Raw genomic sequence first — 123,082 nt, 5'->3', positions numbered from 1 at the left:
GTTATTTTAATGGACAAAAAAATGTGCTATTCTTTTAAAAACAAGGTCATTTCTAAGTGACCCCAAACTTTTGAACGGTATGGAACAAAAGAGCAAAGCCTAGGTCAAATCTTAGATTGTTCCTATGCTTCAAATTAGTAAATTGGCCCAAGATGACTGGAAGCCGTCTCCTAAATTGACTGTATTGTAGTGTGCTAGTAGCTCTGTAAAGGTAGAATGGAGCAGTTCCTTATTGTCCACTGTATGTGTGTGTGTGTGTGTGTGTGCACTAAGAGCGCCTGTGAGTTATGTAGCTGTTGTGGGCTAAACCAATGTCACAGTTTACTCCCTCCATCTGCAAAGGCAGCAGGGATATGTGGGATTGTGTGTGAGGAACCCTGTATAGATGTAAGTTAAAGAATAAGAACAGACAAAAAAAAAACTATTTTAAAACTATTTTGTGAAAGTGCATGTGTAACATAATTCTATAGTTTAGTTGGGTGAGAGTTCAGGCTAGTTTGCCAAATGTGCACTTTTTCATTATGAGATCCATCTCATAAACCTCACCTCATAATGCGTGGAACTGAAAATCAAGCAGTATGTTTAATTAAGCAGTAAAAACAATGACTTGTAGCTGAAATGTAGGTTTAACAGGCTGTTTTAGAGTATTGCTTATCAGTTTGATATCTGTCAAGTACTTAAGCCTACAACAGATCATATCTATGCTAAATGCCAAGCTTTTTTTTTTTTTACAGTCATCAATGGTGCCATGGTGTTCACTGACCCTAAAGCTATTGAGAATGTATGGATTTGTCACCTACCCAGAACAGACATCTGACTGGCTATTGGTCTGACTATGTCACCACTGCTGCTAAGGGTGATGTCAGCTTTGGGCTACTTACTTCTCAATATTAATTTTGTTTTTGCTACAATGCATGTAACTCAAGTATAAGTGTATAAAAATACTGCAAAGTGCTAACCAAACTACGTGAATATCTGTTGGTATACATCAAAAACGTTTGTTTTTTTATGAGGTTATGTTCACACTGTTCTTCCAAATTATTTATTTAATATTTGTGTTGTACTGAATATATTTACAGACGTTATGCCATGGATTTTACATACCAGTTTCTGCATCATCATGAACATTGATTTGTACCATTATATAATTTGTAATAAACTGATTTCAGTCATAAATGCTTTATTTTATTCTAGATGTTATATTTAACAACAAAAAAGGATGACCTACAGAACAATTGTACACTACTGCGGCATCATGGTGTTAGTCTCTAGACAGCTGGGCTGCCTCCCACAATGTACCAAATACTGTTCGAGCTTATAGTGCTGAAACAGTGCTGTTGCTGCCCTAGGTCTGGGATTTCCGAGACTGTCACGTTGTGGGTAGGCCTACACTTTGTTGCTGCCCTAGGTCTGGGATTTCCGAGACTGTCACGTCGTGGGTAGGCCTACACTTTGTTGCTGCACTAGGTCTGGGATTTCCGAGACTCACGTTGTGGGTAGGCCTACACTTTGTTGCTACCCTAGGTCTGGGATTTCCGAGACTCACGTTGTGGGTAGGCCTACACTTTGTTGCTGCCCTAGGTCTGGGATTTCCGAGACTGTCACGTTGTGGGTAGGCCTACACTTTGTTGCTGCCCTAGGTCTGGGATTTCCGAGACTGTCACGTTGTGGGTAGGCCTACACTTTGTTGCTGCACTAGGTCTGGGATTTCCGAGACTCACGTTGTGGGTAGGCCTACACTTTGTTGCTGCCCTAGGTCTGGGATTTCCCGAGACTGTCACTTTGTGGGTAGGCCTACACTTTGTTGCTGCCCTAGGTCTGGGATTTCCAGACTGTCACGTTGTGTCCTACACTTTGTTGCTGCACTAGGTCTGGGATTTCCGAGACTCACGTTGTGGGTAGGCCTACACTTTGTTGCTGCCCTAGGTCTGGGATTTCCCGAGACTGTCACTTTGTGGGTAAGCCTACACTTTGGGAAGGAGTGAAGAGTTTGGAAGAAAAGAGCAAAGCCTAGGTCAAATCTTAGATTGTTCCTATTCTTATCACTGTGGCTTGTTGTAAACCAGACCCACACCAAGTCTCTACATTTCTGTTATGTGACAATATTTGAAGATTGCTGTCCAACAATGATCCCCAACCAAACATATTTTGCAATTTTGTCAAGAATGAATAGCCTAATGTTGCCTCTGTTGTACAAAGCATGTACTTCCACAAAATTGCTGGAGAGACACTTTAGTCCAGTAGGTGGCCGTAATGCACCATTAATGTTGGTAGCCAACCACAACAACACCACAGAAGAAAAAGTGTTTCTTCTGGGTTTTCGCAGATTTGTTAGGCGAGCTTTGTAAAAATGGTTACTCCCTTATTTAGACGTGTTCCCGTCATTTTTGATTAAAAGTAACAGGCTTTGGGGGCTTTAATGTCAGGTGCAACTAATTTAAAGACCTTTAGTAAAGCGGGAACCAGCTGGTAAGTGATTTCTGAGAAAATTGCTAGCTAGCCATCCGATTAGCCTAGCTAGTTACCTGATTGGACAGCTGCTTATATTTTGAAGACATTACAACGTTAATCGGCTACCTAGTTATCAGATGTTTACATTTTGACAGCAAAATGGGCCACTAACGTTAGCTAATAAATAGTGTGTCAGCTAACTAGCTTGTTTTTCTTTTTTGTTTTAGCCAACTATGCTAGCTAGCTTTTAAATGTAGGGCAGATCTCCATGGATTGGATTAACACATTGGCAGTGCCTGGGTCGTTTAGCCCAAGCTCTGCATGGAAGTTCATCCAACATTTCGCTGCAGTTAATACTTACCTAAGCAATAGCTAGCTGGCGTTAAGATGGTATGTACACAGATACTACTATTAGATTGATGCCAGGTCTTATACTCGTGCCAGGGGACAGTTTCCCAAACACACACGATTTGGGCTATACACACACAAATTCATATATTCTTCACTGTCTGTACCACACACACTCACACCTCCTTTCTCTCCTTCCCCAGGCACTTTAGCCGGACGATGGACGAGCTGGTCCATGACCTGGTGTCGGCGCTGGAGGAGAGCTCGGAGCAGGCGGCGCGGGGGGGTTTTGGGGATGGGGGGGACCACGCACTGGCTGTGGGCTGCCTGCTGAAGAGACAGGCCCGGAAACGCCGTGGGAGGAAGAGACGCTCTGACAATCCCCACCCGCCCTGGGAGACTGGCCACCTCAGTGAGGGCTCCGAGTCAAGCCTGGACGAACACAAGGTGGGGAGGTGGTCTCGGACGGTCCAGGTCCTCAATGAACCTCGCATATCTTATTGTAATTGTAAAGGAACAGTACCTTGGTAACTGTACAGTAAGAAGATTCCTTAAGAGCACAGATACTGTCCGTTTAACTGTCTAAACATGTGTTGTAACTGTTTGTCTTAATCTATTTCTCTTCCCTCGCTCCCTTCCTGTCAGGACTACCGTGCCACCACAGGCAGCGTTGCCAGCAGTAACAGCCACCCCCGTGACAACAGCGACTCTGACGAGCAGCTAGGGCCAAAGCGCCGTACCCCTCTGAACCCTGACACAGGACGTGGCAAGCGCCCCCTCTGGCAGGAGGACCTTGGAGGAGTGGGGAGCGTGGAGGGGTCCCGCAGTTTGAGACGCCGCCGCAAGGTCAAACGCATGGCCGTCGATCCCCCTCTGGAGGCAGTGACCTCCAATAGCACCACACCCATGCTTGGTCCCCCGCCTGTCCCCAAGCCCCACGGAGGGAGCAGGATCCCTGGGGTGAGTGCAGCTGAGGGCATGGCGGGGATGGAGCTCACTGGTGGCGGAGTTGGAGGGAAGTGCAGGGTGAAGAAGAGGAAACTGGCAGCCCACAGACTCGGGTTGGAGGCGACTGATGAGGGCGTATTGGTGGAGCGTGGGGACGCCATTATGCGGCAGGCGGGGCCCAAGGACAAGATGGAGTTTGAGGAGCAGAAGGGCTCGGACGAGGACATGAGTGACAGGTGGTTAGTGTTTCCCTGCTCCTTTGTGTATGCCTATACGTTCACAGGTATGCTCACCTGGTTGGAAGCAGGGTTTAGAAGGCTTGTTTAAAGTCTCCTACCTCCGAGGTTTCGCTGTGTGATGGACACTGAAAATTGACTTTCCCCTTCTTTTCCCATCTCTCCTTACACTCCCATCTTTTATCCTTTTATTGCTTTCTTTCTATCTCTCTTTTTATTAGTGAGACCAGCAGTGTGAGCAACAGTAGTGAAGGTGGACTGTACACCAATGATGAGGGGAGGCAAGGTAACCATCTATTTGACCAAATCTTGTCATTTACAGGGACTGGTGGAAGAAGGGGTGCGGCTGCACCCACTGGTCTACCACACCTTTCAACTTGAGTTTCATCATTAACTGAAATGTGGACAGTGACTGTAGGCCTATAACCTCTCATATGTAGACTTATGTCAACTGAACTCGTGCAGAATTAAGTATTTCTTTCAGTGCAATGATGCATGTAATGTTAGTTTTGTCTCTGGAACAGAAACTTTGAAATATGACATCTTTCAGCATCTCTTGAGCGAATGCAAGTGGCCTGATACGTTATATGCAATTGACACTTCATAAAAGCAGACCGTATTAAAATCACAACATTATGCATCCAAGACGAGCGGAAATCTAATTTTAAACATGTCCGATCGTTGTACAGCCTTCAGCAAGGGAAGAATCATGACATTGTGTTAGAGCTTTTCTCCCATTCCCTGCATGTCTCATGCTGTGGGAAGCAGTAATGGATCAGACAACTTTACCGACGTCAACTATATTATTGATGCATTCATTCTATCAATTTGTAACATTTATTGTTGTGAGTACTGATTTTTATAGGTCAGCGAGTTATGACCGAAGACCAGATGCATGTATCTAATTATAAACAAGTTGACTAACAAATATCCTTTCAAATATCTGAAATTTATAAGCAGAAACACATTTTATATTAGGCTTTTAAAAAAACATTTCCCGCACCCACTAGGGGAAAGGAAAGGGGGATACCTAGTCAGTTGTGCAACTGAAATGTCTTCCCGCATTTAACCCAACCCCCCTGAATCAGAGGTGTGGGGGGCTGTCTTAATCGACATCCACGTCTTCGGTGCCCGGGGAACATTGGTTTAACTGCCTTGCTCTGGGGCAGAACGGCAGATTTTTACCTTGTCAACTCTGGGATTCGGTTACTGTCCCAACACTCTAACCACTGGGTTAACTTCCACTATGTATGTAATTTATAGCAGTGTTATCAACAAGAATAAAACATGTCTTATAAAAGGTTAGTCCAAAATCTAAATAAGTAAATGTTTTGTATGGAACCTTTTTTCTCAGCCCTGACCTTTAACCTCTGCCCCCTCCCATTCTCCCAGGTGATGATGAGCAGAGTGACTGGTTCTGTGAGGGGGAGCCAGGGGGGGCGTGTGGGGTGGCGGGGTGATTCCCTGGTGGGAGAGGGAGGCAGGGGAGGAACTGGACCTGGCTGACCCTGTCTTCAACAGCATCCTCACCGGATCCTTCCCCATCATGAGCCCCAGGGCACAGAGAGGTCTGGGTCCAGCTACCTCTCTGTTTATATATCTGCCTGTTTGTTTGAATCTCTGGGCCCAGTCCTGCTTCTCTCTCTTTTTCTCTGCATGATTGTAGAATTTGTTTTATACAACGAGTTGTGATCTGTCATATGGCCAGTAGGGGGCATTTCCTGCACAGGGTTTATCATTTAGCTTCTACAGCTGCCATAGTGTTTCTCCTATTCCAGTCTATGATGTGTGCGCTCTGCTGCCTCTCCTGTGTCAGGGTTCCAGGCCAGGCTGAGCCGGCTTCATGGGGGGCCCCAGGGCCAGGCTTCTCAAGGCAGCCCAGGACAAACCTTCAACGAGCGACTAGGACGACACCACCAGGACCCCCACTCACACGAGTCAGTCTCCCTTACCTCCCTCGCAGTCACCCGACTTGTAGAATATCTGTCTATACATTTAATTTTTCCCTCATTCTGTATTTTTCTCTATTTGAATTGACTGTGTGCAAATAAACTTGACAAATCTGTGTCCTCCACAGCCCATGGTTTAGTCCGGGATCTAGAAGAGAACATGGACAGGTAAGACATGTTTATCACTTAGCTGCACTTTCAGAACAGTACTGGGTATTATACATTTGTGGTTGATAATGCCCAGATGCAGTTTACATTTGCTAATGGCTTTTCATTTGTTCTCTCTCTAGATGCACTGGGACTCACGGTCAGACAGAGGCCATCGGAGGAGCTGCTCAGTAAAGACGGCCAGCAGGTACAGGAGGAATGGTCCAATCAGCGAAGGATGTAGCAGACATGTGATACAGTTGTTCCATCCACAACAGCACATTGTTTCTAGAATGTTGCCAACAGATGGATGCTTACTTCCTGGTTGTGGTTCTGCAGGCAGACGAGTGGTCACCTGGGGTCTCTGTGTACGGGGGATGTCAAGAGGAGACGCAAAGCAGCACCCCTTGGCTTACCTCCTCCCACAGGTAAACTCTTTGACACACCACTGTACTGACACACTCCTGACTCACCCATCCATCCCCTGTTAAATCCATCATTGGCTCTCAACCCTCTTCTCTAATCTGGATTGGACAGCAGTCAGTTGGCAGGCTCTGCAGTCACAGAGAGATACCAGATTAACCCTAAGACAATGGCGGCTGTGTATCCCAAACCACACCTGCTCCCCTCCCACCCTTCACCTCTACCTCTTAAGTAGTGTGTTTGATGAGAATGAGGAATTAAAGGGTTAATGGGTCATAAGCAGGTACCCATCTTGGTTCCAGGAAGAGGATATGAAGGTATTTACCAATGGTATTTACTGCCCTCATCTCTCCTTGCTACATAAGAGCAAAGGGAAAGGAAGAGAGCCGTCTATTGTGACCCAGTCATTGTAGAGCAGGCCGGTGCTAAATCATTAGGTTGGAGTGGTAGAGGTCAGGGGTTAAATACTGTAGCTTCGTCGGCCCATTGAGCCAAATCAATAAGCCATCATCAAGATCATCTGCTCGTATCTCTTTCCGTCTCCCCTTCCTTCTCGTGTCTCTTTTTCTCTGTTGTAACTCTGTGTTCCTGTTCTTTTATCTGTCCTTCTCTAGGTTTGGTAGGTGAGAGTGCGGGGCCCATCCCAGAGACCAACATGGGCAACCGGATGCTGCAGAGTATGGGCTGGAGCCCCGGCATGGGCCTGGGTCCGGAGGGCAGGGGCATCACCGAGCCCGTTCGGGCCACACAGAGACCCAAGGGAGCGGGTCTGGGTTTTAAATGAGCCTCAGGCTTTAGGCCCCAACTGAACAGGCCAGTAGGCCTCGATGGAGATGGACCCTGCCGAGAGCAGGGAGGACTGTGGTCAACTCTCTCTGGGAAAGAAACTCTGATGGAGCAGCAGAGCTGGATGAAGGAACGGATGCAAGTCTGCAAGAACAGTTTTAACTAATAGGAAGACCGAAAGGATCATCTGAGGTGGGAACCCCAACGCTCCATGCACTTCCACTCTTAACCAGGGCCGAAACTCATAAGGGAAGTTTTGACCCTGGTTAGGGGAAGTGCATGGAGCGTTTGGGTTCCCACCTCAGATTTGTAGTTGGGATGTCCAATGTTTCTACCAGGGAAAAGGGAAGGAATGGAAAAAAGACCCAGGCGTTGTTGAGTTTGATTGTATGAGACTAGCCAGGTTGTGTAGTTGGACTGTGTGTACTGCACAGCACACTAAATGGCTCAGTTTCACAAGAATAGAATTTCTCTTCAATCAATGGTTGTTCTGATATTGCACAGTATGACAAAAATATATATTTTAGGTGAATATCACTGTACGCATCAAAATAATGTGTGTGGTGGAAGTTTATATTTGATTTTAAATGTTTTGCGACACTACATTGATGTTATTCCAGGGTAATTATAATGGAATATCATTATTCCTGTGGCTTAGTACAAAAATGTGATGGCTGAAGTGTTAGCAAAGTACTGCATTAGGTTAAGGTAATTACAATTATACTACTTGTAGTTTCTCTGGTATAACGCTAATGTAATGTAACTGGCAAATGTTTTTTTAAATTGGTCTATATGGTTCCTTTTGGGATATTGGGCAGTTATATTTGATTGTCGATGACGGTTATTGGTTAAAAAAATTTAAGATGCCAATTTTCTCCTCTGCTCCTGACTGCATGTGCTCCCATAGAAACAGAATGAATCGGACGGGCATTTCCATTCAAGTCAATGGTGGCATAAAGGGTTGACTGGCTAGCATTGCAAGTGTACCCGTAGGAGCAAAGTAGGAAGTGTACCCATCAATTTGTGGTGCGATTTGTTTTGATTCAACTCAACCGATTACAAAGAAATGCATTCCATTAGCCACATCAGTTAACATAAATTCAAGTCAAATTGCCAGGGTTAGAGGTTCCCAAACTCGGCTCTGCCCCCCCAAACCCCCGGGAGCCCATTTAGGTTTTGCCCTAGCACTACACAGCTGTTTCAAACAAACAACTCATCATTATGCTTTTCTTTTACGGTTATGACATTTATTTTGTTTTCATGATGGTGTTCATCCATAACCGGCGGTTATATGGTAATTGTGCCAGCGTAAAGATGGTATTCCTGAGGGAATAATTCAGGAAATGAATCTTGAAATAAAATCATTGTATGTATGGTATTGAAGTAGAATGTTCAACCCTGAACACTCCAGAATAGTGTTTATTTGATTAAAAAGGCAGTGTAGTTAACTTGATTTCCTGTTTTTTTGTTTTATGACATTGAATTAACACTTGGAAATTGTGAAAATGATCATATTGCCCCTTTTTGTGTAAGAGCTGTTTGAAAAATAATTCCAGGAATTTCAGCCTGTTCAAGTGGTGTGGAGTTATTGGACAAGATCACGACTTTACAATCTGATCTGATTATTCTGACCAGTCATCTTTGCGTGCCTATCCTACTTTGAAGGGATTAGCGGGGTCGGCTCTGGCCAAGACGATCCTATCCACCAATCAGGGCTGTTGGGTGATCAGACTGAGCATTTCAATGGCAAAAGGAGGCGTAGTTATTTTGCATTAAATAAATACACTGTTTTATTAGACATACAGTGATAATTTAAACGTAACATTAAAAAGACTGCATGGGGGGCTTTAAAAAGAAGCCAAACAAAATTCTGTTTTCCAATCATGCTGTACTTGCTATGTATGTGTAGCAACCATCTCATGGCAATGTCTTTACAATAATAAAGGTACAGTACAACGTAACATGTTTTATAAAGTGAAAAAATTATATTGGGTACACTTTACAGTCTTCTATTTACCTGGTAAATAACAACTGAAATAGGTTTGTTAAAAAAAGTGATACCGTTGCCAATGTAATGTTCATTAAACTTGAGGGCCTGAGTGAAACAATCCCCCTGGTATGAGCAGATTGTTTGTGGGTTCAGTTTGTCTTACCATGTCTCTCTTTCTTGCTCTCTCAAGCAAAAAGCAACAGAAAAATACTCCCTAAGGAAACGTCAAAATAAAAATATTTTAAAAAAACACGCTTCATAAATAGTACTCAAAGAACTCGATTGACATACACAACATGACCAAAAGTATGTGGACACCTGCTCGTCGAACATCTCATTCCAAAGTCATGGGTATTAATATGGAGTTGGTCCCTCCCTTTGCTGCTATAACAGCGTCCACTCTTCTGGGAAGACTTTCAGCTAGATGTTGGAACATTGCTGCGGGACTTGCTTACATTCAGCCACGAGCATTAGTTCGGTGAAGCACTGATGTTGGGTGATTAGGCCTGGCTTGCAGTCGGCGTTCCAGTTCATCCCAAAGGTGTTCGATGGGGTATGTGCAGGCCAGTCAAGTTCTTCCACACCAATCTCGACAAACCATTTGTGTATGGACCTGGCTTTGTGCACGGGGGCATTGTCATGCTGAAAGGAAAGGGCCTTCCCCAAACTGTTGCCACAAAGTTGGAACCACAGCATTGTCTAGAATGTCATTGTATGCTGTAGGGTTAAGATTTCCCTTCACTGGAAGTAAGGGGCCCCGCACGAACCATGAAAAACAGCCCCAGACCATTCTTCTCCGCCAAAATTTACAGTTGACACTATGCATTTGGGCAGGTAGCATTCTCCTCACATCCACCAAACCCAGATTTGTCCGTTGGACTGCCAGATGGTGAAGCGTGATTCATCACTCCAGAGAACGCGTTTCCACTTCTCCAGAGTCCAATGGCGGGGAGCTTTACGCCACTCCAGCAGATGCTTGGCATTGCGCTTGGTCATCTTAGGCTTGTTCGGCCATAGAAACCCATTTCATGAAGCTCCCGGTGAACAGTTATTGTGCTGACATTGCTTTCAGAGGCAGTTTGGAACTCGGTAGTGAGTGTTGCAAACAAGGACAGACGATTTTCAACACTCGGCGGTCCCGTTCTGTAAGTTTGTGTGGCCTACCAATTCGCGGTTGAGCCGTTGTTGTTCCTAGGCATTTCCACTTCACAATAACAGCACTTACAGTTGACCAGGGCAGCTCTAGTAAGGCAGAAATTTGAGGAACTGATTTGTTGGAAAGGTGGCATCCTATGATGGTGCCACTTTGAAAGTCACTGAGCTCGTCAGTAAGGCCATTCTACTGCCAATGTTTGTCTATGGACATTGCATGGCTGTGTGCTCGATTTTATCCACCTGTCAGCAACTGTGTGGCTGTAATAGCCGAATCCACTCATTTGAAGGGTTGTCCACATACTTTTGTATATGTAGTGCACTTGCATCAAACTCACATGCTGACAGAGAACCTCACTAAAACATGATGCTCTTGCCTCTCTCTTTCCCTTCCTCTCCCTCCCCTTCGCAAGGCTGCTACAGCGATCCCTGTATCTATGGCAAATGCAGAAGAGCTGTGTCCTCTACTTCCTCTCTATCCTCTTCCCCTATCACACACACACACACTCAGGACTGAGTGGGGTACGTGAACTCAGCGCTGGTCCAGAGGAGAGGAGAGAAAAGTCTGTGCTGCTGCATCGCTGAGCCACAGAGAGGAGAGGAAGGAAGAGAGCTGGGTAGAGCTGAAGGCACAGAGAGGAGAGGAAGGAAGAGAGCTGGGTAGAGCTGAAGGCACAGAGAGGAGAGGAAGGAAGAGAGCTGGGTAGAGCTGTAGGCGTTTGTCCTTGAGACTGACTGACTGCAGCTGGTTGCAGGGCTCTGGAGGAAACAGGGAGAGTGAGTACTGAGTCGGACGGGGCAGGGGCTGGATGGGATGTTGAAATATGTTGTTGTGGGGTATTTAGACTGGGGGCATTTAGAGGGTATTTGAAAGTGTGTATCTAGAGTGGGGTATTTTGACCAGGGCAGTTGACTAGAGGGCATTTGGGCTGGGATAGAAATGTTTGTGTGAGTGTGTGTGTGTGTTTCCTTTGTCCAGGTGGGAGAGGTCTGTCCTGTACTCAGGTATACCCACCTAACTTAGGTTTCTATCGGCTTCCTGCTCTCCCAAAACAGTGTGTGCCACTACCCTCAGTTAGTTTTGAGAATAGCTATCTTATTGCATTCCTCAATCTTCCGCCTGCATTCTAAGGTCAAGTTGGTCAGTGATGAGTTGTTCTCTGTCATTTTTCCAATACATGTTCATCCTTCATTCCATTTCGCATGGGTTAAGTAAACATTTCTTTACAGAGCTTTACTCTCCCCATCCCTCCATCCCTCTACTGCCTCCCTTTCTCTAGTGTTGACAGATCGATAGTTATACATCTATAATTGGAAGACATCAGTTATGGCGGTCCTCCAAAGCCAGTCATTATCGTGTGTAATCTTGGAGTGGTGTTCCTGGCGTAGCTGAGACCCACTGGTCTGGCTGATTGGCTGCTGCTCAACCGATCCACCTTTATAGGAGAGAGAGGGAGAGGGAGGGGGTGGGGAGAGGTAGAGGGCATAGAGAGAGGGACAGGTATGTGCAAAGGAGGAGAAGTAGGAGGGACAGGAGAGGGGAGGGAGAGGAATTGGGGGAGAGAAGGAGAGGCAGAGAGAGGACAGGGGATAGACAGAACAAGAATGAGAATGAGGGAGAGAAAATGGAAGAAGGAGAATGGGTATAGGAACTGGAGAGAGTGAGAGAGAGGAAGAACAGAAGATAGGTGGGATGAAGTGGGAGGAAATTTGCACCTAAAAACCCTGTGTATTAAGTCGACTGCCAGACAGAGTAAGATTATACCACCTGTGGAGAGAGAGGTTAACTGTGAGGTGGTAGGCCAGGTAATCCGATCTTTAGAGTGTGTCTGCCTGTTTGTCTGCCTGCGTGCATGTGCGTGTGTGTGTGTGTGTGTGTGTGTGTGTGTGTGTGAGGTTCCTGCTGTCGTCAGCAGGTGTCTGAGTTTGAGACATCATGCTGAGAGGGTCAGGTGCTGACTAACAGTATTCCACCTGTGTAAGCACCACCCTGGTGGCTTCACACCTGAGATGTGCCCCGTGATAGGCCTGGGAAGCAGGTGTGTGTATACAGAAAACACCAGATATAAGGATGACAAAGAATACAACAGAGATAAGGTGTGAAGAGCCGTGGTGACCTTGGTGAATCTTCTCCCTCCCTCTTTTTGTTTTGTTTTCTCCATATCTCTGTTCATCATTTGAGGAGAGAGGTGAGCAGAAAAGAAAGAGAGATACAAAGAAAGAGAGAGGAAAGGAAGAGTATTAAGGATTAGGAAGGACAGGAAGACAGAGACAAAAATATATGTAATTTAGAGAGATATACTACATGACCAAAAGTATGTGGACACCTGGTTGTCAAACATCTCATTCCAAATTCATGGGCATTAATATGGAGTTGGTCCCCCCTTTGCTGCTATAACAGCCTCCACTCTTCTGGATAGGCTTTCCGCTAGATGTTGGAACATTGCTGCAGGGACTTGTTTCCATTCAGCCTCAAGTGCATTAGTTCGGTCGAGCACTGATGTTGGGCGATTAGGCCTGGCTCGCAGTCAGCGTTCCAATTCATCCCACAGGTGTTCGATGGATTTTGAGGTCAGGGCTCTGTGCAGGTCAGTCAAGTTCTTCCACACTGATCTCGACAAACCATTTCTGTATGGACCTCGCTTTGTGCTCGGGGGCATTGACATGCTAAACAGGAAGGGCCTTCCCCAAACTGTTGCCACAAAGTTGGAAGCACAGAATTGTCTAGAATGTCATTGTATGCTGTAGGGTTAAGATTTCCCTTCACTGGAACTAAGGGGCCTATCCCAAACCGTGAAAAACAGCCCCAGACCATTATTCCTCCTCCACCAAACTTCACAGTTGGCACTATGCATTTGGGCAGGTAGCATTCTCCTGGCATCCGCCAAACCCAGATTTGTCCGTAGGACTGCCAGATGGTGAAGCATGATTCATCACTCTGGAGAACGCGTTTCCACTGCACCAGAGTCCAATGGCGACGAGCTTTACACCACTCCAGCCGACACTTGGCATTGCACATGGTGATGTTAGGCTTGTGTGCGGCTGCTCGGCCATGGACACCCATTTCACAAAGCTCCCAACTAACAGATCTTGTGCTGACGTTGCTTCCAGAGGCAGTTCGGAACTCGGTAGTGAGTGTTGCAACGGAGGACAAACTATTTTTATGTGCGATGCATTTCAGCACTCGGCGGTCCTGTTCTGTGAGTTTGTGTGGTCTCACTTAGCAGCTGAGCTATTGTTGCTCATAGACGTTTCCACTTCCCAATAACAGCACTTACAGTTGACCGGGGCAGCTCTAGCAGGGCAGAAATTTAACAAACGTACTTGTTGGAAAGGTGTCGTCCTATGACGGTGCCACGTTGAAAGTCACTGAGCTGTTCGTTAAGGCCATTCTACTGCCAGTGTTTGTCTATGGAGATTGCATGGCTTTATGCTCGATTTTATACACCTGTCAGCAGCGGGTGTGGCTGAAATATTAGAATCCACTCATTTGAAGGGGTGTCCACATACTTTTGTATATATAGTGTGTCTGTACATAGGGATATAGATAAAGGGAAGTGAACTTGTTAATCCTGTGCTCCTTGCTGAGAGGACATCCCATCTGTAATCCTCCAGTGGTTAAAAAAGTTCTGCTTACATGACCAGCTGAAAATACAGGTTGGTGGGTTATCTGCTAAACACAATGACAGAGGGAAAGAGAGAGAAAGAAGGTGGGGGGTAGAAGTAGAGGGAGGGAGGGAGAGAGAGAGGTTATACCTGTCATAGGTGAAAGCAAGTGTTCTACTTTATAGTTTCAGATCAGTGATTACTCCAATCAAGGAGGGAAAAAGTATGTTGGCTTTCTTTATAGGACTCCACTAGAGGGCAATCCAGACCAAAGTGTTTAGGGACAGCTGCAATAGGCTGGCTATGGTCCCGCAGTCACCCAACAGTGTTTTTCCCTTCCCTCTGTATTCCAAACGGGACCATACAGGGAGGGTCGTGTGAGCAGTGCAAACCATTTAAAACCATTGATTAGTTGGTTGTCACCATAGACTAAGTAACAGTTTTATGGTCAGTGGCATGATCAGGTGGTCCCAGAGGTTCTACTGCAGTTTCCCACACCGGGAGGGAACAGCCACTGGTGGCAAGGCTCTGATAGTGAATACATCCTGTTTCCTGATCAATATTTAATGTGTGAGTGACTTATCAATATTTTGACCAATCTGCTCATCCTGGCACTAAACTATCAATCTCTCAGTCTATCTATCCAAATACCCATCCATATAGTCTCTCCCTCCCTCCCTCTCTCTTCTCCTACTCCTTACTCCTTCCTCCAGTAATCCTCCCTCTATCTCTCTCTCTGTCTGTCTATCTCTCTGTCCCTAGCATGTACTATATCTGTGCAGTGAGACGATAGTGTTTGCCTACAACCTGTCCAAATAATTGATGGATTGCACTGAGTTGGACGATAGCTAAACTCATTATTCTCAGTGCGTCTCGCAGTGATGATGTCAGAAGTACCAGAGGAAGAATGATGAGGTGAGACAGTAGGGGGTTGGGGACACCAGAGAGAGACGCTCTTGGTTTAGAACTCAATCTGACAGCTGTCCCTATAGAGAGGGTGCTGGGATTGGGAAGGGAGTACAGTAAATCAAGGTGAGTTGAAATCACTGAGTAAAAACAAATAGAGTTAAATTGACCCCACTGGAGTTAGTGTTGATAACTGGAGTTGAATTGGATGGAGTACTTTTAACTCCATTAAGAGTAACCAGAGACAGGGAGTTAAAACTATGGAGTGTCCACATATGTGCGAGGGACTTCATTGTCATATTTCCCAGCATGCTCTGTTTCAGGTAGATTTTTAAAAAATGGTTTATTTCAATATCTGTGTTTTCACATGTACATTGATTGTTTTTGAGCTTATGCTACACAATGATATGTAACATACATTTTCTTAACTAAACTAAGCTTAATAAGTGGTTGGATTTATTGGAATCTTTACTGAAAAGGTGGTTCCAGTTTACATGATGTACTGGGTTGTCTGTAACATCTGTTCTCTCATATCTCCTCTGACATGCATTCTGACTGAAAGTCCTGGGTGATTGCTGGATAGCCTCCCTCTGAAATAGATACAACTAGTGACTGGATGTCATATTGTAAACCACCATAATATGACACAGAAATATGTAAATGAGACTTTACACCTCAAATGGGACTGTATAAATCCCAAAAATAGTGTTGAGTTTGTCTCAATAGGAATTTAAATAACTATTGTGATTATATTGTGAGAGTAAATGTTACCCTAAATAATTAACTCTAGAATACTGACCAACACTGCAGAGAGTTAAACAAGTCACAGGGTTATTTTCCATTAATACCGTACAGAGTGAAACCCAATGACACAGAGTTAAATATCAACACTAAATATGAGCAGATACAACTCTAAAAAAATAACTCTGTTGCCAGAGTATGTTTTACTATTTTTAGACGGGGACCAAATGTTAACTGGAGCAGAGTTAAATCTTCTTCAATTAAAGTCAAATTTACTCTGCCATTTTTTATTGTGTGAGGTTTGAGGGTTGCTTCCCCCACTCTCTCAGATTGAGAAAAACGGAAGTAATCCATACTATGGTCAATGCTGACTGCTTAGTTTTGTGTTACAGGTCTCTCCTTTTCAGAGCTTTGAGAAGGTAGGCTACATAGCATCGGCCTCTGGGTAGAAAGCTTATCGAACATGAGAAAGTGGGACCTTTATTTTAATAGATTCCCCAAAAGTCTTGTCAATCTTCCTTGAAAAAGCCAATCTATTTAATATGCTGGACATACATTTTCATCAGGCTCAGAAAAAAAAGACATTAAGCTTAAGGCACCAAATGCAAAACAGTACCCCGGGTTTGTTTCATATGGTTTTTTTCTTTCAGAAATGCATTAAAATACATGAGTGTCTTGAAATCACAAAGTGAATAGGAACGGTCTGGTAAGGTGATGCAGGTATTGTCATTAGAGCGAACAAACTCATTTCCTGTGATATTAACCTCAAGTGGCTAACAAGAGGCCACTGTGGCCCTGCTCTTGTGTGTCTCACTGTTATGGTATTCCATCCCAGCATGACTGCTTTGTGTCATAGAAAATGTCAATCTTGCTCAAACAACGACTTAATTGATCAAATAAGTCATATTTGCTCTCCTCTCCTTATTAAATTTGTTTATGGCTTTGTACCTGAATTAGCCAAAGTGTACGACCGAACGAATAAGGCTATAAAGAATATATTGGTAGTAACAGCTACTAAAAGCTATTAGGGGAACTTCTCATACATAAACCGTATTCTTCCTAAATGGTTTATTGAAGAGCATTTCCCTGTGTTACATTTAGGTTGGGGATTAGGTTGAGATTTGGTGATTGTATATGATAGCAGCACTGAACACAGACACAGATATTTTGACACTATGGTCATATGACACGAAAATAGAGGTCTTTGGCCACATCAGCAGTGGGTTTGGCATTTCGAAAGGACAATGCATTGTGTTACGGCCCTGAATTTTTCTGAACCGTCTCAGTGCTTCTCCTTCCAATAGGGCGCTTCCCCTTCAATGCCCAATTAAATAGTGCTTCTGCTTCCAATAGGGCGCGTTCCCTTTAATTCCCAATTAAATAGTGCTTCTGCTTCCAATAGGGCCAGTTCCCTTTAATTCCCAATTAAATAGCCAGCATCAGCTGCGCAAAAGTGGGGTTGTGATGGAGACGTGAATGAGGATGTGTTCAACACTCAGTGCCAAAGCGTCTCTATTCCGTTTGTTTTGTAGCTAATATAGTTTACCCAGGATCGGATCCATTCTTTGCGTCCGTGGACTACACCTCTCCGTTCTTCGTGGCCTTTCTCCGCTGGATATCTGTTAACGGATTAGATTGTCTGACTGACTGACTGACTACAACCTTTTTGTATACGGTATTTCATTTGGTTTGATGTGATGTATACTGTGATGATTTATGTAGTTGAGGACTTAGTAAGAGTTGATACTCTTTAAAGTCGTGTGGTAAAATCATTGTTATTGAGTTGTATGATTAATAATGGGTTTACGCTACACTTGAATGAACGGACAAACATTGCGTGACAAAGGTCACTTGAGTTCCCTGAACTCCTTTACCCGGGCAGGACTTTTTTAATTTTTTATTATTATTTTTTTTTTAGGCCCGAGGTACAGGACATTTCTGGAGGAATCAGAACTCATTGTGTTATTATTATATGTGTGTACTAATTTGTTGGTAATGTTTTTGAAGTTCTTTCCAATGTTTTAAGGGTTTATAAAAAAGTTTATTTCCATCCTGACTTTTACATAAGTCCTTTGTACCAAGTGTAGACTTGACAGACCAGATTGGACTCATTCCCTCCCAAACCAAAAGGAGAAACCAATGTTTCCTCTGGTAGGCACAACCTACCTGGCACCCCTATAAATAATAACCTCATGTCAAAACTGTTACAATATGTAGAAAATACATAATCCCTACTGTAAAATTTGGTGTTGGATATTTGATGTTATGAGGCTATTTTGCTTCCACTGGTCCTGGGAACTTTGTTAAGATCAGTTGCATAACCATGAACTTTACCAAGGACCAGGACATTTCAGCCAAAACCTGGTTGTCTCTGCCAGGAGGCTGAAACTTGGCCGCAAATAGATCTTCCAGCAGGACAATAACCCCAAGCACACATCAAAATCCATAAAGAAATTATTAATTGACCAAAAAAATTAACATTTTGCAATGGCCATCTTGGTCTCCGGACTTGAAAACCTGTGGTTTGAATTGAGAGGGCAGTCCATAAGTGCAGACGAAGGATCGATCCTTGAGGATCTGGAAAGATTCTGTATGGAGGAATGGTCTAAGATCCAGCCAAATGAGTCCAATATCATAAAATACAGGTATTTTAGGAAAAGGCTCAGTGTTGTTATCCTCACAAGGGGAGGGGGCTGGAGAATTGAAAACAGGGGATCCAATATTTTTTTTGTATTACTTGCTAAACAAAATCTTTCTCTAAGAAATTGTATAAGTATAAAAATATGTATTTTTAAAATGTTTTGAGCATACAATACAGCTCATTATTTGTGTTATTTATTTTACAGGTCTTCTTTTGCTCATCTTTATCAAGGGGCGCAATAATTCCGAATCCCACTGTACATTGTGTGCGTATATATGTGCAGGTTTGTGTGTGTTTTGTGAGGTGTTTTATGCGTCATGTGTAAGTGAGGTGTTTAATGTGGAGCTCATTAGCTGTGTGATAAGAACCACTCCATGGAGTCTGGTGGTTGGGGATTAGCAAAAAGCAGATAAGCAAAGCGATTTCTCCTTGCTTATGTTTGTTTTTCCAGGGGTCGCTTCAGAACATGATATTGTGTGTTGTACAGCATGTGCGTATGAAAGAGAGAGGGGGTGGGGGCGAGGTTCACTTCAGAACACGGTAAACTACTCAGACTAACTAGATTTGAATCTGAAGTGTCCGTTTCCAACGATTTGATATCAAGACCACAGAAACCCATACTGTATGCACACTTACTGTTCACCCCTGCATCACCTTCCTTTGTGTTAGATGACCAGCTAATGAAATTAGAAAACACAATTGGAAACAGTCATTGTAATCTGGACATGCGCTCCACCTCTTCCTCTCAATTTCTCCATCAGTCTTTCTCTTTTTACCCCTTTCTTTCTCTTACCTTCTCTCCCTTTCTGTGGTTTTGTGTGTGTGTGTGTGTTTTGTGTGTGTGTTTTTTGTATTCCTCTCTCTATATTCTTTCCTCTAAGCCTTTCTGATACAGTAATCCATCTGAGAGGCTTTGTGGGGTGATTTGGCCGCTGGCTGATCGCAGGCAATCTCTCTGTTAAGTGATTCACCATCCAATGATCAGAGATTTCCCAAGACTCAGCTGGGACATGCTGAGGACTAAAGAGGGTCCTGAGTTCTTTAGTAAAGGAAAGAAAATGAAAATATGTACCTTGTAGAGAAGACATGAGTGGAGTGTCTTCAAAGTGTGCTGTAAGCATGCAGGCATAGTAATGTGTTGATGGTCTTATTTTTCACATCAAGTCAGTGTGCTCCAGTGGGAATTCTCACACCGCTTTTCACCCCTTGAACATTGTTGCTCCTCTTTGATACCTGCTCGTGTGCCAGAGGTGGCAAGTTGCCCAGAGTCACACTCCAGCGTGTGTGTGCGTGCGTGTGCATATATGTGTTTGGTTGGAGGGAGTGCTGTGGCACCTGTTGTTCCTTAGGACATGGACACAACCTAGATAGATGTATGTATAGAATGTCCTTAAGGATCAGGTATCATCACAGTAGGACAAAAGCTTTCAGAACTCACTGGCCTCACTACAAACAGGCAGGGATGAGTAGGTTACTTTCTAAATGTAATCTGATACAGTTACTGGGCACAGACGTCAATTCAACGTCTATTCCAAGTTGGTTCAATGTAATTTAATTGCAATGACGTTGAAACAATGTTGAATCAACCAGTGCCAAGTGGGTAGTTGCCTGTCCAAAATTGTAGACAGTAATGTAACTTTTGGATTACCCAAACTCAGTAACGTAATCTGATTACTTTTACTTTCCCATAAAGAAGCATTAGAAGACAAAAAGGACCCATCAAATGCATTTGGTTTGTCATCAAAGTGGTCTCTGACTTGTGGTCAGACTCATTCATGTGGAAGAAACTTAAACTTGTGCCTTTTTTCAATGCTGAATTCAATGTCATTGAGAAAACAAAGGTTAAAAAAATTGCAAGTATGCTTTCTCAATTTAAAAATAATCCAAGATATAATAATCACATTTTTCAAAAGTATCTGTAAACTGATTACAATATTTATGCTGGTAATGTAACTGATTACATTTTCTTTTAAATCAGATTATATGTAACTGATTACATGTAATCGGTTACCCCCCCAACCCTGCAAATACGCACGAACACACACACACACACATCACAACTGCAACTCTATTCAAATGCAACAATTAATTTAAATGGCTAGCCTCCCAGGCTGTAATGTACTAATGGAAAATGTTTTTATTAGGACAAAGAGAGAGATCCTTAACAGAAATTCTGATTTAGAGTCTGGCCTGCTCTCATTGGAGTAGACGGTGGCCAATCAAATGCCGACATTGTGGTACAGGGGGAGGGGCATGCAAAATAGTTCCTGGATATTCATGAGGGCCAGCCCTAGCTTAGAGTGCTCTGTCATAGAGCGAGCCACAACAGTTAAGACCTCACTGGCTGGAGTGTCAACACTGCTGCTCGAGGGAAGTCAGTGAGCGCATGAGAAATAGAGACCGAGACACACAGAAACAGAGAGGGAGCGAGAGAGAGAGAGACTGTTGCTCCAGTGAAAGTGTGTGTATAAGAGAGAAACAGAGATTGGTAGAGACACAGAGAAAGAGAGTTATAGGGAGACACAGACCAACTAAAGAAAGAAAGAGGAAGCTGACAGGGATCGTTGCTCCTCAGAGTATGGTGTCAAAGAGCACATGGATTTAGTAGAGCTGTACCTCCCTGAGTGTTTCACCTATCACCCTGACACTGAGTAAGTACATGGACTCTTCTGATCCATATTCTGTATGTATAGAAACTGTCGGTGGAGTGTAAAGTTAGCACAGTGATGTTATTTAGGTAATGGTAAGCATTGAACAGTGTGCATGTGCACTATGACTTGCTGTCTCGTTCTCAAATGAAGACCTTACTTTGGGTGTTTTTATTTGCTATTTGGTGTGGTGGCGTCTTCTATGTGTGGAACAAACAAAGGTAGTGCGCTGTCATATGTAGTTATTTAGGGAACAAGTGTACCTCTTGTTACTGAAAAAGAGAGTGTCTGAATGAGAGGATAACTTTGACGGATGAAACCCACATACCTGAGCTGAGGGACTCGGTCTGAGAGGGAAATAGAAGGTGGAGGGAGGGAGAGGAGCAACAGGGTGTGAAGAGGGAGAGTTGGAAGTGGCCGAGAAAGGAAGTAGAGCGAGATGAGGTGAGGAAAGCAGTGCAATGTGTGGTATCTTACCCCCTGCAGAGCAGTGAGGATCAGTAAGGGTCCATAAACTGCTGCAGACGCTAGTCTACAGTCGTTCCACTAGTATGCTGGTGCACTGAAGAATTGTACTTACAGTTGTGATGGCTTTTGCCACCATTTTTTTTTGTTATACTACTGTGTACTCTTGAACTTGTTTTTATCACTGAATATTCCAACATTGTACAAGTGGAAATAAACACAACTGTCCAAATTGAATATTTTTCTTACTCCCTGTAACAGGTTACTTAATTGATCATTCATAATTGTTAAATGAATTACCATTTATCATTTTGTTTACATGTTTGTTATCAATCTGTGTTGTGTGAAGCATTAACACTGCAGAGAGGGGTATGCTTCTGTAGGTTGGTGTTATTAGCTATTTGTTGCAACACTGAAAAGCAAATCCTGTTAACCCTGTGATAATACAGAACTAGACAACAGCTCAGATAAGACCCTAACCGGATGATAACAGGATATTAGACAGTGAGGAAGAGTGACTGACCGAGGGAGATGGAGGAGGGGTGAGAGGGGTGAGGAGAGGATGCAGAAACAGAGCAGGCTTTTATGTTTTGTGTAACTATGTGTTGTTGATAGTGTAATTACAGTGAAAATATGTGGTCCTCTGTAGCTCAGTTAAAGCTGCAATATATATCTTCTTGGGTGACCCGACCAAATTCACATTGACAGATATATAACACACATTTCTTTCTCATTGAAAGCAAGTTTAAGAAGAAGTAGATCTGTTCTATGTGCACTGTTTCTGTGCTCCCGTTCTTAAGTTACGTTTTAGCGTCTTTTACTTTCGGTTTTGTACACCAGATTCAAACGGCTGAAAATACAATATTTTTGGTTATATAATATATATTTCACAACAGTTTAGATGGTATAATGATTCTCTACACTAGACTTGCTTGTATTGTCACATAAACTGAAATTCAGTGAACTATTCAGATTTTTTGCAACCAGGAAATGGAGCGATTTCTGCATGGTGCATCTTTAATAGAACATGGCGCTTGCAACGTCAGGAAAGTGTGTTCGATTCCCGGGACCACCCATACATAAACTGTTTGCACGCGTGATTGTAAGTCACTTTGGATAAAAGTGTCTGCTAAATGGCATATATAATATACAGGTATAGGAGAAGTGTTACCATGTTTATCCCCTTCCCCAGTCTGTCGAGACATAGGCTGTCATTGTAAATAAGAATTTTTGACCCAACAGGTCCAGCCCTTAACTGGTTTAACCAAACATCTCCAGCACCAACTGATTTGACCCAAGCCCTTTACACACTTAAACTAAGAGTCATCAGTGATGCTAGTGTTTCAGCTCCGGCCTGATACCTCATCTCCTATTGGCCCATTAGGAATCACCATGCACAAGAGTCCTTTGACCCAAATCACTGATAAGGGGGTTAGAGGCTAAATGAGCAAGTTCAGGAGGATGCATAGCTAGAGTAACCTAAATCCACATCTACCAATACTTGACATCTTTGATAATCTTTTAGGTATGTGTTATATATATTTTTCAAAACGGGCTACTAAACGAATGGGCACAAAAACAAAATATACCCAAATAATCATTTAAATGAGACTTGAATGTATGGTTTTTCTACCTGCCTTTTAGTCCTGCAAACAATTTGACACATTCCCTCACTCAACCTCTTTTTCCTTCCCTGTGTGTGTGTCTGTATGTGTCCCCGGCTCTCTTGTCCTTTTGGTCATCGTCTGTATTGTGACTGCTCATTTGAGAGTGAGTGTTGCCTCCTCTCGTTGCGTTTTCATTTCTTTCTACACACCCCGGGTTAATGGCCCAGCGATTGAGCCCTTTCTTTCTCTCCCTTTCTGTTTTTCACTTTCTCTCTATCTGTCTGCTCCCATCTTTCTGTCTGACCGTCAGTCGTTTCACGCTGCATTTTGCTCTTTGTTTCCAAGGTGCAATTAGTTGTTTTGGATACGAACACACTCACACTCACACACAGCCTGTTGCTTTATAATGTTCCTCCGAGTCTGTGATTTACACCCAGAGTCTATGGGAACTGTGCTAACAGGGCTTTGATTAGCCGTTTTGAAGAGCTATAGATTATATATCTGTCAGGTTTAGATACCACACCATGTTTTACCATTCCACTGTAATGCTAATGCATTATGGAGAAATTCCGACCCGAGTTAATTGCGAGTAAATGGAACGTAATTCCCTTTTTTATGCACTTTTCTCTCTGTGCATACTTAAGCATGAGAATAGCATATTCACCCGCTATTAATTTGCGGTGGAGATCACAGATATGGAGGTGTGGCTGAGGTGTGTCGACAGATAAAGCCGTATTCTGACCTTGATTTAATTCCATAATTATTCCACCACCTTTTAAGCGCGAGGAAACCATGAATAAGGTCGAGCGAACCTGCCGGTTCCCATGTGGAAAAAGCATCTCCTTTTTCCGATAGAAATAATACCATTCTCCTTGCACTGTAATGTATGCATTGATAAACGCTATTGACAAGAGCTGGGAAAATGAGTAATCCGTTTGGAGCAGGGGAATGTAAATTCACATAGCAATTGTTTTAGATTATTTTTCTTCACGATCCCTGGAGACGAATGTGAAACCAGTCATATTGAAGCAAACCAGGGGTGAAAGTAAAACATAAAACACAATGATTAAAACAAAATGTCAAGAAAACTGTTAGTTATTATACTATAATTTATCATTACCGCATGTCAGAGGCATGAAAAATATGTGAATGGACTTGAAAACGGGGGTATCGCCTACGCACCAAAATGCGATGTGGTTAGACAAGAACACTGACATTTTGCCAAGGCAGAGATGGGTGGCCGATACGAAGACGCACGAAAAACAGTGGACGCATAAATTATAGCCTAATAACAATTGCCAAATGTCATTAGGACTACACGTTTTGTGTAAATTATGTCTCTTTCCATTCACCACTGTTTGGAGGCTGGAAATATGCTGTTAGTGGACGAACATGCATTGGTACCCTAGTAAAGGAGCCCTTTGAAGTTATATTTATATATTTTGTAAAACTAAAATTAGAGGGTAGATCAGCTTTAAAATATTGCAGATTGTAGCTTCCATCAATGTAATTGTCTGCATCATTTCCAATCCCCAATATATATTTTTGTAAATATATATCTCACACATACAGTTGAAGTCGGAAGTTTACACACACCTGAGCCAAATACATTTCAACTCAGTTTTTCACAATTCCTGACTTTTAGCAAGTGGATGTCCTAACTGACCTGCCAAAACTATAGTTTGTTAAAAATAAATTTGTGGAGTGGTTGAAAAACAAGTTTAATGACTCCAACCTAAGTGTATGTAAACTTCCAACTTCAACTGTGTGTGTGTGTGTGTGTAATATATATATATATATATTAGTACCAGTCAAACGTTTGGACACCTACTCATTCAATGGTTTTTCTTTATTTTTACTATTTTCTACATTGTAGAATAAGAGTGAAGACATCAAAACTATGAAATAACATAGATGAAACGGCTGATTCTTTTATAGAATATCTACATAGGCCAATAGAGGCCCATTATCAGCAATCATAACTCCTGTCTTCCAATGGCACATTGTGTTAGCTAAACCAAGTTTATCATTTAAAAAAGGCTAATCTGGCCTTCTTTAGACTAGTTGAGTATCTGGAGCATCAGCATTTGTGGGTTCGATTACAGGCTGAAAATGGCAAGAAACAAAGACCTTTCTTCTGAAACTCGTGAGTCTATTCTTGTTCTGAGAAATTAAGGCTATTCCATGTGAGAAATTGCCAAGAATTCAAGATCTCGCACAACGCTATGTACTACTCCCCTTCACAGAACAGTGCAAACTGTCTCTTACCAGAATAGAAAGAGGAGTGGGAGGCCCCGGTGCACAACTGCGCAAGAGGACAAGTACATTAGAGTGTCTAGTTTGAGAAACAGACGCCTCACAAGTCCTCAACTGGCAGCTTCATAAAATAGTACACGCAAAACACCAGTCTCAACATCAACAGTGAAGAGGCAACTCCGCGATGCTGGCCTTCTAGGCAGAGTTGCAAAGAAAAAGCCACATTCCAGATTGGCCAATACAAATAAAAGATTCATGTGGGCAAAAGAACACAGACAGTGGATAGAGGAAGATTGGAAAAACGTGTTGTGGACAGACGAATCTGAAGTATTCGTATCACAAAGAAGAACTTTCGTGAGACGCAAAAAAAAAGATTCTGGAGGAGTGCTTGACGTCATCTGTCAAGCATGGTGGAGGCAATGTGACAGTCTGGGGGTGCTTTGGTGGGGGCAAAGTGGGAGATTTGTACAGGGCAAAAGGGATCTTGTCACAAGAATTATGTTCTCAATGTTCATAACCAAATCAATTATACGACTCAGTCTGCAACCCATAATTTGTAGGATACTGGTTGAATGTAACAGACAGAGGCTGAGCTAAAATAGTCAAAATGTTTATTCACGGGCGCGCAAGTTCATTGTACAAAAAAATAATTTTATACTAGCTCCTTACGCACATACATTTGCGCACAAACAGAATTCATATGCACATACATTTGCACACAAACAGTAGGTATCCTACGCACATACTGTATCAATACCCAGCCGACAAAGATTAGGGACCGTGAGAAGCACTCACTGCCCTTTCCAAATCTCTCAGTGGCCTGCACCAAATCTTGCTCAGACAGTCTGTGTTTAAGATACTATAGAGACATATTGTACAGATACACTAATTCTGGCTAAAACTACACACAATTTATTATAATTTTACTGACAGACTACACACATCAATAATAAGTGGATGATTCTAATGTATTTCATTGATTCTAATCAATTACATACAATTATATAGTTTCAGGGTGGAACATTCTGTTCATTAATTTAAACGTATAAATTCCACCAACAATCCACCCTTAACTAAATAATACACCCTGATACATCAATTGTATACAAGGATAATCCAAACCAATACTTGTATGTGCATTCGATATTCATCAATGACTGTTATAGGCCTATATCCGTTAAACGAAACGGCGCCATCTCCTAGGCCTGGAGGCCTGTATTCGTCATCCCACTGATGCTCGGAATCGGTCCTTACCTCACCATCTGTTGCGTCATTGACCTCTCCAGAGTCCTGGTGATCAAACCTCTCATACACGGAATCAAATAACATCCACACAGAACCAAAACACTCATACAGGTGAAAGTTGCCCACAACACAGTGATTATGACATTTTTCCATTTCTCAAACACACTGTCAAAACAATTTGTTAGTCTTATCCACCCCAGAGTTCTCTGCTAATTCGTGAGCTGATGTGGTTAACTTGTTATGGCTGCAATCCCACTACCGGGATCAATATGACAACTACCAGTGAAAATAGAGGGCACCAAATTCAAACCACAGAAATCTCATAATTACAATTCCTAAAACATACATGTGTCTTATATCATTTTAAAGGTAATCTTGTTGTTAATCCCACCAATGTGTCCGATTTCAAATAGGCTTTTCAGCGAAAGCACTACAAACAATTATGTTAGGTCTCCACAAACTACAATAAGCACAGCCATTTTCCAGCTAAATATAGCAGTCACAAAAAGCAGAAATAGAGAATTCAAGGTTAGTGATTAATTTTATCTTCATCAGATGACATTCATAGGACTTCATGTTACACAATACATGCATATTTTGTTTGATAAAGTTCATATTTATATAAAAAAATCTGAGTTTACATTGGCGCATTACATTCTCTAGTTCCAAAAACATCAAGTGATTTTGCATAGCCACATCGTTTCAACAGAAATACTCATCATAAATTTAAATGATAATACAAGTTATACACATGGAATTATAGATATACCTCTCCTTAATGCAACCGCAGTGTCAGATTGTTTTTTAAACATTACGGAAAAAGCAACCCATGCAATAATCTAAGACGGAGCTCAGAACAATAGCCAAATTAGCTGGCATGTTGGCATCAACAGAAACCAGAAAATACATGATAAATGTTTCCTTACCTTTGATGAACTTCATCAGAATGCAGTCCTAGGAATCCCAGGTCCACAATAAATGCTTGATTTTTTTTGAAAATGTCTGTTATTTATGTCCAAATAGCTACTTTGTTTAGCGTGTTTGGTAAACAATTTCAGTCACAAAGCGCGTCCACTATAACGTGACAATGTCCAAAAGTTCTGTAACAGTCAGTAGAAACATGTCAAACGATGTACTGAATCAATCTTTAGAATGTTTACATACATCTTGAATAACGTTCCAATCGGAGAATTAGAATGACTTCAGACGAGCGGTGGAACGCAGGTCTTTCCCATGTGAACGCGCATGGTGAAAGCATGATCAACTCGTTGCAGTGGTGACTATTTCCTGTCTCATTCGACCCCCCCCCTTCACATTAGTCATCAGACAAAGTTCTATTGACTGTTGACATCTAGTGGAAGGCGTAGGAAGTGAAAACTCATCCATATCTTGCTGTAATTTCAATGAGAGCTTGGTTGAAAATCTGCCACCCCAGAAAAAATCTAAACAGGAAGAGGAATTCTTCAGGTTTAGCCTGCAATATGAGTGATGTTATACTCACAGATATAATTCAAACAGTGTTAGAAACTTCAGAGTGTTTTCTATCCAGTACTAATAATAATATGCAAATATTAGCAACTATGACTGAGGAGCAGGCCGTTTACTATGGGCACCTCTCATCCAAGCTACTCAATACTGCAGCCATAAGAAGTTAAACCAGCCAGGGCCTTGGTCACTGATCCGTCTGGAGCTGTGTTATCAAAAAATAAACATACAGCAATGAACTCCAATCATTCCACATACCCTGCCCTTTTCTGCCAATTAACATATCGAGAGTCAGTCTATTTTACCAGGTCATGAGGGAGGTGGCGGATAATTGGTCAGAGAACCCCTTTACTGCATCCTCAGTATCATTCACGAATCCCTGTTGATTAGAAAAGATGTCATTAATCCAATCCACATTTTTATTTATTGTCAACCACCAAAATAACGTAGTGGTAAAGTCTTCACCTATTTGATTCATAGCTTTGAAGAAGGAAGGCTGTCACTCTATTTTGCAACGCCATGTCATACCCTGTGGGCGGTGCTTAATTGTAGCCAATTTCCTCCTACAATAGGACAATGACCCAAAGCACAGCTCCAAACTATGCAATAACTATTTAGGGAAGAAGCAGTCAGCTGGTATTATGTCTATAATGGAGTGGCCAGCACAGTCACTATTGAGCTGTTGTGGGAGCAGCTTGACCGTATGGTACTTAAGAAGTGCCCTTCAAGCCAATCCAATGTGTGGGAGGTGCTTCAGGAAGCATGGGGTAAAATCTCTTCAGAATACCTCAACAAATTGACAATTAGAATGCCAAAGGCCTTCAAGGCTGTAATTGCTGCAAATGAATGATTCTTTGACTAAAGCTAAGTTTGAAGGACACAATTATTTCAATTAAAAATCATTTTTTTATAACCTTGTCAACATCTTGACTGTATTTCCTATTAATTTTGCAACTAATTTTATGTATGTTTTCTTGGAAAACTAGGACATTTCTAGGACAAAACTAGGACAATTGACCCCAAACGTTTGAACGGTAGTGTATATGCATAGTGCATTTGGAAAGTATTCAGACCCTTTCCCCTTTTCCATCTTTAAAAAAAATACTTGTTTTAAAATGGATTAAATCAAATGTTTTCCTCATCAATCTCCACACAATACCCCATAATGACAAAGCAAAAACAGGTTTATCAAATGTTTTGCAAATTTGATCAAAAATATACACTGAAATACCTTATTTACATAAGTATTCAGGCCTTATGTTATGAGACTTGAAATTGAGCTCGGGTGCATCCTGTTTCCATTGATCCAGAGCTGTCTGCCCGGCCAAACTGAGAAATCGGGGGAGAAGGGCCTTGGTCAGGGAGGTGACCAAGAACCTAATGGTCACTTTGCCAGAGCTGCATAGTTCCTCTGTGGAGATGGGAGAACCTTTCAGAAGGACAACCATCTCCGCAGCACACCACTAATCAGGTGTTTATGGTAAAGTGGCCAGACGGAAGCCGCTCCTCAGTAAAAGGCTCATGGCAAAAGGCACCTTAAAGACTCTAAAATCATGAGAAACAAGATTCTCTGGTCGGATGAAACCAAGATTGAACTCTATGACCTGAATGCAAAGCGTCACGTCTGGAGGAAACCTGGCACCATCCCTACGGTGAAGCATGGCGGTGGCAGCATCATGCTGTGGGGATGTTTTTCAGTGGCAGGGACTGGGAGACTACTCAAGATTGAGGGAAAGATGAACGGAGAAAAGTACAGAAAGATCCTTAATTAAAACCTGCTCCAAAGCGCACAGGACCTCAGATTGGGGCAAAGGTTGACCTTTCAACAGGACAACGATCCTAAGCAGACAGCCAAGACTACGCAGAAGTGGCTTCAGGACAAGTTTCTGAACGTCCTTGAGTGGCCCGGACATGAACGCAATCGAACATCTCTGGAGAGACCTGAAAATATTTGCGCTTCGACGCTCCCCACCTAACTTGACAGAGCTTGAGAGGATCTGCAGAGAAGAATTGGAGAAACTCTCCAAATACAGATGTGCCAAGCTTGTAGCATCTTACCCAAGAAGACTTGAGGCTGTAATCGCTGCCAAAGGTGCTTCAACAAAGTACTGAGTAAAGGGTCTGAATACCTACCTAAATGTAATATTGCAGCGTTGCGTCCTGCCTAAGAACAGCCATTAGCCGTGGTATATTGGCTATATACCACCCCCCCGTGCCTTATTGCTTAAATAGTTATATTTTGTTTGTTTTTATTCCTATCCTTCTGCTACCCTCAACCTCTCTCATCTATTTCTGAAGACCATCCAGTTTGATTTCTATTTGCCATATATTTTTAACTGTGCTGTTTCACAAAAGTTCTGAAACTATATACATTTTACGGACACAGTATATTTTACATTAGATATCTTGGTGTTATTAGTCCCACGCTTCAGCTCCACTCAATCCTTCACATCTGTCTCTCAACACCATCCATATTGGATTGTTTCACAAAAGTTCTGAACCTTTCTATTCTCATAGTTTCTACAGATGGTAAATTAAAGAAACATTTATGCTAAAAGTGTTATTATATTATTGATCGATTGAAAATTACATTTCAAATCACCCAGTAGTCTATCTGCAGAGTTAGCTCCAGGTAAATGTTGCCATGCCTGGACCTGTGTCCAAAAACAAGCTACACATGGACAGTACCAAAGCAAGTGATCTAATGATTCTGTCTCTTCGCAGAAAAATCTGCGGAGCTGAGATGGTTGTATTCCCCCATATATTTAACGTTCTATTGGCTGAAAGAAAGAATTATTAGTTTTGAATCCGGCGTCGTTTTTTTTCAGTTCATAAATCATGTACCATGGAATTGGTACATCGCAAATCTCTTCCCAACTTTTTTACAATCTATATGGCACAGCGGTCCATTTTGGGTCATTAAATGATTTTTTTTTTTTTACATTTTAGTTATTACAATTTTCATTAACTAATTTGGTATTTTTAATGCAGGGCCAAGAGACAATTTCCTTACTTTCATCCCTTTCCACTTGCCTCTTCCATTTGTGCGGTAATGCCTCAATTTGTTGGTTTTAATTCTGGATTCCAGAGACATGTCCATATAATTTTGTTAGCTGCATGTGTGACATAATTCCACCAGTCCTATTTATGATAGAATTGACAAAGATTATATATTTTTTTAATCAATTAGTTTATTTCAGTTTAACCACAATATGTGTTGTATTATTTGTTTCGTCTTTTCTGGTGGATAAATCTGAAATTGCAACCAACTTTCTATGGCTTGTTTTAAAAATAGCGATAATTTGGAGATTATTTCATTTTCATATAAACGAAAGTGAGAGGTTGTAATCTGAATAAAGGGGAAAAGGCCATTCTTGAACATGTGATGAGACATTCTTACTAATCTACTAGAGTATACATTTTGTATGGCTGACACCTTTCGTGAGAGGTCTAATGCTTTAATATTTAATCATTTCTGCCCTTCAAATTTATATTCATTATATAAATCTTATCTGTTTTTGCTAACTTTCTTATAAACATTTATTGTCATGAGATTTTTTTTATTTCGGAATATGTATACCGAGTATGTCCACATCACCACCAGACAATTTTATTGGTAAACTACACAGTAATGTAAATTGTATTTTTTTGTGATCCAATACGTAATATCACTTATCATAATTTGTTTGTAATCCAGAGAGGTTAGAAAAAGTATCTAGATCCTCTATGAAGCTGTGGAGGGATCCAAATTGTGGATTTAAAATAAAATGTGAATCACCAGCGTACAATGACACCTTTGTTTTTAAGCCCTGCATTTCTAACCCCTTAATATTGTTGTTGGATCTGATTTTAATAGCTAACATTTCAATGGCCATAATAAATATATATGCCGATAGTGGACAACCTTGTTTTACTCCTCTTGACGGTTTAATAGTTTCTGAGAAGTAGACATTATTTACTATTTTACACCTAGGGTTACTATACATAACTTTAACCCATTTTATAAGAGATTCTCCAAAATTGAAAGATTCTAGGCATTTATAAAGAAATTCCATGCATACTTTATCAAAAGCCTTTTCAAAATCAGCTATGAGTACCAGGCCTGGTTTCACAGATTTTTCATAGTGTTCTATTTTTTCCAGAACTTGTCTTATATTATCTCCAATGCATCATCCATGTAAAAAACCTGTCTGATTAGGATTAATAATATCTGACAATACCTTTTTAGTTCTATGCGCTATGCATTTTGCATCACCACACTGAAGTGTAAGAGGCTGACAATTTTTTAAATGGACTGGATCTTTATATTTACCACATGGATCCTCTTTCAGTAATAATCAAATCAGACCTTCTTGTTGAGTATCTGATAATCTACCATTTCTATAAGAGTGGTTAGGAGACCCAAGCTATAGGCTTCTGTAGGGCTGAACACATTCAAATGTTATAATTATATATGCCCTGGCTTTTCTATCATGTTAATATTTGCCACTATCGGGAGCCACCATCAGTAATAGCCACATGCATTTATAAGTGTCCCTTTATTGTTCATTTCCTTCATTTCGTAGCTTACATTTTGCGTTGTTCCATTCCATTTACCTTTCTTACCTATGTCATGTCCGTGCAGTTGTTCCTGGGGGTCGCTAGCATTAGTAGATCATATTAGGCAAAAGTTGTGCAATAATTTGGGACATGTAGACTTTTTTTCACCTTCCAATATTTAATGGATGTAACAATTGAATATGGAAATTTACAGGATGAGTCAAACCACTTTGATTCACCACTATAATTTGTGCGTAAAGGTTCTCCAAACAATTTTTTATTTATTCATAAATACTTTCCTATTTATAAATACTTTCCTTACCCTAAAAAATATACAAGATCTAAGTATTTTTAAATCTACCAATTGGTGCTTAAAAAGGAGATAAATGTGTGTTTTTTTATATGGCTTTCTTTCATTGATTCCTAATATTCTGAACCATTCTCTCCATATATTCTAGTGAGAAAATTCAAAGGTACAACAAATTTAAAGGGATGGCTTTAGATGAAATTGACTAAAACCCTATTGAATGAAAACTAAATGTATTCAGCGCGCGCAAGGGAACCATGCCTGCAAAGCCAGTTAAGCACCTTCATAAGGTAAGTCGGAATTCCAACTACTGAGAAGTGCAATGGAAAGGCATGTGTAGGAAAGGCGTACATTTCTTATTCCGTCTGAATCGGGCCTTTTGAAAGAAAAATCTATGGCCACCAAATAATTTGAGAATGCCTTAATTCAGGTCTATGGGAAGCTGACACAGAAATATCTACCTGTGTGATGATAAGCTGATGAGAGAACAAACTGGTCTCTTCACAGTCCATTGTACTCTGCCAGCTTTGTTGGACCACTTTGGAGGCAACAATATATTAGTTAATCCAATTTAGAGCTGAAGTAGAATAAGGTTAAAGTTTGAATGACAGAGGTCTCTCTCTCTCTCTCTCGTTCTTTCAATATCTCTTTTTCTTTCAATATCACTCTCTCTGTGGATTTCAAGGGGCGATAGAGCGTGGTCATGGTTGATTCTAGTGATGTTTAGGGCAGCCAGATAGTTTGCCTACCAAATGAGTGGTGGTCATTACCGTGTGGATTTACATAGCAGGAACAGAGCTTGGGTTCCACCACACAGACAGGGAGTGTGTGAGTGATTTTAAAGAGCCACTTCCTTTGAAAAGCAACAAATCCCTTTGAAAATGGCCTATGTGACATCGATTTGAGTCAGAAACATTTATTCTAGTGTCAAAAAGGACTACAAAGTATAAATAGGATAATTTTGGTAATGAAGTCTGTCTCATCTAAAACGGAATAAACTAATAAATGAAGGTTGGGTTTTGATTTGACAATGTCCATTGCCCACTAATATGGGGTGAACAGCTGCAGTGATTGCTCACTATCCAGTAGCATAGACAGTGAGGCAGACCTGTCCAGCACCTCTGACTTTGTTTATAGGAGACAACACGTCGCAAATGTCTTTTTTTAAGGAATACTGCACCAAATACCTTAGTTAGATGTAAAATTGCTCACCTAAAACATCCTCGGCAAAAACATCCAAATGTATTACAGAATTCTTGAGTCATCTTAGATTCATATAGTACCACAGTATGAGTCATAAAACCTAGTGGTCAAACAAGGAAATGGTTCCAATCATTTTTCCCAAAGTGGATTTCGGAAAAACTTAAAATAAGGGCTGTGTTTTGTATAGGTTTACCCTGGTGTGACATTTTGATAACTGTCCATCTCTTTCAGACAAGGTGACTTTTATCAATATATTCGCCTGTATCCCCCCCCCACCCCAAATAAAATGCTAATTAGCTCCTAATGTGGCTATCATAAAGAACTACAAATGTCATTATGATCTGAATGAGACTGCCGAATCGAGGCAAAGGTAAGAATCTCTGGATTAACTATCTAATGCCTACTTTGATGCTAATTAGCATTTTAGAATTTGAGAGTAAATAGAGCCAAATATATTGATAAAAGTCACCATGTCACGCCAGGGTAAGCATACACGAAAGAAAGCCCTTATTTTCAGTGTTTAAAAAATTCACAATGTGAAAAAGGAATGGTGGAGAAAAAAATTGACCGCAAGGTTTTATGGGTATTAGGACACCTCCACTGTGGGACATTATTCAGGGAGTGGAATAGGCTTCCCCTGTCTACTCTCATGGGGGGCAAACATCCATAACCAAATGCAGAATCGGTCAGGAAATACACTTCCAAGACTGAAATCTTGTTTTTCTAATGAGCAACAGAAAAACACAATCGCCAATCGGCGTGTTCAGTGGCTCTAAGAGTGGGTATGGCAACACACGATAGTGTGTGTGCTAACCTACGGCCACAGGGGTCAGCACAGCATTTACGTGTGCATGTAAACACCATACATTTTGGAATACTTTCACGTGCACTGTAGGTACCAGTTAGTCTACAATAATTATACGTGTTCCTGAACCACATAACAACATTAGTGTCTATTCTGCTCTTATCTCTCACATGGGCAGGCTCATCTGTGCATTAGCATGCATGAATGTAGGGGGATGAACACAAATCCATACAGTAGAATGTGAAAACACATGGCTTACAGTTTGAACAATGCCATTAACATACAGCACTAGCATAGAAACACATTACATTCCCAAAATGAATACCTCTACAACTCTAAACTTGACAGAGCTGGAATTCTGATAAAAGGACTTGGCTTCTGGTAACTGAACACAATGAGTAATATCTACTACATCATACCTTCACCAAGAGATCTGTGAGAATAAACCTCTGAGCCAGAATCTTTGTTTTGATTTCCATATGTTTGCCTACGCAATCTCCTGTTGTCATAACAAGTTGGTCTAATAGACCTCAGCTTTGCATATGTGGGAAACTGCAAACGGCTGGGTGGGTGAGCGTGGAGATGGATGGATAGATAAGCGGATCAGGAGAGGGGGATAGGGGTAGGAGGCAGAGAGTGACAGAGAATGGAGAAAGGGGAAGATGGTTCCTACCCTTTTTCTTTTTGAAAGGGATAGGGGATAAAGGAGGTTTTGGTGAAACATCGGTGCTGGAAGACGGTTATCAGTGTGTACGTGGTCAGAACAGGTATGAGGTTGTATGGGTATGCATGGGTGGGTGTATTTGTGTAGGTCTGCATAGATGTCAAGTTTTCTAACTGACCGATAGATCTAGACAGAAAGGACATCATACACACATCCAAGCCAGTGTACCACCCGTTATGTTATGTGATGTTACCATAAATTAATCCTATGCACCCCCCCCCTCCTGTCAGTATCCTGGGCAGGATGTCGGTGAGGGGCTTGGACACCTCCCGTCCCCCCATAAAGTGCGAGCCCTCCAGCCCCAGCCCCAGCTTCCAGGGGGACAGCCCATCTCAACCCAGCCCTGAGGGCTCCTCCTCAGACACCAACTCCAGCTTTGGTCTTCTGGGCAAGAGTCACAACCACACCAACGGCTTGGACTCACCAGGGCTCTACGGACACACAGCGGGCATGGGGAACAATGGAACAGCCAACAGGTGCGTGTGTGAAGGGGTTTATGCTTGGGTGAATGTACAATACAGTATGTGTGTCTAACCCCTTTCTCTCTCTCTCTTTCTCTCTTCCGCCAGGCGGTTTGGTGGTGAGGATGGCCAGGTGAAGTGTGAGTTCTTGCTGGATTCTGTGGCTAAGAGGCTGTGTCTGGTGTGTGGAGATGTGGGGTCAGGGTACCACTACGGAGTGGCCTCCTGTGAGGCCTGCAAGGCTTTCTTCAAGAGGACCATCCAGGGTAAGACACACAATAATTCACATAAACAACGGGGTTAAGAGTTCACCTGAAGTGCCCACGTGTGTTACAGTATAGATGGACACTCTAAGGAAGCAAGCTTACAGGTTTCCTTACAGTGTGTGTTTGTATGTGTCTCTCATCCATATGTTTGCAGCATGTTGTGTGGGTGTTTTAACGTGATTGTCTGTGACTGTGCCTGTTCCAGGGTCATGGCCCTCGTTTAGTTTAGGCTCCGTAAGCCTCCCCGCATGCAAATGGACATACCCAGGCTCAAAGTTCATACCTGGATGTCTGTCAGATAACATTTTTTATATTAGATCAGGTGATCAGATGCGTCCTGATTTTAATAGGATGTGGCAGCTCAGAGTGCTGCAGATTAGCTGACTTCCAGGAAATATTCATAGTTTTCCTCATTGGAGTTTCCTGTGTCTTTTCAGCATCTTGTTTTGTTTTGAAGTGGTTTAATGAAAGGTTTAAGAAGTGACAGACAAAATTGTCCCCTTTCTTGACTGGATTTTTTGTCTCGCCATCTCTCCCTCTCTCTTCTCGGTCTTTACTTGTTTTCTCTATATTTCTCTCTATCTATCCCCCTCTCCTTTCTTTCCCACCCACAGGTAACATCGAGTACAGCTGCCCGGCCACCAGTGAGTGTGAGATCACCAAGCGGAGGAGGAAGTCGTGCCAGGCCTGTCGCTTCATGAAGTGTCTCAACGTGGGAATGATGAGAGAAGGTGAGGAAGGAACTTCTCTACGCGTCAAAGCCAAATAAATGTACTCCTCTATGTACCTTTAAAAATAAACTGAGAGTAGAAAACCTTCTTAATTCCACTTCAATTAGGTTAAAGAAAACATGTTAAGCCTTGAGAAAATTGAGACATGGATTGTGTGTGTGTGCCATTCAGAGGGTGAATGGGCAAGACAAAAGACTTAAGTGCCTTTGAACGGGGTATGGGAGTAGGTGCCAGGTGCATCTAGTGTATAAAGAACTGCAACGGTGCTGGGTTTTTCACTCTCAACACTTTCCCGTGTGTGTCAAGAATGTTCCACCACCTAAAGAACATCCAGCCAACTTGACACAACTGTGGGAAGCATTGGAGTCAGCTTGGGCCAGCATCCCTGTGGAATGCTTTTAGCACCTTGTATAGTCCATGCCCTGACAAATTGAGGCTGTTCTGAGGGCAAAGTGGGGGAGGGGGTGAAACTCAATATTAGGAAGGTGTTCCTAATGTTTGATATACTCAGTGTACACAATCCATGTCTCAATTGTCTCAAGACTTGAAAATCCTTCTTTATCCTGTCTCCTCCCTTTCATCCACACTGATTGAAGTGGGTTTTAACAATCAACATAAATAAGGGATCATATTTTTAACCTGGAATCTATGTCATGGGAAGAGAAGGTGTTCATAATGTTTCTGTATCCCAGTGGATCTTTATCGGTTCAGTACTATCACAGTGTTTTAATTCAATGAAGAACTACAAATCCAGATCTAGAATGTCTTTGTGGATCCAGACTCCCTCTACACAAATAGATTTGCCAACATATGGAGACCTGTTGTCTTAACTTCAGAGGGAAATGTAATCCCTTTGCCTGTTTAACAGGTCCAGCCCCTTAGTGCCTGCTAGCATTACTGCTCACTGGTCAGTATTCATGTATGGTGTTAGCAGAACAATGCCCAGTATCTTTATAGGATGCTACTGGCTACGGTACCTCCGAAATAGAAAATGGCTATCTGCCAGAGTATGTGTGTGTGAACATGTCTCTATCCTCTTTCTCTCAGACATACAGTCTCTTTTCCAATGTGTCACACTACTCACACATGCGCAGAATAGAAATAGATGATCTAGAAACAACAGACATATCTTACATTCTACATCTACAGCCCCTAGAGACACTGGAGAGTTTTATAGTGCGTGTCTGGGGCAGCGGTCTCATGGTCTTGTGGTCAGGACTGGAGTGTGTGGCTGCCGGTGACATATTGTTGGCCAAATATAGAAGAGACCCAAAAAGGCAAAGCTTCACTGTATGAACCACTTATTGAAGGCTGTGTGTGAGCAACCGACACCTGTTTATCAAAAGGAGAGAGAGAGAAGAGGGAGAGGGGGAGAGAGAGAAGGAAAGAGTTTACTGCTACCTGCTCCCTCCCCCTTCAGCTCATCAGCTTTGATTTAATCATCCCCTCAACCAGGGTGAGAAGATCAAGCATCTGTCTATAGTCACCCCTTGTGTGTGTGTGTGTGCGTGTGTGTGTGCGGGCGGGCGGGCGTCAGCTCGTGCGTGTATCTCCTTTTTTAATTAGCTTATTTTTAATAGGGGAAGGGCATCTCCAGCACCCAGCTCTGGCTCCTATAGCAATTCACCCCCCCCCCTCGTAAATTCCACCAGATGCCTTGTGGGGTTTCTGGACCTCCATGAAATGTGAACCGCTCCTCGTAACTCCCGTCGTAACCCCCCTGGTAGTGGTTCTCACAACGTGCCTCATCGTGCCTGGTAACACCTCTCTTCCTCTGGGGGGCTGCAGTAAAGGTAGAGACAGGGTGGTGTGACTTTTAACTGAGAGAGAGGTCCATGTCAGCACAACACACAGCTAATGGACAGAGACCCTTGGTCTAGAATAAAATTTGATATGAGCACAGAATGAGTGTTCCGTTTCACAATTCAGTAGGGCTGTGGACTAACAAACATTGTAATTGACCCACTACTTGGAATACTGGTCTTACCTCATGTGGTTGAATCAGAAAAATGGCTTTCTGCATAGTCTCCCCTGAGCAGTGTGCATCTATCAGGTTTTTCCTTGTGTGTCGACGAGGATATGGCAGCTAATCATATCACATAGCACTAATCACATGGAAGACTTAATATACTTTTTGGAACACTGTTGAAATAGAATGAGTAGATTTCTAATTATATCGGTAAGGACTTATTATATACCCCAAAATAGCTCCATTCTTTAGTTTGTTTATCTCTTTAAAGAATAAGAGCTTTTGACATCCTTTCATGAACCAGTGCCTGACTAACGAGCTTGCAGTAGAATAATAAGTAAGGGCATGACATCAGACCATTATCCGAGGCAGCTTAAGATAGTCCCCTGTCAGTGACTTTTCTACTACACATACAGTACATGTAGATGGCTATGTGTCAGGTCTCTCCCAGGGGGAAATTATGTCATGTAGAATGACGATCCGGGTAAGTTTTCTTGTGCTCAGTGGACATCCGTGCTCTTGATCCCGTTGGGTGTGTTTTTGGGAATGTGTAAATCCCCCTTCGAAAGGTGCAGGAGACTTCAAACAGGGGTGAGGGCAGAGGGGGAAGGGGGGGTGACCCAACACCCGCCTCCTTATCGGAACCCTCAGATCTCTCCGACACAGAGAGGTGTGTGTGTGTGTGTGTGTGTGTGTGTGTGTGTGTGTGTGTGTGTGTGTGTGTGTGTGTGTGTGTGTGTGTGTGTGTGTGTGTGTGTGTACTGTTATCCTCCAGGGCTATTCTTGTCCCTTTGGTTGTCAGCACATTCCTCTCGGAAGAGTTACACTTAGCTCAAATGCCTATGAGTAACTCTTTGACCATCCTCACACACACACACACACACACACACACACACACACACACACACACACACACACACACACACACACACACACACACACACAGAACAAACCTTACTGCCTCTAATACACCTATTGCTCCTTTGCTTTCATATAATCCAATGTGTGTCAACACAGTGAAATCCTTCCCTACACACACTAATCACCTGTCACAAACTGTAGCACCTGCCAACCATTAGATTAATCCAGACTGTGTTTCCGACCACAGTGGAAGGACTGACATCACTCAGGTCCAGGGGTCCTAGTTTACCCATCTGTCCAATCCTTAATACCCCTCTCATCTCCCCAGGCCTCCGCGCCCAATCCTTAATACCCTCCCTCACCCCTTAACCCTCGCCCCTCTTATCTTTCTATTGAGGGACTATTGATGTGTTAGGAATCTGAAACCCCTGACCTTAGCCTCAACCCTAACTCTAGCCCTAACTCTAGCCTCAAACCTAACCTCAACCCTAACTCTAGCCCTAACTCTAGCCTCAACTCTAACCTCAACCCTAGCTCTAGCCTCAACCTAGCTCTTGCTTCACGTCCACATCCTGGCTCAAACCAAACTCTAACCTCAACCCTCACCGTAACCCTAACCTCAAACCTAACCCTAGCCTCAACCGTAACCCTAACCCTAACCTCAACTCTAACCCTAACCTCAACTCTAACCCTTACCCCTCATGCTAATAAAAGCTCTCAAGTCAAGATTCTCTTTGGAGGCGTATAGGGTATCACTGGATGGTGGAATGTGAGTATGGTATTGGCACTGACCCTGGAACTGATCCTGTATATAGCTTACTTACTTTCTCGTGTTCTTCTTATTTCTATTTCTCGTGTGTTTTTGTTATACTTTACTTTTGTTTTTATAGTACTACTGCAGTGTTGGGAAAGAGCAAAGCAAGAAAGGAATTTCCCTGTACTAGTGCACATAACATAAAACATTTGAAACGTGAACTATGTGCGTATGTGCGTGTCCGTGTGTGTTGGTGTGTGTATGTAAAGGGACCGCTGTGACCAGCCCACACCATGTTTCCCTTCTTACCCCCTAACCTTGCTGTTAGCTCCTCATCTCCATGGCGATAAGGTTACCGCTGAGCTTGTTAAGATGACCCTGTAACATATTGTGTTACAGGGTTGATGTTGCTATGCCAGCAATGTGACTTCTCTCTTAGGCTCCCTATAATCTTAGAGATGTCACGAGGGAGAAATGTCAATCAAATGAACTTGAATAGTGCATCACTCTCCTGGTTTTGACATTGGGGTAGTCTGCTAAACAGGAGTACTGTGTTTTAGTGTACAGTCGTGGCCACAAGTTTTGAGAATGATACAAATATTAATTTCCACAAAGTTTGCTGCTTCATTGTCTTTAGATACTTTTGTCAGATGTTACTATGGAATACTGAAGTATAATTACAAAGAGTCAATATTTGCAGTGTTGGCACTTCTTTTTCAAGACCTCTGCAATCCGTCCTGGCATGCCGTCAATTAACTTCTGGGCCACATCCTGACTGATGGCAGCCCATTCTTGCATAATCCATGCTTGGAGTTTGTCAGAATTTGTGAGGTTTTGTTTGTCCACTCGCCTCTTAAGGATTGACCACAAGTTCAATGGAATTAAGGTCTGGGGAGTTTCCTGGCCATAGACCCAAAATATTGATGTTTTATTTCCCAATCCACTTAGTTATCTTATGGCCTTATGGCAAGGTGCTCCATCAGGCTGGGAAAAGCATTGTTCGTCACCAAACTGTTCCTGGATGGTTGGGAGAAGTTGCTCTCGGAGGATGTGTTGGTACCATTCTTAATTCATGACTGTGTTCTTAGGAAAAATGGTGAGTGAGCCCACTCCCGTGGCTGAGAAGCAACCACACACATGAATGGTCTCAGGATGCTTTACTGTTGGCATGACTCAGGACTGATGGTAGCGTTCACCTTGTCTTCTCCGGACAAACTTTTTTCCGGATGCCCCAAACAATCGGAAAGGGGATTCATCAGAGAAAATGACTTTACCCCGGTCCTCAGCAGTCCAATCCCTGTACCTTTTGCAGAATATCAGTCTGTCCCTGATGTTTTTCCTGGAGAGAAGTGGCTTCTTTGCTGCCCTTCTTGACACCAGGCCATCCTACAAAAGTCCTCACTGTGCGTGCAAATGCACTCACACCTGCCTGCTGCCATTCCTGAGCAAGCTATGTACTGGTAGTGCCCTGATCCCGCAGCTGAATCAACTTTTTAGGAGACGGTCCTGACGCTTGCTGGAATTTCTTGGGCGCCCTGAAGCCTTCTTCACAACAATTGAATCGCTCTCCTTGAAGTTCTTGATGACCCGGTAAATTGTTGATTTAGGTGCAATCTTACTGGCAGCAGTGTCCTTGCCTGTGAAGCCCTTTTTGTGCAAAGCAATGAAGACGGCACGTGTTTCTTTGCAGGTAACCATGATTGACAGAGGAAGAACAATGATTCCAAGCACCACCCTCCTTTTGAAGCTTCCAGTCTGTTAGTCGAACTCAATCAGCATGACAGCGTGACCTCCAGCCTTGTCCTCGGCAACACTCACACCTGTGTTAACAAGAGAATCACTGACATGATGTCAGCTGGTCCTTTTGTGGCAGGGCTGAAATGCAGTGGAAATGTTTTGGGGGGATTCAGTTAATTTGCATGGCAAAGAGGGACTTTGAAATGAATTGCAATGCATCTGATCAGTCTTCATAACATTCTGGATTATATTCAAATTGCCATCATACAAACTGAGGCAGCAGACTGTGAAAATTAATATTTGTTTCATTCTCAAAACATTTGGCCACGACTTTGTGTGTGTGTGTTAAATTTACCTAAATGTGTGTGTCTGTCTCTCTCTTTTTCTCTCTCTCCTTTACTCTCACCTTTTCTCTCCCAGGTGTGCGTCTGGACCGGGTCCGCGGGGGCAGACAGAAGTACAAGAGAAGGATAGACTCTGAGAACAGCCCCTACCTCAACCCTCAACACGGCCTGGCTCAGAAGAGGACATGTAAGAATCAGCGGTGGAAAAGCACCCTATTGTCATACTTGAGTAAAAGTAAAGATAAGTTAACAGAAAATGACTCAAGTAAAAGTGAATGTCACCCAGTAAAATACTACTTGAGTAAAAGTCTAAAAGTATTTGGTTTGAAATATACTTTGGTATCAACAGTAAATGTAATTGCTAAAATATACTTAAGTATCAAAAGTAAAAGTATGAATAATTTCAAGTTCTATATTTTAAGCAAACCAGACAGCATCATTTTTTTGTTTATTTAAATTGACAGATTGCCAGGAGCACACTCCAACACTCAGACATCACTTTCAAATGAAGTGTGTTAAGTGAGTCTGCCAGATCAGAGGCAGTAGGGAGACCAGGGATGTTTTCTTGATAATTGTGTGAAATTTTTACCATTTTCCGGTCCTGCTAATCATTCAAAATGTAACAAGTACTTTCTGGTGGCAGGGGAAATGTATGGAGTAAAAAGTGTATGTGGAGTAAAAGTACAAGTTGTCAGAAATATAAATAGTAATGTAAAGTACAAAAAACGACTTAAGTAGTACTTTCAAGAAAATAACACTCTCCCCTTTCTTTTTTACTCTCTCGCTTGCTCTCACTGTCTGTCTCTAATGACATTCTCACATTTGTGCATTTTAGATATTAATAAAGTATATTTTAAATCTCTCTGTCTCTCAGTTCCTCTAGGTGGTCTGGTAGAGAATAAGGTGGTCTCTCTCCTGCTGGTTGCTGAACCAGAGAGTATCTTTGCCATGCCGGACCCCACCGTCCCCGACAGTGACATCAAAGCCCTGACCACACTTTGTGACCTTGCCGACCGTGAACTGGTGGTCAACATCGGCTGGGCCAAACACATCCCAGGTAGGAAAACACACATACATGGGTATACACACACACACACACACACACATGGGCATAAACACACATCATATTCAATATAAGACTCTTATCAGCTCAGAGTGGAGATTGTTGTGTCCTGTGTTGGATTAAGACTTTAGTCCAGAAACAGTGTGTCTGTGGTCTGCTAAGCGAAGGTAAGAATGTGGTACTTGAACATGCGCCAGAGTCTAGTGCTACCTGAAAGCATTAGCAGTAGTTTCCTTCAAAACCTTAATGTGGTTGTGTCGCCATCTGTTTGACAAGAATACTCTTAAATACTCTTCGGGCCAGACGTCACTGTGGACAAGGGGCCACAAAACATGCAATGTTGTTATGATTTTCAGTTTGCTTCCATACGACTGGGTTCACATTTGTCTCCAGGGATCATAAGGCAAAATAGGATAAAACAATTGCTATGTGTATTTACAGTCCCTTTCTCCAAACGGATTACTCATTTACCTAGCTCTTATCGATAGCTCTTATCAATGTATAAATTACAGTGCATGGAGATAGTAGATGTTTTTTCCACTTGAAACCGGCAGTTTCGATAGACCTTATTCATGGTTTCCTCACGTGTAAAGGTGGTGGAATTATTAGGGAATTAGGTCAAGGTCAGAACACACCGTATCTGTAGACCTCCGCCAGACCTTCATTTATTAAATCTCCAACCCAAATGAATAGCGGGTGAATAGCATGCTATTTCCATGCTTAAATTCAAGGTCAGAATATGTGGAGAGAGAAAGGTGCATGCAAATGGAATTAAGTACCCTTTACGCCTGCTCAATTTGGGTCTGAATTACCCCCTTAATGTTTCTGCCCTTCGTCCCAAAGGATATTCCTCGCTGCTAAGAGAAGTCTTTAGGGAGAACTTCTAGATTAGGGTTTTCCTGGATGGAAAGCTTTGGAAGCAAGAGCTGTTTAAACCTATTAAGATGAAGTTATGGTTTAGTTGTGTAGTGACAACACATATGGACCATCGGACACACACTGATGGTGGAGATAAAGAGGAAAGAGGCCATCTATCTTCAGCCCCTTTGTTTAGTTTGCATTCCACTCTGATGTGGATACATGGTTGAGCTTGTGACAGCCCCCTGGTTTCTCTCTCTATCTGTCTCGGTCTCTGAATTCAATTCAATTAATTTCAATTCAAAGGACTTTATTGGCATGGGAAACGTGTATTTACATTGTCAAAGCACGTGGAAAAGACAATAAACAAAAAGGGAAATAAACAAGAGAAATAAACACAAGTTTATATTATATTATTATTGGCTATGTACATTGCATTCGGACAGTATTCAGACCTCTTGACTTTTTCCACAATTTGTTACGTTACAGCCTCATTCTAAAATGGATTAAATATCCATTTTTCCTCATCAATCTACACACAATACCCCGTAATGACAAAGAGAAAATAGGTTTTTAGAGATTTTTGCAAATGCATTCAAAATAAACAACTGAAATGCCTTATTTACATACAGTACCAGTCAAACGTTTGGACACCCCGACTCATTTAAGGGTTCTCCTTTATTTTTACTATATTCTACATTGTAGAATTATAGCGAAGACATCAAAACGATCAAATAACACATATGGAATTGTGTAGTAACCAAAAAAGTGTTAAACAAATATAAATATGTTATACAGTTGTTGGAAGTTTACATAAACTTAGGTTGGAGTCATTACCTCGTTTTTCAACCACTCCACAAATTTCTTGTAAACAAAATAGTTTTGGCCTCATTTTGAGTCAATTGGAGGTGTACCTATGGATGTATTTCAAGGCCTACCTTCAAACTCTTGCCTCTTGCTTGACATAATGGGCAAATCAAAAGAAATCAGCCAAGACCTCAGAAAAATATTGTAGACCTCCACAAGTCTGGTTCATCCTTGAGAGCAATTTCCAAACGCCTGAAGGTACCACGCTCATCTGCACAGACAATAGTACGCAAGTATAAACACCATGGGACCAGGCAGCTGTCATACCGCTCAGGAAGGAGACACGTTCTGTCTCCTACAAATCAATCCCAGAACAACAGCAAAGGACCTTGTGAAGATGCTGGAGGAAACGGGTACAAAAGTATCTATTTCCACAGTAAAATGAGTCCTTTATTGACATAACCTGAAAGGCCGCTCAGCAAGGAAGATGCCACTGCTCCAAAACTACCATTAAAAAAGCCAGACTATGGTTTGCAACTGCACATGTGGACAAAGATTGTACTTTTTGGGGACAAAGATCAAACTTTTTGTCCTCTGGTCTGATGAAACAAAAATAGAACTGTTTGGCCATAATGACCATCATGTTTGGAGGAAAAAGGGGGAGGTTTGTAAGCCGAAGAACACCATCCCAACCGTGAAGCACGGGGGTGGTAGCATCATGTTGTGGGGGTGCTTTGCTGCAGGAGGGACTGGTGCACTCACAAAATAGATGACATCATGTGGAAGTAAAATTATGTGGGATATATTGAAGCCACATCTCAAGACATCAGTCAGGAAGTTAAAGCTTGGTCACAAATGGGTCTTCCAAATGGACAATGACCTCAAGCATACTTCCAAAGTTGTAGCAAAATGGCGTAAGGACAACAAAGTCAAGGTATTGGAGTGGCCATCACAAAGCCCTGACCTCAATCCTATAGAAAATTGTGGGCAGAACTGAAAAAGCATGCGTGAGCAAGGAAGCCCACAAACCTGATTTTGTTCTTGCCATAATATGGACTTGGTCTTTTACCAATTAAGGCAATCTTCTGTATACCACCCCTACCTTGTGACAACACAACTGATTGGCTCAAACACATTAAGAAGGAAAGAAAGGCGCACCTGTTAACTGAAATGCCTTCCAGGTGACTACCTTATAAAGCTGGTTGAGAGAATGCCAAGAGTGTGCTATGTTGTCATCAAAGCACACACCTGTCTATATACGGTCCCACAGTTGACAATGCATTTCAGAGCAAAAGTCATGAGGTCAAGGGATTGTCCATTGAGTTCCGAGACAGCATTGTGTCGTGGCACAACTCTGGGGAAGAATACCAAAACATTTATGCAGCATTTAAGGTCCCCAAGAACACATTGGCCTCCATCATTCTTAAATGGAAGACGTTTGGAACCTCCAATACCCTTCTTAGAGCTGGCCGCCCGGACAAACTAAGCAATCGGGGGAGAAGGGCCTTGGTCAGGGATGTGACTCTGACAGAGCTCGAGAGTATCTCTGTGGAGATTGGAGAACCTTCCAGAAGGGCAACCATCTCTGCAGCACTCCACCCCACTTGGAGTTTGCCAAAAGGCACCTAAAGACTCTCAGACCATGAGAAACAAGATTCTCTGTTCTGATGAAACTAAGATTGAAATCTTTGACATAAATGCCAAGCGTCGTATCTCGAGGAAACCCGGCACCATCCCTACGGTGAAGCATGGTGGTGGCAGCATCATGCTGTAGGGATGTTTTTCACCGGCAGGGACTGGCCGACTATTCAGGATTGAGGGAAAGATGAACAGAGCAAAGTACAGAGAGATCCTTGATGAAAACCTGCTCCAGAGTGCTCAGGACCTCAGAGTGGGGCAAAGGTTCACCTTCCAACTAGACAACGATCCTAAGCACACAGCCAAGACACCGCAGGAGTGGCTTCGGGACATGTCTCTGCATGTCCTTGAGTGGTCCAGCCAGAGCCCAGACTTGAACCCAATCTAACATCTCTGGAGAGACCTAAAAATAGCTGTACAGCAATGCTCCCCATCCAACTTGACAGAGCTTGAGGACCTTGACAGAGCTTGAGAAGAATGGGAGAAACTCCCCAGATACAGGTGTGTCAAGCTTGTAGTGTCATACCCAAGAAGACTCAAGGTTGTAATCGCTGCCAAAGGTGCTTCAAACAAAGTACTGAGTAAAGGGTCTGAATACTTATGTAAATGTGATATTTCTGTTTTTTTTATTTTGAATACATTTGCAAAATCTGTTTTTGCTTTGCCATTATGGGCTATTGTGTGTAGATTGATGAGGGGGAAAAAACTATTGAAATATTTTTAGAAATAGGCTGTAACGTAACAAAATGTGGGAAAAGTCAAGGGGTCTGAATACTTCCTGAATGCACTGTACAATGTTGTAACAATGTGCAAATAATTTAATTATGAAAGGGAAAATAAATAAACAGTTAAATATAGGTTGCATTTCTAATGGTGTTTGTGCTCTATCGGCTGCCCTTTTCTTGTGGCAACGGTTCACAAATATTGTTGGAAATCTCTGTCTGTCTCTCTCTCGCTCTCTTTCGCTCTCCCCCTCTGATTTGATGTACAGTATACATGTACATTGTGGATACATGGATGAGCTTGTGACAGACCCCTAGTCTCTCTCTCTGTCACTTTATTTATGTATATTTACATTTGTCTCTCTCTCTCGCTCTCTCTCTGTCTCTCTCTCGGTTTGGTAATTCTTTGTTTTGGAAAGGCCCTTGGGCTTCGGCCAACTGTGTTGATCTGGGCTAACTGGGAAAACTAGCCCCTCCCACAACTACACCCATGGTCAGGCTCAGATAACTATCTAACTGTCCTGCCTCTGTTGGCCAAACAACGTCAGATCCCTTTTAATATACTTTAGGAATATTTAATTTTCCAGTTGAATTTCCTTACATAAGTACTGTTACATAATTTGTCAAGGTACACAAGCACTTAGAAATCGAATGACTTTCCCCAAAAAGATGACAGCCAAGTAGATAGCAGTGGAGGTAGATATGGCCATATGTGGCTCAATTCAGGAAGGTGGACTTACATGTATGTCGAATTTTCAAGATTGCCTTTTTTTGTAACATTTTATAAAAGTACAAACTCCGAGCTTCAAAATGGTATAACATACACTGCAGTTGAGGGGGAAATGTCAATGAGCTAAACTTGTTATCCCACTTTTGAGACAAGTAGGAGACAAAATGCCCTTGAATGATTTTCACGTTTTCTAGAGAGCCCTTCTTTGTTTCCACCCATTCAGGATCATTCATACCCTCTTAAGCCATAGCCCCACCCATCTCTTTAAGATTCCGCATGTAAACACATGAGTGAGCATGGCATTGTCCTCCAGAAAGTAGTCTGTTTAATATCCCCCTCCATTATCTTAGCTAATCATGGATCCTGCCTTTCTCCCGATTTTACTGTAGCTCAGTGCTTTCTCCTTGGCTAAACTAGGCTATTTACTAGGTCTAACTAAGCATTTTGATTCACATTTATGGATCCCACACAAGTTTGTAATTCAGGCATATGAAAGTTCACATTTTCAAGAAAACATTTATGTCAGAAAAAAAAAAAAATATATATATATATATATATATCTCTATCTATAAATATACATATATATATATATATAATCTCTCTCTCTATATATATATATATATATATATATATATATATATATATCTATATATCAGGACCAGTCAAAAGATTGGACACACCTACACATTCAAGTTTTTTTTTTTTTTTTTAAACTAATTTCTACGTTGTAAAATAATAGTGAAAACATCAAAGCTATGAAATAACACATATGGAATCATGTAGTAACCAAAAAAAGGGTTGAACAAATCAAAATATATTTTAGATTTTTCAAAGTAGCTACCTTGTCACAACACAACTGATTGGCTCAAGCGCATTAAGAAGGAAAGAAATTCCACATATGAACTTTTAACAAGGCACACCTGTTAATTGAAATGCATACCAGGTGACTACCTCATGAAGCTGGTTGAGAGAATGTCAAGTGTCATGTGTGCTCCCTCTCCGGCCTCTAGGTCACCAGGCTGCTTGTTATGGCGCACACCTGTCACCATCGTTATGCGAACCTGCGCGTCATCAGACTCACCTGGACTCTGTCACTTCCCCGAATACCTTCCCTACATATGTCAGTCCCTTAGGTTCCGTCCCCAGGCGTCATTGTTTCTGTTCCATTGTCATGTATGTGTGGTGTTTCTTTCTTGTTTGTATTTAGTTGTGTTTATTTATTAAAACACTCACTACTTGAACTTCCTGACTCTCAGCGCACATGTTACACCGAGAGTGTGCAAAGCTGTCATTAAGGCAAAGGGTGGCTACTTTGAAGAATCTCAAATCTCAAATATATTTTGATTTGTTTAACACTTACTACATGATTCCATATGTGTTATTATTCTAAATTGCAGAAAATAGTATAAATTAAGAAAAATGCTGGAATGAGTAGGCGTGTCCAAAGTTTTGTCTAGTACTGTATATATAACTAACATCCCTACTGTGAAGTAGGAAATGGCGTCAAACGTCCCCGATCCTGAATCCGATCACATATATCCAGTATCTCTTCCTTCGCACTCTCTCTTTCCCCAAGCTTTTTTTCTCAGATGAAAGTCTTTTGGCTCTATCAGCAGTTAATGTCCTGTTCACACCCAAAACATCACCAGGGAATCACCTGTGTTTTTGTTAACGCTTGTCCAGTAATGCTTACACAACATGCTGCCTAAGCAGGTGTGTGTGTGTGTGTGTGTCTGTGTCTTTCCTGATCAGCACTTTCTTCGTTCTCAAAGAAAGAATGAAGAGCAACAAAGTGTTCCACTCCTGAATGCCTTGAAACTCTTCTTCTCTGCTTGTCACCAGTGTTTACTGTCAGAGTGGGAGTCTAACCTAGTAAGTCACATGGATGTGTGTATTTGTAGCCCTTTGCCAGTGGAGCGTTTGTCTGTCTGTCTGGAGTGGGGCAGCCATGGGAAACAACCACCGACACAGACACACCAGGGACCCACTTGAGGGGATAATGGAGAGAGAGAAACTGAAAGAGAGAGAGAGAAACTGAGGATGAGAGAGTGGGAGGCCGATAGCGAATGAGCAAGAAGGCAAGAGAGAGAGAGAGTCAGCGAGATGTTGCGAGAGGGGAAGAGAGATACAGTAGATAAGGACAGAGTGATGAGGGACACAGAAAGAGAGAGAAAGTAGTCTCAGCTCTAGACCCCTGGTAGCACCGTAATGGTGGTGTCACATCAGCTCTGTTTGAGTGGCAGGCTACGGCCCATGGCTGGGGGAACCAGTGGTCCTGGCAGAGGGGCCCAGGCTGTCTTTGCTACTGCGCTGGGGGAGGTTAGTCCAGCTCGGCCACTCAGCACCCTGTCCCCCCCGCCCCTTCCCCTGTCTGGTCCTGTCATGGAGACTGACGTTGATTCTTTCTGAGGGCTATGCTGGGAGGAGATGAGCTTGGCTTAAGACCCTCTCTCACACCACACTTTGGCCTTTTTTAGGCTGCTGTAAGCTGGCTGTGAAGTTATTATGTGTGTGTTTCTGTAGGGGCACAGCTGAACCCTTCCAGCCCAGATAACCCTCTCAAATTGAAGCCTGTATGCCTGTATCATTGTTCCAAGCGCTCCTCATACCCTAACCCTTAACTACAGCATTGAGAATGACATCCCATGGACTAACTGCTCTGGGTTAAGTAAGAGAACCTCTTTGTCTCTGCCGGCATTGTCTTGTCTCTGCGGAACAGAGGACGTCTCTGATGCTCCTTTATGTGTCCCCTTGTGTGTGTCCATGTAGAGGTGTCCTCAAAGCCAACGACACACACACAGGCTCACACAATGCTTCTTCTTCTCCTCTGCTGAACGATCGTTCTGTACCGGAATGCTGATCCCTATCAACCAATGAAAGAGTCTGCAGACAGCGTTCCAATCAATCTGGGAGAGATAAGAGAGGAGCGGGAGCCACAGGCGTCCACATGGCAATTGTAAAAGCACCCGACCCTGATAAGAATCACTGATGGTGTAAAAAAAAATAAAAAGCCTTCCCCTCCTACTCCTCTTCCTTTCCCTCCATTCTGTAAAACTAATCTTCTGGTTTTTAATTATTGTGTGTGTGTGTGTGTGTGTGTGTGTGGAGACTACAGATTGAGTGGATATAATCATGCTCACATGGGGGTGTATCTGTTTGTCAAAGGGAGTGTCTTTATTGGATTGACAATTTATGGGCTTTCACTATTCAACTGTTCCACACCGCTGCCTCCGCCCCTCTAGCCTTAACTGACCCCTCATCCAATGACCCTTCGGTTGACCTTGGTCTAATAATTCCAATGTGTCCAGCCATTCTGACCAAAACCATCACAATTCTATTTTCAAATGCCAATGTTTTTATTTTTGGGTTGTATCTTTTCGATTTAAAATTGTCCTTCCCCTCTTTGGCCTCCCTAATTAGACCTAGCTAAAAACTCTCCATCTCTCCTCCATCCCCCTTTCTTCAGGTTTCTCCTTGCTCTCGCTGGCAGACCAGATGAGTCTACTGCAGAGTGGATGGATGGAGATTCTGATCCTGCGCGTGGTGTTTCGCTCGCTGGCCCTGGAGGACAAGCTGGTGTATGCTGAGGACTACATCATGGATGAGGACCAGTCCAAACTGGCAGGTGTACTGGACCTAAACAACACCATACTGCAACTGGTGAAGAAATACAAAGCCATGAGGATTGACAAAGAGGAGTTTGTTGTCCTCAAGGCAATCTCACTGGCTAACTCAGGTATGGAATTTCACTGTGTTGGTGTAATTGAGGTTGAGTTAGGCATGTATTTTCCAATGGCTATTTGTCTTTGCTAGCGTTCAATCTCTGCATATATGCCAACATCATCTCACAATATCATCCTTCCCCTGCCCTATCTATGTTCCTCCCTATCCACCTGCCTTCCCCTGCTCCTCCTCTCCCTCTCTCCACTGCTCCCTCTCTCCCTCTCCTCCTCTCCCCCGCTCCCTCTCTCCACTGCTCCCTCTCTCCCCCTCCTCCTCTCCCCCGCTCCCTCTCTCCACAGACTCCATGCAGATAGAGGATGTGGAGGCAGTCCAGAGTCTCCAGGATGTGCTCCATGGGGCCCTGCAGGACTACGAGAGTGCCCAGCACACGGAGGACCCTCGGCGGGCAGGCAAGCTCATCATGACCCTTCCCCTGCTCCGGCAGACAGCCGCCAGGGCTGTGCAGCACTTCTGCAGCATCAAGCAGGACGGCCGTGTGCCCATGCACAAACTGTTCCTGGAACTGCTGGAGGCCAGGGCCTGACCAGCCACGTGGGACTAGGATCACATAGAGGAAGGATAGGGTAGTGATGTCATAAAGGTCAAGATTAATGCAGGAAGTGGTATTGTGCTGGAAGAACAGAGTGAACAGCAATGAGTGGACCTGAACGGAGACAAAATGGCTCCTCTGTGAAGTTCCAGATGCTCTTCTATTAATAAGTAATTGTTGTCCAATCCTTCTTTATGTCATTCTGGGACTGTTGTGAGTTTGACAAGGCTAACAGCCCTGCTCGCCATTACAAACTCAGGAGGAGAGGAGGAAGGACTGACATCACCTTAGTGACAGGGATAACTGCCTTATGAGGGATTTTAATGGCAGTTCTTAATATAAACCTAAACAGTGCTAGTGAAATGAAGAAAGACACCCAAAACTTGAAGATCCTCTAGGATTATTATTTGTGTGAAACCAGCTCTAAGCCTGTTCATCTTGCATTGTAGTGCTTGAATAACTTTTCTTTTTTTATATCAAATGAACTGTGGACAGGCTTGCCAAAGAACGGTGTGACACACTTAGTCAAAGGATGCAGCAAGCGGTCACAATAACGTATGTAAGGCACTCACCTATAATAAGTTAGGGAACTTGATTTCATTAAGTCACTAATTATTTTTTTGAAACCTTTATTTAACTAGGCAAATCACTTAAGAACAAATTCTTATTTTTGATGACAGCCTAGGAACAGTGGGTTAACTGTCTTGTTCAGGGGGAAGAACTACAGATTTTTATGTTGTCAGCTTGGGGATTTGATCTTGCAACCTTTTGATTACTTGTCCAACACCCTAACCACTAGTCCACCTGCCGCCCCAATGATTATGAAGGTGAGGGGAGATATTGAAAAAAGGCCTATATTCAATCAGCTCGAGTTAACCGCGAAAGCAGACACCCGCATAGCGGATGTTTTGGTGGAGTCGGAGGTGGAACTGTCAGATCGGTGAGCAGCTGCTCTTCCGATCATTGTCACGAAGCCACACCCACTGGCGTTAGAAGTTCAGAAAGACAACGTGTCGAAAGCTATATAGAAATAATGATGCTCGAATGTAAAAATCATTCAACTAAATAACGAGGGTTTCTATCATCCTAATGGAGGTATAGATTACATCTCATATTCCAGTGTTGAACTTGTAAAGAAGGCTGCATGGATTTTCAGATAATGTGACTCGGTGCAGCCAATGGCAGTGTCCGATTTAGGTATAATGCCCGGAGCCACTTGTGGATTTGACAGCTCTTAGCGCAGTTCCATCTCCAACAACATCAAAACAGCCGCTACGCAGATGTCAGCTAAAGCAGATCTGATTGAATAGAGCCTTAAAAATGTATTTATTGTTAGTTTGATTATTTTGTTTTTTCGTTTTTTTTATTTACCAGTGTTGCATTAACAAAGAATATTAAAGGAATAAGATCATTTTCTAAAGATGAAGTCATTTTGTTTTAATAAGTAAATAAAAAGTTTTGTACTAGCTTCACTACTTCACTCATGGCACTGATACCTGTACTATACCATAGCATCTAAGGCGATATAATAACGTGATGTACAGTACTTGATGACATTGAACCAGGCATTGAGTTGTAGATTACACACTGTGCAAAGTACCCTTCTTTCTTATGATGAACATCTGGTGGTGGTATTTCAAACGTGTCTCTGTGTCTCCGTTTCAGAAAGTAGAAATCTTGGAAAATCACAAATGGTCAAATTAATGGAAACTAAATCACTAGGAATGTGAAAACAGCTTTTAAACTCCCCGTACATTACGGACAACTGTATTTTTATTTGCCCTAGCTGTGCGGAATAATCTGTATATTTTTGTGACAAAGTATATCATAAAGTGTGATCCAGCAATACTGTGTGAAGGGGGTGTAAATGTATGTATTCTGTATATAAAGTTCAGCGCCAACTGAGTTGTAACCCATGTTCAGATGAGATGTACACTACTACTACTATTCTCAGGACGATTCTAGGGCAATAAAGATGCTTCCAGTTCCAGAAAGAGTCTTCATCTTTCTATCTGTTATAGGTTTATGACACAATCACATGTCCCAGTCAGACTTTTGGGAAAGAGGGAGGCAGAAGGGGAGACGTCCTCATTGATAAAGAGAGGGGGAATGAAAGGAGGGAAGAGAATGGGGGAATAGTGAAGCAATGGAGAGGGGTAGACGTGAATCAAGAGAAGATCAGTGCGGAGGAGAGGTGGCGTAGGGAAAGATGCAGGCACTCTGTCTGACGTTACAATAAATAATGGACACCCACATGCTACCGCAGTGACTTGTTTCAGGAAACAGACTGCTGTCACTTTGAACGATTGTCTATGACAGGCGCCTCGTTTCTCAAGGTGGCCATAAATGTTGGCATGAGGTGTGTCTATTGGACAGATGAGTAGGAAGTGTCGGGGCTGGTAGGGGGATGGTCCCATATGAGAGGATCCATAATTAACGACATTATTTGAATGAAGTCTAAAAGCGCCGCTGGGAACAGATTGTCAAGGTTGTTGAAATCAAGCACCTGACTTCCTCTCAGTCAAAGGTTGTGATTGCCTGACAGGATTATTGCCTTTATGAGGCAGAGACAATCACAAACTGTGTCTTTCAGCACAAACCTAACAGGGAAAACTAGGCACATATAAAAATAAATTGTCCTTGAAATATCAACCTGATTTCAAATTGCTTCAGTACAAAAACATAAGACGGAATGATTGCCATTAAAGGAAAAATCCACTCAAAAATGACACACATTTTTTTCATTAGTCCACTGTTGCTTCAGTCCCAAAATGTTTAGCATGTCAAGTTTTCAAGAAATTATTCTAAATCAGGTGGATATTTCAAGGATTATGGTCTTATTTGTGCTTGTGCTATAAAATACACAGTCTGTGATAGTCTCTGCCTCATAAAGGCAATAATCCTGTCGTAATCCTGACTTGGGGGGGGGGGGGGGGTATAGCGTCTATATGGTGGAGATTTATTAGATTTTATAATAATGAAAATGTGGCTCTGTTGATAGAGACCTAACTTGCGTCACTACAGACCCTGGTTCGATCCTGGGCTTGGGGAGGGCTTGGCCGGGGTAGGCAGTCATTGTAAAATAAGAATTTCTTCTAACTTAAATAAAAATAAAAATGTGTAATGCTTGTTCTGAGTTGTAAGACCTCTATGACACCATTATTCCATCAAAGGAAAACTAATTGAATTCCTAGTTTTTAATTTATCTGTTATTTTACCAGGTAAGTTGACTGAGAACACATTCTCATTTGCAGCCACGACCTGGGGAAGAGTTACAGGGAGAGGAGGGGGATTAATGAGCCAATTGTAAACTGGAGATTATTAGGTGACCGTGATGGTTTTGAGGACCAGATTGGGAATTTAGCCAGGATACTGGGGTTAACACCCCTACTCTTACGATAAGTGCCATGGGATCTTTTAATGACCTCAGAGAGTCAGGACACCTGTTTAACATCCCATCCAAAAGACGGCACCCTACACAGGGCAGTGTCCCCAATCACTGCCCTGGGATACTTTTTTTTAGACCAGAGGAAAGAGTGCCTCCTACTGGCCCTCCAACACCATCTGGTCTCCCATTCAGGAACTTACCAGGACCAACCCTGCTTAGCTTCAGAAGCAAGCCAGCAGTGGTATGCAGAGTGGTATGCTGCTGGCTAGTAAACACATTCTCAGTATGCTTTAATGCTTTTGATACAGCACAATGTAACTAAATTAATTACAAATCAACACTCAAAAGGATGAGTATAGACGTTTATTACAGAAAAAAAAGAAATTGGAGAATTACAATCATAAATGTTGTTGGTTTTTCAGAGTACAGATGACTGGGGCAAACCTTTCAATTATGGTGTTCAGAGTCAATATGGGAAGCATTTGCTACAGCTGCATGGCTGTCAATATAAATGTATAATTGCTGGTCATTACACAAATACAGTTGGCACTCATTACATCTAGCCAAGCACAGCTTCTAGTGATTGACATCATATCCGTTTTAATTTCAGAGCCTTTAGAGTACCACAGTATGAGTCATAATACCCATATAACCTAGCGGTCAAACAAGGAAATGGTTCCAAACGTTTTTCTACCAGTCATTTTTCCCATAGCGGATTTTTAGAAACGCTTCAAATAAGGGCTGTGTGTTGTGTAGGCTGACCCTGGCGTGAGGTTTTGAGAACCGTGTAAATCTCTCTAGGACAAGGTGATTTTTATAGAAACACAGCCTTGATTTTAAGTGTTTATAAAATCCCCTATGGGAAAAATGAATGGTGGAAAAACGATTGGAACCATTTCCCTGTTTGACCACTTTGCTTTATGGGTATTATGAAATCTTCACTGTGGGGCTCTATACCAACGCAGGAAATAGAAACAATCATGAATTGATAAACCAAATATTGAACAACAATTCACATTTTGTATAGAAGTGGGGACTGTAAGCAGCATTTATTTTTTAAATTGTTCAATAAACAATCTTGCAGAATGCGCATCCAGTGTTTGGCACTCGCTATTGCGGCAAGCATATTTTTGAATTAAAAATCACTGCAAAAGATTAAAACATTCTGCCCATACCTCCACAGAAATGTGATCACATCTTCCAGTGTGCTTTCTTTTAACAACTATCATGGCCCAGTTCCAGCACCTCCAAGTCATACAGCAAATAAGGCGTTGTTCCCATAAATGGTGAATAAAGGATGTTTTCCAGGCGGGGTTGTGGTTCTCCTTCAGGAGCAGATAAATATAGTTTGGGTCTGATTTATCAATGAAAACATGTAGATTGGGGTAAGTTGAGCCAAAGGGGTAGTGTGTTGACCCCCCTTGTTTCTAGGAAACCATAGGCCAACACAAATGTATAATTTGACCAAATATTAAGGAAGAAGTCATTGTTTCATGGAGTCTGTGAAGGAGGAAATCACATGTGTCTTCATATGTCTTATGTCATATGTCTTCTACCCACATATGCAGTCACATGTTTGGGGGCCATAACAGCAAAACATTTTAGTGGATCCACTCTTGACAATGGAGAGACAGTTTTTTTTCGTTAATTTCCTGCAATTCTACACATTTTGTCATGGGGTTTAGAGAAAATATTGCAGTTTTAAAGCACGTTTGCTGCAATTCTTGTCACGCCCTGACCATAGAGAGCCCTCGGGGTTCTCCATGGTGTTTTAGGTCAGGTCGTAACTTGGGGGGTTTCTAGGTATTATATTTCTATGTTGGTGTGTGTGTATGGTTCCCAATTGGAGGAAGCTGATATTCGTTACATCTAATTGAGGATCATACTTAGTGTGTCCTTTTTCCCACCTGCCATGTGGGATATTGTTTTTGTTTGAGTGCTAATGTGCGCTACGTATTTCACGATCGTTATATCTTTGTTGTTTTGGAAGTGTCACTATCATTAAAATGTGGAATTTATATATGTGACCGTATATCCTACCAAGTCAGGACCAAGCAGGGTACCCAGGAGGTGAAGGAGAGTTGGTCATGGGAAGAGATACTAGGTGGATGCGAGACCCTTCCTTGGCGGGAGTCGTCGAGGAGTTAAGGAGGACAGCGACAACACCGGGGTCCGCGGCCACAAACAGCCCAAGGGCAACTCCAAGATTTTTTTTGGGGGGGGGGCAAAAGGGGCGGTCGGCCGAGCCGAGGGGAGAGCCAGAGACCGTCTGGGAGTCGATGGATCAGTTTGAGGAGGGATATCGGAGAGAGATGTTGGCTAGGAGTATGCTGCAGCGCAGGCGTTTTGAGGAACGTGTTATCAGTCCGGTGCAACCTGTGCCGACTCCACGCACCAGGCCTCCAGTGCGTCTTCCCAGTCCGGTGCAACCTGTGCCGACTCCACGCACCAGGCCTCCAGTGCGTCTTCCCAGTCCGGTACGTCCTGTGCCGGCTCCTCGCACTCGCCCTGAAGAGAGTGTCATCAGTCCGGTGAAACCTGTGCCCGGCTCCACACACCGGGCCTCCAGTGACCGGAGACTCCAGCGATGGTCCACGGCCTGGAGCTTCCAGCGACAGTCCACAACACGGAGCAGTTTGAGGAGGGATATCGGAGAGAGCTGTTGGCTAGGAGTATGCTGCAGCGCAGGCGTTTTGAGGAGCGTGTCATCAGTCCGGCGCAACCTGTGCCGGCTCCATGCATCAGGCCTCCAGTGCGCCTTCCCAGTCCGGTACGTCCTGTGCCGGCTCCCCGCACTCGCCCTGAGGAGCATGTCACCAGTCCGGTGAAACCTGTGCCGGCTCCATGCATCAGGCCTCCAGTGCGCCTTCCCAGCACGGTACGTCCTGTGCCGGCTCCCCGCACTCGCCCTGAGGAGAATGTCACCAGTCCGGTGAAACCTGTGCCGGCTCCATGCATCAGGCCTCCAGTGCGCCTTCCCAGCACGGTACGTCCTGTGCCGGCTCCCCGCACTCGCCGTGAGGAGCATATCATCTGTACGGTGCATCCTGTGCCGGCTCCACGCACCAGGCCTCCAGTGCCCGTAGACTCCAGCGACGGTCCACGGCCTGGAGCTTCCAGCGACAGTCCACTGCCCGGAGCTTCCAGCGACAGCCCGGAGACTCCAGCGACGGTCCACGGCCCGGAGACTCCAGCGAAGGTCCACGGCCCGAGGCTTCCAGCGACGATCCACGACCTTGGGGGCTTCCTGCGCCGGTGCCATGGCAGGAGGCTTTTCCCTGCCCCGGTGCCCAGTCCAGGCACGGCGTCCAGTCCCACTCCATGGCCGGAGCCTTCCTCTGCGCCGGTGCCCAGTCCGGGCACAGCGTTCAGCCCGGCTCCGCGATCTGAGAGGGTGCTACGTCCCACACTGGAGCCGCCACCGACGCCAGTTGCCCACCCTAACCCTCCCCATCTAGTTTCAGGTTTTGCGGTCGGAGTCCGCACCTTTTTGGGGGGAGGGGGTACTGTCACGCCCTGACCATAGAGAGCCCTCTGGGTTTTCCATGGTGTTTTAGGTCAGGTCGTGACTAGGGGGGATTCTAGGTATTATTGGAGGCAGCTGATATTCGTTACCTCTACCTCTGTGCGCTGCGTATTTCACGATCGTTATATCTTTGTTGTGTTTTGGAAGATTCACTATCATTAAAATGTGGAACTCTACTCACGCTGCGCCTTGGTCCAATTATTCATACGACGGTCGTGACAATTCTACACATTTTCCCATGGGGCGGAGAGAAATGTTTGCAGTTTTTAATATGATATCGGAGTGAGAGTGACTAACATAATCTGTGGGGGCCCCTGGTTGGTAATTCGAACACGATTACTTCAAGTTTAAGAGAGTTGGCCGCTAGACTAACTTAGCCTACCCCCCCAAAAAATGTTAGCTGACATCGGCTAATTGAGTGACTGTCAGTAGCTAGGTTTCTGTCCAATATGCGAACGAATTACAATATGCGACTGAAAAAATCTGCATATAGAAAATATGTGCATTTTCCTACCAGTGGTGTGTTTCCACCAAACGGACTAGTTGCAGAAAAACATGTGCAACACCATTTCACATATTTGATATAAATCATTAAAATAAGACAACCTGACTTAGCTTTTAAGTATATGCTTACTAAAGTATTTCTAAATAAAACTGATTCAATGGATTTTAACACACTTCTGTGAAACCCTATGCCATAATCATCTACCGCGGTAACTGGGGCTTTACCCCATGTAAACTGTAGGCATTTATTTCCCTTTAGTTTATTCGCCTAAGCATGACCTTCATTCACACATTCATTTTCTTTCCAATTTTCTTTGCTTTTTTGTGTCAGCAATTGTTTGTTCTTAGGGGGGGGCTAGTTACCCCCCAGTACCTTATGCATGGCTGATAACTGAGGCCCCGGGAGAGGATGGTGGCGTCGGGTCAAAGTGTCAGTCGTAAGACTAATTGCACAGAGCATACTCAAGATGGATGGATGAATGAGTGTAGCCGACATCTCCCCAAAAATCATCCATGGGTTTATTTTACCAGTCATTCAAGCTGAAAAGGGGCATGATGGAAGTCGGGCACCCAACACGTTTTGCCACATCGGCTGCCTCTAAGTGAGTTAGTGATGGCGAGTGACGTCCCAATATATCACCTACCCTAAGTGAGTTACCTTGTGAGTGACATCCCTATATGTCACTCTCTCTAAGTGAGTTAGTGTGTGTCTACCATCTCAGTCTCCCAGACACCCTGTGATGGATGGGGTCTGGAGGAGATGGGCTGATTCTGCCACTCTGCAATGAGATCACTTCCACAATAAAAAGACATTGTCCCTAATCATCCCGGCAAGGTATGAATGCTGATTAGAGTATTATAAGGATGAGCGGCGCTCCCTCCCATCTAAATACGAGCTTTGGTTTGATATAAGGGCCTTTTCCCACTATAGTCAGACCACGATCCATCAATAACCAAAGCCACCAGAAGGAAGTCAGTAGAACATAACACCTGCACGGTGATGTCGTCTTTTCAAACAACAAACAATACTTTTCAGGCTTTCATATGCATCTACATAATTCACGGGGTAGCTTTACCTCTTACACTCTCATGTATAGTCTAGTGCGGTACTTTTAGTGGGCTTCTTTTCATTTAGCTAATAAGACAATGTGTTGCACAATGTGTTCCACAATCTTCCACATGACATAATGGAACACAGAATACTACAGGACTCAGAGCAGGTACTGCACAGTAGCAGGCCATAAGGTAGCATTGAGTTGTTACTTAGCACCACCATGTGGCAAAATAATTCAGTGCAGGCATCACTGCAGTAATGTCCCTATGAGTTGGATCTGTTGTGTTACATCTGCCAAGGCCCCATCCATGTAATACTACCACTCATTTAGTTCTCATTTTGGAACACCATCCATACAGATCAGGGTTGACATTTTGAAAGTGACTTTCAAAGTGAAATTGGCCTTCAACAGAACATGCCAACTCCGGTGAATCATAAAGACACTACTACTACTACTACTACAACTGTTTTTCCAGTGAGGTGGAACAAGATCTAGGTAGTTACTGTTAAATGTGTGTGTTAGAGAGGCATGGTACTCTGACTGGCCGTCACCCTGCCTCTCAAGGTAAGCTGATACCTGACACCTGGCTGTTGCCATGACGCTGCTGGGGGGAAGCAGGGGTTGATGGGAGATCTCTGAGGTGAGGAGGACACCTTAACAGCACTCAGAAGTTGCATCTCTCTATTGCCTCTCTTTTTCACTGACCCCATCCTGACCAAACTGCAGGGGAGCAGGGTGGACAAGACAACAGAGTACTTTGATTTTTCAAACCTTCCGAAGACATTTGCACTCATTTGTGGGGTGTTGCAGAGTGTGTATCAGCCAAGGTAAACAGCGGTGTGAAATATTGATGGGGCAACAGGTGTGATCCCTTACCGTCGGTCAGTCCTTGCCCCCCTGATCACATGCACCTCACGGAGAGGGGGTGTCGATGCCCCCGCCACACACCACAACACGGACACCAGCACTGGTGAGGCTCTGGACTGGCCAGTCAACCTGCTCTTATTCTCTTTCCCTGTCTTCATACCTCCCTCTAGTCTCTCTTTTCCTGTCAACTGTCATTGCCTTCATGATGTCTACATTAGTTGTGATCACCTAAACTAACATATATCAGATGAAACGTAGTTTTAAAAAGATGTGGGTTTGATGCTACCAGGAGTTAAGAAAACTCTAGTCATTGTGCATAGAACGTTTGGTGTGTCAAACAAAAATGTTGCACTGTGAATACACCACAAATACTCTGGTTCAGAGAGCTAGCAAACAAAGGACAGAAATATCACAGCAGTGGGTCGGTAAGAAATGATTGGATGAGAGGTTGCTGAAGGAGTACGATCAGAGAGGGATAGAAAATAGGCCACGCCAACAAGTGCATCTCCAGTTACCTGGTTATCTCCTCTCTCTCTCGGTGTGATCACCTTTCGAAGAAAGAGTGTTGACTTGGGCCCATTACCTTGAGCTGTAGCCCCTAGAACTCAGAGTAAGCCTGGGACACAATGGCATTTACTGATAAAGAGACCATTAGTACACAGAAAGAAACAGCTATATAAAGACGACGAGTAGGTTTGTCCCAGACGTGATAGTGGCGGGTGCATGACGTCTTTAGGATTGAAGAATCAGACAGCAAGTTGGATATTATTCCCAATTAAACAGGTTCAACTGCTGTACACTTGTGTTTCCTCCGTTCCTCTTCCTCTTACCTGTCCCTCTCCCCCTCTAGATCAGGTGGAGCCCACTCCTCCCGGTGGGGAGCGGGCGGAGGGGGGTAACGGGGACGGGTCTCTTTTCTACAGGGAGCTGTGGTTCATTGTGCTGATGACAGGGGTAGCCCTGGTGGTTCTAGCTATCGTTCTGGGGATCATCCTGCACAAGGCCCTGAAAAGAACCCCCTTCACTCGAGAGCGCCCCCCTCTGGTGGCCCTGCCCATGCAGAAGAGGAGCCCCATGGCCGTGTATCCCCCCAGCGACTCCTACCTGGTGAGACGGCCCAACTGGGTATGTGGGAACATCCTATGAAAGAGATGGGTCATTCAACTTTAATTCAACTATATGCACTTTCATAGCATACAGAAATTCACTTTATTCAGATGAGTTTGCATACAACATGGTGGAATATTTTATCTCAGATGGGGTATATTCGGACTATCTCAGTGGAAAACATGAGATATGTGTCAAATGTCTCGCTCTGTAACACATTCTCTCTCCTCTCAGTTTGACACGGTGCCCAACACAACAAGCTCCTCCAACAGTGTCACACTCAAAGGGTTCACCATGCACCTGGAGGTTAGAGACCAGGCAGGCACAATCTCAATTGCATACTCCCCGTGTCCTCTCTCCTCCTTCTCAAGGTTACTCCCCTCTGATCTTCTCCTCCAATGGGTTGAGGAGAGGACACTAGGAGTGTGCAATTTAAATTCTCCCACAGACACGTCTATTTTGGACAACAGTAACTTGCTGCCTTGTCTCCTATCTGTGCCCCAAGGGAGTGGAGGACAGTAAGTTTTGGGCAGGTGGCAACACTCTTCCGGAGGGTGAGCTGGGTATCCTTAATGTGTCCAGCCTCCACGTGTCCGCTATCCATGGCTCTGCCCACTCCCAGAATTCTCTGCGGCGCAGCGTGAGCCAGATGATGGACAGGAAGTCGCTGACAGGGGAGGAGGAAGTGTGGGACTCTCACATTCAAGGCCACGACAGCGGGATGGTAAGACACCCCGAAATCTAGGCCCTGCTTAGAGGACGTTTCGTTGTTTGTTTATTAACTCCTCCTTTCTCCCCCCTCCCTCTATCCATCATCCACTAGTTTATGGAGGACGAGGAGTTTGTCGACACTATTAAAGGCTTCAGCACGGTGCGGAAGGAACACACCATGTTTACCGACACTAACCTGTGACCTGCTGTGACCTTTGAACTCCACCGCTCACCTTGTCAGGTCAGACAGGTCGACTGGAGGGGCAGCCCCTCACAAAGGGAGGTCGGATGGGTACACAAAGCAAGCCATAGACATTCCCTAATAACATCCTATTTGACTATGACTGCAACCGACCTACCAAACAGCACTTTTGGGTTAAATAAAACATGGAATACAAAAAATAAAAGTGCAAATATGACTAACTGAAGATAATCCAAGAAAAGGACTTGTCTTGCAAGCCAGGCTATATGATCATAATTCAGGGACAGAAATGTCACCATGAAAGAGAAGACTCCCGATGAGATAGAGGAACTGATAAGAGTGATAGGGAAATGTTCTCAGTGAACCTGTTCGTTTCAATGAGCAGTATCAAGGCATCCATTTATATTGAAATTTGTTTTGGGATTTCTTATAGCTACACTGACCTAAAATACAAAGAGAACAGTGTTTTCATTTTATATAAACATATTTGTATATTGACTTGCTGTTGCTCTGAATGTAAGAATGCCTTTTGATAAGTCGCTGCACAATTTCTGTGTACAGATTGTATCTAATAAAAGTGTGGACCAATTTATTTTTGATAGTAACTTAAGAGTAAAAAGGTGATTTCATACCAATTTTTGATCATGGATGCACCCTACAAACCAATAGCATGATACCAAGTCAACATATCGTAATTTTATTTGAAATGAGCTCCAGATGCAATTCTGTCCCAAAATGTTTGTACCACTAGTCAATAATATGGTTACAAAACAAAAACACTTACCGAATAAATTAATGTACTGTCGTACCACATGACAAGACATGTAAACATAAAAACCCCAAATGGGGGAAGAAGTATAGTGCATTAAAAATAAATGAGTAGATTATATATACAAAATTTCAGGCATTTACAAAGGCAGCCTTTTTTGTTGCTTATGTTTATATAAATATAATTCTCTAGATAAAGTGTGGATATACGCTGATATGTTTGCTAAAATAGAGGGACCAGGCGACGAGACGGGCAGAGCTTCATCTGAGTCAATAACCTTCTCTGATCTCCGTGACAACGCTGTGCCGCTCCAAGACAACCCAAATTATACTACTCAATTTGACTCGTTTCAAAGAGTCCAAACCCCACCCAAGCTAGTATACATTTCAATTCGGCTTAACTTTCTCATTGCAACGTGGTTCAATGCTAAGGATTCCTTTAGTGTGACATTATTGCTTACCATTCATTTGATGTATCTGAAGTAAAAGTGCATGCAGCACATGCTAGGGGTTGTGAATGCTTTTGAAGCTAGCTACAATTGAAAGATAGTTGCATTTGATTCTGTACAGTACCTAGAGGTCTGCTGGCTTCCCTTACTAAAGACATCTACCTTCGGAGACATTCAGCTGAAACCCATTACCTCGTCACACTTTGATCCAGGGAAAAGCTTCCATTAGACACCATGATTCAACTTCTAATAGCGAGGACAGAACTGGCACTACCGTGAACTTCTTACCTGGGATGTCTAGTTGCTGTCTATAGGTGTCAGGCGGCCCCTCAATACTTTGTCCAGCAGTTACTACAACAGTAGTTTTACTATAGAGCTACAAGCTGATGCTACAACAACCACTTGGCTAAGTCTTCAGGTTCGAGCCTATACTTATCTGTAGCCTTATCAATCACTGATGTCATTATACTACTACTCAGGCCTAGGTCTGACAAAACCTACGACATGGCTACTCAAGCTGCAGGATGCTGGGCTTGCTAATGTTAAAACATACCCCCCCAAACATGGAGTAACAACATCGCCACCACTGCTCTTGGTGTAGCGTAGTGATAGACTGGACCCGATCGGTTCGTGTGCGACTGCAATTATTGTGCACTGAGCTTAGTTACATGCTGACGATTTGACAGGTTTGTGGCGTACCAAGCATAGCGTTGCCATGACAGATAGTGCTGGTGAAGGTTGGCGGTTGTGGATGTAGACAAGAGGTTATAGAAATGTTGGTGTTTGAAGGATCTCTCCTGTCTTTGAACAGAAACCTCCGTTACATTGTCTCCATAAGTACATACAACGATTTAGTGTTCTACTACTGTTGCTACATCCACTGGACAAGAACAGATCACCGACTGATTACGTCATCACTTGATCCTCAACACAACATCAAAGAGTTATTGGTTTTAAAAACAACATGGTAGGATCAACTCACAGCAATTACACCATTATTTCAACATCCTAATTTTAGTGTTATATCCACTGAAATACTCAAATAACCCAGAACTGTCAGTACCATACTAAGAGGTGAGGTATGAGGCAGGCAAGTTCACAGGGTCATAATGTAACATGTCACTAGGAGGGGTCAGACGTTGACAGCTATTGTTTAAGTAAGAATGGTGATGTCATAAGTGGCCACACTACTGGCAGCAAAAGTCCCTACTTTCTCTAAAACTACAGAAAAATAAAAAGCTGTACAAGCTTGTTCTTTCAGGTTACCTAACTAACTTCTGTCATTATTTTTTCCCTTTTTCGAGAAGTTATCAATTAAAAATACATGTTCTATTTGTGCAATTTCCCCATTGTGGTATACAAAATAATGATTTATAACATGTCACTAGTGTAGCTCCCTAATCCTATGTACCAGCATGCAAAGACAAACTGACAGGGTTTGTGAAATGTAAAAGAGATGGGGGAAAAAAAACAAGGCTTCTGAATCCCACTAATACCATAGTCTGTCAATCATTAATTACTCTGATCCATAGGATCTCTCTGTTAAAGTGGAGCGCTCCCATTGGACTCCATGACTGATCCCACCCATAGAGGTTCAAGAAGCCTTATTTCCCCATCGCCCCTATATACCCCAGTCAGAGGGCATTGGCCAGTCTAACAGAGGAAAGACGCATTCCAGTGGTCAAGTGACTTCTCCTTGTCTCCTCACCCTATTTCTTACTGATGTGAAAAGACAGGCCGGTGAATGTAGAGACATGAATTAGTTTCCCCTCTCAAGTTCTTTTACATTAGTGCAAACAGAGGATAGAAAATAAGTACAGAAAGTACTTTAGACAATGGAGAGTAATACTGCCAACAGGCTAACAGAGACACTAACATGCAGAGAAGACAAAACAAATGTGAGATTATAGCATTAGAACATTAAAACACACTTAAAAATTACATGTAAAAAGGTAATCAGCATCAGGTATTAAAATGTGAATCTTATAAGTCGAGGGAAAAGATGTGGCGGGGGGGGGGGGACGACGACTCCAACAGGAAAAGTCCACCTTAGAGGGGTGGGGGGCTCTCCTTCCATTGGTATGTTCCAGAAATCTGCAGCTCCTGAGTGTTCCGTCAGAATGTTCTAGAACAGGGGGCTCCTCCACTAGGTCTATGTGGGACACAGTACTGCAGCGACAAGAATACACAGAAAACAGCTGTCAACCAATAAATGATCCACCAAATGAAAATATGTGCGTAAAAAGAGGATTCATCGCACAGGGAGGAGAGCCACTAAAGGGATGAGAGGTTTGTGAAAGAGGAAGAAGAGAGGGACTCACTTAGGTGAACAGGACAGCACTCACGTGTACAGCTCTATAGTGCTAAAAGCTTGGCAGGAAGTGGGAGTGAGCAAGAGTGTGTGTGAGTCTAGGAGGGAGTGCGTGTAAGACAGGGGGTAAGTGAGTGTACACCATAGTCACAAGCACGGCAGAGTATACACTGAAGGGTGTCGTCTGGAAGGAGGTGTGTGAGGGGGCTCTTGACACTTTGCGTGTGTATGTATATATACATGTGTCCATGATTGTGTGAGTCTGTGTGCCTCACAAACCTCCACGTCCAGCCCTCTCATACCAGAGCTAGCGAGAGAGCAGCGCAGCAGAGACGAAAGACAAGGAGGGTAAAGGTCAACATGGAAGGCTCAGAACAACCTTGCAGGCCTAGTATGACACACTTCAGGGAACAAAGAACACACTGGAAGTAGACCCTCCTAACAAAATGTCCTAACCCTTGTGTCCTGCAGTAACTTTCTCAGGCACTAGGTGGTAGTGAGACAGTCAATCTGGACAAAAGCGCTGTTTTGAATGGGAGTAATATTTTCTCAAAGGAATTGAGTACCTTTGAGGATGTACATCGCCGTGTGTGGTCTTTTGAATGGGAGTAATATTTTGTAACTGGTAGAGAATGAGTACCTTTGAGGATGTAGTCTGTTAGGAGGCTGGGTACCTTCTCACTGTCCTCCCTCATGGCATGCAAAACTGCAGGGAAGAGCATAAAAGTGATTTGGGAGTGAATATTATGGTTATAACGCTGCTATTCTGGCATTACAGTTCAACTTTCATGGGGACTTGCTAGTTGACAGGCAAGTGTGGTTTGCGAGCAGTACTCACTCTTGGTGAGGATCTGAAGGTCTTCCACAGAGGGGGAGCCAGCCTTCTTCTCATAGGGGATGACTGTGGTCAGATACTGAGAGAGAGAAAGAAACACGTCACAAACACAGAACGAGAGTGAGGGAGTACAAGACACTGGTTCCAGTACTTCAGAAACGGCCAGCCTCCTGGGCTTTTCACGCACAACAGTTTGTAGGGAGATGCAGAACAGCATCTCGGGACGCACAACTCGCCGATCCTCGTCTTGGATGGTTTATTGCAGCAGACGACCACACCGGGTTCCACTCATATTAGCTAAAAAACAAGAAGAAGCGGCCCGAGTGGGCGCACGATCACAAACATTGGATAATTGAGGAGTGGAAAAACATCACCCAGTCTGACAAATCCTGTTTTTTGTTGCGTCATGCTGATGGAAGAGTCCGGATTTGGTGTAAGCAGCACGAGTCCATGGCCGCATCCTGCCTTGTGTCAACGGTACAGGCTGGTGGTGTTGGTGTAATGGTGTGAGGAATGCTTTCCTGGCACACGTTAGGTCCCTTGATACCAATTTCAGCAACAATTGAATGCCACACCTTGTAGAATCCATGCCCTGAAGAATTTAGGCTGTTCTGGGGGCAAAGGGGGTGGGACCCAGTAATATATGGGTGTACCTAATAAGCTGGCCACTTAATGTATATTTTAGAGGTCGACCGATTAATCGGAATGGCCAATTAATTAGGGCTGATTTCAAGTTTTCATAACAATCGGAAATCTGTATTTTTGGATGATGATTTTGCAGATTCTTTTATTTTTAATTTATTTTTAACACCTTTATTTAACTAGGCAAGTCAGTTAAGAACACATTCTTATTTTCAATGACGGCCTAGGAACGGTGGGTTAACTGCCTTCTTCAGGGGCAGAACGACAGATTTTCACCTTGTCAGCTCTGGGATTCAATCTTGCAACCTTACGGTTAACTAGTCCAACGCTCTAACCACCTGCCTCTCATTGCACTCCACGAGGAACCTGCCTGTTACGCGAATGCAGTAGAAGCCAAGGTAAGTTGCTAGCTAGTATTAAACTTATCTTATAAAAATAAAAATCATAATCACTAGTTAACTACACATGGTTGATGATATTACTAGTTTATCTAGCGTGTCCTGCGTTGCATATAATCAATGCAACGCTGTGGGATGATTTAACAAAAGCGCATTTGCGAAAAAAAGCACAATCGTTGCACGACTGTACCTAACCATAAACACCAATGTCTTTCTTAAAAATCAATTCACAGAAGTATATATTTTTAAACCTGCATACTTAGCTAAAAGAAATCCAGGTTAGCAAGCAATATTAACCAGGTGAAATTGTGTCACTTCTCTGGCGCTCATTGCACGTGGAGTAAGGGTATATGCAACAGTTTGAACCGCCTGGCTCATTGCGAACTCATTTGCCAGAATTTTACATAATTATGACATAACATTGAAGGTTGTACAATGTAACAATTATATTTAGACTTAGGGATGCCACCCGTTAGATAAAATACCAAACGGTTCCGTATTTCACTGAAATAATAAACGTTTTGTTTTCGAAATTATAGCTTCCCGGACTTGACCATATTAATGACCAAAGGCTCATATTGCTGTGTGTTATTATGTTATAATGAAGTCTATGATATATTTGATAGAGCAGTCTGACTGAGCGATGGTTGGCAGCAGCAGGCACGTAAGCATTCATTCAAACAGCACTTTTGTGCGTTTTGCCAGCAGCTCTTCGCAAGCACAGCACTGTTTATGACTTCAAGCCCGACAGCCTAATGGCTGGTGTAACCGATGTGAAATGGCTAGCTAGTTAGCGGGGTGCGCGCTAAAAGTGTTTCAAACATCACATGCTCTGAGACATCACTTGCTCTGAGCAGTTATTCCCCTTGCTCTGCAAGGGCCGCGGCTTTTGTGGAGCGATGGGTAACGCTGCTTCGAGTGTGGCTGTTGTCAAAGTGTTCCTGGTTCGAGCCCAGGTAGGGGCGAGGAGAGGGGCGGAAGCTATACTGTTACACTGGCAATACTAAAGTGCCTATAAGAACATCCAATAGTCAAAGGTTAATGAAATACAAACGGTATAGAGAGAAATAGTCCTATAAATAGTATATTAACTACAACCTAAAACCTCTTACCTTGGAATATTGAAGGAACATTAAAAGGAACCACCAGCTTTCATATGTTCTCATGTTCTGAGCAAGGAACTTAAACGTTTGCTTTCTTACATGGCACATATTGCACTTTTACTTAAATTTGGTTATTTAAACCAAATTGAACCTGTTTCATTATTTATTTGCGGCTAAATTTATTTTATTAATGTATAATACATTAAGTTAAAATAAGTGTTCATTCAGTATTGTTGTAATTGTCATTATTACAAATAAAAAATAAATAAATTAAATTTAAAAAATGTAGAAAGAAATTGGCCGATTAAGCAGTATCTGCTTTTTTTGGGGTCCTCCAATAATCGGTATCGGGGTTGAAAAACCATAATCGGTCGACCTCTAGTATATTTCAACACTACAAACCACTTAAGAACTTGAGTATAAAACCTTACTATCACCATTTGTATTTGCCTGACTACTCAAAATGAATTATTCCACTGCTCTATCGTTCGCTACATACTTCAGTCAGAGACTGCCATCGTTAAAATCGTGTGTGTGGTGACGTCAAAATGAGGGGTGTCGTACAAAACAAAGTCATCAGCGATTGGATCATCTCTAACCAATCAGAGTATCAAAGCCAATGACACATTTTCAAAAACTAGCTTTAACTCGTGTGTTCTGGCTCTTGCCCAACCCATCGGTTTCTGGGACCAATCAGAATGTGTGTTGCGTTCTAGAAATCGTCAGGGAGACACTCAGTTTCTACTGGGCAATGAGTGTGGATCTAACTTCTGTGGGCGTGGTGTATCATTTGGGTAGGAGTTTGGGTAGCCAGGCAATACCTGCATTTGTTCCAAATCAAGAAACAGATTATTTGCGAGAGAGTCATTGGTCGACTGATCGGAAGCTCCTAGTTCCCAGTGGGAAATTTCACTTGAATGACCAGCCAAGTCAGAATTACAAGCGGGAAACTCAGAATATGTTGTTACCTGAGTTGCGACATTTCACCACTGACCTTTCCAACCAAGAGATGTCAACAAATCAGTGACATTTACAACCGTATCAATATGGAGAATGTAGCTAGTTTGACCATATGTCAATGTTACACAAGCTAGCCAACTTAAAAAAAAAAAATTGTTCCGACTTCAAAAAGGCACATGAGCACAATGTCGGACTTACGACTTCCCATTTCCCACGAGCACACCCATAGTAATAAGGGGACGCTTGTTTGCAGGAAATAAAGAGCACACTATTGGATGATTCAGCATCAAGTTCCTGCCAATCTCAAGACAGAACTCTCAGTTCAACAAACAGGACCACCCATACGTAAAAATGTATGCACGCATGACTAAGTTGCTTTGGATAAAACAGTCTGCGAAATGGCATATATTATTATATATTACAGTATATTACAGGAAAATCATAGGAAACAAAAAAGAGACACAAAAAGAGAAGGATATGAACGCAGAGAAGCAGAAATGCTTAATTTGTATTTGATGGACATAGAATGAGCCAGAGGATAAGACAGCAGAGGGCTTAAGAAATAGTTTGATAGAAAAAGTGAAAAAGAAAGATGGTCAAATAAAGAGGACATGGTGAGAACATAGTAGCAGCAAAAGCTGTAGAGAAAACAACTGAAATAAAGAGGATGGGTTGCAAGAGAGAGAGAGGGGCACCTGTTTGTCCCCTCCTGTGCTGCCGAAAGTTTGACGGAGGCCGTTCTGAATGACAGTGGAGAGTCCCTCCATAGTGAAGAGCTAGAAGGAGGAAGCGGAAGGAGGGAGAGAGAGATAAAACTACCAAAGAATGAGAAACCCTCCAAAAAGACATGAGCACTCCAGAGAGCAGGAGAGGGGTATAGAGCTGGATTCAACCCTCTATCGTTTTAGGTTCTGAAAAGGAAAGGTTATCCACACGGAAGTCAACAGTTCAAAATGGACAAAAACAATGGCAGGGTGAAGTCAGACCGCCAGGTTGTTTTATTTGACAGTCCTGTTCTCAGCTGGTATTTACTAAGACATGTCAAAATGTCATCATGTACATAGGAACTAGCTGGAAAATAGCTGACTGTAGAATAAAGCGTAAGGGCAGAGAGACCCAACCGGGTCTGCAGGGTGAGTGTGGCAGGAGTTAGTACAGCACTGCAGGGTGTTTCGTTGCTTTTCCATGCATTTGCAACCCCCCCCCCTTCCAGTGCATGCATCTTCTCTTGTGGTGAGTCTATGAATGAGGGGGTGTCCACAACACACATATCTATACGCGCATGTCTGCATCACAACATGCATTATATGGATTTCAATGTATACAAAACTATGTATGCATCGGTCTCTCTCACCGTCCCAGGAACGTGTGTCCTGTCTGCCCTCAGGGCACTGCCTGTGGGCCTGGTCTTCTTCTTCTGGCGGAGCAGCTCGCGGTGCTCCTTCTGCCGGTTCTGCACTTCGATGAGCAGCGAGATGAAGCTGTTCTTCACCTCCTTCTCAAAGTCCAGCTCGTCCCTCAGAGCCAGGACCTGGATCAACTCCTCACTGTAGCGCCTGATGGCCGTCTCCACCTCCTCCAAGGCCTCGCTCAGCTCTGAGACTGACAAACGATGCAGGCCTGACAGACGACACAGAACATAACAACACACTTAAACAGGGCTTGACAAATCACATTACACATAGAGTGTATCACATACTAACATACACTTACAAGGTCAGTCACAAATGTTTGCATTAAAGTCTTGATTTGATGTGCATTTACAAGTTACATAAAAACATGCAGCAATTGCTGTTCAGTTGTATCTAATGTCTATTACGTAACAATGCTACTGCCTGTGTCTGCTCTCCAGTTGTATACATGTACAGGTTGTGCAATGTAGCTGCAAGGAACTGTTAACACTTTAGTTGTTAGGGATTTAGATGAGAGTTGGGAGTAACTCACGGTCCTCATAGCTGGTGTTGGAGCTGGAGCGTTTGAGATTGCTGAGGTCTTGGGAGAGCATGGACAGGTCTGACTGGGACGGGCTCTCGTCATCCTCTGGGTCTGGAGACTCCTCCATCAGCTCCTCAATCTCCTCGATCACCTGCAACAAACAAACACACACACACAGTGTTACGGGTGTGGCTTTGTAAGTAGGAGTGTGTGTGTGTGTAAGGTGTATTTGAGACGTGAAAGAGAGAGCGAGTGTGTGTGTGTGTGTGTGTGTGTGTACCTGCTCGACGGTGAAGAGTGGCTCGTCGTTGACGCAGGACACGATGATGGAGTGCATGTCCATCTGTTCCCTCAGCTCCTCATCATCATCAGACAGGTCAAGAGGCATGTTGTCCAGCTTCTGTCCATGACAGAGAGAGGGAGAAGAGAAACAGGGAGATGGAGAGAGAGCAAAAAAGGGAGATGCAGTCAGCTTGGTGGGGGAGGTGCTAGGGCGATATATATATATATATATATATCTATACACACACAGTGCCTTGCGAAAGTATTCGGCCCCCTTGAACTTTGCGACCTTTTGCCACATTTCAGGCTTCAAACATAAAGATATAAAACTGTATTTTTTTGTGAAGAATCAACAACAAGTGGGACACAATCATGAAGTGGAACAACATTTATTGGATATTTCAAACTTTGTTAACAAATCAAAAACTGAAAAATTGGGCGTGCAAAATTATTCAGCCCCCTTAAGTTAATACTTTGTAGCGCCACCTTTTGCTGCGATGACAGCTGTAAGTCGCTTGGGGTATGTCTCTATCAGTTTTGCACATTGAGAGACTGAATTTTTTTCCCATTCCTCCTTGCAAAACAGCTCGAGCTAATAATGTCTACACTCTTTACCATGGCACTTTGAGATTTATTTTAAACTGCAAAACCCTTACGCACCACTGCACTTTGTAAACCAGGGTTGGCTGGCCTTCTCTAGTCACTCGTAGGCTCAGTCACTGGTATACTTTTATTTACAAAGCCATTTTGGGTCTACTACCTTTATATTTGTGCATTTTTATTGTTCAGAAATGTGGTGGGTACTCTCTTAGTTCGCTGGACTTTATCCTGCTAACTGTTCCAAATGTCCAAACTGAATTTGGTAAAAGGGCTTTATGTACTCTGCGCCATCGTCTTGGAACACCGTACAAAATACTTTTAAACTGGAAGAACTTGTCCCGATTGGTGTTTTTAAATCACTGATGAAGGATTTTGAGGCTGATTCCCTGACCTGTCAATGTTTTTAATTTGCTGTTTTATACTCTTGTGAATTCAATGGTTTTTACTAGATTACTTGTAGTTTTCCCGTTGTCTGTCTGTACTTTTTTTGTAATAACTTGGTGCTGCCTATCTTGGCCAGGTCGCTCTTGAAAAATAGATTTTAATCTCAATGAGCCCTTCCTGGTTAAATAAAAGGTTAAATTAAATATTGATTTAAAAAAAATCTAGATATGATTTTTAAGCCATATATTTAAGCCCTAGGTGGTGCAGACCGTGTATGTGTGTGTGTCTTACCCCCTGCTCACAGAGATTGAGAGTGGGGAGATGCAGGGAGCGAATGTGAGAGGTCTTCCAGTCCACTGGCATCACATTGCCGTAGTTATCGGTGAGAGCATTCCACACGCTGAGGGAGGGAGAGAGGGAAAGAACAGTGAAAGAGGAATATGGTGAGGGGAATGAAGAGAATGAGAGGGTGACAAGAGAAGAGTAAGTGGGGGAGAATTAATGGAGAACAATGTGAGGTCGAAAGAGGGTGAGAAACGAGGAAGGGAGAAAGAAAGAAGAAGAAACATTTTTCACAGCACCAAAAAAAAAAAAAAAAAAAAAAAAAAAAAAATACTTTCCACACTGACACATCATTAGTTGGCAGTAGTTTGTCATCCTCTTTTCTCACCAGCCACCCACAAACCACTTGTCTCTGATACAGCTCGCATCTCTCTGCTCGCTGCTAACAGCACAGGAATCTAGCATGTCTCAATGCCAAATGTATTGTCCAAGTCTTTTCTTATAAAAAGGGCACTGCTTTACGCTACAGGAAAATACAGAATACATTTTCATGGACCCTTCTTCCATTTTGTACATAGACACCGCTACACAATTGGAGTGAGCATGTGTAAGATACATGCGAGGAAGAGAATGTGTTTTGCGTAAGATACATGCGAGTATGAGTGTGTGTGTGCGCGTCTGTCTGACCCGGACTGCTGTGAGCAATGTGAGGATGGGCATTGTGAACCCACGCGTCAGAAAGGCTTTGCATCAGAGAGATTGCTGCCCACACACTCCAATGAATAGACAGACATGTGTTATTCACATAACACCACTCTCTCCCTCCCGCTTGCTTTCTCACTAACACAGCATTATTACCATTAACAACATACAGTTTTGGGATAGGTTCCCTAAAAATGGGGAAATGCCGGCAGGAACCGCTTTGGCCCCGTGTCGGTGTCACCCTTTGATCGTGGCATTGCCATTCTCAACAATGCACACACCCCGCATAAAACAAAATCAAATGTATTTGGTTAGCAATGTAAATGCGAGTGTAGCGAAATGCTTGTGCTCCTCGTTTCGACAATGCAGTAACAACCAACGAGTAATCTAACCTAACAATTCCAAAACTACTACCTTATACACATACACAAGTGGAAGGGATAAAGAATATGTACATAAAGATATATGAATGAGTTATGGTACAGAATGGCATAGGCAAGATGCAGTAGATGGTATCGAGTACAGTATATACATATGAGATGAGTAATGTAGGGTATGTAAACAAAGTGGCATAGTTTAAAGTGGCTAGTGATACATGTATTACAAAGATGCAGTAGATGATATAGAGTACAGTATATACATATGAGATGAGTAAGGTAGGGTATTATATTAAGTAGCAATGATTAAAGTGGCTAGTGGGTCTATGTAGCTTCATGCGTAGTTCTCCTTCTGTCCTCCTATGCCAAGGGACGTTGATCCTGAAACTTTCCCCAAAAGCACATTAGGGAATATAAAACACACACACTCCATCCAGTCTTCCTGTCATCCTGGCTGTGCGTCTCTGCATGGAGCTAGGCCATTAGCAACTACAGATCTAGTTAGGAGGCAAGGCATGTCCTCCAAATGGGCAGTCACTCATGAAAGGACTCCGCTGCCCTCAGTGCACTGCTCTTTCTGTCCAAACTCCCCCCTCCACTTCCCCCACACTCATCCTCCTCACCCTAGTCCTAATAGTGGCATTGCAAAACTAGGTCTGTGTGTACTGTGTATACATGTTCTCTCTGTGTGTGTGTGTATTTATGCGTGAATTCAATTTGCTCTTTCCCTGGAAATTGATATTATGACCAAAGCGGAGCTGACATAGCCAAGGTTGTATCTGTATTGAATGAGACAGCCCAGGAGACCATTTTAGGGAGATGACACTGGCTGTACTGTAGTCGGAGCATGCTGATGAGTCATACATAGACCAACATCACAGGCTAACAGATCCTCTGCCATCTCCACAAGTCTTTATTATACTGATAGCCAAGCTACCTTTGTTATAGCATGTGTTACTTAAGCAATAAGGCCCGAGGGGGTGTGGTATATGGCCAATATACTATGGCTAAGGGCTGTTCTTACACAACGCATCCCGGAGTGCCTGGATACAGCCCTTTGCTGTGGTATATTGGCTATACCACAAACCTGGAGGTGCCTTATTGCTATTATAAACTGGTTACCAATGTAATTAGAACAGTAAAAACGAATTTGTCATACCCATGGTATATGGTCTGATATACCACGTATTTCAGCCAAATCAGCATTCAGGGCTCGACTCACCTGCTTTATAATATTCTAAAACAGGGATTGTTTAGTTCAGGCCTACATATGGGAGCGCATTTTATTGTAAAAGGGTAGTGTTTCCCTCAAGATTCTTTGGACCTGACTCAAGAGCAACATACAAGGCTGCCAATATCAAAAGACACGATCTCGGTGTGTGCATGACTATGTATAGGCTGTGTGTGCGTGTATAGAGCAAGTTGAGGGGTGAAGAGGAGGGTTGAGCTTAGATGTCCTCTACAGATCATTGGTTTTATAAACGCTGTCAATAACATAATCTGAGCTGAAGTGTGCCCTTTTAATAACCATTAAAAAGATGTACCTCGATGTATGTGTTTTCATGTATTTAAAATGTCACGATGTGGTTCATCAGCAGTGCATCAATAGAGAACAGCCTAGACTCCCGTCTGTCCTGAGTTTGGACAGACTCAGATGACTTGAAAGTCAGTATACTAACTACAGTGCCGGAATGGTGAAAACGAATTGCAGTGCACATCGCTAATGCACGAGACACGCGGTAGTCTAATATTTTGAAGTCACTTATGTGAAAGGAGGGACTGTTTAGGAAATCACTGCATTATCGGAACTAGAAGCACAAGCATTTCGCTACACTCGCATTAACATCTGCTAACCATGTGTATGTGACAAATGCATTTGATTTGCAATGCAAATATCAAGTTGTTTACAAACTAAAGTTGGGTCGCTAGTTTCATTGAAAACACAGGTCGGTTAGTGTTATAGCTAATTGCTAGAAACAATATACAAATGTAACCTCTTGAAGACTGGTTTTGAAGTCCTGATTTTCTTAAGTTACCTTTGTATCACGTGCATTCTGTACAACCGTGGCTATCTAGCGAACAACCCTGTTGGCAGCAGGCTAACCTTAGCAATGGTGGGCTAACTAACTAGTTTAGCAAACAGATTTCAAATGATAGATTAACAATGCTAAAGTAATAAAGTAGCACACAATTCACACTCACTCGTCGTCCTTGAGGAAATTATCTTCTGTGATAGGTTTAATGGGGGCTATGTTTTCAGTTTCAGTGTTGTAATTTCGGAAGCAAACTGTCAGCTTCTCATCGAAGTCGTGGACAAGGTCCTCCATTGATTTGAAGCTACATATCTCCCCCGAGAAGCTGTTGTCGATGTCCGAGAAATCCTCCACCAGGCCCGTGTCAGCCACGTTCGAGGAGTTCAGCTGGTCCAGTCGGTTTGGCGACCCTGAGGCCGCCTTGAATTCGTTGAAATCCTGCCAGTCTTCATCGAAGTGGGCTAACGGCGCCGCCATGACTACCACAGGAACTCGGTTCGGCTGCCCTACCCCTGGATGGTGCTCTATCCTCGGCTATAACGAATGTTCCACTGATGATGAACATGGAGAAGACTGGTGAAGTAGAAGCTAGTCGTCTCTGTTGACGTCACGCGTGGTGGATAATCCCCCCCCTCTTCGATAGAAGATCAAAACAAACATGTTTTTTTTTTTTGGAAGGGGGGGGGGGGGGGGGTATTTTTCAACATTTTATATTGTTAGACTGTTTAAAACTATGCAAATATATTCTTTAATCTTCATGTAAGGGACTGTGGTCAGTAGCTTGCTTTACAGGATTATTAGTTAAAATGCACATTTGGCTTATTTCACCTATTGTTTCAAACTGGAGAAAAAGGTCAAACTAATTAATAATCGTTGAATATTGTCTTGAGTATTAAGGCATTGAACCATAGACTGTTGTATGTAGGCTATGTTTTGTAAATAAAATGCTATGGAAAATGTTATTGCAAGCATATAATTTCCCACCTGGTGGCGGTGGTGCGCTAGTGTAAAGAGGAATGGAGAGAAAGGTCTACAGTTGAGAGATTATGCAATTACTCTATGGCCTGTATAATACATGGAGAAAACGACTTCACAAAAGCACCTCAAATTAGAAATGTATTTCAAACAAGATTGTTAACTTAAAATAGTCACAATTTATTGGTAGCAGTTCTTGTTTATCCCTAAATTTGGCATTTGATCCCCTCTGATGCACACACTACTATGCCTCTTTGCTGCCATGCTGTTTCTCTGAGTTACACCAATGTCATCTCATGTTCAAGGGTGTGAACCAGTCAACAGTACTAACAAAGTTAAACACAGGAAAATGGAGAGCTCCTTTCAGTCTGAGAACTCAAACTTTCCTCTAAAGTCTGCCGAGACATGTTGCCTCTCCACAAACCTAAGGTCAGTTTAGCTCTGTACTCCCTCATGGTTATGGGGAACTGTGGATAGGATTGCATAATGTAAACTGATCCCATATCTGTAATCCAGCCCCTTGATACTTCCATGTTGGACCACAGCTCTTTTTCAAAACCCTGAAAGCTTTATTGAAAATATGCACACAACACTTCTCCTACACAACGATACAAAACAGTACAATCACTTTTGTAAATAAAACAAACGCAAACAGATCCCCGTCCCACAATTACTCTTTTAATCTGCTACCGTAAACCCTTACTCCCCCACCCAGCCCCAACACCTCCAGAGAGAGAAATAAGATAGTTATTAGCATCAAATCATAAACAGTCCTAGAAACTCCAAGACAAAGGAAGAGTAGACACCAAGTTGCATTCAGACATAGCATGTCACCAGCAGGTGAATTATAACTTTGTGAAAGCTTTTGGGTTCTTCACTTTTTATTTGCCTCAACTCCTCAGACATGACATAAGGTGTGGATGGGCAGTTCAAGTCCATTCAGGAGTCCAAGAGATGGAAGGTTCTAGAATGGGAAAAGCACCATTCCAGAATGTGAAACACAGATCATGGAATCACACATACCTACAGAGCCACGATCGAGTCTCAAGTGCTTTGATTTTGGTAGGGGTAGAAACAGCAAACGCAACCAACAGTGGCACAAAAAAAAGCACTTTTTTTTTGTCCTGAACGTATTCTACAGAGACTTGAGTATTGAATCACTGCACAATGTCTCACTTTTAAAAGACGAGGGGTGGACATTTTAAACCTGATTCTTAAGGTAACACGCTCCCAAAACATAAGTCACCCCACTCATATTGGCATGAGTGTTACTGTGCATATTCACTATTAATATGTAAGAAGTAGTGGATAAGTAAAAATGAAACCCGAAAGACAAAACTAATCATAAGATGAATTTAAAAAAATATATAGGACACCAGTTGTCTGGTTATATTTTAATATGATAATACAGGGAGAGAGAATGAAATGATATAATGAGAACAAAAAATGAAAGTAAGAAAATATTTCATAAAAACTGACAGAAAAGCGTTCTTTTTAAACATTTAATATCAGTCCATAGCAAATAGTCATTACATACCCCGAATCGGGAGGAAGAAAGCTCTGTATGGTGCCTTCATCACTGAAAAGGAGGACTTGGCTGGAGAGAAAGGGGTGTTGTGCAGAAATCAGTCTTGCTCAGTAAGGGCTGTAAGCCTATGTAAGATGGAGCAGCTATGCCTGTGTATATGCCGGAGGTTGTGTTTGGTTGTGTATGCTAAACATTAAGAACGCTGTACTACTGTGTACTGTGTAGGGTGCATGGAAGTGTGGCGTGAGCCAGATTCCAATATGATCACTTCCACCCATAAAACCTTGCCTATACCTATCCAGCTCTGTCAAAGGTGTGACTAGGGGTAGACCTCAGCGACGTGTTTTGGGCGTACATGTGGGTGTGTGTCTGGAGGGGACAGGCGGGGGTGTGTGTGCAAAGGGGAAAACTCTGTAAAGCTGTGAATTTTCCACACAAAACTGATCCAACTCCGGTATCTCAGTGCCATTCCAATGGTAGGTGTTGTTAAGGAGAAATATATAAAAAAGCAAAGTCAAATGTAAAAAGAAAAGCCCAAGTTAAAAATAAAAAAAATTAAAAAAGAGTTTCTACAAAATGGCTCTCCGAGTATTCTTTGTTCCACAGATAGAGGTCGCTCTGGGGTTTTGGATTAATTTGAATGGGATTAAAATCCTCTTTATAATTTCACTGGAGGAGGAGGGGAAAGCATGATCTTCTGCTGGTGTGCATGCCCCTGCATTCACTCACCTAAACAAAAACACAGAAGTTCACTCATACACACACACACACACACACACACACACACACACACACACACACACACACACACACACACACACACACACACACACACACACACACACACACACACACACAGAGGAAGGACAGGTACAGTCCTCAGTGTACGGCAAGTTGCATGTACAGACCTCTACATCCAAGAGTATGTCATTCTTAGAGATACTCAACGAGGACTTGTTCACGCTTGGCCCTACAGCGGAGACGCAACCACACTACACCAGCTACCACTGACCTCTCACCTTTGACAGCTGACCTTTACCCCCTCCCAACAGGCAGATCTAGTGGAACTGTGAGCTGTGCGGTTGATAGCTTAAACTCGGAAGCGGGAGATAGGGGGAGTCAGAGGGTGCGACTCGTTGGGACATTGGCGCGAGTGTGTCTGTGTTAGACTTTAAACAAGGGATAAAAATAGCTTTTCCTAATTGAGAGAGTATTCTTCACACGAAAGCACTCCACGGCCACTACTCCTAGTTCACCCCTAGGATTCACCTGTTAAATGATAACAATAAGAATGCTATGACTATCGTAAAAAAAAAATCCAAAGTAAGCATAGCCTTTTGAGTTTTTCTTTGTCGGTTGGTTGGTTTTGTGTTGATTTTTTGCTTTCATCCAACAACTCAAGTGCGAAGAAAGGAGCAAGAGGAGAAAGGAGAACAGAATAAACAGAAGAGTTGCTATAACCCCCTCCACCCCTTTTAACACCCCATCACCCTCCCCATGGACACACATCACCCTCCACATGGACACACAACACCCTCCACATGGACACACAACACCCTCCACATGGACACACAACACCCTCCCCATGGACACACACGGGTAGGTGAGAGAGACAGATGACAGACACGGTCCAATCCGTGTAGATGGTCTGTAATGGCTGTCTGAAGGGGTCAGGGGCGTGATGCTGTGCCTGAGGCCCAGGGAAGAGGTGGGTTTCCAGGGGAATATTCAGGGGAGAGCCCCTGGTGTGGCTGTGGCCTTGCTGGGAAAGGGGGTGGGGTGGAAGAAGAGGGAGCCAGCAGGGAGTACCAATGGATCAGATCGATTTCCCAGGTCACTGGTCTTCCAAGTCACTGGTTCTGGTTTTGGATGAAGACCTAGTTTTGTAAGAGTGTTTTCATCCTCACCTCCATAGTTTTGCCCGGTCATGAGACAATTGATTTACTTTTCTCTGTTTTGTAAGGTTTTGGATTTCGTTCTCGTTTTGATGTTTATTTCTTGTTGGTTGGTTTTATTTCTTGATGTAAAAGAGAATAAGTTTTCCATTCCAACGTCACCATCAACTGTCCATGTTGCTGCAGTTCTCTGGGGAGAGATGAGAGTGACATAATTACCTGTAAAACTTTTGGCCTTTCTACGGCCATTGAACGTATGGCCTTACTACGGCCATTGAACTAACAAAATGCTAGCGGTATTTACCGTTGAGCCCATCGACCACCTGTGTGTCGAGGAAGGGTGCGGGGCCCCAGACACGCACAGTGCCATCGTCCGAGGCGGAGGCCATGAGGCCTGGGATGGCAGGGTTCCAGCTTACGCAGTTGACTGTGCGAGTGTGCCCTGTTAGTTCAGCGATGGGTAGCTCACTGCGTCGGTGCCAGATATAGACCTTATGGTCTTGGGGGGGGGGGAGAGGGGGTACAATGGTATTAATATAGAAAATATCAGCCTTATGTCAAACTTCCTATGATATGCTGAAAAGTTGGCTTATTTGTGTGCTTATGCATGTGAGAGATGGAGACATGGGTTGAGCCCATAACTGGAACACACCCATAGTGAGGGACACAGTGGTGAACACGTTTGTTGTAGGTCTCAACAACTACAACACTAATCCTAAGTTTGAGGAGTAGCTGTGGTCAGTGCCTAAAATGGCTGCTGTTGGGTCTGTGGGTGGTACCTTCGCTGCCGCTGGCAATGAAGTCTTCATTGTGGCCTCCGAAGCAGGAGTGGATGGTGTAGAAGCCCTGGGTCACACCTTGGTACTTCCTCACCAACACTCGGTCCTGCAGGTCCCAAAGATGCACTCCCTGTAGGGGGAGAATGGAGGGAGGAGGGGAGGAAGGAGAGGGAGCAGTTAGACACTAAACACAGCCATTAGCACTGGTACATTCTCCTCCATCTCCCTCACACAAACAGACACTAGTCCACATGAACACACAGAGAGAGACAGACACACAGAATACTGCTGGTACAGTCCTTTCAGTATTCAAGTAAAGCACCCTCTCCCCATTCACCTGAGTTGCTACATTTAACAAAGCTAATCTTCCGTTCTTGGAAACAGTGAAAGACATGATAGGATGGTCCTCCTGAACTCTGTAAAAGAGGAATTCACAACAGAGATCAATCACTGATCTGTGTTCTGTTCAATGATATCTGTATACAGACAACTTCATATGTAAGAGGAGTCATTCTGAAGGTATTACTTGGTCCAGTAAAGCTTCCTTTAGGTCTGTTAATAATCTATTTATAAAACATGAATAAAAAGTAGGAAACAGTTAGTAATTCATGTATAATTTGTTAATGTATTCATTATGCATGTATAAACCATGCATGTATAAACCATTTATTACTAAGACTTCTGAACCATTTTGTTGTTGTTAATCTACTGAATAATAGTCAGGAGGGTGATTGTGATCTGGTACGGGGAGAAACCGCAGCCCTCACATGTTTCTGTCCGTTAGGTCCTCAAAGTTGTAACCCCGGATCCGCTGGTGAGTGTCTGACGCTAGCACAGTCCTGCCGTCCCCCACACACCAGAGGCACTGCACACGCACGCCCTCCCACGAGTCCAACAGGTTACCATCCAGGTCCTGGCAATCATACACACAGGCCAGAAACAGGTAGAAAATCAGACAGACAGATTCAGACACACAAATACACAGTTTGTAATATATACGAGATCCTGACAGTCTCTGTTCTGAAGGTCAGCAGGTTCTTGTCAGCTAATCAATAAGAAGTGAAGGTGCATATCTAAAAGTAGTCTGTCCATTTACTGTATTGTATTAGTCCCTCCCCGCTGCAGTATAATTCATTCCTGCGGTCCTGTATCCTCCCCACTACTCACACACTGGCAGGATAAACTGGAAGAACCAACTGACGCTGGTATATCTGGTGGATAGATCACACACACAGCAAACTGGTAGACCACACTAATACACACATCCTCCTTTTACAATACTTACACACTGGTAGAACTGTCCCCTCTGTCCCCCGGTGACAAAGCGTTTCCCGTCAGGGTTCCAGGCCACACTGGTCAGACTGTCCTCGTGGGACTGGCTCATCTTGGTCCGCAACTCGCCCGTCTACCCACCAGGGCACAAACACCACTCAGTCAGTACACAAACACTGAAGAGTTCCCAGCCTGGATGTCTACTGCACGGCTGTTTTTAACAGGCTGGCTTCCGGGTTAAGTGTGCACTGAATCAAGAAGCAGTGTGGGTTGGCTGGGTCGTGTTATGGAGGACGCATGGCCCTCGACCTTCGACTCTCCTAAGTCCGTACGGGAGTTGCAGCGATGAGACAAGACTCTTAACTACCAATTGGATACCATGAAATTGGGGAGAAAAATGTGTAAAAAAAAAACAGGCCCATCTAAAATCAGGTACTCTAACCAATAAATTACATTAATTGATGTGTTTCTATTTATTTAACTAATTAATTAATTCAATCAACCCTTGTCCTGGACGGCTGCAGTCTATGCCTGTACAGCTTTTTTTACATGCACTAACATACTGTTTTGCCATCCGGGGTATGTGTGTATGTTGCCACACCTGGACGTTCCAGAGCCAGAGTTCAGAGCAGTCATCGGGTCCGCAGGCGATCAGGTAGGCGTCGTCAGGGCTCCAGGCCAGGTAGGACACACCGTAGGCATGGCCCTCTAAGGTCCGCAGCAGCTTCAACTGGTGGCTCTCCTAGACAGCACACACACAGACACCAGGCTCTGGGTTAGAGTAAAGCACTAACGGAAAGACAGTAGATGGTGGCCATCTTTGCCATTAATGCAGCAGATGACTCCTATAAGGCATATAATGGGAATGTACACAGCAGATCGTGTGGGGGATTTGGGCTCAGTGTGGTACTCACAGGGTCCACCTGCCAGATGATGACGGTGGTGTCTTTGGAGCCGGTGGCCAGCTTGGTGCCGTTGTTGGAGAACTTACAAAACCACACCTCGTTACAGTGCTCTGTGAGGATCTGCTGCGTGTAGCACGGGAACTGCTTCCTGTGGACAGTGCCAACCAGGAAAGAGGTCAACCAAGGTCAATCGGTCAAATAAAAGGGAGAGAAAGAAGAAAATGAAGGACAGTGGAGAGGGACAGAGAGAACAAGGTAAAGAATGAAGAAGAGCGGATAGAGAGGCTACTAATGGGAGTTGGTCATTTATTCCTCGTGTCCCTAATAAAAACTTTTTTTATTTTTAAACTAACTCTGCATTGTTGGAAAAGGACTCATAAGTGAGCATTTCACTGTTTTTCTACACCTGTTGTTCACAAAGCATGTGACAAATAAAACGTATGTGGTAAATGATTGAGGGTGATCTTTTATGTTCACTTTACGACTCTTGCAGTGCGCAACATTTCTGAAATCAAAAAACATCGTAGCATTCCAAAAATATTGCAGATCAGTTGCATGTAATGCAGTAGCGATCTGGGCTCTTGAGTTTTTCCAGGTCAGGTCAAGAGGTCAGGAAAGCTCTGTATCACACACAAAGACCCTGTATTTAAACACATGCCTTTCTTTATATCCACATAAATGATTGCCTCCATCTTTACCGATGTCTACAGCAGGCATCGTAAAAAGGAGAGGTTTTCAGGTTTCGTTTTTTGCACATTTCAGCTGTGTTTGGCAGAAAATGTCACCCTGAGTGTGTTGCTGACCGGCTGCAGACGTGGTCCAGGAGCAGGGAGACAGAGTCCAGGCTGCTGTCCAGTTTGGTGTTGTGGTAGAGGCAGCGGTCCCTCTGCAGCTCCACAGCCTGTCTCAGCAGGGTCTGCAGCCTGCGTGGGGGAAGCATCACCGACGGGGGCAGGTACGCTGGAGAGGGAGTGGATTGGAGAGAAGGACAAGAGACAGGAGTCAAACTATAGTCCAGTCTGAAGGGCATCCCTCAACCCCTGTGAAGCCCTGTGTGACTTTGTGTATACGGTGTCATGAGGCTGTATGTGACATAGTGTTTGTATTTTTGTGTTTATATGAAATGTGTGTTTGTGTGTGTGTGTGTGAGTGAGTGGTGGAATGTGGCCAGTGTTCTCACTCTGTAGCTTGTCCAGCAGTCGGCAGCGTGAATTTGCGCCTTTGCCGTCCCACTCTGCCTTGGCGCGCAGGTCCTCTGCATGGCTACACATCAGATACCTACACAAAACAAAAAAACAGTCAGACTACAACATACTCCACTGGGCAAATACTTTGCATGACCTCTAATAACAGTTTAATTAACCTGTATACGCTGGTTATTACTCCAAAGCCACATTGAACTCTCACTCATCTCATATGTATTTACTGTATTCTATACTATTCCACTGTATCTTAGTCCGTGCCGCTCTGACATCGTTAGTCCATATGTATATAGTATTAATTAATTCCTACTTAAATTTGTGTGTATTGGGTATATGTTGTGTAATTTGTTAGATATTACTTGTTAGATATTAGTGCACTGTCGGAGCTAGATGCACAAGCATTTCAATACACCCGCAATAACATCTGCTAATCACATGTATGTGATCAATAAAATTATATTTGACAATGTGACTGATCAACCACTGACGCAAATTTGGTTGTTAGTTTTTCTTGATAAAATGTAGGTTTCCACTGACTGCTTGAGAGACAAAGTGGCATACTTAGTGAGCATGCGGATGCATCTGATATTGACTCATTGATTGATTCTTTTATTTACCCACTGAATATTTGGATCCTGTCCCGAGTTGTACTTGACCGTGTAACAGTTGATGATTGACTTACGTGTTGACTTATGTAAATGGTGCAATTGATAAACAGGCAAACCCTCTGAGGATGCTGTTTGCACAGATTAATCAGACAGCGGATTGATATGATTGGTAGAAACAGTAACGAGATACTGACTGACTGTGTGGAGCACTGATCGATTGAATCATCCGATGATTCAAGTGATCGATAGGTAATGGCGTACCCGCTGAGAACATGGATGCGGTCCGTGTTGTACTTGAGCGGCGTGAGCTCTCCCCTGAGCACCTGCAGAGCCTCGAGAACCTTCCCGTCCTCCAAATACTCCAGATACTTCTGCTGCAGGAGCAGGAACTTCATACGCTACAGAGAAAGAGGGAGGGAGAGGGGTAGATGAAGGAGAAGAGAGAAAGGTGGAGTAAGAGGTGGTGAGAGACAAAGAAATGAGAGAAATTGAGAGGGGCAGGAGGGGGGTGGATAGATTATGTAGACAAAGGATGAGAGAGAAAAGGGGGAAGAAAAAGATGAGTGAAAAGGAGAGAGAGGAGAAACAAATGAAGTAAGCAAGTGGTGACAAAAGGGTTTTATAAAAAGTGTTGGGAGCCCAGAAACCTGACCAACAGATTTTAGATGAATAGTAATTAACTAATTTCAGAACATAACACCTCCAACAACTCTGATCCTGTGCTTCAAAGGGTGCAGGCACTCATACCAGAGAGAAAGAGGCAAAGTGAGAGGCTCGACTCTGCCCCAAGATCTGTCTGAGCGAAAATACAGCGAGAAGCAGAGGAAGTGGGGATTATTGGTATGGAGGTCAATGAGAGAGTTGAATTTGGTCAACATAAAATGTTATTGCTAATTTCCTATGCAAGGCTTATTTGATCGGATAGAATTTCCATATTTAGGTTGTTAGAAATGTATTTATATACGTGGTATTGCAGAAACTTAGAAAAAATGATTTTAATTCAGAGTTGTGCCTGTTGTTTACACAAAGTCTTAACAAAGGGGCCCCTCAGGGGTGTGTCCTCAGTCCTCTGCTGTACTTCCTGTTCACCCACAACTGCGTGGCTTTAAATGACACAAACATCAAGTTTGCTGACCTGATAAACAACAATGACTAGTCAACCTATAAAGAGGTGGTAAGTGAACTGGCATTGTGGTGTCATGACAACAACCTCTCACAAGTTAAGTTCCTCAGCGTTCACTTGTCATGAAATACCACCACTCGTCCAGATGACGCAACAGCACCTCTACTTCCTAAGGCGGCTGAAGAAATCTGGCATGCCGACCCAGGTCCTCTCTAAATACTACAGCTGGACAATCACGGCCTGGTACAGCAATTGCACCATCCACAACCACAAGGCCCTCCAGCAGCTGGTGAAGACAGCCCAGTACATCACTGGGACCGTGCTCCAACCCATTCAGGTAATCTACTCAAAACGGTGCCCGATGGAAGGCACGCAGCATCATCAAGCTGTTCTCTCCCTTAGCATGGGGCAGCCGGTATCGGAGCATGAGGTCTGATTCCAACAGGCTCAGAGACAGTTTCTATCTACAAGCCATCAGACTGCTGAACACTTGAGCTGGACTGACCACCTGCCCTGATTCTCCTCCGCTTAGCACACACACACCAGACTCGTATTATACTGTTCAGTTTATACACTGCCCCCACCATCCATAAAACACATGTAAATATTGGAGTATAAATTGTGCCTCCCTGTATTATCCTTATGCTAAAAATGTTATTATATTCTACTGCCATTTACTTTATTTCTTATCGCATTGTCGATAAGGAACCTGCAAGTAAGCATTTCGTTGGACGATGCATACCATGTGTATCCCGTACATGCGGCTAAAAAAATAAGTGAAACTGGTTGGCTAGAATGTTCTCACCTCCTCCTGCATGCTTTCCGCCTTCGTGGACACTTATGCCCATTATTAGAGCAGTCAGTCCCACATAGTTCATCTTTGCTCATACCGATATAATTTGAGTGACAGGCAGCATTAACATGGTGACAATGAATTGGGGAGGTATTGGTTGGCCTTCGTGTCATGTGGTGGGCGTTGGCTTAACCCCAGAGATCTCACCGTGCCAGCTGTAACTAGCCACTTCCTCGTTAACTTAATACTTGTGACCACAAACAAGAGTGTTAACCAGTCAAAGTATTTTGGTCAGTGCTGACATTTATGGTATTTATTTATTTAACCAGGCAAGTCAGTTAAGAAAAAAATCTTATTTACAATGATGGGCTACTCCAGCCAAACCCGGATGACGCTGGGCCAATTATGCGCCGCCTTATGGGATTTCCAAATCACGGCTGGTGGTGATACAGCCCGGAATCAAACCAGGATCTGTAGTGACGCCTCTAGCAATGAGATGCAGTGCCTTAGACCACTGCGCCACTTGGGAGCCCTATTATTAAAGGAATCCATCTTATCTTGGGCTTGCCACAGCCCAACAGACGAGTTACCGCACCCTAACATAGACAGACGTGTGTCCAAGTGCACAACACACACAACCTGTCAGAAGGACCAACACGGTTTGACCTTTTCAATTATAACCATGACTCTGGCATATAAAATGACCATTGTTAAGTGTCCACCATAATCAGCTTGACATAACTTGCATACCTTCTTGCTATATGGCAGGGCAGAAAACAACTATTCCTTTTTAGACATTCATAAAACAGGATATAGTTTACCTCGAGTTAAAATGAATTGTGCAATAACAAGCCTGTGGTTCACCAGAATAAAACTACACAGGCGCTTGACTAAGCCACAGGAGACCATTTTGAGATCTATCCTTTTCATTCTACTACCACTGACTTTGCTGATAGCTACATTGAAGAAATGTGAATGATGATTGAAATGTGGTTGTCCCAACTAGCCACCTTAAAGTGAATGCACTAACTTAAGTCACTCTGGATAAGAGTGTCTGACTCAAATGTATCCTGTCTCCTAATGAGCTAGCAATGTCTAATCCTCATCATTTAGCCTAGCTGCAGTCCTCCGTGTTCTTTAGATGACATCTGAACGCGCTGTACCCGTGGTAGAGGCGACTCCCCTCATTAACAATCTCAGAAGAACAGCTGAATGACAAATGAGCTCCATCTCAGGGCTCCATCAGAATATGTATGGATATTAGATGATATACAGAAAACAAAATGTACAAGACATACAGTTGACTGAAAATCTACAATGAACCCACTAACCACATTTCCATCTACAGTCTTAATGCAACAAAATTCATACCATATTAAAAAATATCACGACAGCTGTGATGGAAACAGGAAGTTACGTTAAAATTGTATAAATGCCAATATATAATTTGTTTGTTCGATATGGTGGGATCTTTGTCTAAAATTAATTATACAAGAAAATGCAGTGGAAACACCTTTGAGCAAATATTGATATAACCATCATATCGAAGTAAACTGAAGTGTCACGCCATGGTGTCTTCCCACTACGACTAGGGAAAAACATGCAGTTTAAATTAGGCTACAGATGAAAAAAGTTATTAACATCACAGGGTAGTGAAAGTGCATGGTATGAGTTCAATGCTCCTTTCCAATAAAATGTCACAGGTTTATTCTGGTGACATGATGATCAATGCTTGACTGCCAAGTTGACAAATAAAAATATTGTAACTCTTATCCATAATCTCATTATGTAGACCAGGATACCTGCACTGCATCGGCGAGTTGTTGACTACAGTGCACATGCCAAGACCAGAGTAGGCACATTTGCTATCTAACGCAACAGTTTGTGACAAAACGATCGGTAGAGTTGAAAATGTGATGGAAACACATTGAACATTAGATTTTTATTCCGTACATGAAAATTAAGCGAAAAAGTACATTTGTGAGCACTAAGTCATCACGCACTGATTTTTATCTGCAACAAGTCAGTTTGATGGAAACACACCACTAGTGGGGAAATTCACATATTTTCTTTATGCAGATTTTCAAAAATTTTGCATGAAAATCTGTCACCAATTAGATGAAACCTAGCTACTAATAATGCAAAATTCTTTAAACACTAACAATGTGATTATACAACTGTGTTTTTGTTGAATAATAATATTGGTGGAACATTTTACTGATAATCATTCCATACACTTAGCATCTGGCCAGCAAATTATTAAATGCAGGATACTATACCCCCATATATGAGGATATCTGTTGTAAACATTCCATTCAGTCCGTCCGAGGAATTCTGGAACACTTGAAATTCCAGTCAGAATGGATCCGCCTCACAAAGGAGGGACTTTCTAATCTAGAACAGTCAGGTTGGGGACGGAACCGTTCTAGAACCCGTGGTCCCCTTTCACTGCGTTGATGACTGTCATTCAGGTCAGGTTTGGGCTTACCACAATAGCGTTGGGAGAATGCATCAGTGCCCTCAGCTCGTTGAGATCATTCTCAGCCTGGACCAAAACAAAGAGAGAGGGGAGACAAATAGTTGGCTCAGCACTTTCAAGCCACAAAAACAACAAATCAAAACAGTTGACCACTACAATAACCACACTCTTTCTCAGTGGAGGAAGTCTATAAACTGTCATTGTCATGGTGTGTGAAGCCATTTTGTGGCTACAGTTCAGATAATGCTCAGTAATATCTGTACTTTTATGGGATTTAAAAAAATATTATGAACATTTTTTACAAGCCTTATTTGCCCAAGGCTCTTGGAATGGGAGTATTGTGGCAATATAGTAGAGAAAGTAATTACACAAACAACTCTAAGATCCCTAATAGGAACTTAGAAACCTATATTTTCATCAACAAGTTCCAATATTTTATTGATTGGCACAAATGGTTATTAACAGCACTGTTTATGTATTCCATATGTAGCTTAATGTTGGTGTTGTACATGTGATAGATACTTAGTAACATAAACATGTTAAAGGTACTCTTGAAGAAAATGTGTGCAGGCTATGCTAACATTAAAGGTGCAGGTGTAACTATGGTAACGTGGGACCCACCTTTTCCCACTCCCCCTCCATGACGTTGTTGCGGAACTTTGTGGCTGAGGTATGTTCCAGTCTGCAGCCCGACTCCTGCATTAGCAGGTCCACTGTTTGACTGCAGAGAAGAGAGTGGGGAAACATTTTTATTTTTGTTGACCTTTATTTCACTAGGCAAATCAGTTAAGAACAAATTCTTATTTACAATGACAGACTGCACCAGCGAAACCCTAAACAGGACGACACAGGGCCAATTGTGAGCAGCCTTATGGGTCTCCCGATCATGGCCTGTTGTGATACAGCCCGGGATCGTACCAGGGTCTGTAGTGACACATCTTAGACCGCTGCACCACTTAGGAGCCATAAAAACATTACCTCAATGTTTACAGCAAACATTAGCTGACCATTTGAAAGAGACGGGCATTAACGTACAGATGTAAAGGAACTGAAATGTCAGCCCAAAATCAATTGACCACGGAGAGATGAATTAAACATGAATTGCCTAAACATTCATAGCAAACAGCTTAACATTGGCCAACAAGACAGCCAATGAACCTGATATGTTAAAACAGACCGACAGACAGGGAGACTGGCATAACATAATCTAATCCATATCCAGCAATAAGTTATAATTCATTAGTAATAATTATAGACTAGACCTGTCAACTGTGTGTACCTATTCTGTAAATCTCTATAAGTGTGCTGAGAAGGTGTCTGTGATAAAATGGAGTGGGGCTGTACTGACAACATAGCATGATGACATCATCCTCATGTATCAAAGAAGAGAGTGGTGCAGCAGTGTTTACAGCGTCACCCTGCTGAGTTCGGACACCATTCTCACGTTCCATTCCACTTTTGAAATATAGGGGCGTCAGTTCTATAGCAGATAATGCATGTATTTATCCCCCATAAACATACCCAAACAGGCTCTCCTAGCAGCTCCTGTAATGGCAGTTCTACTGGCGAGCAGTAGCAGGCTGGGTCTATCAAACACTGCATTAACAGTCCATTATGGTGACATGGGCCAATTTAGCCATGGAGGGCTCAAAATATTGTGTTCCTCCTATCTATTATTAGAGTCAATCAACGTTTCTAATCTATAACAGCTGAATATATGCGCATTTCACAGCAGCCATGAAATCATACCCCAGTGGGGGAAGTCATTCTGATTACTTCACGGGCCACCATTACCACCAATATGTTTTTCTTCACTACCACCAATAATGATACGAGTTAAACATCGCTCTGACTTTGCACCTGGGGCTATAAATGGTGATTGTGTCCATATTTAGACTGCCATTGTTGACATGGATGACAGACTCATATTTATTTGTCTGCAAATAGCAACGCCAGAATAATCAACGCGGTTAGAAAGATATAACCACTGGTTTAAGAGGCTGTACCATGGTTGTTGTTCAAGACGACTGCCGCTCAAAAGGTTCCAAAAGAAACACTGACCCTGTCTTTTTTTACTTTACAGCAATGTATCAAGCAAACTCCTTTATCGACGTTATCTTTGTAAACACCAAATGTCAATGTCGTGAAAACACGCAAGCCATCGAAAGGGCCAAATATGGGAAACACGGGGGAATGAAAACAAATTGACGCTGTCAAACAGGGTATCGTTATTCTCCCTACGCACTTTTGCACAATCCTCTAAAAACGCAGGCATTTCATTTCTGACACCTATTCTAACGTTGCACGGTGCCAACACAGTATAAAATAGGCGAAATCTATAAGGTCATTTCAAACAGGCTATGGTCATTTACATCCTTAGTAGCCACAAGTCAATATATATTTTGCAGCATATTTAGCTGGATTACAAGGTGATGTAATGCGATTTCCACCCGTGTAACAAAATACACATACAACTCACAAAACGCAGTTCAACTAGCCCTATAAGGTTACTCTGAAAAAAAGTTATTGTGTGGGGTCAAGGTAGCCAACCAAATTATGAACTGTCTTGAGTTTTTATTCTGTATAAAAGGTCAGAATAACAATCGTAACGAAGACTAGTGGTTCTATCGACCTACCACTCCGTATTGTGCAAAATGGACCCCTTCTTCCTCCGACTAACGTTAGCTTGCTAACTACCCCCTCCCCCATGTTTGTCTGTCAAACGCAGAATTCCGTTTATCAACGGCCACCATGCAGTTCGCCATTTGACAAAAACTCACAAATAAATGACATTTCATGAATCATGTGCTTTGACATGTTAGGGGTTTTTCCTTCCAATGACACGTCGTGTAAACTTACTTTAGCCCTAACCCGTGGAGATGTTGTCCTATTAATCGGATGACATCTTCCTCCGACTGCGAAAGGCGTTTCTTCTTTTTCATGGAGCCGACCTCCGAACCAGAGGCTGTGGAAGTCCCTGAGCCCGGTCCGGCTCCGTTATTGGTACCGACACCATTCCCATTGTTTGTGCTGACCAGAAGCCCGTTGAAGTGCGTTCCCCCAGCCGAGGATGACTCCCCGTTTTGCGCGCTGTTCAGGCAGGAAAGCTCTGAATCCTGTCCCTGTCCTGCCCCGTTTGACTGCATGTTATTGCCGCTGAGATTGTTGACAAGGGTCCGGTTAAAGTGAATAGCAGAGGTGGCTTGGTGATGTGGAGAAGTAGTAGCAAGTCCCAAAACAACTCCAGAAAGGCCTGTCGCAACTGTTGAATCCCCGGACTCTCCTGCTCCCTCCGCCGCCGAGGCTCGGTGTTTCTTCCGTGGGGGCGGCGACGCTCCGCCGGTGTCCGAGTCGGAGGAGGAGGAAGCGGAGGCCAGAGTTTCCTCACCGAGAGCGGCCGTGGTTAGAAGCCGGCGAAGCCCCGGGTGGGAAAGGAGGTTTCAGCTCCCAGAATTTAGACTTCGTAACCCGGCTGAGAACGCACTGACTCCGTGATAGTTCCGTCAATCGCTCCGTTTTTGTTGTTGTTTCTCTCAACAGCTGCAACCCCCTAATGGAGTCCAGACACGCTGACGTAACCGGAAATTCCTATACTACCCTGCTTCCGGTAGAATTATATAATGCATGGGTGGCGCATTGGGACCAATTTTGCATATTGATTATGGTTTTATGATAGCTTCAAAGATGGCTTATATTCAAATAAAATAAAATTGTATTTGTCATATGGGCTGAATACAACAGATGCAGACCTTATCATGAAATCCTTACTTAGAAGCCCTTAACTAACAATGCAGTTAAAACATGTGAGTTAAGAAAACATTTACTAAATAAAGTTAAAAAAAATATAAAATCAAAAAGTAACACATGAAAATTACACAACAATAACGGGGCTATGTAGGGGGTACCGGTCCAGAGTCACTGTGAGGTGGTATAGGTTAGTCGAGGTCATTTGTAAAGTCACTATCCATATTCAGAGGAGATGATCACTTGCACTCAGTGGCGGAACTTGAGTTTTATACACCAGAAACCAGACCAGAAATAATACTGCAACTCACAGTCATTTCACTGTGCTGAGGATTGCTGGAAATACTGTTCTGTACAAGGTTCCTAATAAATGGAAATGAAAACATTTTTAGTTAACACATTATACATACATAATATTTCAAGTGGCATTATCTTACAAAACCTGAGCTCAACGGTTTGAAAACAATAATAGAACATAAAGGATAATCATACTCAAGTCCTGTCACACTAGTTTAGTTGGAGTCATAATATGGACTTTGGGTGGAGTGACATATGTTGTTCTATGACGTAGTTGCCTATATCTGAATATACAAACAGTAGCTAACATCCTGTACATGTACCCATCAATGTAAAAAAGGTATGATTTCATCTTTCAGAGAGCAAGCTGTGCTGCTCATTATAAAGGTGTATAAGCTAATAGGCCTACTTTCTCTACTTTTTCACTTGGACTATCAGTTGCCAGAGAATCCAGATGCGGCTATTGGAGTACAAAAGTGAGTGTGTTTTTGTTTTTCTTAATATGTAGAAACGGTACGCTTGCCTATGCTCTAACTGTACGCTTGCCCATGGCATTTAAATGTAAGCCGTTAAAACATGTCTCCAGTGTGTTCATATATATAAGAATGAAGACTCCATGTGCAATCTGTACTATGTCTGTTGTATCAGCAGGTGTGGATCAGGAATGGCCCACTACTTGGTGAGGCAGTGTTGTAGTGGTGGTGGGACCAGTGCTGTTGCTACTTTCATGAAGAAGGTTAGTAGCTCCCCCTTCCCTTTGACAAAGATAGCCCTCTCCGGATGAAGTGGAATCCATACTCCTTCATGATGTTATAGCAGTCCTCCACCACCTAGGGGCAGTACATCATAGGGTAATGACAGATAAAAATGGTCTACAGGTCTATATGAGAAAGTGATGTTTTCAGTAAAAATTCGGAAGCAATCTCTCCCCATTGAAAGCAGTTCAGCCTAAAACTGTTTAGTAAATCCTGAATTCCAGCAATAACAACACACATACAGTTCCAGTCAAAAGTTTGGACACACCTACACATTCAAGGGTTTTTCTTTATTTTTACTGTTTTCTACATTGTAGAAATGCAGAGAGTGTGCAAAGCTGTCATCAAAGCAAAGGGTGGCTACTTTGAAGAATCTCAAATATACAATATATTTTGATTCGTTTAACACTTTTTTGGTTACTACATTATTCCATGTGTGTTATTTCATAGTTGGTACAGGACGGCAGGCAGGAAACAGGAGACAAAGGGCTGTGAGACATAGGTTTAATCCTAGACACATGAAAAGTGGGATTGAATACAGAGGGTGCAAGGCAACAGAAGAAAGCAGAGGGGATAAGGATTTTAGAGATGGGGAAAGGGCCAATGAAACGGGGGGAGATTTTACGCGACTCCACCCGGAGGGGCAGGTCCGGAGTGGAAAGCCATACCCCTCTGCCCGAGCCGATAGCGTGGAGCAGGGGCCCTTTGGCAATCCGCCTGTCGCCGATACCTGGATGTGGTCTCTAGAAGAGCGACCCGGGCTCTCTTCCAGGTACGGCGACAGCGGCAGACGAACATCTGGGCAGAGGGTATCCCAAGGAACACTCGAAGGGCGAGAAACCAGTGGCCAAGCAGGGAAGGGTGTTACTGGCATATACCAACCACACAAGTTGCTGGCTCCAGGTGGTGAGGTTGGCGGAGACGAAGCAACAAAGAGCCGTCTCCAGGTCCTGATTGGCTCACTCCAACTGGCCATTAGATTGGGGGTGATAACTAGAGGATAGGCAGGCCGACGACCCTATGAGGGTGCAGAACGCCTTCCAGAACCGGGAGGAGAACTGAGGACCACGATCGGAGACCATGTCGACCGGAAGTCCATGGATCCGGAAGACCTGCTGCACCATGAGCTGAGGGTAACTTGGGAAGCGGAATAAAATGGGAGGCTTTAGAAAATCAATCCACCACCAAAGTCCAGGGATATATGGGACCAGGGGCGGTGAGGAACAGAGTGGTTGAAGAAGGCCAGCCGGAGTTTGCTGCAGAGTATTATTTTGTGCACACACAGTGCAGGCAGCAACAAACGCGGAGACGTCAGAAACCATGGAACACCACCAAAAGCGTCGTCGGATGAAAGCCAGGGTCCGTCGGGAGCTTGGATGACAGGTCAGTCTCAAGGAATGTGCCCATTCCAGGACCAGGGAATGGGCAGGGTCCGGAACAAACATCCAATTAGTGTCTGGGAACAATGCGCCTTACGGACCAGGCTCTCTATACCTCAGACAAGTGCAGCCGCCAGACAGGAGTTAAGGAGGATGGTCTCTGGGTCAGACAGAGTAGCAGTGAGGCTATACAAACGTGAGAGTGCGTCAGACTTCACATTCTTGGATCCCGGGCGGTTGGAGAGTGTGAATTTGAAACAGGTAAATAACAGGACCCAAAGAGCCTGCCTAAAGTTGAGGCACTAGGCGGTGCGGAGATATTCCATGTTTTTATGGTCAGTCCACACTAAGAATGGGTGTTCCGCCCCCTCCAACCAGTGACCCTACTCCACCAACACCATCTTGATGGCGAGGAGTTCTCGATTATCATAGTTCCTTTCAACAGGGGTAGGACGATGGGAGAGAAAAGCACAGGGGTGCAGCTTTTGGTCCTGGGCAGAATGCTGGGACAGGATAGCCCCCATTACGACATCCAAGGCGTCAACCTCCACCACAAACAGAGGGGACAGGTCCAGATAGATTAAGATGGGGTCTGTAGTGAATCAATGCTTGAGGTCCGAGAACACCTGGTCAGCTGCTGGAGACCACGTGAATGGAACCTTGGGAGAGGTGAGTGCTGAGAGGGGGGAAGCCAGGGTGCTTTAACCCCAGATGAAGTGGCTGTAGAAGTTAGCAAATCCCAGGAAATTTTGCAGCTGCACTATGGATGTGGGTTGAGGCCAATCCACCACCGCTCTCACCTTATCTGTATCCATCTGTATATGTCCTGCAGCGATGACGTATCCTAGGAAGGAGATTGTAGAGCGATGCAATTCACACTTCTCCACTTTAACGAAAAGTTGTTTCTTCAGGAGACACTGAAGGACCTGTCAGACATGGAGGACGTGCTCTTGAGCTGGAGGTACCTCTGTTGAGGTAGACAAACATGAACTGGTTCAGCATGTCCCCAGAGCACATCATTGACAAGGGCCTGGAACACAGCGGGAGCGTTGGTCAGTCCAAATGGCATAACCAAGTACTCATTGTGCTCATTAGCCATGTTTAACGCTGTATTCCACTCATCTCCTTCCGTATCCAAACCAGATTGTAGGCGTTCCGAAGGTCCAACTGTGAGAATAGGGTCGCTCTCTGAAGAGGTTCAAAAGCCTAGGAGATGAGTGGTAGAGGGTAACGTTTTTTAACCGTGATGTCATTAAGGCCCCGTTAGTCGATACACGGGTGTAGGGTTTTGTACTTCTTCTCCACAAAGAAGAACCCTGCATCGGCGGGAGAGGCAGATGGACGAACATTCCCTGCAGCGAGAGAGTCCTCAATGTACTTCTCCATAGCCTTGGTCTCTGGACTCGACATGGAGTAAAGGGACCATGTTGAAGACCTCCCAGAGGTCTATGTACTCCGCGGGAATGGCGGAGATATCCGAGGCTTCTCCCATCCCGGGGCAGGCTGTGCCGACTTAAGGCAATGTGCATTGCAGAACGGGCTCCAACCCACGATAGAACCAGTAGCCCAGTCACTCAGGGGATTGTGCTTCTGGAGCCATGAATACCCCAAAACCATGGGTACATGGGGAAATTCTATAAGCTAATAATACTGCATACACTCGCTGTGATTTCCTGATACTCGTAGGTTGATAGGAAGCGTATTGCAGGTGGCTCTACCAATAGAGCGCCCTTCCAGCGCTCTGATGTCCATGGGAATGGAGAGGGGTTGAATGGAGATGCCCAGCTCCAACACCAAGGTAGCGTTGATAAAGCTCTTGTCGTCATCAGAGTCAATGAGCACCCAAAGATATTTGGCCTGGTCACCCCACAACAGGGTGTCATGGAGAAGGGTACTAGTAAGGGGAGATTGGAATAACTTTGTATGGCTCACCAGAGTACTCGTACCTGCAGATGAGCCTGGTCTTTTTAAATGGACAGGTGGAAATATAATGTCCTGTAGTCCCACAATACAGACAGCTCCTGGTGCTCAATCTAGCCCTCAATCTAGACAATATAGCCCTTCCCAGAAGCTTGGGCTCTGGAGGAGGTGAATCGACTGCCCTCTGTGACTCCAATTGGGCACTCAGGTGACATCGGATTCCCTCTGTAAGGTGGACGTTGGGAACTTCCGGTATTCCTCGTCGGCTAGGTGGGAGCAGTGGGCGAGCGAGTGTGACCGGGAACAGAACTCCTCTCCCTCCTACGTTCCCTTAGCCACCCATTAATCCGTAAGGTCAAGGCGATGAGGGAGTCGAGGTCCATGGGAAGCTCCCGGGCTGCGAGCTCATCTTTAACCTCCTCCGATAATCCGTGAAGGAATGTGTTGAAAAGAGAATCCAGGTTCCAGGCAATCTCAGCGGCCAACGTGCGGAAATCTACTACGTAGTATGCCACACTATGGGAGTTTTGACGCAGTTGGAGTAGCTTCTAAGCAGCCTCTCTCCCAGACAACGGAGAATCGAACACCTTCCTAACAAATTTCCCAGCTAATGAGGAAACAGTCATGATGTTTCATTTCAGATTTAACAAGACAACCGTGGGGCTAATTTGAATGGGCACCAATAGTAGATTTTTGGGGATCTTAATATCCGTACTAGTATGACGTCACAAGGTTTTATAAGGGTTAGAATGAAAAAGAAGGTTGTAGACATGTGAGGAAATGGGACAATGTGCGTTATCTGAATGTTGCCCATCACCCCTGTAGACTCCATTCTGCTGGCTATGTTGACTGTGTTGCCCAAGATGTCATAGTGAGGTTTACGAGCATAGATCGCTACAGCCAACACAGAGCCCTTATTCAGAGCTAAGGGGGAGAGGTATGTTATGGCACACACACACACACACACACACACACACACACACACACACACACACACACACACACACACACACACACACACACACACACACACACACACACACACACACACACACACACACATATATATATAGGGATGCAAAGCATGAAACTGTTGAAGGAATGAGTTGAGTTTGGTGAGAATTATTTACCTTTATTTAACTAGGCAAGTCAGTTAAGAACAAATTCTTATTTTCAATGACGGCAACAAGAACATTTCCCAGGACATAGACATATCTGATATGGGCAGAAAGCTTAAATTCTTGTTAATCTAACTGTACTGTCCAATTTACAGTAGCTATTACAGTAAAATAATACCATGCTATTGTTTGAGGAGAGTGCACAGTTATGAACTTGAAAATGTATCAATAAACCAATTAGGCACATTTGGGCAGACTTGATACAACATTTTGAACAGACTTGATACAACATTTTGAACAGTAATTCAATGGATCATTGTATCAGTCTAAAACTTTACATATACACTGCTGCCATCTAGTGGCCAAAGTCTAAATTGTGCCTAGAGTCCAAAGTCATATGGCCTTTCTCTTCCATTTCAAATAATCTTTTTTTTAAACGCATGCTTTTTTCTTTGTATGATCTTTTACCAGTTTTATTGTATTATATTCCCCTATATTAATTTCACATCTCCACAAAATTCAACGTGATTCCTTTCAAATGGTTTCAAAAATATGCATATCATTGCTTCAGGTCCTGAGTTTCAGGCAGTTAGATTTGGGTATGTCATTTGAGGTGAAAATTGAAAAAAGGGGTCCGATCCTACATTGAGCTTGATGAGACATTCTGTATATTGAGCTCAGTGTTATCAGTTGCTGTAGTTACCGGATCTGTTTGTATTGCTCTAGAGTGTGACTCCATACAAAGAAGAGAGACCCCCCCCCCAACCCGACCCAAAGAAAGCATTCCTCCCACCCCTTCCCATCCCACCCAGCAACCAAGGTTGTTCATCAGTCCCCCTCCCAACCGTCCATCCCCTGAGTCTCCCCTTACAACCCCCCCAATCACCCCCATCATCCCCCACAAAGACCAGAGATCCCAAGTGCCAACCCTTCCTCGTGGGCCTGGATGCAAAGAAAGTAACAAAAGTCTAAATAAATATATATTATTGGTTTGTATGTGTGGGGCTTCAGCAGAGACTGTTCTTTACAGAGTCAAGTATACAGTATTTGTCCAGGCCTCAATTGTTCCTTGACGAGCACCATTCATTCTCGCTGGAGATAATTCTAATGTTATAGCTTGTAATAGTAACTGTATCCACTGATTAAATGGGAGAGAGTGAGGTGATTGCCATCTTAGAGCCAACATTTTTTTTTCTCTCGCAGCAGTACTGCCTGCCAGCAGTAATCTTCTCTGATTAATTGAGAGATTCAAGGGGCTATCATCGTTAAGTAACATAATAGATGCAAAGCATTTCATATTTAAATTCATGCACTTCGAAATTAATTTTGTAACTTTGTCCCAAAAGCATTTAACCGCAGGGCACTCCCACATCATATGAAGGACTGTTCCTACCTGAGTTAGGGGACACAGTGAACAGTTGGGAGTTGGGGCCAATTTCATCGTAAAATGTTTCCTTGTTGTTAATACCGTCTGTGAACAAACATAAAATTTATAAATTATGGTTTGGATTATGGGATGCAAAGGTCATATTTTTCCATATTTTGTTCCAGTTGAAGGGGTTGTTCAGATTCAATTAGATCTGTGGACCATACTTTTTAAAAATATAGATCAGTCCTTTTGTGAACCCAGATCATTTATTTATAAATACCATCATTGAATGGTTTGGTAGTTGGGTTTCGCAAGGGACTCCATAGGCCAGCATAGCTGACCTAAGTTGTAAATATAGACAAAATGTGTTGCCTGGTAATGTGTCTCTTTCAAATCATGGAATGTTCTGCAACCATGACTGTCCATGACATCGTTAAGGGTACCAATTCAACATTTGGACCATTGGGAGGGATGCAAAAGGCCGCCCTCCAGATCGCAAAGCATTATTGTGAAATATTGGAGTATGGCCTTGCCATGTTGATTCTCAGTTTCATTTTTAATTTTGAGCCAAATATAAATCGTGTTAGCATTAATAATAGGACTTAAGCAATATGCAGAAATAGCTCTGCAATTTCCAGGTTGCAAAAATTCGAATAGTTTTGCCTAATTTCTGTTTGCGTGACAAAACAAGCAATGTACAGTGTAGAAAATCATTGTACCATCAAAACCGCTGTGAAAAACATTTTCAATCACCAAAAATATTGTATTTTCAGCTGTTTGAAGCTGGTGTACAAAACCAAAAGTGAAAGACACAAAAACTACACCTAAGGACAAGAAGCATAGAAATAGCGCACATAGAAAAGATGTAAAGCTTCTTAGACTTGCTTTCAATGACAAATCTATAATTCACATTTATATGTGAATTTGGTTGGATCGCCCAAAAAGTTACATATTTCAGCTTTGACCTCTACGGGATCGGTGTCCCTATACCGGGACGGTTGTTGCTAACGTACACCAATGTCACTAGAATGATGTAAGTAACAGCCAACTTTCCAGGACATAGACATGTCTTATATGTGCAGAAAGCTGAAATTCTTGTCAATCTAACTATACTATCCAATTTACAGTAGCTATTACATTGAACAAATACCATGCTTTTGTTTTGAGGAGAGTGCACAACAATAAAAAACTTTTAACACGGCAACTGGTTTGATACATTCACCTCTGCCAGTGTCTCCTGACCCCTCCTGTCTCAGCCTCCAGTATTTATGCTGCAGTAGTTTATGTGTCGGGGGGCTAGGGTCAGTTTGTTATATCTGGAGAACTTGTCCTGTCTTATCCGGTGTCCTGTGTGAATTTAAGTATGCTCGGACAAAACAGAGATGCTTGTTCTAGGTCCCAAGAAACAAAGAGATCTTCTGTTGCATCTGACAATTAATCTTAATGGTTGTACAGTCGTCTCAAAAAAAACTGTGAAGGACCTTGGCGTTACTCTGGACCCTGAAGAACATATCAAGACCATTTCAAGGACAGCTTTTTTCCATCTACGTAACATTGCAAAAATCAGACACTTTCTGTCCAAAAATGATGCAGAAAAATTAATCCATGCTTTTGTCACTTCTAGGTTAGACTACTGCAATGCTCTACTTTCCGGCTACCCGGATAAAGCACTAAATAAACTTCAGTTAGTGCTAAATACGGCTGCCAGAATCCTGACTAGAACCCAAAAATTTTATCATCTTACTCCAGTGCTAGCCTCCCTACACTGGCTTCCTGTCAAAGCAAGGGCTGATTTCAAGGTTTTACTGCTAACCTACAAAGCATTACATGGGCTTGCTCCTACCTATCTCTCTGATTTGGTCCTGCCGTACATACCTACACGTACGCTACGGTCACAAGACGCAGGCTTCCTTATTGTCCCTAGAATTTCTAAGCAAACAGCTGGAGGCAGGGCTTTCTCCTATAGAGCTCCATTTTTATGGAACGGTCTGCCTACCCATGTCAGAGACGCAAACTCGGTCTCAACCTTTAAGTCTTTACTGAAGACTCATCTCTTCAGTGGGTCATATGATTGAGTGTTGTCTGGCCCAGGAGTGGGAAGGTGAACGGAAAGGCTCTGGAGCAACGAACCGCCCTTGCTGTCTCTGCCTGGCCGGTTCCCCTCTTTCCACTGGGATTCTCTGCCTCTAACCCTATTACAGGGGCTGAGTCACTGGCTTACTGGGGCTCTCTCATACCGTCCCTGGAAGGGGTGCGTCACCTGAGTGGGTTGAGTCACTGATGTGGTCGTCCTGTCTGGGTTGGCGCCCCCCACTTGGGTTGTGACGTGGCGGAGATCTTTGTGGGCTATACTCAGCCTTGTCTCAGGATGGTAAGTTGGTGGTTGAAGATATCCCTCTAGTGGTGTGGGGGCTGTGCTTTGGCAAAGTGGATGGGGTTATATCCTTCCTGTTTGGCCCTGTCCGGGGGTGTCCTCGGATGGGGCCACAGTGTCTCCTGACCCCTACTGTCTCAGCCTCCAGTATTTATGCTGCAGTAGTTTGTGTCGGGGGGCTAGGGTCAGTTTGTTATATCTGGAGTACTTCTCCTGTCCTATTCAGTGTCCTGTGTGAATTTAAGTGTGCTATCTCTAATTCTCTCTTTCTCTCTCTCGGAGGACCTGAGCCCTAGGACCATGCCTCAGGACTACCTGACATGACTCCTTGCTGTCCCCAGTCCACCTGGCCGTGCTGCTGCTCCAGTTTCAACTGATTTGCCTTATTATTATTGGACCATGGTGGTCATTTATGAACATTTGAACATCTTGGCCATGTTCTGTTATAATCTCCACCCAGCACAGCCAGAAGAGGACTGGCCACCTCTCATAGCCTGGTTCCTCTCTAGGTTTCTTCCTAGGTTTTGGCCTTTCTAGGGAGTTTTTCCTAGCCACCATGCTTCAACACCTGCATTGCTTGCTGTTTGGGGTTTTAGGCTGGGTTTCTGTACAGCACTTTGAGATATCAGCTGATGTACGAAGGGCTATATAAATGCATTTGATTTGATTTGACTCTCTCTAATTCTTTCTCTCTTTCTTTCTCTCTCTCGGAGGATCTGAGCCCTAGGACAATGCCTCAGGACTACCTGGCATGATGACTCCTTGCTGTCCCCAGTCCACCTGGCCGTGTTGCTGCTCCAGTTTCAACTGTTCTGCCTGCGGCTATGGAATCCTGACCTGTTCACTGGACGTGCTACCTGTACCAGATCTATTATTTGACCATGCTGGTCATTTATGAACATTTGAACATCTTGGCCATGTTCTGTTATAATCGCCACCCGGCACAGCCAGAAGAGGACTGGCCACCTCTCATAGCCTGGTTCCTCTCTAGGTTTCTTCCTAGGTTTTGGCCTTTATAGGGAGTTTTTCCAAGCCAACGTGCTTCAACACCTGCATTGCTTGCTGTTTGGGGTTTTAGGCTGGGTTTCTTAACAGCACTTTGAGATATCAGCTGATGTACGAAGGGCTATATAAATACATTTGATTTGATGGTAAATTCAATTGAAATGTAGGAAATGGGTTCTACGGTTTGAACCCCTGATTTTTCTGGCCCTACACCCACCCTGCTATCTAGATGTATAGGTAAAATAATGTATGACCTTCCTGGGAGTGTGTAAACCTTTATTATCATATAATTTGTGTATGTTCTCTATAGTTATGTACTTGAAAATGTATGAATTGACCATTTTGGCACATTTGGGCAGACTTGAATCAAAATGTTGTGCAGTAATGTAACACCATGCCCAAACCGGACTCGTTGCATGCGCGAGCGTGGCTAAATAAATGTATACATACATGTTATTCAATCATTGCACCCACACTGCTCGCGCGCACCAACTAGCGTCTGTGTTGCCGGGCACTAAAATAGGGGATTCTATTTGTGCTGCAAGTTCTGCCTCTCCATCTGCTCCTTGGTTTTTAGAAGCATGTACCCATGTGGGTGATTGAAAGATGAACTGAGGTCGGTTGTGGCAATGCACCTTATATGAAAGTTAGTTGCCAATTGCCATATAAAGTACAAAGAAGAAAAAGTTTCCTGGAAGAAGGAGAAATGACTGGAAACGATTCGGTTGACCGTTTTATGTTTGGATTATTTGTCAGAGTAGAGGACCTTATGTATTTCAGATAAAATAACAACTCAATATTTATAACCCAGGACAAATTAGCTATCAACAGAAAGCTAGCTAGCTAAATAGGACAAATTAGCTAGAAACTACAATCTAGCGGGCTACATTGCCATAAATGGTTAATGCTTTAATGCTTTTCGACCTGTCCCCAAATTAATTCAATTTGTTCAGAGTTTGTTTTGTTAATTCAACCTACGTGTCGTGGTCGCGTTTGGTGTAGGGGGACAAAATCAATTTGCACACGATGGCGCATGCGCAAGTACGGTTTGGGCATAGTGGAACTGGATCAGTTTAAAACTTTGCACACACACTGCTACCATCTGGTGGCCAAAATCTATATTGTGCCTAAACTCCTATGTGATTTTATGGCCTCTTGCATTTCAAAGATGATGATTTTTTTTTATTGAAAACGCATGTTTTTTGTTTCGGATTATTTTTTACCAGATCTAATGTGTTATATTTTCCTACATTAATTTCAGATTTCTACAAACTTTTTCCAAAGCAGTGGTTCGCGCTTTCAGTTTTGCGCGAATGCTTCCATCAATCCACGGTTTCTGATTGGGGAATGTTTTAATAGACGCTGTGGGTACAACATCACCGATGCACTTGCTAATGAACTCGCTCACCGAATCAGCGTATTCATCAATGATGTTGTTTGACCCTATGTGGAACATATCCCAGTCCACATGATCGAAGCAATCTTGAAGTGTGGAATCCGATTGGTCAGACCAGCGTTGAACAGACCTGAGCACGGGCGTTTCCTGTTTAGTTTCTGTCTATGGGCTGGGAGCAACATAATGGACTCGTGGTCAGCTTTTCCAAAAGGAAGGCGGGGGAGGGCCTTATATGCGTCGCGGAAGTTAGAATAACAATGATCCAGGGTTTTACCAGCCCTGGTAGCACAATCGATATGCTGATATAATTTAGGGAGTCTTGTTTTCAGATTAGCCTTGTTAGAATCCCCAGCTACAATAAATGCAGCCTCAAGATGTGTGGTTTCCAGTTTACATAGAGTCAAATGAAGTTCGTTCAGGGCCGTCGATGTGTCTGCTTGGGGGGGAATATACATGACTGTGATTATGATCGAAGAGAATTCTCTTGGTAGATAATGCGGTCGGCATTTGAATGTGAGGAATTCTAAGTCAGGTGAACAAAAGGACTTGAGTTCCTGTATGTTGTTATGATCACACCACGTCTCGTTAATCATAAGGCATACAATACACCCCCGCCCTTCTTCTTACCAGAGAGATGCTTGTTTCTGTCGGCGCAATGCGTGAAGAAACCAGGTGGCTGTACTGACTCCGATAGCGTGTCTCGAGTGAGCCATGTTTCCGTGAAACAAACAATGTTACAATCTCTGATGTCTCTGGAAGGCAACCCTTGCTTGGATTTCGTCTACCTTGTTGTCAAGAGACTGGACATTGGCGAGTAGTATGCTCGGGAGCGGTGCGCGATGTGCCCGTCTACGGAGCCTGACCAGAAGACCGCTCTGTCTGCCCCTTCTGCAGCGCCAATGTTTTGGGTTGCCGTCTGGGATCCGATCCAAAAGACAATGACCGCCAATACAACAACCAAACTACTTCTGCAAAAGCACTTATGCAACCAATACAACAATAACATCAATGGCTGTACAGAATAATACTACAAACAACAAACAATATGGATAGCAGTATTGGAAACTCATACATAAAAATTAGCAACAGCCATGCAGTAGAACATATGGCTGAAATGTATCAAAGTACCAGTAAGTAATTAGTGGCAATTACCTATTATTAGGGTACTAGGGGGTAACTAGCCCCCCCCCCTAAGAACAGTGTTTAATTGCTGACACAAAAAAAGCAATGTTTGGGAAGAAATGGTATGTGGATGAAGGTCATGCTTAGGTGAATAAACTACAAAGGGAAATAAATGGCTACAGTTTAGGGGACCTTCAATGCTGCAGACGATTTTTTGGTACCCTTCCCCAGATCTGTGCCCTGACAGAATCCTGTCTTGGAGCTCTATGAAGAATTCCTTAGACCTCATGGCTTGGTTTTTGCTCTGACATGCATTGTCAACTGTGTGACATTCCAGAAGGACAGCAACTCCACCAGAAGTAAGCCACTCCTCAACCTGACAGAGCTTGAGAGGATCTGCAGAGAAGAATGGGAGAAACTCCTCAATCAGCTTGTAGCATCATACCCAAGAAGACTCGGGGCAGTAATCACTGCCAAAGGTGCTTCAGCAAAGTACTGAGTATTATTAATATTATTAAAGCGTCTGAATACTTACATAAATGTGATGTGCAAAAATGCATAAAAACCTGTTTTTGCTTTGTCGTTATGAGGGGAAAAAAACTATTTAATCAATTTTAGAATAAGGCTGTAACGTAACATAATGTGGAAAAAGTCAAGGGGTCTTAATACTTTCCGAATGCACTGTAGGTCACAAATAAAGTTATCCCCAGTAAAATTGGAGCCCAACTCATGAGTCCACCTCCTGCACTGCTCATACTTAATCAATTCCCCACCTGTGACTGAAAACAGGGGGAGAGATGCCAATTGAAAAGCTCTCTCTTAAAACGTAGCTAACTATCCAGCAATATGGCATAAAATGCTGTGTAAACAGCTAAAAGACTCTAAATTAACATTAACTGTAAAGCTATCAGTCACTAGTGGAAACATTTACCACTGCAATTAAGTTATGTTGTGTTTTTAATGTATTTTACCTCAGATGATCTGGTAGTAAGGTTGTTAGATAGCACTCCTAGCAGCTTATGCTAACTAGCTAGCTGGCTAGCATTTACTGCTCGTGAAGTTGCTAGCTAGCAAATTAGCATAAACTGGCGCTAACTGGGCGTTAGTGGATTATTTATCTTAAGGCTTTCCTACATGTATATTTAAAAATCAATTATAAATATAACTTCATTGGATTATATCTACAACTAAAAATATTTAAAAATTTGATAATTTACTTCAAAATAGTTTTGTTGAATTATCTCCCAAAGTTGTGATGACACAAAGGAAATCTTTCGTTGAGCAAGAGCAGTGGCAGCCAGGGAAAGTGTTCTGAAAATAATTTGGTGACATATTGTAGTCTTTATGTGAAATACAGGGGGGTTGGTTACCCCAGGGGGTAGTTACCCCCTAGTACCCTACACAGCATGTAAAAATAAATTAAAAACCCTGCAACTTACATTTTATGACATTCAGATATTTGTGTTACTGTTGACAGTAAAAAGTCCTCAGAAACATGCGTCTTCTCCAAATCAAATTTTTTTGGTCACATACACATGGTAAGCAGATGTTATTTATTGCGAGTGTAGCAAAATGCTTGTGCTTCTAGTTCCGACAGTGCAGCAATATCTAACAAGTAATATCTAACAATTCCACAACAAATACCTAACACACACAAATCTAAGTAAGGAATGAAATAAGAATACATAAATGTATTGATGTCAGAGCGGCATAGGCTAAGATGCAATAGATAGTATAGAATACAGTATATACAAGTGAGATGAGTAATGCAAGATATGTAAGAACAGGCAGGGGTCAATAATCCAGTGTGGTGAGGCAAGGTACAGAATGGCAGGCAGGCTCAGGGTCAGGGCAGGCAGAAAGGTCAAAACTGTGAACAACTAGAAAACAGGAACTAGAACAGACAGGAGCAAGGGGTAAAACGCTGGTAGGTTTCACAAAATAAAACAAACTGGCAACAGACAAACAGAGAAAACAGGTATAAATACACTGGGGATAATGGGGAGGATTGGCAACATCTGGAGGGGGGGTTAGAGACAAGCACAAAGACAAGTGAAATGGATCAGGGTGTGACAGTCAACAGAGAATAAATGTATTTTAAAAAACCTGCGTTGGCTGTGTGGACTAATTTGTGTAAGTAAGTCTTCGAGACTGGACAACAATATTATGGAAAACAAATTAATATCTGTGTTTATCAAAGATAGGGGGCAGCAGTGAAAACACAGGGTAACCGCTGACCTTTTTTTTAAATAAAGCTAAATTAGTGTTGTATTCACATATGAACCTTGTGAACAGCTGTATTAATCATTTTGAGCAATAGTGGACCTAATTGATTCCAACATTGTAAATAGACCTTAGGAGGAATAACCGGCCCATCCAGGTGATTTGCCTTTATTCATGCTATCCAATGCCCTTTTGAGTTCATTTAAAGAGATTTGGGCTCCCAGCGAGGTGTCTTCCTCTGTTGAGAGAAGAGGAGTTCTTAATTATTTTAGAAAGGACTTAGTCTGGCTTGGTGTGGATTTAAAATCAGAGGTGTACAGTTCTTTATTGAAGCGAGAGAATCTTTGATTCATTTGGGTTCTGATCGTATTTCCCTATTTCAGATTCAATAGTTGCTATATCAGCTAATTGATCATTACTGCGTACCTTGCTGGCCAGTAAATGACTGGGACGATTACCATGGACGTAATGGTTGAGTCTAACTCGATGGATGGCAAATTCTGCTCTCTGTCTTATCGATAAATTAAGTTCTGTCTTGACTTTGGAAAGAGTAATAGTTACCTGTTCTGAAAACAGTGTTCGTTGTGAACTTAACAAGGACCTTAGAACCTCTTGATGCTATGGGGGAGCTATTTCATTTTTGGATAAAAAGACGTGCCCGTTTTAAGCGCAATAGTTTGTCACAAAAAGATGCTCGACTATGCATATAATTGATAGCTTTGGAAAGACAACACTCTGACGTTTCCAGAACTGCAAAGATATTCTCTGTGGGTGCCCTAGAACGGGAGCTACAGGCAAAACCAAGATGAAACGGCATCCAGGAAACCAGCAGGATTTTTGAGGCTCCGTTTTCCATTGTCTCCTTATATGGCTGTGAATGCGAGAGGAATGAGCCTGCCCTTTCTGTCGTTTCCCCAAGGTGTCTGCAGCATTGTGACGTATTTGTAGGCATATCATTGGAAGATTGACCATAAGAGACTACATTTTCCAGGTGTCCGCCCGGTGTCCGTCGAAATTGGTGCGTCTTTTTCAGCTGCTGGTATTTTTCCATGCGATTCTGAGGGGAAAGCAGGCTTCCACGAACTGCATATCAATGAAGAGATATGTGAAAAAACACCTTGAGGATTGATTCCAAACAACATTTGCCATGTTTCGGTCGATATTATGGAGTTAATTCGGAAAAAGTTTGACGTTTTGGTGACTGAATTTTCGGTTTGTTTCGGTAGCCAAATGTGATGTACAAAACGGAGCGATTTCTCCTACACAAAGATTCTTTCAGGAAAAACTGAACATTTGCTATGTAACTGAGAGTCTCCTCATTGAAAACATCCGAAGCTCTTCAAAGGTAAATGATTTTAGTTATTTGGTTATCTGGTTTTTGTGAAAATGTTGCGTGCTAAATGCTACTCAAAATGCTAAGCTAGCTTAGCATAGTCTTACACAAATTAGTGATTTGCTATGGTTCAAAAGCATATTTTGAAAATCTGAGATGACAGTGTTGTTAAGAAAAGGCTAAGCTTGAGAGCAGGTGCATTATTTTCATTTTATTTGCGATTTTCAGAAATCGTTAACGTTGCGTTATGCTAATGAGCCTGAGGCTTTATTCACGTTCCCGGATCCGGGGTGGGGAGTATCATTAAACAAACATTTACAAATCTGATATCTCCTTTAATTGTGATTTATTCAAGTTTTTTGTTAAATAAAACCTTTGGTGGCATCTCATAGAATCCGAGGGTCATCCACTGAATTTTTATTGATCATTATTAATTAATTTAGTTCAATTTCAAATTGATCACAGAATGTAGGATTTTGTAGTAATGAAATATTGAAATGCCATCTTGTGGCTCTTTCAGGAGATTCTGAAATTTGAAGTTGGCAGTAGTAAGCGTGGTGGTCAGTAAAGCGCATTGGTCGAATTTCTATTTGCTTGATTAAAGACATGTAGATAATAGTATGTAATCGATTTGTGAGATTGATTTATGCCTGTTTGAGTAGAAAGTGTACTGTTTTGCTTTAGAGTTATGAGCTGACCAGGCTTCAATGAGGTTGTAATCAGAGAGTATATGCTAGAGAGCCTTGGTTGCTTGTGGATTATTGTTGTTCTTATTAGATTTGTTTCGCATGTACAAAATGGCATTCATGTCTGTCCCAATAACCAGATGGAATTGCAGATATTTATGAATTTGGAGCGTACACATTAATAAAGGCAATTTTCTTTCCATTATGGATAACTTTAGGGAAAGTGATTCTGCCTTCTTGGTCTTTACCCCATGATGGTGATGTTCTGTTCCTTATATATCATTATGATTACACCTTTAGTTTTGTTTGGGGCTGATGAAAAAGCAGCCAGTTTGTACAAATGGTTCTCTATTCTTTGTGAGTCCTTTTGGAGCAGGTGTGTTTCTTGGAGCAGGTGTGTTTCTTGGAGCAGGTGTGTTTCTTGGAGCATTGCTATATCAACATGTTTTTTTGCTAGAATATCAAGACAGCTGGAACGTTTAATAGGACAGTTTAGGACAGAGAGGACAGAGAGAATAGCTAGCGTTGCCATTGTTAAAACATTTTTTTTAAATGTATTATTAATGATGTAATTGTTATCTTTAGTGTTAATAAGCCCATTGATGTGAAACAAAAAGCATGACCCACAGGGAAACCCACCCATTGGTTATTCCCCACCCAGAACCACCCTGTGAACCATTCCCCCACTTCCTTAAATATTAACTCTCTTAAGCAGCATTGGGGGGGGGGATCTTAAGGTATTGAGAAAGAAAGAAACTAAAACATGAAATAGGTAAACATGTACCCCTTCAGACCTTTAAATGTAAGTTTGCAGACTTGATGAAAAGAAGAAGAGAAAAGAAGTAGGTGAGATATAACAACAGATTTGCAAGGCTAAAGAGTCAAATAGGATGGCTGTAGGAGTAATAGCTTTGATTGATAATTGATCCTTTATCTTCATTATTATAGGACCAATGCGCAGCGTGGTAAGTGTCCATAACGTTTGTTCATATTTATAATGTTTATAAACTGAACACTACGAAACGTAAAACAATAAACGTGAACATGAACGAAAACCGAAACAGTACCGTGTGGCGACAAACACTCACATGGAAACAAATCGCAGCAGCCCCACCTCTAAACTACTTCCCGTGGCTATGTATTCATCTCATCATTTGACTGTCTGTACAGCTCCTACAGAGGAGAAACAAAACTGAAGGGTAAGGAAAACGTTTTACAGCTCGCTGTATTTTTTCCCCATACCCTTTCTTTGGGAGTCTCTCTCCCTTCTCGTTTGTATTTTCATTTTCCCTCTATCTTTTTACTCCCCATTCCTTCTCTCACCTCGTCTCTCTTAGAGCCCTGGAAGTGTTGCCCGACATGTTCAGGCTAGAGGTCGACCGATTAATTGGAATGGCCGATTAATTAAGGCCGATTTCAAGTTTTCATAACAATACCTTTATTTAACTAGGCAAGTCAGTTAAGAACACATTCTTATTTTCAATGACGGCCTAGGAACGGTGGGTTAACTGCCTCGTTCAGGGGCAGAACGACAGATTTTCACCTTCCAATCTTGCAACCTTACAGTTAACTAGTCCAACGCAATAACGACCTGCCTCTCTCTCGTTGCACTCCACAAGGAGACTGCCTGTTACGTGAATACAGAAAGCTAAGGTAAGTTGCTAGCTAGCATTAAACTTATAAAAAACAATCAAAATCACTAGTTAACTAACCACACATGGTTGATGATATTACTAGATATTATCTAGCGTGTCCTGTGTTGCATATAATCTGACTAAGCATACAAGCATACAATTATCTAAGTATCTGACTGAGCGGTGGTAAGCAGAAGCAGGCGAGTAAACATTCATTCAAACAACACTTTTGTGTGTTTTGCCATCAGCTCTTCGTTGTGCGTCAAGCATTGCGCTGTTTATGACTTCAAGCCTATCATCTTCCGAGATGAGGCTGGTGTAACCGAAGGGAAATGGCTAGCTAGTTAGTGTGCCCTAATAGCGTTTCAGATGTCACTCGCTCTGAGCCTTCTAGTAGTTGTTCCCCTTGCTCTGCATGGGTAACGCTGCTTCGATGGTAGCTGTTGTCATTGTGTTGCTGGTTCGAGCCCAAGGAGGAGCGAGGAGAGGGACGGAAGCTATACTGTTACACTGGCAATACTAAAGTGCCTATAAGAACATCCAGTAGTCAAATGTTAATGAAATACAAATGGTATAGAGGGAAATAGTCCTATAATTCCTAAAATAACTACAACCTAAAACTTCTTACCTGGGAATATTGAAGACTCATGTTAAAAGGAACCACCAGCTTTCATATGTTCTCATGTTCTGAGCAAGGAACTGAAACGTTAGCTTTCTTACATAGCACATATTGCACTTTTACTTTCTTCTCCAACACTTTTGCATTATTTAAACCAAATTGAACATGTTTCATTATTTACTTGAGGCTAAATTGATTTTATTGATGTATTATATTAAGTTAAAATAAGTGTTCATTCAGTATTTTTGTAATTGTCATTATTACGAATAAATAAATAAATAAAATCGGTCGATTAATCGGTATCGGCTTTTTTGGTCCTCCAATAATCGGTATCGGCGTTGAAAAATCATAATCGGTCAACCTCTAGTTCAGGCAGCATGTTGGTGACCAGTGCTTCATCTCAAACACCCTAACCTTCTAGTTATGCACCTCAATCTTTCACAGGAACAGCTTAGGTGACTCACATGTCTGGCAAAGTAGTAGAAGCTTATCCTCATGATAATGACTATCACTGTCATCATGTACTTGGAAGGGACTACAGATGTCCTGAGGACAGAGAGAAGAGGGGTGAGAGCGAGTGGGAACATATTGAGTATCCACGGCTTTACACTTTACCTACCTACCATTTCAGTACATGTTTTTAGCACCACTTGAGGGGTTATTGTTCCTCACCTGTAGCTGGTAAATCGTATGAATTCATATAGTTTGTAGATGTCCCTACAGCTGTAGATGTTGATGACACCCGTTGTCACCACGACCAGCAGCATGAGCCCCAGCTTGACCAGCTGGCTGACCCCGCACCAGTATATGGTGGTCACCACGAGTGACAGCACCGCCATGTAGCTGTGGTGTTTGGGGTTCTCGGAGCAACTCCCTATTCTATCCACTCTTTCCCCTTCTCCTCCTCACTTACGTCTCTTCGTTCTCTCTCCAGCAGCTCCAGGTTCAGTAGTTTGTTCAGCTCCTGTTCACACTCCCTGGCTTCCATCTTCTTGTTTATCTGACGCTGAGGGCTTGTCACAGGTCAAAGGTCATAAATAGGCTCACAGTGAAATTCACAAACTTTAGTCAAATCTATAGGAAATCTTAAACTGAAAAATTGAAAAATCAGGGTCACAGTGTTTCTTGGTAGATTTAAACAAATCTACTTTGAAACAGAAGTATACACCTCACACACATGGTTATGAGATTAAAAATGTTGAAATGTATTACATTTTGAGTTATGTACATCACAGAAGACTGAAATATAACAAAACCATTTGACATAGAAACACCGGATTTTCGGCAGGTTTTTTGAAATAATGTTTATTATAAAATTATGAAAAATATTAATAACATTCAGTTAGAGGAATTCTAAATTCCTATATGTTTTGTAGCCAAAACCAAATTCACACTCTATATATTTCATAATAAGTTGTAAGTTACATGAAATAGCGAGAGACCAGTCTTAAAAACAAGTTCAGTATTTATTCTTGATGAGTACTGGCCCAAAATACAAAGAACATTACATTTTAAAGAGAAGATAAAAATGACGTCATCAGTTCTCACACTATCTCCGATCCACACAATAGCGCAGTGTCTTCAGGTCTGGAGATTGTCTCCTACTCCCCTCATAAAACAAACATTCCAATCTGTCTAACAGACATACTCTTCTCTACTAATGGAACATCAAAGAACATTCTTATCTGTCTAAAGAGATATACCCTCCTTCTCCCTTAAACCCGCAAGGTACAGACAATTCATTCGTTTTACCTACATTTTCAGTCCTAGTTTAACCAAAAACCCATACATTTCATACCACAACATAATAGTATTAAAATTAATGGTTCTAATTTAAATGTATACATAATTAATCATTTCAACTATAATTTCCTCCAACAAATCCTCCCTTTGATTAAATATTATACATTCAAATCTACATCTAGTTTTATCAAACATAAAAAATACAAATATGAATAAACTTATAACTAACCTTATTATAAAGGTTTATCAGATTTATCATACGAATAGACACATAACCAAGATTATTATAAATGTTTATCAGACTTCACCCATCATTCATCAAATCTAACCTTAACACCAACTGTTTTTAACCAGAATCTTAATTCTACTTATCAGGATTTTCTGTTAATCTTCATGAAAAAACAGTCTATACATTGAAACAAAAAAACATCTAAATTTCCTAAACATCAAATATGGTCTCCTCCCGAGTGAAAGGATCTGGATTCTTCTATTACGTCCAAGCCATGTATTTTGTATTCCACTGGTCAGAGCTTAGGATTGGTCCAAATATCTCCATCTGAAGTGTCATCGATTTCTCCAGAGTCCTGGAAATGAGAACTTTCATACACGCAATCAACCACGTCCGTACAAAACTAACATAGTCACAGAGGTGAAAGTAGCCCATACCACAGTAATCATAATTTTTCCATCTTCCAAACACACTGTCAACCCAATTACTCAGAGAAGTATCCACCCCTGAGTTAATTTCCAACTCGTGAACTAGGGTGTGTAAAACCAGACAAGGCCTTGGTCACTGATCCATCCCAACTGTATATCCCGGAGTTAAATTACCTTCACTCCCACCCTCTTCAGCCAGCAAACATCCAAGACTATTTTATTCTGTCAAGTCATTCATTATATCTCTAATATAATTGGTGAAGCGCTGTGGATTTTCAATAGATATAATTGATCCAATCCACATTCTCATTGAGAGTGGACCACCAAAAAATACTTGACTCTAATCCTACCAGGATCTAATTTATCTCATCTGCCACCCTTGGAACCACAATGTTATTAATACAAACCCTATCATCAAAAGACCCAATCGGAGTACTTATTTTCTCCCGTTTAGTCAACACCATGTCATGGTGTTGAATGAGTGTAAAAGACATTCTCAAATGTACCAGTACACATACCTCTGTTCAATTAGCCAGTAATACTCGGCCATCATGTAATTCTCCCACACAATCAACAGATGTGTTCCCTGAGCCTCCTTAACTTACTGAAATCCCCAGATCTCAACCAGCCTGCCAAATCACTCATTGGTCACATCAGAAGTAACATTATCTGTCCTATTGCAGTACTGATTTTGCCCCACATATTTCTCAGGAGTACTATACTGAATCAAATAAAAACATTTTTTTAACCTTTATTTTACTAGGCAAGTCAGTTAAGAACAAATTCTTATTTTCAATGACAGCCTAGTGGGTTAACTGCCTGTTCAGGGGCAGAACGACAGATTTTGTACCTTGTCAGCTCGGGGATTTGAACTTGCAACCTTTCGGTTACTAGTCCAATGCTCTAACCACTAGGCTACACTGCCGCCCCAAAATAATAAACAGTCTCCCGTTGCCTCTGTGAAAGGAGGAAGCTCAGATTTCAGAGGAACATGTGGATATAAATAGTGCAAGTCCATACAACTTATTATCTGGCTTTCCTGCTTCCATGAATAGCTTTACCATACAGGCTGTTCCCCTTAGGTGAATAATTCCATTTCTGAACTATCCACACCGGCTCTTGGCCCTGGACAACTCCAAAGTCAGTATCTGCTTTGTCAGGGACTCTGCTTGTATTCTGCTGACTATAGAGCAATCAGCTGCTCTAACGTTTTCTACCTGGAATGCACTAGGTTATCAACTGAAACCCTTACTTTCACTACACTCATCTCCTTCCATGCTGGGTATGTAGATTTATGTAGCCTTCTCACATGATGTGAGCTATAACTTGTTTCCATGAACTACACAGAGACTTGCATAGATGTCTTCCATAGCTACTCTTAGTCCTGAACTGCCAAGGAGTCAGAGACACCACTTGGTCTACATAGAACTCCACTGAGACATCCCTCCCTATCCTACTCACACTTCCTGTTAATCCAGATCAAGTGATCTCTTATGCTTGGTTAATACTAATTTCTCCTTGTTTAACTATGTCAATATTACCCTCTGGCCTTCTCGGGTTCATGGTGTAGTAATAAGATCTCCAACCATACAGCATAGGATGGACAGCTCACCTATAAAGCCCCACCCTCTTCCAGAAAACATATCATTAGCAAGAGTCAGACACATTTTCACTTCTATGAACAAGAACAGTGAGGAAAGGACAGGTAAGGTATTTTTCATTCGAGAGATGGCCCCCAGAATTCTGTTAATTCCAGTTCTCCGCTCGAACTCTGTTATTGTTTGTCAGTGTCATTGTGTCTTACCCTCCCGCAGTGTGATATGAATCCGGGGAGTTCTTTCTGCTAGCTGTCACCATAAGTCCTTGGTATAGTCCCCCCAACAGGCCCTCAGGGACTAGATTGAGTGACTTCACCTGTAATTCACATGTAGTGCATAAAATCTTGGACATAAAGGTTTGGTTAACAGTTTCTCATTTGTTTTATCTGATTATATCTTTCCCATATACCTACTTGTTAGCTAATTTAAAAAGAAATATCAGTTAATTATCCCGTAGGTCACATCCTATCCTAGAACACAATTTACCCATCCCCCTTTGTTACCTGGCTCTGCCCAGGTAACAACCTTGCCTACTCTTAAACAATGACTTAGGTAAGATTAGTAAATTACCCTTATGTCTGACATCATCATGTAGGAGCCCCTTTAATTTTCCACATGTCCAATTCTCCCTTGTTCGTCCATTCCTGTCAATCCTGTACCAATTTCCTGTCAAGTTTCTTATCTACTTTTAAGAAGTATCTGTGCTACTTATATATTTTCTTAAATATATATATTTACCAATTTAAACCGTAACCCTTTTCTCTCATATCTCTCAAATACCACTAAGCTTCTAACTGTTTGACATGATCTAAAATCATTGATTTTTAGAAAAAACATGTCTATGAGTGGCAATCTCTAAAGTCCTTACATTTCCTTAATCAATCTATCTTAATCCTTACAATAATCCTAAATCACCACAGATGTCCTATATTCCTGTCAAATTTAATACTATTTAAAAGACCTCCTAATAGTCAAACAAAGTCAAAACAAATGCTAATCATATCAAAATCCTTCCTACACTAACAAGCTCTTACCTTCAGGGACCCTCAGTATTCTATCTGACAATAACATTAATTTAATATATGTTGCAAAGTGTGGAATACCTTATCTACAGTAATTTATCACCCCTAAGAACTGAAACTTATTTGTCTATGTAATTCCCTGCCCTATTGACTTAATATATCTCCTATCCAAACCTCAATGTATTTTATCTGCCCCTATTTATTCTCAATGATAAATAGGATTTTTTTCTCTGTTATAATACCAATTCAATAATAGCCCATTCAAAAACGTCATAGCTAATGTTGTAAAACAGAATGCTAAACCACTTTCTCATTTGTGGTTCAAACAATAATTCTAATCCCAAACTAAAACTCCATTATAATTAATTTACCTTAAAACGAGTAACTCAATATGACCACATTCATTATACAAATGACTCTCCCCTGAGGCTGATCAGACCTCAAAAGATAGTCACGATAAGGTCAATAGGTCATACCATATTAGACATAAAGAACCCTTTATCCTTAAAATAAAAATAATCACATGTGAGATTAAAACCCATAAAATAAAAACTCATAAGGTTCCATATGTGAGCGTCCTCTTTAAAATACCTTTGTACTCAAACAAATAGTTCTAACAATTGTTTTATGTGTATATATTTGCAGACCTTTTTCAATTTGGTCGTTTATGGCCGCTCTCTCCCCCACTCTCCCCAAAATTATAATCCCAGGAGGCTTCTAAAAGTGAGACACAACACGCCTAACTAGCCTTCACTATGCTACTTCAATTCAGAAACTCAATAAGTGAATTATAACTAAAACCTAATGATAATTCCCCTTTGACTCAAATCATTAATCATAAGTTTTGAACATCGTCTACGTATTTGATTACTTAAATGAACATGCTACCCTTAGATACAATTAACCCGATAACATTATTATCCAATGTAATACTTTTTCCCTGTGCCGCAAATGTCATACATTTCTCAGTGTAAGAAATCCGTAATTTAATCCCAGATAATTAATAAAATGTAAACATATTTTCCCTTGGCTCCTTCAACTCACATATTTTAGATAACTTTCATCCGTCCCGGTATAAAGAATCCTACTTAAACACACCAGAACAAATGCTTAATTAAGTTAAATCAACTCCTAGAATAACCAATCATCAGTAACCAAATAAACAAACCACTTTTTTTATTTTTTATTTTTTTTATTTCACCTTTATTAAACCAGGTAGGCTAGTTGAGAACAAGTTCTCATTTGCAACTGCGACCTGGCCAAGATAAAGCATAGCAGTGTGAACAGACAACACAGAGTTACACATGGAGTAAACAATTAACAAGTCAATAACACAGTAGAAAAAAAGGGGAGTCTATATACATTGTGTGCAAAAGGCATGAGGAGGTAGGCGAATAATTACAATTTTGCAGATTAACACTGGAGTGATAAATGATCAGATGGTCATGTACAGGTAGAGATATTGGTGTGCAAAAGAGCAGAAAAGTAAATAAATAAAAACAGTATGGGGATGAGATAGGTGAAAATGGGTGGGCTATTTACCAATAGACTATGTACAGCTGCAGTGATCGGTTAGCTGCTCAGATAGCAGATGTTTGAAGTTGGTGAGGGAGATAAAAGTCTCCAACTTCAGGGATTTTTGCAATTCGTTCCAGTCACAGGCAGCAGAGTACTGGAACGAAAGGCGGCCAAATGAGGTGTTGGCTTTAGGGATGATCAGTGAGATAGACCTGCTGGAGCGCGTGCAACGGATGGGTGTTGCCATCGTGACCAGTGAACTGAGATAAGGCGGAGCTTTATCTAGCATGGACTTGTAGATGACCTGGAGCCAGTGGGTCTGGCGACAAATATGTAGCGAGGGCCAGCCGCCTAGAGCATACAAGTCGCAGTGGTGGGTGGTATAAGGTGCTTTAGTGACAAAACGGATGGCACTGTGATAAACTCCATCCAGTTTGCTGAGTAGAGTGTTGGAAGCAATTTTGTAGATGACATCGCCGAAGTCGAGGATCGGTAGGATAGTCAGTTTTACTAGGGTAAGTTTGGCGGCATGAGTGAAGGAGGCTTTGTTGCGGAATAGAAAGCCGACTCTTGATTTGATTTTCGATTGGAGATGTTTGATATGAGTCTGGAAGGAGAGTTTACAGTCTAGCCAGACACCTAGGTACTTATAGATGTCCACATATTCAAGGTCGGAACCATCCAGGGTGGTGATGCTAGTCGGGCATGCGGGTGCAGGCAGCGATCGGATGAAAAGCATTCATTTGGTTTTACTAGCGTTTAAGAGCAGCTGTTGGCCACGGAAGGAGTGTTGTATGGCATTGAAGCTCGTTTGGAGGTTAGATAGCACAGTGTCCAAGGACAGGCCGGAAGTATATAGAATGGTGTCGTCTGCGTAGAGGTGGATCAGGGAATCGCCCGCAGCAAGAGCAACATCATTGATATATACAGAGAAAAGAGTCGGCCTGAGAATTGAACCCTGTGGCACCCCCATAGAGACTGCCAGAGGACCGGACTGCATGCCCTCCGATTTGACACACTGAACTCTGTCTGCAAAGTAATTGGTGAACCAGGCAAGGCAGTCATCCGAAAAACCAAGGCTACTGAGTCTGCCGATAAGAATATGGTGATTGACAGAGTCGAAAGCCTTGGCAAGGTCGATGAAGAAGGCTGCACAGTACTGTCTTTTATTGATGGCGGTTATGATATCGTTTAGTACCTTGAGTGTGGCTGAGGTGCACCCGTGACCGGCTCGGAAACCAGATTGCACAGTGGAGAAGGTACGGTGGGATTCGAGATGGTCAGTGACCTGTTTGTTGACTTGGCTTTCGAAGACCTTAGATAGGCAGGGCAGGATGGATATAGGTCTGTAACAGTTTGGGTCCAGGGTGTCTCCCCCTTTGAAGAGGGGGATGACTGCAGCAGCTTTCCAATCCTTGGGGATCTCAGACGATATGAAAGAGAGGTTGAACAGGCTGGTAATAGGGGTTGCGACAATGGTGGCGGATAGTTTCAGAAATAGAGGGTCCAGATTGTCAAGCCCAGCTGATTTGTACGGGTCCAGGTTTTGCAGCTCTTTCAGAACATCTGCTATCTGGATTTGGGTAAAGGAGAACCTGGAGAGGCTTGGGCGAGGAGCTGCGGGGGGCGGAGCTGTTGGCCGAGGTTGGAGTAGCCAGGCGGAAGGCATGGCCAGCCGTTGAGAAATGCTTGTTGAAGTTTTCGATAATCATGGATTTATCGGTGGTGACCGTGTTACCTAGCCTCAGTGCAGTGGGCAGCTGGGAGG

At 42.8% G+C, this 123,082-nt stretch overlaps 5 protein-coding genes across 7 annotated transcripts; 3 read left to right on the top strand and 2 right to left on the bottom strand.

Annotated features, from left to right (window-relative positions):
* The first annotated feature begins 2,281 nt into the window (after nucleotides 1–2,281).
* LOC135505892 (G patch domain-containing protein 2-like) lies at nucleotides 2,282–8,852 on the top strand. The gene is given in 11 exon segments (XM_064925101.1): nucleotides 2,282–2,469; nucleotides 3,003–3,246; nucleotides 3,445–3,986; nucleotides 4,205–4,269; nucleotides 5,376–5,432; nucleotides 5,435–5,551; nucleotides 5,800–5,920; nucleotides 6,061–6,100; nucleotides 6,223–6,287; nucleotides 6,419–6,507; nucleotides 7,117–8,852. Coding segments are annotated over 11 exon segments (1,560 nt in total). The 5' UTR covers nucleotides 2,282–2,419; the 3' UTR covers nucleotides 7,287–8,852.
* An 11,801-nt stretch (nucleotides 8,853–20,653) lies between these two features.
* LOC135505891 (estrogen-related receptor gamma-like) lies at nucleotides 20,654–54,816 on the top strand. Its single transcript, XM_064925100.1, has 8 exons — nucleotides 20,654–20,975; nucleotides 35,839–36,084; nucleotides 36,178–36,335; nucleotides 36,950–37,066; nucleotides 42,808–42,918; nucleotides 43,606–43,788; nucleotides 52,016–52,285; nucleotides 52,572–54,816. Exons 1-8 carry the CDS (start codon nucleotides 20,920–20,922, stop codon nucleotides 52,814–52,816), a joined length of 1,386 nt encoding a protein of 461 aa, XP_064781172.1. The 5' UTR covers nucleotides 20,654–20,919; the 3' UTR covers nucleotides 52,817–54,816.
* Nucleotides 54,817–61,935: 7,119 nt separating this feature from the next.
* On the top strand, nucleotides 61,936–64,770 carry si:ch211-57i17.5 (usherin). Its single transcript, XM_064925099.1, has 5 exons — nucleotides 61,936–62,265; nucleotides 63,013–63,287; nucleotides 63,504–63,575; nucleotides 63,775–63,993; nucleotides 64,093–64,770. The coding sequence occupies exons 2-5, from the start codon at nucleotides 63,108–63,110 to the stop codon at nucleotides 64,180–64,182; spliced, it is 561 nt and encodes a 186-aa protein (XP_064781171.1). The 5' UTR covers nucleotides 61,936–62,265; nucleotides 63,013–63,107; the 3' UTR covers nucleotides 64,183–64,770.
* A 93-nt stretch (nucleotides 64,771–64,863) lies between these two features.
* On the bottom strand, nucleotides 64,864–78,864 carry LOC135505889 (fasciculation and elongation protein zeta-2-like). Of its 2 annotated transcripts, XM_064925097.1 has the most exons (9): nucleotides 78,413–78,864; nucleotides 75,141–75,249; nucleotides 73,864–73,983; nucleotides 73,593–73,734; nucleotides 73,003–73,268; nucleotides 72,344–72,424; nucleotides 68,549–68,624; nucleotides 68,351–68,416; nucleotides 64,864–67,568 (listed from the first exon to the last, which is right to left on the bottom strand). In XM_064925097.1, exons 1-9 carry the CDS (start codon nucleotides 78,718–78,720, stop codon nucleotides 67,552–67,554), a joined length of 1,185 nt encoding a protein of 394 aa, XP_064781169.1. In that variant the 5' UTR covers nucleotides 78,721–78,864; the 3' UTR covers nucleotides 64,864–67,551. The 2 variants fall into 2 exon arrangements, with proteins under 2 accessions (XP_064781169.1, XP_064781170.1); XM_064925098.1 differs by lacking the exon at nucleotides 72,344–72,424.
* A 900-nt stretch (nucleotides 78,865–79,764) lies between these two features.
* LOC135505888 (WD repeat-containing protein 26) lies at nucleotides 79,765–95,234 on the bottom strand. Of its 2 annotated transcripts, none has more exons than XM_064925094.1 (14): nucleotides 94,662–95,234; nucleotides 92,424–92,523; nucleotides 91,812–91,868; nucleotides 87,669–87,805; nucleotides 86,778–86,875; nucleotides 86,383–86,557; nucleotides 85,607–85,745; nucleotides 85,294–85,434; nucleotides 84,706–84,825; nucleotides 84,188–84,333; nucleotides 83,758–83,836; nucleotides 83,421–83,550; nucleotides 82,946–83,140; nucleotides 79,765–82,831 (listed from the first exon to the last, which is right to left on the bottom strand). In XM_064925094.1, exons 1-14 carry the CDS (start codon nucleotides 94,946–94,948, stop codon nucleotides 82,806–82,808), a joined length of 1,830 nt encoding a protein of 609 aa, XP_064781166.1. In that variant the 5' UTR covers nucleotides 94,949–95,234; the 3' UTR covers nucleotides 79,765–82,805. The 2 variants fall into 2 exon arrangements, with proteins under 2 accessions (XP_064781166.1, XP_064781168.1); XM_064925096.1 differs by having other exon boundaries at nucleotides 86,401–86,557.
* Between the last annotated feature and the right edge of the window lie 27,848 nt (nucleotides 95,235–123,082).

Source organism: Oncorhynchus masou, chromosome 19 (genome assembly GCF_036934945.1).
Source record: "Oncorhynchus masou masou isolate Uvic2021 chromosome 19, UVic_Omas_1.1, whole genome shotgun sequence".
NCBI classification, from domain to species: domain Eukaryota; kingdom Metazoa; phylum Chordata; class Actinopteri; order Salmoniformes; family Salmonidae; genus Oncorhynchus; species Oncorhynchus masou.
Note: the sequence above shows the minus strand (reverse complement) of the source record. Positions and strands in the feature narration are given on the sequence as shown.

Excerpts from the sequence above, each read along its gene's own strand:
- LOC135505888 (XM_064925094.1), bottom strand. The coding sequence starts at position 94,948 with ATGCAGTCAAACGGGGCAGGACAGGGACAGGATTCAGAGCTTTCCTGC. Across the intron at positions 92,524-94,661 it reads CTCCACGGGTTAGGGCTAAA|TCAAACAGTGGACCTGCTAA; the intron begins GTAAGTTTACAC and ends TCTTCTCTGCAG. Across the intron at positions 86,558-86,777 it reads ACTGCTGGACAAGCTACAGA|CGTACCTGCCCCCGTCGGTG; the intron begins GTGAGAACACTG and ends CTCCCTCTCCAG.
- si:ch211-57i17.5 (XM_064925099.1), top strand. The coding sequence starts at position 63,108 with ATGACAGGGGTAGCCCTGGTGGTTCTAGCTATCGTTCTGGGGATCATC. Across the intron at positions 63,576-63,774 it reads GGTTCACCATGCACCTGGAG|GGAGTGGAGGACAGTAAGTT; the intron begins GTTAGAGACCAG and ends CTGTGCCCCAAG. Across the intron at positions 63,994-64,092 it reads AAGGCCACGACAGCGGGATG|TTTATGGAGGACGAGGAGTT; the intron begins GTAAGACACCCC and ends ATCATCCACTAG.
- LOC135505889 (XM_064925097.1), bottom strand. The coding sequence starts at position 78,720 with ATGGCGGCGCCGTTAGCCCACTTCGATGAAGACTGGCAGGATTTCAAC. Across the intron at positions 75,250-78,412 it reads AATTTCCTCAAGGACGACGA|CGTGTGGAATGCTCTCACCG; the intron begins GTGAGTGTGAAT and ends TCCCTCCCTCAG. Across the intron at positions 73,735-73,863 it reads CACTCTTCACCGTCGAGCAG|GTGATCGAGGAGATTGAGGA; the intron begins GTACACACACAC and ends TGTTTGTTGCAG.
- LOC135505891 (XM_064925100.1), top strand. The coding sequence starts at position 20,920 with ATGGATTTAGTAGAGCTGTACCTCCCTGAGTGTTTCACCTATCACCCT. Across the intron at positions 36,336-36,949 it reads CTTCAAGAGGACCATCCAGG|GTAACATCGAGTACAGCTGC; the intron begins GTAAGACACACA and ends TCCCACCCACAG. Across the intron at positions 42,919-43,605 it reads CCTGGCTCAGAAGAGGACAT|TTCCTCTAGGTGGTCTGGTA; the intron begins GTAAGAATCAGC and ends TCTGTCTCTCAG.